General features: G+C 44.2%; 1 protein-coding gene and 1 long non-coding RNA gene across 2 annotated transcripts; one reads left to right on the top strand and one right to left on the bottom strand.

The window, feature by feature from the left end:
• Positions 1-40,723: 40,723 nt before the first annotated feature.
• Positions 40,724-47,284, top strand: AMER2 (APC membrane recruitment protein 2). Its single transcript, XM_081860405.1, has 2 exons — positions 40,724-43,650; positions 43,828-47,284. Exons 1-2 carry the CDS (start codon positions 42,783-42,785, stop codon positions 44,709-44,711), a joined length of 1,752 nt encoding a protein of 583 aa, XP_081716531.1. The 5' UTR covers positions 40,724-42,782; the 3' UTR covers positions 44,712-47,284.
• Positions 47,285-47,929: 645 nt separating this feature from the next.
• LOC309341361 lies at positions 47,930-120,721 on the bottom strand. The gene is made up of 4 exons (XR_014156265.1): positions 119,418-120,721; positions 98,209-98,316; positions 74,794-74,866; positions 47,930-48,056 (listed from the first exon to the last, which is right to left on the bottom strand). It is a non-coding gene; the product is annotated as an uncharacterized lncRNA (long non-coding RNA).
• Positions 120,722-123,132: the final 2,411 nt, after the last annotated feature.

Here is a 123,132-nt window from a genome sequence, read left to right as displayed (position 1 = left end):
GTAAACTACAAAAGAAATTGGATCTGGACAGATTTCATCATATTGATGAAACTGACTCTTGGCTCAGAAGCTCTGGAGTTTTTTCAATTTTCTTTCTTTCTTTTTTAAATAATCCTGCAAACATAATACCTTGTTCCAGGAAACTGTGTCTGTTTCTTTACATGTGTGTGGTTTTTTTAATTAAAAAAAATGACGCTTCCCCTGGTGCAAAGAGGTACCATTTTGATAAAAGCTGTATGGGTGAGAGTTAATTGTGTAGTGGGATCCTTTTTGTTTAATTGGAGCTTTAAATTTCCAGCCGTTCAGTTTTGTAGGACAGCTGCCAAATGGGCAGGCGAGCAAATGCGGGAGGGCTCTGCTGAGCTTGTGCATTTTCTATACGTATCCAATTACGAGTGACCTCAATCTCGAAACGCAGCAACCTAAAAGCATCTCGTCACAAAGGCAAGCAGAAGCATCCCCACCATTCCCTCGTCTCGCCCACCTTTGCGGTTTTCAAATCAAAACAATTGCCTTGCTGTGTGCTTCAAAGAGCGGGCTGCAATTGGAAAAAAGATAGGGAGCCTCTTTGGCCCCACCATGGAAGAAAGTCCTTATGTATTCCCTTATGCCGTGGCTATTTCTTTCTTCCCAAAGACTTCTTTTATCAGACTCCCACAGTAATACAGCACATCTGGAAAACTCTGAGATAACACAGTATTCTGATACTGGCGTCCATTGTGTGCTTAACAAAGGCTCCTACAGCTGCTAAATCCAGAGAAGGAACAGAGCCAAGCTGGCAAGACTTGGCTACTGCCCCCTTTCACAAACACTGCCATGGAATTTCTTTTCGATTATTACTGTTGCCATTTTTCTTCACCACAGATGCTTACGGATAGAGTTGTGATGTTCTCTTAGTCACACCACTTGTTTTCCGCTGCTCCACATGGTAGGACCCAAACTTGTTTTCCGCTGCTCCACATGGTAGGACCCAAACCGATGGATTCAAATGACAAGAAAGGAGATTCTGACAAAACATTAGGAAGAACTTCCTGACCGCAAGAGCTGTCTGACAGTGGAAAGAACTACCTTGGAAGGTGGTAGACTCTCCTTCATTGGAGGCTTATAAACAAAGGATGGATGGCCATCTGTCAGGGATTCTTTAGTTGTTATTCCTGTATTGCAGGAGGGTGAGCTACATGATCCTTGGGATCCCTTCCAATTCTAGGATTGCTCTTAAAAGAAATATGGCACTTGGAAATATGGCACTTGGAATAAGCTTGGATAGTGGTGAATAACCAAGTCACAGAAATGACAAAAAGCTGCTTTATCAGACTGTTCAGGCCAGCGTTGTGTGCAGCAGACCTGTTCTCCAGATGTGTTGGTCTACAGCTCCTTTGGGTCCCAGGCAACATGTGCTTGACGGGAGTTGTAGTCCAATGCAGCTCTCCAAGATGTTTGGCAGGGACTGAACCTGGACCCTCCTGCATTCAAACCATGTGTTCTGCCATTGAGTAGGATCCCTTCCTTGCATATCCCAATTTTTCATGCGCATGTCCTGTTGGAATAAATAGGCGAGGTGAAGGCTGTGCAGTAGATGATGAATCTGGGCACATTTTAATGGCAGCGAGTCTGGAGAGTGCTGTTGTACTCTGGTCCTGCTTTTGGGCTTCCGATAGGCATCTGATTGGCCACTATGAGAACAGGATGCTGGACTAGATGGCCTTTAGATGTCCAGCAAAAGATTCTTATGAAGAATATGTATCCAAGATGCACTGTCCCTATGCACTAACCTCACACTCTGCGGCAGCCAGGGAAGGAGTGGGAAGCTATTGTCCACTCTGTGTATCCAGCCCCATCATTGGCTGTGTTTACACTAGCTTCAGTGTTCTCCCACTGCTCCCTTGTGACATAATCTACAATGCAGAGCTGTCCTGTAGTTTATTGGGAAACACCACTGATGGATGTGTTTCCCCTCAAACCAGCTTGAATCTGAAACGAAAACTTAAGCCGCATTCAATTCACAGTTAAGATGAGGTGTGTACATCTGAGCTAGCCATTGCACATGTGCAGACGACTGCTTCATGAACAGGCATGGAGAAAGGAAACGGGAGATTCAGATCGGATGAGGATATCATCTCCCTCTTCCTGGTGGGTACGGCAACATGCAAAAGTGACTCGAAACACAGTGGTGATGCTGTGTTTTAAGGTGCTGATATGCACACAGCCTTAGAAATACTGCACCACACAAACATTTGTATGCACCCCAGAGAAGATCAACAAGATGTGGCAAGGAGGGGCAAGGTGCAGAAGAAAAAGCAGTGTCACCTGTATTTTTGAGCCAGGTAAGCGAAAAAGCTCAGTTGCTCCATTCTTTCGGGAGTTGTGCAAGATCACTGCTCTAATTCAGCCCCTGTCCATTGCAGCAGGGGTTGTGCTGGAGGTGTTCAGCATTGTAGGGGGTTCATGTTATCAGACGTGTACTGATTGTACTATTTCGCCACCACTGTGTTCAAGGAGTTTTGCAGTGCAATCCTATGCATGCTTACGTGGAAGGAAGTCTCTTTGACGCCATTTATTAATAGGCAAACATGCATGTGATTGCAGCCTGATAGCCTAACTCTGTGCATGTTTACTCAGTAGCAAAGTCTCAATGGGTCTTGCTTTCCAAGCCTGACATTTAGAAGACATCTGAAGGCAGCCCTGTTTTTAATGTGTGACATTTTAATATATTTTTAATCTTTGTTGGAAGCCGCCCAGAGTGGCTGCAGAAACCCAGCCACATGAGTGGGGTACAAATAAATAATAATAATAATAATAATAATAATAATAATAATAATAATAATAACTCAGTGGGCACTGGACTACTGCCTAGAACTTTAAAGGGCAGGTGAGTCTTGTACAAGGCTTTAGAGCTTGGCCAACAATAAACCGTTCTTACAGCACCTTGTATCAGTGAAGGAGGAGTTGGTCAAGGCTCCCTATGGGCAGATGCCTGGTGTCCACATTATTTAAGCCCAACTGGCATATTTGTGCCACTGGAGCACATCATACAAATTACAGTGGTACCTCAGGTTACGAACACCTTGGGTTACAAATACTTCGGGTTACAGACTCTGCTAACCCGGAAGTAGTACCTTGGGTTAAGAACTTTGCCCCAGGATGAGAACAGAAATCGCGCGGCGGCAACAGGAGGTACCTCAGGTTAAGAACGGTTTCAGGTTAAGAACGGACATTCGGAACGAATTAAGTTCGTAACCAGAGGCACCACTGTAGATGTTAACACTGCATTGGAGGCTGATCTATTGAGGCAAATAGGGCATGGCCCCCCCAACCTTGCTTTGCCCTCACTTAGTCCACACATGCCTGTTTTATTCCTTATAACCAGCCCAGGGGATGCCCCTGGCTGTCAGTTTTCTCCTCTGAGCCTTGTAGACCTCAGCAGGGAGGATGGGGACAAAACTAGAACAAGTTGACTCTGTGTGCTTTGGCTCCCCCTACTGTTGGGCTCCCCGCTTTTCACCCTAACCGTTCCAATGGACACCAGTCCTCACAGGGAAAGTATGCATGGCTTCTATAATGGGGGGAAAGGGTGAGATGGCACTTGAGAACTACCGAGGATTGTGTGGCAGAATACTAAGGTGTAATTTGAGTAAGAGAATTCAGCTACTTAAAATTCCCAGGGGAGTTAAAGTGGTTTAATTCATGCCATTTGAATAAACCTCCCTTTTCCAGCCACAAACCTTTCCAACGACTCTTTCTCTGTCTTGATGAGTGATTCAAGAGCATCTGCAGTTATTCAAATGATCCTTTTTTCTGCTTCATAATCCACAATTGTTTCTACATATTTTCCTCTGTTCCTCCCTGCCCTCTCCCTCCACATCTGCTTGCTTCTAAAAGACGTCTTTAAATCCTTCTTTGGTGGTGGCTTCCAACACAGTGGTTTAAAACTAACGCAGTACCATGTCCTACTTTCGAAACTGCAGGCATTGCCACCATTGATGCGAGTTTAATAACTTGGATGTGTCCTTTTGACTTTCTTAATCTAAACTCCGGTTCTCTTTGACATGGGGTTCCTTTATTTCACCTTGTAACTATTCAGCCAATTGCAGGATTTTCCTTCCCTTCTCATTTTTTTCCAAAAGAACCTTTGCCAAATATGTGTGGTGTATTTATTTATCCTCTCTCTCACACAGTCTGCAGTGTTTTATTTTTGGGTGGAGAATGATGCTTTCCACAGCATTTGCATGCTGAAAGACGCATTGTGTTGGCGGTTGTTTTTAAAAACCATTTCAGTCTATAACTGTAAGCTCCACTGACAAGCCCACTTCCTTTTAGGACCACTGATTTAGTGCCACCCTTTTGTAGTTCTCCGGGCTTTTTCATGAGCTAGTGAACTTGAAAAACACTGCTTTTTCTCTTTCTTTTCAAGGCTCTCGATTGTAAAAGAGCCAGCCCTTCAATGCTTTGCATCTCAATATATAATACGCAGACACTTTAATGGAGTGCCTGTTGGGGGTGGAGAGAGGAAATTATTCCTTTTGGTGAGATGAAAATGGCATGCACTAGGGACAGTATAAAAATGGCTAATCATACATCACTCTGCTAACCCCTTGCTGCTATAAGTTTGAGCCACAATGTGCCAGTTCCCAGAATTTATGCTTTCTAAAAATTCTACTCATCATAATTGCATAGTGATTTGGGATCAGATCATGCAGTTTCCTGAGTGAGCCTCTTTTCAAGCATGGTGGGGAAAGTAGGAAGAAGAAGAAGAAGAATCCTGCAGGATCAGGCTAGTGACCCATCTAGTCCAGCATCCTGTTCTCACAGTGGCCAGCCGGATGCCCATGGGAAACTCACAAGTAGGATCCAAGTGCAACAGTACTCTCCCCTCCTAAGGTGTCTAGAAGTATTCAGGAACAAACTGCCTCCAACAATGGAGGAAGATCATATCCATCAGGATTAATAGCCATTGACAGCCTCGCCCTCCATGAATTTGTCTTTGAGCTCATGTGCTCCCACCATATCTACAATATCCGGCAAGTATCCTGGGGAAAATGGGATATCCGGTTTTGGCGCATGACAGCATGGTAGCCATTTTGGATGCCGTGCTCTCGCACAATTTCGCACTGAGATTTAACACACACACAAAACCTCTTATTGGGGGACTGCAATTTCATGTGGCACCCCAAAATGTGTGTTTTGAGGTGCCATGCATGCATAGACCCATTCCAAAGTGCATATTTTGGGCTCCGTAATCTTGCATTGGAGCACAGGCAGGAAAATGCGTGCCCTGGTTTTGGGACTCAATATGTTGCTGCACAACTAACATGTGACATCCTACTTTGCTTACACAATGCTTATGTGGAGGTTAGATTAGGTCCAGTCTTTATTGAGCATTCATTCTGCTTTTTTTGCAGGGAGTGTAACATCTATAATGATTTGCTTGCTGGATGTTTATACACCTTAATCGTTAGTTTATCCCACAGTTTTTTTAGTGCATTTCACCACCACTTTCCTGATCAAAAAAAGGCTGTGGTTTGTTTGTTTTTTAAGTGGATTTGTTGAAACCGAGTGCGTTAATCAACTTTAAACGCACATACAGTGGTACCTCGGGTTAAGTACTTAATTCGTTCCGGAGGCCTGTTCTTAACCTGAAACTGTTCTTAACCTGAAGCACCACTTTAGCTAATGCAGCCTCCTGCTGCTGCCACACCGCCGGAGCACGATTTCTGTTCTCATCCTGAAGCAAAGTTCTTAACCTGAAGCACTATTTCTGGGTTAGCGGAGTCTGTAAGCTGAAGCGTCTGTAACCTGAAGCGTATGTAACCCGAGGTACCACTGTATTAAAATTCAACACTACCAATCCAATACCAATCCAATAGACTATAAATTGTCTTCAGCAACTGAAGACAATTTATAGTGACAACAGCATAAACAAACAAACAACAATTTTGAGAAATGTGTGGGGTGGCAGAGGTATGGATCTCCAAAAAGTCAGGCACTGAGGAGTTTGCTTAAGATATTACCTCTCAAGCAGTATAGAGTTTCATGCTAATTTTGGAGGGTAAAGTATATGGGCTAAACACCCCCCCCCATTTGTTCAAATGCTTTTTGTATTGTGAGAAGAATGTGTAAATTCCCAATGACACAATCTGTCAAGGTTCAGAGGGGAATTCTGCTTCCTCACGTTCACTGTGCAGTTTTTCACTGCTTTCTCTATCAAACGTGACAAGCCTGAAATATTTTCTGGTTTATGGAATGTGCCACAGGTATTGATTGGTTCTTCCTACCAGCTTACTAACTGGTGCATAAAGTAAATGAGCTATTTTGGCAAGCATTGGAGAATTGCCACATGATACCCACTCTGCTTGCTCCCTCGGCAAAAGCATCGCATCAGCAGACTCTTCTGATAGTCACGGAATTTAATTCACTTGTAAGTAGAGCAGAGGATTAATTGCTTTTATGGACCTTCTCTGTTGACACAGTTTGGGAGCAGAGGAGAAGCAACCGTTCAATTCAAAATCATCGGTAACACCACCCCATCATTTTATAGTCAGCGACATTAGAGTTTTAAATTTCCATGTGACCTTAATGAAGAAACTAACAAATCTGTCCAAATTGAATTAGCTTCATTTTTGCCTTTAACCAAATCCTACAATTAGTTTGATTTATCACATCCCATTTTTGTGTTCTTGAATGAAAATAGAGCATACCGGCTTTATAGCTGAAGATGGTTGCTCAACCCTAATTAATCCTAACTCTGTTTACCTGGGAGTAAGCCCTAATGAATCCAATAGAACTTGGGTCATATCCATGTCATATATTTAAATAACCTTATTTCCCATCAAAGAATCCTGGGAACTGTAGTTCTATTGTATCTCACAGAGATATAATTCCCAGCATCCTCACAAAACTACAATTCCCAGGGTTCTTTAGGGGGGTGCCATGTGCTTTACAGTAGTGTGAATGTGACCTTACATCTGAATAGGCGTGATCAGGACTGAGCTGTAAACACCCAAGGTTCTTGCTTCAGAAGGAGTTGGAAAGCCCAACGCTACTCGAATTTTGCTTTTTCAAATAAATAAGATCCTTGCCTCATTCACTTGTCTAACACCACTGGGAGTTTGTTTTATTTCCACGGGCAGGGAAGATGATATAGACAGTTACACATATTTGCTGAAATCTACAATGAAAGCCCATTTGAAAGGAGCTGGTTTGGAACACCCTGAGGATCCTCTCTACTTCTGCCTGGACATCAACAGGTCGCTAAGTAAGACAAAGTGACATATCATCATCATCATCATTTTTTATTTGTATACCACCTTTCCACAGTTAAAAAACAATGCTCAAGGCGGCTTACAGCATAACAAGATTTACATAATTACAAAAGTCATAAACAATAAATAAACCACACACAAAAAAAATACACAACCAAATGGGAAACAATTTCCACATAAATCAAAATCTAAAACTAAGACTACAGCATTAGTATCACAGTTTAAAATGACAGCAATTTAAACAAAAACAAAACAAAACCGAGCCCTCTCTGCCCAGCAGCAGCAGCAGCGACAGCAGTCCTTTATAGACCCCATCAGGCCCCGCCCTAGGCCAGGTGTTGAGTGGCAGGACTGGGCCCTCAGGCGCTGAGCAAGGGAGTCCTGGGTGGTAGCGTCAGAAGCAGCATATACCTTGTACAAAGTATAACAATTCGAATACTGTTTGCATTTTGTACCCATATGTATATTGTAATTGCTGTTTACTTCTCACATAAGCATCATTGTATATGAAGGGGAAGGGAATTTGTATAGGTGTGTGTGTGAGAGAGAGATTCTAGCTGCCCCCACTCCTCACTGCATTGCAAGCGATTCCAGGGTGGGTACAATAACTCAGTTCAAGAATAACTTCCATCAGTACATTAATATAAAATGAGAGCAGATAAGGATTAGGATTTTGATGTACAGATTTGTGCTCAGGCTCCTTGTTATATGCACAATGAACAGCTAGTCAGTTGGAAAATAGGATCACCTGAGTATATGCACAATTTTATGTACAGGTGGCTGGGGAATGGGTAGAAACTGGTTGCAGGGGGAATTAGTGCATCCCAAATCCACAATAGAAAGGATTCTGCTTGTATTCAGTTGAATTTGTTTAATCTTCTTTCACAGCCATCCATGTTGGTGGCCATCATGGCATCTTGTGGGAGAGGAGGATATGGCAGAGCTTGCTAGTTTTCCATCTGGGGTAGGGCCAGCCCTACCATTAGGCAGTGTGAGGCAGCTACCTGTAAGGCAGTGGTAGGGTAGGGAGAGTAGCAGCTAGGTTAAGTGGGGAGCAATCAGCAGCAGGGTGATGGAAGACAGAAATGTGTGGGTGTCGCATGGCCAGCCTTCTGCCCTCTAAGTTAGCGTACTGCCCTCAGGTACAGAGGAACATGCTGCACTGTCACTGGGTCACAGTAAACCTGGTTGGCTTTTGTACTTGGAACTGGAGTGGTGGAGGGCAGCAAATGCTATATTGCCCTCGATTATGATTTTCTCACTTTATTTATCGCAGAGAGAGGTTTGGAAGAGAAATCTTATACTCTCTCATAGCAGAGTTAAGCCCAATGATGATTCTTCTAAGAACATTAAAACTTGGTTAGATGTGCATATGTCCTCATCCACCTTTGAACAAACATTCCTAACAAAAATACTTAGGCTAGAATAAATCACAGACACTTAGATCTGCAAATGAGTGAAAATTTTACTCACAGTTTCCAGAAATAACTGGAAACAACTCTCCATTCACAGAAAACAAAGATGAAAAAGACTTAAAGAAAAGGATCGTGCAATCTTCGGGTTAGCAAAGATGCAGGCTTTAAAATATCCATTTTGGAGAGATTCCGTTCACTTGTTTTTTTCTTGCCACTGTGAGCCATTGGCTGCATGGCTCCTTCTTGCTTGTTTCAGGAAGCACAAAGAGAAAGAGGAAAGGGGTGTGGCAGAGCCTACTAAGCCACACCCACTCTGGTAACTTGAGCTCAGGGCTCAGATTAACCTTTTCATGTATCAAAGTCTGAGTCAGTAACTGCATATTACAACAATCTAGTCCCAAGAGAGCATCCACATTGCAAGCAGAAGGTGTCATGTTCAATCCCCAGCATCTCCAGGTTGGGGTGGGAGAGACTCCTGCTTGAAGTCTTGGAGAGCTGCTGCCAATCAGTGTAGACAATACTGAGCTAGATGGACCAATTTTCTGACTCAGTATAAGACAGCTTCTTATGAGTTCCTATGACAACAAAATGTCTTGAGCCTGATCTGATCTTGGACAGCTGGCAAACTGCTTGCCTATTTCTTCTCCTGTTCCTGATTCCTTTCTTCACCAGCTTGCTGCTGTAGCAAACTGAACTTTAATATTAATTCAGGACAGGTGAGGTGATGGTGTGGTTGTATATGGTACATAACAGAAGTCCATGCTGGTGGAGATCACCTGTACCCCTACTGCCCAACAATTATTGAAGTCCTTTCAGTTCTAGACTGACCTACGTTTTCATCTTCCGCTGCTGACCTTGAGTTTTGATTGCTATCTTCCCCCCCAATCTTTAGCTGCCTGGTTTTAGCATTCCGAGTTATTTGGTGATCTGTGCTAGTTCTGTGTTTATTCTGTTTTGCTGTATGTGTCTGGTTTTGTTCTGTAAGCTACTTTGAATACTTTTGTAGAACTTCAGGATAAAAGTCATAAGCAAGGCTGACATCTGATGATGTTTTCCCTCCACAGCAACCAGGTAACCCACCCTCTGCCCCTGTCTGCCTGCCGTCAGGTCCGATCCCCATTACTGAAGAAGATGCATCTCACAGCTGCATCAAATCAGCATTGATTAGCTCTAGCAAACTAATAAGGCACAGTTAATTTGAAGAAACAGCACTGTTTATGGCTGGAAAGCAAACAAGAAGGGGGAAAGCTTTCACCCGTGTGCTGGGGAGGAACTGTGTCCCATTTCTGAAGCCTATTTACATACAGCTTGGTTCCACAGTCTATGCCTGCTTGGAAGTAAATCTCATGGGGTTTGAGGAGACCCAAACTTGTGTGTGTAATTGCAGCTATCTTTTGCATTTTCTTTTAAACAAAGAACTCTCTCTTTTTAAAAAGCACTTTAATTCCTCAGTTAGAAGCAAAGGGTTATATTTGCATAATTCAATGCATGCTTCAGAAAATAGAATAGATATTCAGACATAGTGTTTCCTCTTAGTTAAGAAGATTGTGGATGTGGCACCTCTTTGTGCTTGCCTCACCAGCGCAGCTCCTGGATGATGATGATGATGATGATGATGATGACGACGATTTAGTAGACCACCCTTCACCATAAGGCCTCGTGGCAGGTTACAAGAAGTAAAACCTAATGTTAAAAACAGTTCAAAACAACTTACAATCACAGAAATAAGGTCCAAAAAAATATACCTCAAGTGTCAAAAGCCAAGGTATAAAGGTAAAGGTTAAAGCAACTAATGAACAAAAAATCAATAAATCATCAGCTGTACCTTTCCTGCATCAGTGATGGCTGAGGAAAGTTTTATCTGATAAGCTTTTGCTTGTTACAATACTCCAGGGGCATTGTTAGGAGATATCTGGGGGTGTGGGACAAACTGTGGCTCCTTTGTATGGGCCCTAGATCACTCCTTTTTAAACTTCTCTTTCCTCCCACTGTATAGGGCTGAAAGTTGCCCCATCTGTACAAGTATATGCAAAATTATTTTTATGGACCTGAGTCCTGTAAGGACATAGCCATGCCCCTGCTCTAGGGCTGTGTAGGCACCATATATTTAAAGCATGTGATTTCCCCCAAAGAATCCTGGGACTTATAATTTGCCACTAGCAGAGCTACAATTCCCAGCACCCTTAGCAAAGTACAATTCCCAGCATTCGTGTGCTTTATATGTGCTTAAAATGCATGCTGGGTATGCAGTCTTACTGTTAAAAGCATTTCAGTTCTGCTGGGGGGGGGGAAGGCTTTTTCTCTCTTTTGAGGAAGGAGCTGGAAGAGAAGAATCTGGAAAATATAATTTACATAGGGAGGAAAACATCTGCACTTTTCTAAGCTCCTTCCCACTTCAAAACAGGCCTGTCATCCAGTAAGGAAACCCAACACATAGAAACATAGGGGGCTGCCTTATGCTGCATCAGACCATTGGCCCATCTAGATCAGTACGGACTAAAATGTCTGCCAGCAGCTATTCACTGTTTCAGACAGAGCACATTCCCGGCTCTACCTGGAGATGTCGGCAATTGAACTCATGACCTTCTGCACACAAAGAACAAATCCTCTACCTCTGAGCCACGGTTCCTTGCCCGGTAGGCACCCTGCAGAACTGGGGAGAGTAAAACAATGAGTCCACACCTGACGATTAATGGATTGCAATAAATGAACTGGATGCAGGAGGGTCAAAATCAGGAAGTTTATAGCAAGCACAGCTCTGCTAATTTGCATTGAGAAATACATTTCAAAGTATCAGAACAGCACTACTGGGAATTTGACTATTTATCTGATGAATCAAGTTTTACAGCTGATCCATCAGTTCTCGAATTAGTGTATGTCCTGGAGAGACTTATTAAAAAGTGATGCAGAAAGGGGTGGGATAAAAAATTGCCTTGCTAAATGCTAATGGCCACAACAGGAAATGCTGAGTCCTTCCTTCCTTCCTTCCTTCCTTTGAATCACAAGCCAGTCTCTGTCTTAGGGAAGATACAAGCATAGACTTGGAAGCTCTGGAGAGGTTCTGATCTTGGCAGGAGGCAGCGTTTGACACCAAATTTAAATGGTGCTGAAGCAGACTGCGCACACCAAAGCTCCTGATGGTTCCTTTGCATGTACAGTTTTACATGTGACTAGGGCTAGTGACTCACACAGGATTTTGGACCCAGAAGATTGTGACCTGGATTTGGGCTGTGTTGTGTTGTGTTGTGTTGTGTTGTGTTGTGTTGTGTTGTGTTGTGTTGTGTTGGAGGGTGTGCATTACTCTGCTGGAGAACTGCATTGTACAATTCAGAGAAGTGTGAATTTCAAAGGCTGGCTGTGTTTTGGTCCACATATTGTTTTGAACAAATATGAATTAGCCAATACTGCCTTTAATTGCGAAATGAATCAAATTTCTACCTCATCTGTAGACAAAGCATTCTCACTTGTGGCACCCAGACTCTGGACTTCCCACTGCCTAAGCCTTTTCCCTTTTCTGCTTTTCAGAAGCCAGCGAAAGTTATCAGTAGGAATAACTTCTCAGTCATTTACATCTGTCCAGCACTGCACTGTTAAAAACTCACCTGGCACTTCTACTCATCTAGCACTGTGGTCCATCAGATTGCCTATTGTGGTTTGGGAACATCTTTTCTTTTCAGATGGCCTTTGATGCGAAATTTAGTTGTTGTTTTTTCCTGACTCCTGATGACATTGTAGCTGTTGTTGTTTTTTATTATTTTATTGTATGCTTCTTCGGGAGCATCTGTTAAAAAGCAGCTTATATCACATCATTTGTCTCTGCAGACAAAGGCACATGTTACAAGTGTTGCCAGAAATGGGTCTTCCCTAAAGCGCAGTACAACATGATGGCCGATGACAAGCCAAGCTGAATAGAAACGCCAGATGGATATGAAGAGCTTGGCAGGTTTCCCCCTCTTTTTTATTTCTCTCTTTCAAATACTCATTTCCCAGATGTATATTGCTCAGTGAGATCAGATTCAGAAAATTCCGATGCACCCCAGAGAAAATTGCTCAGCGGAACGGATCAGAGATGGAGGAGACTGTGGTACCATCTGGTCAACCTTCAATGGATACTTTACAGGTTGTTGGCCTGAAGGACATCGGAAGGCACCTTATGCTGAGTCAATTCCTCTAGCTCAGTATTGTCAGTGACTGGAGACAGGCGTAGCAAGGTCAGGTGGTACCTGGAAAAAAATTTTTTGGGCATCCCCCACATTGCAATTTTTGGGAACATTGCCAGGAGTTGTTAAACTTTTTAAGGGACAGTACCCCAAAGTTAGGGACGTGGGTGGCGCTGTCGGTTAAATCACAGAGCCTAGGGCTTGCCGATCAGAAGGTCGGCGGTTTGAATCCCCGCGACGGGGTGAGCTCCCATTGCTCGGTCCCTGCTCCTGCCAACCTAGCAGTTCGAAAGCATGCCAAAGTGCAAGTAGATAAATAGGTACCGCTCCAGCGGGAAGGTAAATGGCGTTTCCGTGCGCTGCTCTGGTTTGCCAGAAGCGGCTTAGTCATGCTGGCCACATGACCCAGAAGCTGTACGCCAGCTCCCTTGGCCAATAAAGCGAGATGAGTGCCGCAACCCCAGAGTAGGTCATGACTGGACCTAATGGTCAGGGGTCCCTTTACCTTTACCTTTACCCCAATGTTGTTGAGCTTTTTTAAGTGATGGTTGGCCGCGAAACACGTGCACCCACAAATTGCTCAAATCCAACCAGTGATCACATAAAACCGTGTCAGCGCCGCCACCCGGGAGTGCGAGCACTGCCCACCGGGGGTGCCAGGCTGATTGTCGAGCGTATTTGCGTGATCGGGGGTGGATTTTCACATTGAGGATCGCGCAAATTGTGGAAATCCACCCGCCAGGGGTGCGAGTACCACCACGCAGATCCACCGGGGGGATTTTGTCACACACCCAGGCATGACACCTGGGGCGGACCACGACACCCACACACCCCTTGCGACGCCCCTGCCTGGAGATGCCGCAGATGCAACCTTGGACCTTCTGTGCGCAAAGTAGATGCTCTGCCACTGAGCTCTGGCTTTTCCCCAAGATCAGACTCTTTGGCGAAAGAAGACCAATCACATGTATGCATTGGCCTTTGACCTTCTTGGCTGTTTAAAGCAACATGTCTAAGTTGCCAGTGTGGTATAGTGGTTAAGAGCGGTGGACTCGTAATCTGGTGAACCGGGTTCACGTCTCTGCTCCTCCACATGCAGCTGCTGGGTGATCTTGGGCTAGTCACACTTCTTTGAAGTCTCTCAGCCCCACTCACCTCACAAAGTGTTTGTTGGGGGGGAGGAAAGGAAAGGAGATTGTTAGCCGCTTTGAGACTCCTTCGGGTAGTGATAAAGCGGAATATCAGATCCAAACTCTTCTTCTAATTGTATACCTCCAAACATTCCTTAGATAAAAATAGGGACATTTCTTACTCCCCCCCCAACCCATTTTTTTGCCCCCTACCCCACCATAGGGCATGTCCTGTCAGAAGAGGGCAAGTGCCACCACCACTTCACCAATGGGACACAGCATACAAGCCCTCCACTCTCCTGAGAAAACCCCTTAATCCTGATTTTTATTTTATTCTTTAAAAAGAAGCACACACCAAAAAATAAATTTTAGAGAGGGGCAAGATTAGACGCGGCCACACAAAGTATTTGTTTTTTTAAAAAACCAAGACTCTTTGCGCTCTGCTCCTCCTTTCCTCCCATCCAGGGCAGCCCAGGAGCATGACAGTGACTTGGCTGGAGGCAGATCAGGTGAGCAGTGAAACTCCCCCACTGCACCATCCTGTGCCCATTCTAAATCATGCCTTCATGAGCACAGAAGGCTCCCTGTTTCACACAGTCATCTGACTGATGGATGGCAGCAAGGATGAATATGGGGCAGAGCTCATCTCCATTTTCCCCTCCATCCCATATGAAGTTAACCTGGAATCTGCATGCCTGATCAAGCTCTAGGTGTGGCCTCTTTTGAACAGGTGACTAAAGCTGGATCTAGACACATCAAAAAACGCGTTTCAGGAAAACGCGTTGTAAACCTCTAAATGGGTAATCACATTGGCGAAAGATGGAACTCCACAGCGCCATCTGGTGTCGCAGATAAAATGCATTTTCTTTACTAATGTAGCTGAGTCTTCAGTTGCATTTAGCTGCTATGGGAATCCGTGAAGTACACAGAGCCCAGCTGCTCACATCCTGAGTTTTAAAAGCAAAATAAAATGCTTGCACCTTTGAGCTCTGTTTACTTAAATGGAATAGTAGAATCAGTGAGACTTAATTGTGTTGGACTGCGCCCATGGTGAGCAATAACTGCAAGGCTTTTCTGAACAATATGTGCGTGTGTGAAATAAATGCACAGTTATTGCCCATCTGGTGATTGCAACAAACTCGTGCCTACTCAGAATATATCTGAGCAGACTTTCACGTGAGCTGGGACCACGAGATCAAGTCATTTGTATGTTTATCACACTGCCAATAACATGAACATCATGTTCCATGTCTGAGGAATCATTTGTAGCTAAAATTCCCCAAAAGGAGGAAAAATGGGACTTGTATTCAACAATGGCACAGGTATATCAGACCCAGGAGAAGCACTGAATATATTAAAATGCTTAATGAGTGTTTGCTGTATTCCTGCATTCTTATACAGTTTCATTATAGCCCGCTTTGTTGTAGAAAATGTGGTTCTCTTAGACTTAGCGCATAAAGAAATGTCTCCCCTCCCTGTGGCTGTGAAGCATTCAAGAATAAATCAAGCTCTCCATTCGGTGGGCAGTAATACAACATACAAGGCTGCCCTGAACTACTTCTTCATTCTTTACAGCCCCCAATTGTTAGCATCATGGGAGAAACTCGCTTCAGAAATAACTGAGCAACAAAGCAATGCATGGTGCGCAGAGCTGTATTTCCTCTTTATGCGTCATAAGAGGTAATATACATAAGACCCTCATCTCAGGTTCCCAGCATATCTGGAACAATGCATAAATCAGGGCTGACTAATCTTTTTCAGTTTGGGGGACACATTGATGGTACCTAAGCAGTGGGTATGGCCAATATATGCGGGCATTTACACACACTGCACATTAAACCACACCCACATACACTCAGCAGACATGGACATTCAAAAACATACATGCAGAGGCACACACACGCACCAGCATTTCCAGATCTCCAATCTGAGCACCAAACACCACAACACTGAGATCAGAGACAAAGCTCCTTCCCTGCTTTTTAAGGGGGAAAGGCAGTGTTCCTCCCCACCTGAGTGCTGGAGTGGGTGTGTTTGGAAACGCTGCCTTCTGCTTTGTACAGGATGATTCCCACTGCTGGGATAAGCCATGCTGAAAAGACCTGAACCTGCCATAGCATGTACTTCTCAACCCTAAAGGCAAATCTAAGAAAGTGTTTATTTAGAATAAGTCAAAGAGACCAAAGGGAAAAGGCAGGATGATTCATTAATAAAATAAGCACCAGGATGTAGCGAACTGTCATGGGCTGGTTGGATGCAGAGGAATGCTAGCAGGAACCAGCTGGGAATCACCAATGAAAGAAGGCTTAGTTTCCAGGGAGTGGTGGTGGGACAACAGTCAGAGGGAGAAGACCAGGAAGAGGAGGTGTTGGAAGCTGAGGAGGCAACGGGGCTTAGTGAGCTGGGAGAGTCTGTGGCAGAGAGAAGTCCAAAATCAGAGGCAGAAGCTGAAGCAAGAGAGGAGGGAGGAGAGAGGCCAAGAGGCAGAGATGAGTCAAAGTGGTGAAGAGTCATGGGTGTCTCCCCCTCCTGCTGCGAGAAGCTCCCCTGCCTCCTTGTCTGCTAGAACCAGAAGAGGCATTAAAAGGGTGGAGGAGAGATTTGCGACACACGGATGTAGTCTCTGATTGCTTAGGAAAGAACCCTGGAGAGGAGGGGACTTAGCTAGCTGTGGGGAGCTAGGGACCTTCAGTCTCAGCAACTACTTCATGGGGGAAAGACCTACCGGAGATGCGTTGCTGTGCTCATTAGGCTTGAGACTCCTTTGCATATCGTGCTTTTGCTAATAAAGTGTTAACTCCAACTTGCGCAGTGTGATTTACTGCTGGCCTGCTCCTGTCTAGTAAACCAGATCGGTAGCTGGGTTCCTATTGAGGGTACTGGGCGAGCCAACATGACAGTGATGCAGGATTAAGGATTGGAGCGATCATTCTGTGGTATTATGGCAGTGGAGAAAGCTGTGTTGTAACTTTTGAATAAATGTGGTTTGTTTTTGTTTGTTTTTTAAAAGAAAGGATGGAAAGGATAGCGAGATATCAGTCATGGTATTTGCATCCTGCTGCTCTAGACAAACTTGCAAGCAAAGGCTGCAAGGGGAGTTTGATTAAAACATAATCTCTTTACAAGGCTGCTTTTTATTGATCTCCCTCCCCATGCCATGGAACCCCTTTTGAAAACACAGGGAACTTTCAAAAGTACTTTTGTGATATGGCAATGGGAGAATTTGCTGATCAATGAAAGAACTGAAAAGTCTTTAGGCACCTCTGAAAGCTGCTCATTGGATCTCAGCCCATATTTTTACATGGACTGCTTTGATGCACTGGGTAATTTCTGTATCACTTAATTAATGAGATCCATCTCCCTATATCTGATTTCTTTACAGTGGGAAAACTCTTAATCCTCATTCTTTAAGGAAAGCACAACTGTATAACATACATTTCAATCTATGTTCTTTAGCGGGCTCCATTGCTGATACTGATCAACATCTCCTTTGTGAACCAGAGACACTTTTTATCGAATGGATTATCACTGCAGGAAACAGAGACTACTACAAATGATTGGGGGCAGCATTAGGAAGCTGGCTGCGTTTCAGGGGCTTTTCAGCTCAGTCTTATGAGGATGGTGATGTTAGAATCATAGAATTTTTGAGTTGGAAGGTACCCTGAGGATCATCTAGCCAACCCCCTGCAAGGCAGGAATATACAGCTGGCCCATACGGGGATCGAACCTGCCACCTTGGCGTTATCAGCACCAACTGAGCTGTGCAGATGCAACCACTGCATAGGGGAGTGTGGCGTTTGTCCTCCTATGTGTGTGATATCATACTGGGTTCATAGGGAAAGGGTTAACTAATTGTAAAATGACTAACCAATGGGAACCCAAGGGGCAGAGTTAACTGTGTATAAGGTTTAAGCACAGAGAGGAGTTAGAGTTAGAGTGGTTGAGAAGACAGTCTGGAGTTAGACAAGAGAGGGAAGATAAGTGTGGGTTGGGCTAGTCTGGTGTGAGAGAGGGAGAGAATTTGTTAAGAGGAGTCAGTCAAACAGTTGAGATAATCAGTCAGAAGGTATTAGGAAGGTACAGGGAACCAGGCAGAGGACCTTCTCGGTAGTGGCGCCCTCCCTGTGGAACGCCCTCCCACCAGATGTCAAAGCAATAAACAGCTACCTGACATTCAGAAGACATCTGAAGGCAGCCCTGTTTAGGGAAGCTTTTAATGTTTGATGTATCACAGTATTTTAATATTCTTTTGGAAGCCACCCAGAGTGGCTGAGGAAGCCCAGCCAGATGGGTGGGGTATAAATAATAAATAATAAATTATTATTATTATTATTATTATTATTATTATTATTATTAGCCGGTAAAGAAACTAAAGTTAAGATACTGACAGGAATGTTATCCGAGAAATCATAAACTTGTTAATGTTTGTAAAATAAACTTGTTTTTTTGGTTCACTTTTAACAACTGACTGGACTCAGTGTTTTACCAGAGAGTAACTGGTTGGTGGCAGCGGGGAAGCGAGCACAGTGGTGGCACAGGGATCAATAGACCGTTAAACGTCCGGGGACCTTGTGTGATCGCCACAAAAGTGGTGGTCTTGAGGAGCCTTGAGGAACATACGCAGTAATCCTGAGGAGAGATGCAAAGGCAGAAGCTCTTATATACAGTGTAAGTCAGCCCGATTTATTTCTTACATTTATTTGAAATTCATATCTTGCTCTTCCTCCCAAAGGAGCCCAGGGTGGCAAACATCAAAATGTTTAAACAACACAGTTTACCAGTTTCCAGGGTTCTCTGTTAAAGTGTTACGGTGTGGTATGATGGTTAGAGTGTTAGGTTAGGACCTGGGAGGCCAGGGTTCAAATCCCCACTCAGCCATGAAGCTCACTGGGTGACCTAAGGCCAGCCACTGCCTCTCAGCCTAACCTACCTCACTGGGGTGTTTTGAGCATTAAATGGGGAGGGGGGACCCATGTGCTTCACCTCAAGCGCCTTGGAGGAAAAGGTGGGATATAAATGCAATAGACAGATAAATACACTTTAATTGTATGGTACGGATGTGACCATAATCCAACAACATCTGGTTGCTCACAAGTTTGTTTGCTGGTAGAGGCACAGCTAGGGGACGCGGGTGGCGCTGTGGGTAAAACCTCAGCGCCTAGGATTTGCTGATCGTCAGGTCGGCGGTTCGAATCCCCGCGGCGGGGTGCGCTCCCGTTGCTCGGTCCCAGCGCCTGCCAACCTAGCACTTCAAAAGCACCCCCGGGTGCAAGTAGATAAATAGGGACCGCTTACTAGCGGGAAGGTAAACGCCGTTTCCGTGTGCTGCGCTGGCTCGCCAGATGCAGCTTGTCACGCTGGCCACGTGACCCGGAAGTGTCTTCGGACAGCGCTGGCTCCCGGCCTCTTAAGCGAGATGGGCGCGCAACCCCAGAGTCGGACACGACTGGCCCATATGGGCAGGGGTACCTTTACCTTTACCTTTTAGAGGCACAGCTAAAGTAAGCTGCTGAGAAGTTGGCAGCCCAAGCTCAAGCTAGCAAGAACAACAGTGTGAAATATTTAGCTTTTATTTAGTGTTTCTGAGTGTTCAAAAGCACTTCACACGCAACTAATGCATTATTATCCCCATATTGCAGTCCTCTACTTACAGCATTAAAGTGCCAAGCAAATCACACATTAACACATCCCTCTTCCACTTTGAAAACAACAGGCCTAATTATTCCTAAGGCTACAGCTTCATCATATTTGGTGCTCAATATCAAAGAATTTGATACTTGAGTTTCAAAAGCTCCTCTGTTAGGCTTCAGTGGTCTCGAGCAGGGAACTTTCTCTGTAGGTGTTACAGTGGTACCTCTGGTTAAGAACTTAATTCGTTCCGGAGGTCTGTTCTTAACCTGAAACTGTTCTTAACCTGAAGCACCACTTTAGCTAATGGGGCCTCCTGCTGCCGCTATGCCACTGGAGCACGATTTCTGTTCTCATCCTGATGTGGCTATCTCATCAGGGTGGCTATCTAAAGAACTTTTAACTGAGTTAAGTTTAAAAAAGGTTGTGTACAAAAAATGGAAAAGGGGGGAAACCACCAAAGAGGAATTCAAACAAATAGCCAGCACGTGTAGACACAAAGTCAGAAAAGCTAAAGCACAGAATGATCTCAGGCTTGCTAGAGAGGTTAAAAGCAACAAAAAAGGCTTTAATGGGTATGTTCGTAGCAAAAGGAAGAACAAAGAAACAGTGGGGTCACTCAGAGGAGAAGATGGTGAAATGCAAACAGGGGACACAGAAAGGGCTGAACTCCTCAATGCCTTCTTTGCCTCAGTCTTCTCCGATAAAGAAAACAATGCCCGACTTGAAGAATTTGGAGCAAATGATTCAGCAGAGGAAACACAGCCCAGAATAACTAAAGAGATAGTACAAGAATACTTGGCTAGTTTAGATGTATTCAAGTCTCCAGGGCCAGATGAACTGCATCCAAGAGTATTAAAAGAACTGGCAGATGTGATCTCAGAACCACTGGCAGTCATCTTTGAGAATTCCTGGAGAACAGGCGAAGTCCCGGCAGACTGGAGGAGGGCAAATGTTGTCCCTATTTTCAAAAAGGGGAAAAGAGAGGACCCAAATAATTACCGCCCAGTCAGTCTGACATCAATACCAGGGAAGATTCTGGAGCAGATCATTAAGCAAACAGTGTGTACAGCAAGTACAAATTAAAGTACAAATGCAATGTAAAACATGGTGAGGGGGATACTACCTCTATGTTTGAAACCGCTCATGTGTACATACCCTTCATTTCAGTTCTAGTTTAGGGAAGCAAAACTAGAGTCCCTGAGTTCAAGGAACAGACAAGAGAAAGCTAGCAGGATGCGCATGCTGGAAGAGCCAGGGTCTCCTCATTCAACTCACTTTCAAGTGTGTGCATGAATATTTCATACACACTCCAATTTCTAGTAAGGATTATGCTCTAGGAAAACCACAAACACCATGAGCTGAAAGCCATTATAACAGTTTGGCCCCGATCCCATTTGCTTTTCTGATACAATTACACACTGGCCACTATTCAAAGGACTACTCTAGGTGCACACACCACAGTCTCTGGCATGCCCTGCAGAATTTTGACATTCTTTCCTTAAGCAGCAGACACACACACCTCAGTAATGCCAAATTGCAAACTGCTTATGACAATCCCTGGGGCATGTAGAAGTAGTTGCATGCCCCCCCCACCTTAATCTAAACCATCATCTCTATCCTAACCGGTCTACCCACTTACTACAGGAAGGCACACAACATGGAGATTCTTTTTTAGAAGCTTCCACGAACTGCGACGCCGAGCTCTTGTTCCTGCAGTGTGTTTTCACCCTTGGATGCCTTTCTATAAGTGCTCCAGATATTGTTTCAGAGCTGCTTTAACTCTACATCAAAGTCGCAGCCCAGACAGAGCAGATGAAAGCTGGGCGCTTGGGTAGAAAGTGGAGGTGTTTGTGGAGCAGAGCAGTCGTGCCGATTTTTGCCTTTGCTCCATGAGAAACAAACCACATGAAGGAGACCCACACACATCTCCAGCAGAGGCAAATCTTTTGAGTGAATCTGCCCAGATGGCAGATAACACAAAGGGGGGAAAGCCACCTGTTCTCCCGAGGCAGCTCACAGCTCTCACCTCTTCAGCTTGTCCAGGATTTCTTGGCAGAAACAGATGGGAAACCAACAGAGAAGAGGCAGAGAGTTAGCATGTGTGGACCCATTTGTTCTAAAGCTGTTCAGGGAAGAAAAGGCACATTAGGGAAGAGAAGGGCCCTAGCTTAGTGGCAGAGTATCTGCTTCGCTCCCTGGAGACCTCAGGTTCAATCCCTGGCTATTCTAGGTAAGGCCTGGGAAGACTCCAGTCTGAAACCACAGGGAGTTGCAGCCAATACTGAGCTAGCTGAGATTGAATCCCAACAAGACAGAAGTCCTGTTTTTGGGGGACAGGAGGCGGGCAGGTGTGGAGGATTCCCTGGTCCTGAATGGGGTAACTGTGCCCCTGAAGGACCAGGTGCGCAGCCTGGGAGTCATTTTGGACTCACAGCTGTCCATGGAGGCACAGGTTAAATCCGTGTCCAGGGCAGCTGTTTACCAGCTCCATCTGGTATGCAGGCTGAGACCCTATCTGCCTGCGGACTGCCTCGCCAGAGTGGTGCATGCTCTGGTTATCTCCCGCTTGGACTACTGCAATGCGCTGTACGTGGGGCTACCTTTGAAGGTGAGCCGGAAACTACAACTAACCCAGAACGCGGTAGCCAGACTGGTGACTGGGAGCGGCCGCCAAGACCATATAAAACTGGTCTTGAAAGACCTACACTGGCTCCCAGTACGTTTCTGAGCACAATTCAAAGTGTTGGTGCCGACCTTTAAAGCTCTTAACGGCCTTGGTCCAGTATATCTGAAGGAGCATCTCCATCCCCATCGTTCTACCCGGACACTGAGGTCCAGCATCGAGGGCCTTCTGGCGGTTCCCTCACTGCAAGAGGCCAAGTTAGAGGGAACCAGGCAGAGGGCCTTCTCAGTAGTGGCGCCCTCCCTGTGGAACGCCCTCCCACCAGATGTCAAAGAGAACAACTACCAGACTTTTAGAAGACATCTGAAGGCAGCCCTGTTTAGGGAAGCTTTTAATGTTTGATGTATTACTGTATTTTAATATTTTTTGGAAGCCGCCCAGAGTGGCTGGGGAATCCCAACGAGATGGGCGGGGTATAAATAATAAATTATTATTATTATTATTATTATTATTATTATTATTATTAGTGGTCTGACTTGTTAGGATACAGTTTCCTATGTTCCTAAAACAGATTTCGTAGGTATCAGCCTCCATTTCAAAGTGTGCTTTTCTTCTTCCAGCTTTAACCAGCAGCTCAAAAAATATTAGGACATATCACAAAATGGGCGGCTAACACAGCAGTAGGTCTCAGCACACCACGCTTGGAAGCAGTGAGGTTTCAGTTAAGTGGCGGGCCTCTTTTTGCTACACAGGTGTTAGCAAAGTCACTTTAAGTAATGCAAACATAGTCCAGAGAGGAAAGTCCAGATTGCTATTGTTCTTTTTGACTAAATTTCTATACCACCCTTCATCTGAGGATCACAGGGTGGTTTACAATATACAGTGGTACCTTGGGTTACATACGCTTCAGGTTACAAACTCCGCTAACCCAGAAATAGTGCTTCAGGTTAAGAACTTTGCTTCAGGATAAGAGCAGAAATCGGGCTCCGGCGGTGCAGCAGCAGCAGGAGGCCCCATTAGCTAAAGTGGTGCTTCAGGTTAAGAACAGTTTCAGGTTAAGAACAGACCTCCGGAACGAATTAAGTACTTAACCTGAGGTACCACTGTAAATACATCACTAAGTAAATTTCTCCTAATAGACTCATGTTTGTATGCAATTTTGACAAATATACATATATATATATTTACAAAGCATTTCCCTCAAAAATAATGCATTTCTGCATACTATTATTTTTTTTACTAATATGTGCATTTAATGGACATTTTAGCCATTTTCATATGTTACGCGTCTGGAAAATGGCAGAATGGCACTGCAAAATCCAGAGAACTGAGAAATCCGAGGGATGGCTGTGTTTCAGTTCATGCATCATTTAGGAAAGTGGAAATCAGGTAGGTTTGCCTTTAAATGCAAACTGATTCGAATTTCTCCCCATCGCTAACCCCAAGGCAGAGGCTCCTCTGCTATTGTGCTCTGCTGTGATCACTTTCCACATCTTGTCTGCAAACAGATTGTTCTCTCTCACCTGCTTTCCTCACTCCAGAGATTCTACACTAGGCATCAAGATGGCCATGAAGGTTGTGGGTGGCAATATGTCTGTCTAGCTGAGCCTATATAAACCCTATCTACAATCTGTGGGTCATCTGAGGTACCCATATCTTTTAAGGGAGGGGATTAGGATTTAGGTCTAACCAATTTAGTTTATTTTTAGCTTCAAATTCTGGCTTTCCATCTGGTTCAGATATTTTGAAACAGTTCTCCACTTTGCCTAGAGGTCTCTTCCTAGCTTGGCTGTTTCCACATGCTGTCCATATGGCTCCATCAGACGACTATATGTATGCATATATCCATTTTCTACTCCTATTGACTAACAGAACAATCCTAGCCATATCTTCCCAGAAGTAAGTTCTGTTGAATCAATGGGGCTTACTCCCAGGTAGGGATGGACAAATATGCCAATTTCAATTTCTCTCAGTTTCTCCTTCTACCAGTTTTAAATTCAGTTTTACACATTTCCAAATTGGCTTGCAGTTTTTAAAAAGTCCTCATGAAACTCCATCAACATTTTAGTGCAAATTTCTCTTAATATGCACATTTATATATGCAATTTTGCCTAATATACATATACACTCTGAGAATTGTAGAGATTTCCCTAAATGAAGCCAAGTTTGCTTTGTGGGGAAATTCTGTCCAACATGGTGTTCTAATCCTCCTCAGAGGATAGAAATTTTTGAGTCCAGTTCTCAGAGTTTTGGCAGTCCTTCTCCTGTTCTCACTTCAGTTATTAATAACACATTATATAACATAAACTTAGCCTTTAATATGGCTGTTTTATTAGTGCAACAGTTGCTCAGGTGGGGTAAGGGGAGGTGTAGTATATTTTATTATTCTAACCTGCCTTGGGACCTTGCGGTAAATGGTGGGTAAGAAATCTAATAAATTAAATTAAATTAAAATAAGCTGTCTTCTTGAGTACATATTCACTAATGAATGAATACATGGCCAGTCCTCCCATTAGGCAAGGCGAGGCAGCTGCCCCAGAATACAGATGTCAGGGGATAGAGAACAGGAGCCAGATGGTGGAGGACAGAGCTGTTTGTGCCACAGGTCCTACCCACTAAGCCCACCTGCTGCCTTTACATGTGGTGGAACACATCATCTCATCACCTGTATTGAAGTAAAAAAAATTGCCAGCCTGCTCAGTTTTTGTACATGAAATGGGAGGGATTCCTGACTTGTCCTTTGCCACAGGCAGCAAAATGTCTTGGGCTGGCCCTGAGTGCACCTTCCCAGCACACCATTTTGGACAGTGCAGTGACACGCAGAGAACATCTTCTCCGTGCAAGAGAAAGCAGAATTTTGCATGGGGCCACTCCAGTTAGTCAAAACACTGAATTTGATTCCCCCACCCCCGAGTGCTTCTGCAGCTGTGCCCAAGTCAAAGTATCACATTTTTCTATGTATAAGACTCCTCCACGTATAAGACGACTCCTATTTTTTTGAACCCATAATTAAGAAAATGAAACCCTAAAACAGAAGTGAAAATCTGGATGATTGGTGGCGGCAAGTTGTTGATCTTTTTTGGGGCGATTGCCCTCAAAGTTTCCAGCATGAGGTGCATGCAGTGCACTGTGGTGCAGAAGCAAAGGCAGCGACTGGGGCACCACACGCTCCCCCTCGGTGGCTGCTGCTGCTGCTGCTGCTGCAGGGAAGCAGGCTCCCAAGCAGGATGCCAAGGAAAAGCCAGGGGAAGGCAGTGGCTGCTCTGTGCCGGGCCATGCCATCGAGCAAAACGGAGCTGAGGAAGGTGGTGAGTGGGCTGGGGGCAGGGTGGGAGTTTGAGAGGGGAAGAGGAAAAAAAGGAAAGAATGGCAAGGAGAGGTAGCTGAGGCAGCTCACAGCGGTGGCAGTGGCAGCTGATCTCAATCCACTGGCCAAACCAGCGAGGGCTTCAGGAGTCATGCCAGTCACCAGCATGCAGCCCAGAAGGGGGGGGGAAGGGGGACAGTAGCAGGAGGGACCACCTCAGCCCGCCCAAGCTAAAATCCTGGACATATTTAAATATTTTTAATATTCCCCCAGATGCCCATGTTCTGTGTACAAGACAACCCCCATTTTTTTACTAATTTTTTAAGAAGAAGAGTTTGGATTTGATATCCTGCTTTATCACTACCCAAAGGAGTCTCAAAGCGCCAACAATCTCCTTTCCCTTTCTCCCCCACAACAAACACTCTGTGAGGTGAGTGGGGCTGAGAGACTTCAAGAAGTGTGACTAGCCCAAGGTCACCCAGCAACTACATGTGGAGGAGCAGAGACACGAACCCGGTTCACCAGATTACGAGTCCACCGCTCTTAACCACTACACCGCACTGGCTCTCAAAAAACCTTGTCTTATACACGGAAAAATACGGTAATTAGCAAACAGCGTCATTTATAATCTCAGCCATGTAGAATGCGATGTTAGCCTCAGCTTCAGAAACAATCCTGACATCATAATTAAAAACACTGACAAAGGGGGCGGGGGAAAGCTGTCATCTTCATGATCAAGTCATGCTACATATGGGAAACCGAGAGTCAACTTTCCGATGCCACGTTTTACAGTCGCCTATCCTCAGAGTCCACTGAGGAATAGCCAATTGAACTACATAAGATGAGGAATTCCCTACAGATCTGCCAGGACCAAATCTGCATAGACACAACACACCAAACCATATAAAACCCAAAGGATTTGGGGATGAGGTGGCTCTGTGTGCTTCCCAAAATGTAACACTGAAAAATATAAATATTTTTTAAAAAGAAATAAATGAATGACTGAATATGGCACAACCAACTACCCAATAAGAACAGGGCTTAAGTACCGTATATTAGTTTTAAAAATCAATCTTAGAAAATTGTTTTTCAAAATTAAAACATTCTTTACTATGGCCTAAGCAAGCTGGCATTCAAAACATTAATTGAAATCAGATTAACAACATCTTTAGGTTAATAGGTCAGTAATCCACGCGTGCTAAAATATGGGTTACTAGTTAAATCATTCAGAGGCTCAGAAACACAGATAAACCAAACAAGGATTAAACTGCTCAGGCTGTATTAGTCTTTTTAGGAAATCCCAAATTGAGTTTTTACATACGAGGACTTCAAATGCACACTGGGCAGTCATCGGTTGCAGATGGAATATGCACCTTTTTAAAAAAAGGGTTAGCTTACTTTGTTGGCCATAAACTCCAGAGTTACTGATATCGCTGAACAGGTTGATGATTCGAGTTGATTTATCTGGATAAATTTCATGGCTGTTGTTTTTAATGTTAGAAGATTTCTTTTGGGCTGCATTATTGCACAAACCAACCTGATCCAAACATTCTAAACTGATGTGCAGATTGGAAAGCAATTATTAGTTCTTGCATTGCTCCAAATTTTTCCAATATAGTTCTTGACTCAAAAAGTGAACCAAAATGCATATAGAAATTCTGGTTTTGATTAAAATTAGTAAAAATTGTGTATTCTATGGTAACATAGGTTGAAAAGGCATTTTAAAAAAACCCCACATACAAACAAAAATAACACAAATTTTCATGCTTTTTAAAAAAATCAGATTGATGCAGAAACTGGATAGAACATACTTTGGAATCAACACATGTGAAACTGACATGCCCCAGATATAGGCTGACCCCTCCATCCCTGCTTATGTAACAGAGAAACCAGCATGGCAGTTTGTGAGGAGAGGGGAGGGAACCTATATTTTGTTTTCCAGTGGCTGCCAGCAACTGGTTCAACCTGCGTCCCCAGGAAGCAAAACCTCCTTCATCCCCTGCATAACGGAAGCTCAAGGCACATGCCAAATAAGCAGTGCCCATGTCATGCCCTTTGGCAGCAGGCCTGGCACCCGTGGTTGACTTTGTCAGGAACTGGCTGAGGGTCCCATGTGTTTGAGGTTCAGCTGAACACCCTAGGGAGGTAAGCCAACCAACAATCTGGGTGAGCAGAGTTAATCCAGGATCGGAGAACATTTTGCTGTCTAGTCAGGAAGATGTGCCAACCCGTGGCCCTGAGGATTCATTACAGAAGGCAGCTGAGATCAGAGACCAGGGCTCCCAAGTCTAGTCTAATAAGCCCCTAATGCAAAGTCTATCTTGCAAGCTTTATTGCTGAGCAGGAGTTCAAACAACTGATTTCCCTGGTTAATGTTCAATCCACTAAACCTTATTGTTCTTTTCTTCACAAACATCTGAATTGCACCTCACTTCTCACAGACATTTCTCCCTTCCTCCTTCCTGGAGCTCTAGCTATGGGTATGATGATTACCCTGCAATTTGCCATGTGTTCTTCACAAATTGCGGGGGTTTGTCATGAATATTTTGCCTGGAAAAGGCATTTTTTGTTTCACATATTCCAAATATTCGAAGAGGATTTCTGTTGTTTACTGCCTTTGAATCCCTAAATAAATACATGCCTACAAAAGCCAACGATTCCTATCCCAAAGCAACGCCAGATTTGATAAAGTACCTCTTCTTTTGCTTTTGTTTAATTGGACTAAGGGGGAGAGATGACAGCTGGGAAGCTGGGAATGACACATGTCTGCACCTGCCCTGATTTTGATGGCAATCATCCTGACAACAAATTATCCGATGATGCTGGAGACAGAATTGTTGTCTCTCTGCAGCATGAGTTTTTTTAAAAAAACCCTTCCTCTGAAAAGAAGTGTATATGGTTAGATTTCCAAGGCTCAGTCTAGATAAAAAAGATTTCTAGTGAGTGAAGGGCACCATGTTGGCTATCTCTGGCTTGAAGAGGAGAGTATCCCCCAAACATATAGCTGTGCCTGGGTGAAACCATAGTAAATTTTACTATCAGTTCAGTAAAGGAATGATTATGAAATCTGTGTCAATAGATACTATCTAGAAGAGCTTGGACTATCATCTGCCAGGAATCCTACTGCTTCTTCTGTTTGGGGCTGCAGGGGTGTGTGTGTGTGTGTGTGTGTGTGTGTGTGTGTGTGTGGACTAGCAGATCCATTGTGTCCACATGCTTATATGAATCAATCAGTGCCTTTCACAAGCACTGAGAGTCCCTCTGTTGACATCAAATTAAAGAGGTCAGTGGAGTAGATATAGGCATCATTTTAAAAAGAAACAAACCATGTCTGAGTTCCCTGGAAACTGTTGCTACTTTGTGAGACTGATCAAAGCAGGATGCAAAAGAAAAACCAGCTGCGCCTGCTAGTCATACCCCCCCCCCTTTTTTGACTTGGCGTGGATGTGGCAGTCAAGATGGCTGCAGCATTGCTATGCAATACAGGCATATTTCTCTTTCAAGGCAGCAATCATGCAATTCCAGCTAGAATACAGAAACAAAAGACTGCCATGGTGGGTCAGAGCAATGATTCATCTAATTCAGCATCATCTCTAGGGCTATGTACACAACTAGTGGCTTAAAACACAATGAGGTCATTCCCTCCCCCAGCCGTGTTTCAAATCTCATCTTTGTGTTGCTGTACACACCGATGCACGTTACCTGTTTAGTTTCCCTGCCCCTGAAACACCGTCTCCCCAGATTCCTGTTCATGAAGCTGTCATCTGCGCATGAGCAATGGCCGCCTCAGATGTAAACGCCTCACCTTAGTTGCAAAGTGAATGTGGCTTAAGTTTTCCTTTCCGATTGAAGCTGATTGGAAGGAAAGCCCAACAAACAGCCATCTTTCTTAAGAAAGTACAAGATAGTGCTGCATTGCAGCCAGTGGTCATAGAATCATAGAATCATAGAGTTGGAAGAGACCACAAGGGCCATTGAGTCCAACCCCCTGCCAAGCAGGAAACACCATCAGAGCACTCCTGACATATGGTTGTCAAGCCTCTGCTTAAAGACCTCCAAAGAAGGAGACTCCACCACACTCCTTGGCAGCAAATTCCACTGTCAAACAGCTCTTACTGTCAGGAAGTTCTTCCTAATGTTTAGGTGGAATCTTTTTTCTTGTAGTTTGGAACCATTGCTCTGTGTCCGCTTCTCTGGAGCAGCAGAAAACAACCTTTCTCCCTCCTCTATGTGACATCCTTTTATATATTTGAACATGGCTATCATATCACCCCTTAACCTCCTCTTCTCCAGGCTAAACATGGTTGTGTGCACACAGATTCAAGTCGGCAGTGGGAGCGCACCAAACATAGCTGTCAACTTACAGATTTGAAAATAAGGGACAAGCAGCCAAAATAAGGGATTTTCCAAGCATAGGTATGTTCAACTTCTGAGCCCCTCCGAGCCAAAGGCAGAAAGCCCAGCCAGCAGCCAAACGAAGCCTCATGCAGTGGTTTCCACAGCGCAGCAACCCAGCAAATGGGATGCAGCAAGGAAAACCACCGTCACCTCTCCGCTGGGAAGCGCTGAGCAAAGGCGAGTCCCCAGGCAACGCGGCTGATTTGATCGGCACAAGGCATGCAAGCTCCACCCCCCAGTCGTTTTTAGACTCCTTATTGGGTGAGCAACGCAGCCAAGCAACACAGTTGGAGCCTCCTTCCTCCCTGGCCGGCAGGGAGGGAGGGAGAGGAGCTGCTTCCTTTGAAACCCAGGAAATTTAAGGGACATCATCAATCAGGGACAGCAGCGGGACACGGTGCTGGGATAAGGGACTTTCCCGCCAAATAAGGGACCTTTGACAGCTATGGCACCGAAGCCAGGATAAATGGTAGTAAGTGCACAGCCTGGGAACACAGAGGAAAGCCCAGGGGGATTTGCAAGATGGATGGCAGAGCTTTCTTCCAAGAAAATAGGTGCCAGAACTCACCATGAAGTTGCTACAGTAAGTCGAAGGGCCACTCAGAGAAGCCCTGAACAGATGTCCGTTTGACAACAGCCACGTTCACCACCCATAATAGTGTTAAAACTATAGCAAGCTGATTCCTTAGATGGTTTGGGGGTAGCCCCTGGTTCTGATGCAGGTCAGATACATGCGCCCCCACCTCCCTCATTCTCTTAGACTCGGGCGGATGGCTAGGGCAGGTCGGAAGGGCCCTCATGCAAACGTGTGTGTGTGTGTGCACAGGCACAGGCACATGCACAGTAGAAGCCTGGCTAGAAAGCTTAAAGTCCACCACAGCTACACAGGAGACAGACTGAAGAAAAATAAATATGAATTGGCCTCACCCCATAGCTTGACCAATCGTGGCTGGGAGTGGCTAGGAGCTAGGTGGAGCCGTAGATCTAAAAACAAGCATAGACTCGCACACTCTGGCCAGCTTCTACAGTGGTACCTCGGGTTAAGTACTTAATTCGTTCCGGAGGTCCGTACTTAACCTGAAACTGTTCTTAACCTGAAGCACTACTTTAGCTAATGGGGCCTCCTGCTGCTGCCGTGCCGTCGGAGCACGATTTCTGTTCCCATCCTGAAGCAAAGTTCTTAACCTGAAGCACTATTTCTGGGTTAGCGGAGTCTGTAACCTGAAGCGTATGTAACCTGAAGCGTACGTAACCTGAGGTACCACTGAACTTTGACTTGAAATGCTTGTTCTGGGATACTCCGAAGTATGTAAATGCAAGAAGTAGGTGGGAGAGCACCGGCCCACAATGGCACCCACCTGAGAGGTGCTGGAACTGCACTGTGGCGCGATCCAGATGAAAAAAGCACTGGCTGTGATAGCTGTCTTCCACAAGTCATACCCTCAGAACTGCTTCCCATCTATTCATGTAATCCTTCTAAGCCAGCTGCCTCATCCACAACATCCTACAGCAATGAGAACAGCATTTACATTTATGGAAAAGCTACCTGCATTATTCCCCATCCTTTCATTTTTTTTTACATAAATGAAATTGCAGCTCGGATGATTAAAAGGCATAAGGGGCAGCAAGGGAAATAAACAAAATAAACAAAAACAACAACAAGATGCCCTTGGGCATTTTTTTCATTTGTTTCAGTAGACCTCGCACAGCAACAGAAGGCAAAATTAACCACATGACTTGAGCATTAAGGTCAGGACTGGATTAATCATTATGGTATGTGCTCTGCAGAGCAGAACCCCAAGCAAAATGGCTATGGTTCAGTTATTAGGGAAGTTTTCAGTGTGAAGAATGTTATAAGGGAGTGTGGATGTAGCTCAGTAGTGGCTATGGCATATTTGATTCAAATATCCCAGCCACAATCTCACTAGGTGTTCTTAGGCAAGGCACTATTCTTTAGTCTCAGCGAGCACCCTCTCCCCTCCCATCTGCAATATGGGGCTAATAGTCTTGGCTGTGTGGATAATGTTAGTAGTTATTTCAGGCACTAGGTGGCATTGGACTTAGTTATAGCTGGGGGAAGGGAAGAATTTCTTGTTCTGTTCTTGTTGGAAAGTGACAATAAAGTTATTGTGCACTTCTTAACCCTAGTATATGCATTCTGTCCCCACCCATGAGATATACTGAACTAGCAGTAAGAGGCACTTTAGGGGGCTGGGAGCTGGGGCCACTGTCATACAGTGGTTCCGCTCCTTCCTCCTGGGCCGTGTTCAGAAAGTGGTGGTGGGGGATGAGTGTTCAGACCCCTGGACCCTCACTTGTGGGGTCCCTCAGGGTTCTGTCCAATCCCCCATGCTTTTTAACATCTATATGAAGCCGCTGGGAGAGATCATCAGAGGGTTTGGACTGGTTGTCCATCAATATGCAGATGATACCCAGCTCTACCTCTCTTTCAAATCAGAACCAGTGAAGGCGGTGAAGGTCCTGTGTGAGTGCCTGGAGGTGGTTGGAGGATGGATGGCGGCTAATGGATTGAAGTTGAATCCTGACAAGACAGAAGTACTGTTTTTGGGGGACAGGGGACGGGCTGGTGTGGAGGACTCCCTGCTCCTGAATAGGGTAACTGCCCCTGAAGGACCAGGTGCTCAGCCTGGGAGTCATTTTGGACTCACAGCTGTCCATGGAGGCGCAGGTCAATTCTGTATCCAGGGCAGCTGTCTACCAACTCCACCTGGTACGCAGGCTGAGACCCTACCTGCCCGCGGATTGTCTCGCCAGAGTGATGCATGCTCTAGTTATCTCCCGCTTGGACTACTGCAATGCACTGTATGTGGGGCTACCTTTGAAGGTGACGCGGAAACTACAACTAATCCAGAATGCGGCAGCTAGACTGGTGACTGGGGGCGGCTGCCAAGACCACATAACACTGGTCTTGAAAGACCCACATTGGCTCCCAGTACGTTTCCGAGCACAATTCAAAGTGCTGGTGTTGACCTTTAAAGCCCTAAAGGGCCTCGGCCCAGTATACCTGAAGGAGCGTCTCCACCCCCATCATTCTGCCCGGACGCTGAGGTCCAGCGCCGAGGGCCTTCTGGCGGTTCCCTCATTGCGAGAAGCAAAGCTACAGGGAACCAGGCAGAGGGCCTTCTCGGTAGTGGCGCCCACCCTGTGGAACGCCCTCCCATCAGATGTCAAAGTGATAAACAACTACCTGACATTCAGAAGACATCTTAAGGCAGGCCTATTCAGGGAAGTTTTTAATGTGTGATATTTTAGTGTATTTTTGGTTTCTATGGAAGCCGCCCAGAGTGGCTGGGGAAACCCAGCCAGATGGGCGGGGTACAAATAATAAATTATTATTATTATTATTATTATTCCTCTGGTAGTAATGGGCATACAGTGCTGCACACAGGGAGGCTGAGGGTGACATGCAATCCATGAGCCACACATTGTCCATCTCTGATCTAGGGTGGATCTAGACACAGGTTAAAAACGCTATAAATAAGTCAGAAATTAAATCGTTACAACAACAAAAACGAAAAAAACCTATGTAGAAATCCATACAAACTCCTTTTTGCTCTCTTGGTGATGGGTGTCTATAACACATTCAGAATGTATTATTTGACAAATGTAGCTGAGTCGATTCTGATTCTTATATCGGCTTCCATATACACAGAAACAAAAGCCATGATTCAGTGGGCTGAGAGCAGTAGACACTGCATGGAGAATGTCCCAGGTTTAAACCCAGTTAAATGGATATCTAAGGTATCTGAGACGTCTACCTGGGACACTGGGAAGCCACTGACTGTTGGAGTGGAAGATGCTAAGCTGCTATCCAAATCAAGGCATCTTCACATAATGGGCACGGCCTACATTTAAATCACTCTCACACTACTTTAATGGCCATGCCTTCCCCCAATGACTCATGGGAACTGTAGCTTACCCCTCTGATGGCTATTAAAAGTGGCATAAGAGTGTGACCTAACCTCATAAAATAAATATATGTATCTTCATACTCAGGTACACAGTAGTTGTTATGACATATATTATCGGAAGAAGCCATTAAGAGGAGGACCTTAACATGAATGACAGTACAATATATAACACAAGGGGCTGTCTTCCACTTTTTCAAGCAGGGATGTATAGTAAAGAGTCATTCCTAAGGGAGTGATTTGTCCTTACATAACTCTTTAGCACTGCAGCCATGCAAAGAACCAAGCAGATTGTATCTCCCAGGTTCTGATTTGTTTACTTGTATGGTTTAGCCATTTGTCTTTCCCCATCTAGTTAGTAGACGAAAGAAATTAAAATCCCAACATTGGTAAATAATCCTTGTGGAAATAAATCTAAGATTGGGTACTGCACATTCTTAGAGGGTCCAGTCGCAATATATACAGTGCTATGGAAGGATTAATCAGAGAGAGTTTAAATAAAATGTAGCAGGTCAATACATGGCCATATTAATTAGAAGCAAGCCCCACTGTTCAGGAAAATATTTTGAACGGGTGTTTAATTTTAAGACAATACACACTATGTGTTGCCGGGAGGAGGGAATTCAAGAGAAGAAGTACTTCTAATAATTGAGGTTTCAATATTTCCCTTTAGGTCAGGAACCACGAAGGAAGGCTGGATGACTGTAGAACAAATATTCATTATATGGAATATTCTTTATTACATTCTTATCCTTTTCTCCTCTGAGGAGCCAAGGGTAGGACACATAGTTTTCAATTTCGCCCCTCACAACAACTATGTGAGGTACGTTGGACCAAGGGACAGCATCTGGTCCAAGGTCTCCCATGCAGCAGACCCACTAGAGAGAATCCAGCAGGGCTGTCAGTGGACATTGACAATGGATGCTGAGAAGAAAAGATGGAGGGGGCTGGGAGTTATTAGGAGACCCCTATTCCCCTCACAGAGCAACAATTCCAAGTGTTCCTGGGATGTGGGACTGGTTGTTAAAATGCTCTGAGGATTTTAAGTCTGTGAGGAGAATGCTCTGAACAACAACCCTGTAAAGTTATTACTGCTAGATTCAGTGCTTTTTTCTGGGGGTATACAGGGGTACGCATACACCTAAACATTTTGTCAATCTAAGTTTGGCCTCACTGGGCGGGGGCAGTATTTCATTATGAGTAGGGAAATGAGAGTACCCCTAAACATTTTTTAAAAGAAAAAAAGCACTGGTTAGATTCATTTAGAACCCACATAACTTCTGTTCTAAAGCAGCTGTATTGGCTGCCAATTCATTTCTGGACCCAATTCAAGGTACTCACATTAGTGTTTAAATCCCTTAAATGACTTATGGACCAAATATCTGAAATACAAACCCCTTTCCTGCAGACGTGCTTTAAGATCAGCTGAGGGGACCTTCTTGGTGTCTCCAGTGCACTCAGAAGTGTGCGGGACAGCAGCCCTGGGGAGGGCATTCTCTGTGACATTCCCTAAATGGTGGAATCTCCTCCCCATAAATTAGCATCTCATTATTCAGTTTTCATTGAATGCTAAATAAACTCTTCTTTACCCTGGCCTTTGACACCTGAGGTATATATTTTGGGTCTCAAAATATTCTCTTGACTGTCATTTGTTTTAACTAATTTTAATGTTGTATTTTTAAGTTTTTGTAAACCGCCCTGAGACCTCATGGTGAAGGCTGGCTAAGAAATCATCATTATCGTAATAATAGTAACAGGCTAAAATACAGCTTACTTAGAGCCACGTGCCAAATTCCTTAAAGTGGTTGAGACAGAACCAAGTCTTTCAACTCTCTCTATCATCAGAGCAAGGCCAGCTCTCCTATCCAGAACAATCCTCTCTGTTGTTTTCTGTTTTCCTAACCAAATTGCACCTCAGAGCTTGTCCTCAGCAGACAATTGAAAAAGGACATAAAAGATATTTATGTTGAGCCTGGAAAAGAAGAGACTGAGAGGAGATATGATAGCCATCTTCAAAGATCTCAAGGGCTGTCACATGGAAGATGGAGCAAGCTTGTTTTCTCCAAAGGATAGGACATGAACCAATGGATTCAAGTTTCAAGAAAGGAGATTCCGGCTAAACATCAGGAAGAACTTTCTGACCATGAAAGCTGTTTGACAGAGGAATTCACTCCCTCAGAAGGTGGTGGGCTCTCCTTCACTAGAAGTTTTAAAGCAGATGTTGGATGGCAGGGGATTGGACTAGATGACCCTCAGGATCCCTTCCAACTCAATTATATGATTCTATAAGATAAAAGAGAACCCCTTTGTGTGTATGTATACAAAAGGTGTTTTATTGATTTAGTGTCTTCCCTCCATTGTGACTTAGCAGATAGGGCCAGCTTCAGAGGTAGGCATCGTTGGGCCCTGCCAAGGCTCTTTCTGTGATGGGACCCCACTGTTGGCCCCCAGAAATTCCTTGCTGTCATTTCCTGTCTTCACATGCCTTGTGCTCTCCCTTGGGACAGTTGTGCAGTCTTGACCCAAGGGGAGAGGACACCTGAATGGGCAGAAAGTCATCTGACCTTTCTGAAACCTGCAGCCAGAACTGATAGCAGACATTAATGTGGACAGCAATAGTGCATGGCCCAAAAAAGGGTACTGCTGGACAGCCACAATGAAACTTCCCACAAACCTCTATATCAATGTAGATGAGACCTTCCTTGAATGGATTGCTTTGTGCACGCATCTTGGCACCATTTACTGATATGGCACAGGTGTGTTGTGTATATCAGGGCTGGCATCCATACCTGGCAACTGAGGGCAGCTGTAGGGGCAAAGAGCCTCGGCTGAGCCCACCACTGATGTTGGAGATGAGCTTCCCATTCTGGGCAGCTGAGCCTGGGAGCTGCCCATTGTTTAAATTTCCCACAATGCCCTGGAACAATACTTTGAGTCGAAAAGCATTCCCCACTCCAACATACAAGGGCTGCATTGCCATCTGAGCAAGCTTTCATGAGCCACATGCCAGTGATAAGTGGGGCCAGAGGCAAAAGCAGACAAAGCAATGAATGTAAAGTTTATCTTGTACACATTAGGGTAATTTTATGCACACAATCATCTTCCATATCCTTCATCCAGACAAGCAAGAGGCATTCTCACAATTCAATGACACTTTCTAGCCAGGCAAAAATACTTGGGGTGTGAAGCAGGACCAGTCTGGGGAGAATTCTGAGGGCCAGACAGAGCTTTCTGGAGGGTGACGTACAGTTCTTGCATCTGACATAGGCAGTAGTGTTGATAATTAAAATTCTGGGTTGCTCACAATGACAATGTGACTTAGATCATGACACTGGATGTGTTAGACTGCCTTTTAGGTACGTGAATGTACTTAGCTTTTATTTTGTTTTAGACTTACATTGGTTTTGGTTTTTGTATTATATTGTAAGTTGCTTTGAGTTTTCTTTTTAAATGTGGTAAAAAATCATAATAATATATTACCACTCTTACCGCCGCCACCAATAGAAACCTGCTGGAGCCCAGATCTGGAGGTACTGTTGGTGTCTGTGCACAATCACAAGAAAAACAACCTTTTTCATGATATTTTGAGCCATTTAATCCTCCCATACACCATCAGACAGAAATGCTGCACAATAAGGTTTCGTCATTTGTAAACTTTTACTTACATTGTGCAGCTTCTTCCAGCTAGATTTGTGAGCCTTTTTTGTTCGCTTTTCCAGCATGGGCTTCTGTTTACTTGAGCTTTGAAAGAATGGTTTTGTGTGAATATCTGCATTATGTAATGTGGCAGCTGTGGGTGGGTTGCTGGCAATGAGCAACGAATGCTAGACCTCTGGACCTAATATCAGAAGCCTTTTCTTCCTTGAGAATAAAAAACAAGCCCTATGGCAAATTTACAAAGCACACTCTCTGACCCAGATTTCAGATGTACATAATTCCCCATAGCTAATAACATGGAGCAACATTACCACTCTATAAATACTCCTATTACGCACACAAAAACTATTTGCATTAAAGGATCTTGCAGTTGCCCCCATAGATAGAATGAATGCCATTTATTACATTTTGTACACTTATTGCAAATATTTGCTTATATCAGATCTCTTAATGCCCTCAGAAATTCCGTAAATAGCCGCAATTAAACATCACATCACTGACCCATTAACTTGGAAGCACAGAAATGGGATTCCATTGATTTCTGTTCAACTGCTTGTAAGAAAATGTATTCAGCATCACAACCCAAGATGGCCATTTTGTTATCTTATACCTGATGTTTAACTTTCCTTATACTGATTAAAAACAACTCGCTTCTGGCGTAATACAAGGCCACTAAACTATGGAAATCCCTGGTTCTGACCAAACATGGATTCAGACAATGCAATTTCCCCCCACCACATAGTGACTATTCACCAGGTGTGTTGGGTTTCGCCCAACATGGTGGGTACCCAGCGTGCCATGCATGACATCACTAGCTGGGAGAAGCCCCAGCACACCCTCCAAAAGGCCTGCCGGAGCCCATTGCAGCAGCAGGAGAGCCCACCAGAGCCCATCGCAGCAGCAGGAGGGCCCGATGGAGCTTGCCTGGCTGTGGAATATTGACGTGGCCCAGCCCCCTCATTTTAAATTTTGTTTGTGCCTGGGCCACTAGGGGGGGAAAATGCTTTCTCCCTTGTGGCATCCTGCCTTAAGATTTCTGGATGGCTACGCATTTTGCATGTTTAGGGGGCTGACAAAAATCATTCTTTTTAGGAGAGTTTTGTTATCTGATTGTTTAGTGGTACTATTTACAGTATTTGTGAGATGATCTCGTTCTTTTTTTAAATCATATTTTAAAAATATAATGCATGTTTAGTCATGGTTTGATCTTACTTATAAGGTGTTTTAGGAGTCATGTTTGGCCAAGAAGAAAGGTAAAAATGTAAGCAACACAAGTTGGTGTGATGCAGCAGTTAGAGATTTGGCCTAGGTTGTGGGAGACCAAGCTTCAAATCCCCACTCAGCCATGAAAGTAACTGGGTGATATTTGGCCAGGCATAGTCTCTTAGCCAAATCTGCCTTGCAGGTTGTTGTAAGGATAAAATGGAGATGGGGAGACCCACGTACCCCACATTGAACTATTTGGATGAAAGGTGGGATATAAATGTAATAATAATAATAATAAACATAATAAACATCACACTCAATTTTCCTCCTCTCCTCCAGGTGCAGAGTGTTTTTGCATTGCATGACTACCAGCTGCCAACATTCAACTTCTGAAGTAAATATGTTTTCTCTATTCTCCATGAATGTTACATTTTATTTGCTTATGTAACAACTTTGTTCTGAATCACTAAGCAATGATGGAGACAACACGACGTATACACTAAAAATAATGAAAATGTTATGACTTGATGGGTTTGTTGACTCATCTGTTTGTTCTCTACATCTGTTATCACTCTCATTCTGGCAAGTAAGCTTTCCTTGACCCAGTACCTGAACAACTGTACGAATAGAGTATTCGTTAGTGGTTTGCTGGAAGCATAGAGATGACCAGGAGGCAAAATCACTACTTTCCATTCCTCCTATACCAAATGAATTAATGCAAATACATGCTAGCTGTTAAAAGTGGTGAACAGCCAAAGCATTGCCAATAGAATTTGTCACTTAACTGATTGTCAGCTTTTCTATGGCATATGCCAGGTGGACCTTTTTGAGTCTACGGATCCCTTGACCAACTAATTTTTTTCTGTGGTCCCTGTGGCACCCAGGAGCCCAGTTATATCACCCCTTGCCTGCAGCTGGCAGCCTCTTGCTTTTTTTCAAATACCCTCCCTTTTGGAGTGGTCCCTCAGCCTCCTCTCCTCTCCCCATCCCTGGGAGTCTTCCGGGCAGCTGCTGCTGCCCCCCTGGTCTCTGAGTTGCCCCCATCCTGCCCCCAAAAGAGGTGCCTCCTCACACTGTCCCACAGGGGCCTAGGACTTGTCTGTCCATTCCCAACAGCAAGGGCTGGTGGACTGGCTAGCTGGGCTCCCTTGCCTGCTTGCTTGCTTGCTTACTCCGAGGCTGCCTCAGCTCCTGGCAACCAGCATCCCCTGACCAGCCCCAGAGGCAGCATTTACCCGGGGAGCTTGTCGCCAGGGCTGCTGCAACAAACAGCTGTGGAAATCTTTGGGAGGCAGAGATGCCAGAGGACATCTGAGGAGGGAAGGGAGGAAACAGGGACAGAGGACAGTGTTGCCCGTGGCACCCCTGACCACCATTCAAGGCACCCCGGGGTGCCATAGCACCCTGGTTGAAAACCACTGGAATATGCATAATATTTTGGTTTCATGTGGTAGTTAGAATTTTGTAAACAACCACTTCAAGATCTTCAGCTAGGAAGATATATTGTCCACAGTTAGCATAGTAGGCATTAAGCATGTTGTTGTTTAGTCGTTTAGTCGTGTCCGACTCTTCGTGACCCCACGGACCAGAGCACGCCAGGCACTCCTGCCAGTGTGGTGTAGTGGTTAAGAGTGGTAGTCTCGTAATCTGGGTAACCGGGTTCGTGTCTCCACTCCTCCACATGCAGCTGCTGGGTGACCTTGGGCCAGTCACACTTCTCTGAAGTCTCTCAGCCCCACTCACCTCACAGAGTGTTTGTTGTGGGGGAGGAAGGGAAAGGAGAATGTTAGCCGCTTTGAGACTCCTGAAGGGGAGTGAAAGGCGGGATATGAAATCCAAACAACAACAACAACAACAACTCTTCTTCTTCTTCTTCTTCTTCTTCTTCTTCTTCTTCTTCTTCCTGTCAAACTCATGCTGGTGGCTTTGAGAACACTGTCCAACCATCTTGTCTGTCGTCCCCTTCTCCTTGTGCCTTCAATCTTTCCCAACATCAGGGTCTTTTCCAGGGAGTCTTCTCTTCTCATGAGGTGGCCAAAGTATTGGAGCCTCAGCTTCACGATCTGTCCTTCCAGTGAGCACATTAAGCATAGTGGGTATTAAAACACAAGATAAGTTCTTCTGTGGTGCTTAAATGTTATTTAATCATTCGTGATTCTCATTACACAGAACAATAGAAGCAGTAATCTCACTTGCATTTTTTTATATGGCGTAAGCAGCTCTTTGGGCAGGGATACTGCAGCTGATAATTGGTTATGATAATGGATCTGATATGGTCTCTTGCAAATATAGTCTGTCACGCAACCTATGAAGATGGGAATACAAAGGAATTCAGGAGACTAACTTCCCAACAGGATCCATTCCTACATATCTCCAGGGCCACACCCAATGCAGCTGTTCCATGTAGTGGATAGTGGAGAAAATCATTTCACAGGAATGTTTCATCCCCACAATTTGCTCAGAAATGATTACATCTATCAGAAATACGTAGAAATCTAGCCTCAGATCTCATTTTTGAACAAGTTACATGGATAAAACATTCACAAGAAAAAAAATTCACAAGTATGCCTCGTGGGAGTTATTCAAGCCGACATCCTGTGGATGCAAAATGTTCTGGAAGAGTTAGCTGGCCCGTAACTGTTCAGGAGAGTAAGTAAGAAAGGACTTTGTCAATGTCACATGAGAGATCTGTGACTGGATTTCCTGACATTTTTGTTTTTATCTTAAAGCCGTCATGGGGGAAGAAGCAGTGACTGGAGAAGTGGGCCTAGGGGGAGGGGTGGTTAACTCTTTCTCCTGCATTATTCTCCTGATGCAACCCTCCCCGCCAGCTGCTGTTAACTCTGGAGGATAACAGGACTGAGCTCTGAATCAAATTACTTTTTGCATTATCTGTACAGGTTGCTGTTGTTTACTGTACTTGTACCTAACATTGGACTATTTATGCACACCAAAACTATTTTAATTGGTCCAGAAATTTCTGATGAACTGAGAAGTTGTTTTCACATCCTTACTAGCAACATGGACAGAGGATTTGAAAATCCTGAATGTTTTCTTTCTGCAATTTGGGTATTGATGCTGAAATGTGTTCTAGGTTGTAGGGAAACACATCTCTGAAAGGCTTTTGGAGAAGGAATGCCACCAGACCCCATGAAAGTTGCCCAGTTTATTAGACTTGCTGTGTAATAAAATGCACCCTTTGTTTCCATCCTTCTGGCTACATGAGATGCATGCCCTCTTTCCAACACTTGGTTTTTAAAAGGGTTTCCAGCATGCACTTTGGATCTGACCCTTTTGGTTTCTTTTCTAAAGCTCAGGCTCCCTTCTGAGAAAGTGCCTTCAAGCATATGCAGAGTATCTTTCCCCCCAAAATGGAGTTGGGAAACTTGAGGGTGTGCTGTAGTGAAGAAAGGCTCCAGCCCCAACCACCTCTTCCTTTAAATAAAAGGAAGCCAGGTGCTGGGGAGGGAATAAAACAGGAGCTTAAAAGCGTGAGGAAAGGAGCTGTGCTGGTGGATGATCCACATCCCCGCACCCCCCCCCCCCGCTTCCCAATACTTCTGGTGTGTAAGCAACAGCCTCCTCATGCGCCCCAAATAAAGCAGCCCCCTCCCTCGTCCCTGCCCAGGCATATGCTAAGCGAGCGAGCAGCCGCAGTCATAGCAGCCCCAAATGGATTAAGTTATATAAGCCCTCCCCCTCCCCGCTTTTGGAAAGCCGCGGAGGGTGGGGTGGGGAGGGGGGAGTCGCCTCTCCCTTCGCCCCTCCTTCCCTCCCGCCATCCCCGCTTTCTGGCTTTGATTGTGGGCTGCTGTAACAGCTCAGGTTGGCTGCGGAGCGAGCGGATGGACGGCGGCGGCGGAGGCCTGGCGCAGGCCCAGGCCTAGGGCTGAGTAAAAGCTGCTTAGCCGTGCCGGGGTTGCCATGGTGACGGGCAGGAGGCAGCGGCGGCCGCAGCAGCAGCAGCAGCAGCGAGGAGGCTGTCAGTGAGCGAGCTAGAGAGCGAGGGAAAGGAACCAGGCATCGGCGGGGAGCTGCAGGAGGGGAAGGCAGCCGCCGCCGCCGCCGCCATGGAGGTGCACGGCGACTGTGCCGAGCTCAGCGCGGTGGGCGATCAGCCGCCGCCTTCGGGCAAGCTCAACAAAACCGCCTTCAAATTGTTCAAGCGCAGGAAGTCCGGCGGCGCCATGCCCAGCATCTTCGGCGTGAGGAGCGGCGGCAAAGGCAAAGGCGGGGAAGCGGGCGGAGGGCAGCCGGGCATGGTGAGGAGCAAGACCCACGACGGGCTGGCCGAGGTGGTGCTCGAAGGCGGCAAGAAGGAGGAACCGGGAGGAGGAGGCGGCGGCGGCGGCGGCGGCGGAGGGGACGACCAGTTTGGCGGCGGCGGCGGCGGCGGAGCCCCCAAGGATTATTCCCCCTGCTCGGCGGCGAGCAAGTCCCACCGCTTCTTCTCTCTGCTGCGCAAAAACGGCCGCTCGGGCGAAGGCGGCAAAGGGGAGAGACCCAAAGGGCGCGGGGGGCTCAAGGGGCTCTTCAACAGCATGAGGTGGCACCGCAGGGACAAGCCCAGCAAGGAGGACGAGGCCGGAGACGGCGCCGAGGGACAGGCCAGCCACCTCAGGCCTGGCTCCCTCACGGCCAGCCTGGAGTGCATCAAAGAGGAGGCGCCACGACCCCCGGCGGCGGCTGCAGCAGCCCCCCAGACCCCCTCAGGGGTGGCCAGTGAGGACCAGATGCTGCTGCTGGCCCACCCCAGCTCTGAGGCCGTGCCCACCCAAGAGCAGCAGGACGTCGGTGCCAGGGAGCCCACCCCACGTACCTCGCCACCACTGGGAGCCGAGCCCCCCGGGATCCAGCCCCCGGCGCAGGAAAGCCGCCCCGAGCTGCCCCCCGGAGATGGCGATGGCCCAGGGACCCAGGAGGACGGCGCCATAACAGGTGACATCCCCATCGAGCCTTCCCCCCCTGTTGAACCCGAGTGTGAACGCAGCCAAGAGGCGGCGGCGGCAGCCCCTGACCCTTCCTCTCTTGATCCACCCTCTGAGCCGTCCATTGACCGTATTTGTTTGATGTTTGCTGACGTGACTTCACTGAAAAGCTTTGACTCTCTTACAGGCTGTGGGGACATTATTGCCGACCAGGAGGAGGACGTGGGCAGCGGCGGTGGCAGTGGCGCAGGTGGAAGCGACAAGAGCGCCCCTGGGGTTGGCAAAGCGGGGGCTTCCAAAAAGCCCCCCAGCGTGGTGACCTATCAAGGAGGAGGAGAAGAGATGGCCAGCCCTGAACAGGTGGGGGACACGTGCGCCCCAGAGTTCTGGGATGTGTTGTCGCAAGCGGAGAAGCCGCAGGAGACCCCGGGGGGAGGGAAAGAATCCCTCGAGGGCTCCAAAGGTGGCGGTTGTACCAAAAAGGTTCAGGATGCATCGACAACTGGGAAGCACATTGGTTTCAACCAGATTCCGGTTCACCACAGCCACAAGAATGACCAGAAGTGTAGGGAAAAGGAGCCACAGGAAGCCATCCCCAGCAGCGATGAAGGCTATTGGGATTCCACAACACCTGGGCCAGAGGAGGACAATGCCAACAGTATCCAGAAAGAGGTAATTCCCAGGGACAGCTACAGTGGGGATGCTCTCTATGATCTGTATGCTGATCCAGATGAAAACACAGCCACAGTTACTTCTGCAGAAGACGTCACCTCTGTGTCTTGTTGCAAGCCACTGTCTCCAGTAACAACAACATGCCCAGTCAAAACCCATACAACTTCACTCAAGGACTCCAAGATACCCATCAGTATCAAGCATTTTACGTCGCCACATGGCAGTCATGGCCCAGATACCAGTAATAGCCATCATCTTGCACACCACCAGCCTACCAAAAGTGAGATCCCTAGAACAAAAATCCCAGTTTCTAAAGTGCTTGTACACCGGGCAAGTTACCGGAGCCTAGCTGGGACAACAGGTAAAACAGCCACATATCATGAAAGTGCCAAAAAATAGAAGGAGATAAATATGGGTGTGTCAGTCTTGCAGAAACCTGCTAATAAGCAGTTTGGCATCATCTAAAGGAAGACACCTACATGTGCCCTTTCTGTGAAAAAAAGGGATGTGTGCTTCTAAAGTCCATCTTGATATATAGTATATATATAAATATAAAGTTAGATTCTTTTTGAGCACTTTTTTAACATTTGTATCTGTTTTTCTGAAGCACTAAACCACTCGGGAAGCCACTTTTCCATGTCTTTTGTGGAAGCAGGACTTTGATTAGGTATATAAAATATAATAATGCAAACTTGTGCCATGAATTCTTCAAAGAAGACACAAATTGGGAAAGAGAGGACCAAAAGAAGTTTTCCAGTATATATAATTTTACATTTGTTTGTTTTAAATGTTTTTAGCCTATACTGAGAAATGTTTGCTCTAACTGTGGGGAAATGTCAAGCAGAGTAATAGCAACAACCATAAAATCCCAGGTATTTAACCTGAGAAAGAAAGAGCACTGTCAACCAGCAGCAGATTCAACTCACTTGTGAAAGGTAGATTAGCAAGTTAGATGGATTTCTATAATAAGATATATTTTTGTTTGTCTGTCTGTTTGCTTTGGATCTGTCCTAGTGTAAGTGGATAATGAAGACATCTAGTGAACTCTCAGTTGTTTACACCAATATTTTTCCAATGCACAAAATAATCAGGTTCAAGGGAATAACTTTCCTAAATGCCAATATAGAGACAACTACAACATTTATACAATAAATGGTTCTTCATGTATAGATAGATGCATATGATACTCTTAGTGCTACAGCTTTTTTAAATTAAAATGTCTTTCTGTATTTACTAGAGTTGAAACAAAATTAGTTTTTATAGCTTGATAATTTTACAGTTCTAAATGTATGGACCTTCTTAAAAGTACAGTAACTAGAGCAAAATTTTATATTGGCTCTAACATCCAAGGGTAGGCAAGTCTATTGTGTTAATCTTACAAGAGCATGCATAATACTGGAATCAAGGATCTAATGGTGTTTTTGCTGCAAACCCCTTATTTTCAGGACTTTCTAAAAAATAGAATTTCAGTTTATTACTTGCAGAGCTAAAGCCTGAGACTGCAAACCAATTTTTAAAATGTTTGTTTTCAAATGTTAATAAATTTAGCTTTTGGTATTTGCTGTGTGAAAGTTTGTATTTCACACACATACCAACTTTTAGACTTAAGATTATTTTCCTTTAAGAAAGAGAAGAAAATTGGCGAACTGTTAGTCCATTAAAGAGTTTTATCACCATGGACAAAACAGACATGTCTGTTGCCACTGAATATAAGCAGTGCTGCTGAAAAGTGGTTGCTGTATTGACATCTTTTCAGTGAAGCAGCATCACATGATGTGCCTAAAGATTTATTTTCAAGATAGAAACAACCCCATTGTGGTCTAATATGACAGGGCTTAAACAAAAGTAAATTAATAAAGCAGAACACCACTAGGCAAAAAACTTGTTTCAGAGGTCCTATTTATTTTTTAAGAAAGTAAAACTTACTTTAAAAAACGATATATATTTTGTGATGTAGAAAATTCTAAATTTCCTTCCATAAATCAATTATAAGAGTTCATTTAACCTCTCCTTTTTAAGTTCCCATAAGTAAATATTGGTTTACATAATATACATTTGAATAAGAGCATTAAGGTTAATGAAGAAAAGCTAGAACATATAATGGTTGTATTCTTGCCCACAGCTAGGCTGCTTATATCACATTGATTTTCAATTGCATTAATGTAGCCTATATCAGAACTGCCCAAAAAAAAATCAAGAACCGGAATGTTTTTTTACAAAGGTCAAACTCCCAAGGATGATTTTAAGCATGTGCAAGGGCTTGAGTAAGCCATGTGGGATTTATCTCTTCTTTTTACTTTGATCAGCTGATCACCATATGTTGTCACAAACTGCTTTTTAAAGTATATTCAGTTTCATAAGTCATTTGGCACTTCACATGGAGGGTTGGGATGAGCAAGTGGACAAGAAACATAATTCCCAACTCCCCATCCCTTTGGGCATGTGACGCTAGTGACGCTGTGGTTCCAGTGGTCAACAGTGAAACAAAGTTTTGTGATCCTAAGGGGACTTCAGACATATTTTCCTAAACAGCAACCCACATGCCACATAGTAAACTGCTTTTGAAGGAGAGAGAAAGAGCTTGTTAAAGCAGTTTGTAATATGGCATGGGGATCAGCAGTTCAAACAAAATCATCATTAGGCTACAGCAAAGCCTTTCCATGAACTTAAACAGACCATTGGATCCCAGTCAATAATGTATATTGCTTGCAACCATGCAGATACAGGCTATGGTCCACAGAAATCCCAGATAATAGTGGGGAAACTGCTTTTGCAAATTACATGCAACAAGGTTGGGGTGGGCCATGTCTTCCATTATCCTAGAGGAGGGAGGCAGTGGTCATATCTTAGCCTTTCACCCCATATTTACTTTGTTGCTGTGTGCTAGACCCTGAAAGCTGAGTTCTAAGCATGCTTAATTGGCATTAATTGGCAATAAGTAGTTCAGTGGTAATCAATGGGTCTCCCAAGTTTTTTTTAAAAAAACATGTTTAGAAGCAGAGTGCTAATGAACCCAGGTGGGTTTATTTTGTATACTTTCAGAATGTATTTGTGAGTGGTTGCAGGTGTGCAGCCGTTTACAAATTCATATTGTACATATGCATGTATATTCCTATGGATACACATACAATACATGCACACATTTCTGTAATATGCTGAAGGGCACATAAACTTCCATGCACAGACAAACAGACCAATGGTACAAATAGCAAATGTTGCCAAAACATTTTGACAGTTATTTAACTTTGCCTGAGAATGGGATTCACATTTGACCTGATTCTGCTTGAGTGCTTGTGTGTTTTTTGTAGATTTGGGATGGAGAATGATTGACTTACCCTTGTGCGAGTAGTCCCTCTCATTGAAGGCCCTGAGACTACATCAAATTACACAGACTGTCCCCTTGTGGCTGTAATACTCTGGAAGGAAAGAATCCAGGGACACAAAATTTTATTCCAAGCTGGATAATAAACAGCTATTCATTGTTTTACATCAGTGAAGATCATGCTGTTTCTGCATGCTTTTTATGCAAAACTATAGCATTTTGTTTAAAAGGACAGTTGTGTAGAGAAGTGCTGCAGGGTGCTGAAAGTTGAGCTGGAAAGAGGATGTTGTAATATGCCGGAAGAGTTAGCTGCAGGTCAGAACAGTGGTATATCTTTTAAAATCCTATGAAACAACATTGCCATTTGGGAGTCCTTATCTCTCTTGCAATTTTTCACCATATGCATTTTGCTGATCTGTAGCCTGTTATGTATGAAGAAACAATAGAGTTACCCATAGATAAAATTCCCCTTCCATTTATGACTAAGATGTGCCATTAAAATTGTGTTGTCTTTCATTTTCTTGCTTTTTCATTTTACATCCAGTTGTTGCTTCTTTCAAAGGCTAGCAAGCACAGAAGGCATCACACATACAACCATTTTTGTCACAGTAAAATGGGAGCAGTGTAAATCACTCTCAGTATCTTCTAGGGATACTAGCAACACTTTTAACAATGATTGTGCATGACAGAGCAGTTTCCATTACCAACAGTGCTCACACAATTTTGCTGGTAAAGGAGTAGCACCAAGTACACATCTGACTAGCAATAATATCATTTTTGTTAACACTCCAATGATGTATGAATGATCACAGTTTTGTAATGTCAGTTTGGAGTGAAAACTACATTGTTTACTATGCTGGAAGTCTATTCACTACAATCAACAAGAGTGTTGTTCTCCTAAAACACACGACTGTTTAGGTGAAATGGCTGGCATGTGGCAAGTAGGTCTGTGGAGGGGATCAGAAAGATAATAACATTGTTTGCCCAGTTTGTAGCTACCAGTTGGTAGGACCCATTTTGGTAGCTGTTCATTTGTCTGCTAGTAGTATTTATAAGTTGATGACAATCATCCTGAAAAGGAGGAGGAGGAGAAGAGTGTTTGTTTGTTTTATCATAGTAAGGGGATTGGCTGATTTATGAATCAGGGCAAGGCTCTGCGGACATAGGGATGAGTCCACAATTTGAAGATGTGGTATATTCTGCATGAATGTAGTGTCCGTAGGGCAAGTCTTGCAGACACTGCATTCATAGGGTGTTTGTGTGATTGAATACAGGTCATGTGAGAATGATCTTTATACATGTCTGTCTCAGAACTGCAAACTCATCAAACTATTGTCAGTGTTTCAACTCCAAGGCACTTTCAGTAGTCAGGAATATGTGGAACTCGATTCTTACATGATGCTTTGACCTGAAGAGAAGCAACGTAAGGTGCTTCCCACACTTCCAAAACATAGCCTGTGGAAGCACCACACTGCACCGACGACATGTGAGTTAACTGTATCAGTGCTGACTTGGTGTGTGATGCTTCCTTATTTAACCAGATCCAAGCCTTTCATTTTGTGCCTGCATTTTGCCCTGCCCTCATCAGCAGTGTTACACTCAACCCACATGCTGCCATGAACCAGGGTCTTAAGAACTGACGCTTAATAAAGCACCATTTTGTGCAGTGCAATCTGGTGTGTGGTGGCTCTGAAGGAAGTCCTGTTTAGTGGTCTTGCTTACAGGCAGATGTGCATCGAATTATAGACTTGAGTGGCTAATGATTTTGAAATCATTAATTCCACAGCTTATAAATTGCCACTAATTTTGACCATGATGATTTTATTTTTAATAAGAAGATTATATTTGTACACTAGAAAATAAACAGTGCCTAAGACAATGCACTGAAGAGGATGTTCAACAAACATGTGTTAGGTGTATTTCATTCCCTTCTGTGATCTGTAGAGCACTCTGGTGATTGAGAAAAATAGTAGAGTCCTGGAATTAAGGGAATGAACCATGTGCAAGTGGCCACACTAGAGGCATTCTGTAGAGATGTGCATTTTAATAAAAGTAATTCATGTATTTCTACAGCCTTGATAGGTAGAAATGATCTTCCAGATCCCAAAGATGCTGTATTCTTTAATAATGATGTCATTATTATTTTTATTCTTCAAAGAAGGCTTTATTTGTTTAGACTTCTGCTTGGGATGATGCTTGTACAGTTGTTTCCCTGTACATAACATGAAAAGAGTATGCTACATCAGGTATTTGGTATTTTTTACTCTTTGCACTTATAGGTCACTTGGTACCTTTTACATGTTCTTAGAATATGTTATGTTATGATGTATACTTCCAGTATTTTCTGTGGCATATGTTTTTTAAACAGGAGCTTTCTTTTAAAGGCATGGATTGCTCTTTGTGATCTTATTTTGCTCCCATAGATTGTAAAGAGGTGCCAGAGGTGTGGTCTGCATCTGAGACAAAGACTTGGTTCTCATCTCAGTGCACATGCATTGCTTCATTGGCAGGAGTCCACAATTCACTTATTCTGGAGCAATTCAATTGATTTGAGTAGCCTGGGATAAATGGTATGTGGATTCCAGCCATTAGCAGTCATAGGAATAAAGCACATGCAGTAGATTTAAGACAGGCCCTGTCTTGACAAAGCAAACACATGCTTACTGTTACTGAAGAATTGAATTGGTTGCCCGTTAAACCTCCTAGGTTAGCAATGAACAGAATTGGTTGGCTTCAGTTCATATGCTTCTCCTATGAAAATTCTTTCCTTGGTTAATTTTTAATGGCCTCTACTGAATTATTTATCTAGACTAAAATGATATTGCACCAAAGTCTTCAAAATGTCTGATTCTGAGGCCAGTCCGTCCCCCCTCCTCCCACAGCATAGTGCTTCACTATCCCAGAGAAATCAAATTGCCATGCTTTGCTTAGTGAAGCAAAACTGTTACTTGGTCTGCAAATTTATGGGACTGCCCAAGCTTAAAGGAAGCTGTTGATTTGGCTCCTCAGCTTTTCATCCTACTAAATGGCATGTTTTCCAAAAAGCACTCATTTTTTGTTTCAGTAAAGCTGTGGATGAGGCAGTTTGATTGTGCCATAAATTTAGATGCTAGACATTTATTTAACAGTAAAAATGTGTGTGTGTACACACACATGAATGAAATGGGGCTGTTAGCACATGCTGTTGGTATGAAATTATTGTATTTTTTCTTTACTCTAGATGAGGAAAAATATACATTGATCCTATAAAGACTCCAAGAGAATTACGTATTGAGATATTTCACATAGGGCAGAGGAACAGTGTGTTCTGCGCCTATTTTTTAAGGCAGAAATCACCCATTTGCCCATATATAACTATACTGACATTATTTATTACCATTTTGAGCTGGATATGAAATGGGTGCATTTTAAAATAATCTTGGGGTAGATATTGCTCATGTCATTGACGTTGACTGCAATGGAAACTGGTAATCTGGGAATAAGAGTTGGTGAAGTTGTGAAACCTGCGGTGAATTATTGGCATATTGCAATTTTGTACTAAACAACGGAGGGTCCAAATTAGACATTGCACAGGAGTTGCAATTTTGTTACAAGAAAAGAAGAAAGGCCCAGTTTGGACTGGGGACACAGCCTGGGGAAGGCAGAGTGTAACTGTTCCGCCACTGCCTGTCCCCCAGAAACTGCTTGTAGCTGTGGAGGAGGAAACTTACAAGCTTCATTGCTTAAGCTGGTCAAGTCTTTCCCACCACAATAACAGCAGCTTTGGGGAAGGGAGAATTCTATGTGGGGATAAAGGGTTAGATCCCCCCACAGGCCCAATTCAGAGACCCCCATCATGGCTGCTTTTCATAAAATTGAAAAGAGATTGAGAGCTCCCGTCACAGATCTTCAACATGTTGAAACAGAAGTCAACCTTTCAGAGAATCTCATCAAAGAGCTGGTCCAAACATCATGTGGCTTGGGTGCACACCTTATATGTTTCAAAAACATGTGTATCATGTAGGTACTGTCAGGACTGGCTATGGCTCTTTGTCAAGTGTGAACCTGAGTTAATCATTGAATAATGTTGAAGTCACCTTATGTTCCAACTCTGTAATGAGAGTTGTGAACTATTCTGTATCCACAGGCAGAACATTTAGAGGTGTCCTGGCCTATTTTCAGTGCAGGAGCTGTTAGGGCAAATCTGGATTGTATAGGGCTCCCTTCCTGGTAGACTTAAGTTGTTTCCAATCCTGTCTATTCTTCCTTTCTCCCTCCATTTCTGATTGACAAGTTTCATCCTGCACACAGCATTTTCGTAGAATCTTCTGGAGGTGATTTGCTTGATTAGGCAGAGAAGCACTTTTTGTTCATAACTAATGTAGCTGAGAAGTGTGAAGGAACAAGGACAGAATGCTGGGAACACATGGAGTACTGGTATAACATTTCACTCGCATGCATCACTGAGCACTAGAAAAACCATATGGGAATCCCTATAAAACATGTCATCCATTTTCATCATTGGTGCCTACACTTCTCTTAATGCCATTTCCAACATGACATCAGTTATGGGATTGTGCCAGCCTGCTTTTTACATCCCTAGCTTGGTATGGATAAATCCCACTGTTTTGAGTGGGATGGACAAAGCCTAAACATATGCAAGAGCTTGTAACCTTATTGTCAAAATCTAGGTACCTCCATATTTGTCTGCCTATGAAATCCCTCCTAACCTGCTGAGTTTTTCTTCTATGGTCTGTCAGTGTTACTGGCTAATATTGTCTGCTCATATAGTGGAACAACTAGTTCTTCACACTCCATCAGCACAAACTCCTCTTCTCTCTACACACTGTGAATTCTTCATGCAGACCTCGTTTCTCCTCCAATATCACATAGATTCTGCCTGTAGTTTTCATCTACACCCATTCCAGGGCCAGCGGAGCACATTTAACGTGCCTCCCTCTCACTGCTGCTGTGTATTTTCAAATTGCCTGCAGTGTAGACTCCATGCACATCCCTCTTGCTCCACAGCCAGCAGAGATTAGATCCTGTTTATCCATCATCCAATTTGTTTGCTGCCAGCAATGCTTTCTCCATGCCCATTCCCTTTCACCCAACCAGAAGTGCATTTTCCCGGGAGGGGGGGAAAGGAATTCCCTCCCTCATCTTGCCAAATATGTGTTCTCTTTCTGCAGCCAGTGCATACTGCAGGCTACACATGCATTGTCTCTCCCTGTGCATGTCACACTTTATCAGCAGTGCATTTTCGATGAACATCCTTGTCAGTGCATTTTTATTAGAAGCCCACGTCATTCCACTACCTCATTGTTGGAATCATGCTCCTTTCTCAAAACAGCCTCAATTTATTCATCTTCAAGCAACATTGCATAGCTCATAAAAGAAAAGAAAAAAAGCAGGATTTGCTAGACTATTATACTGTACTGTTGTTAGAGGATCAGTTTTGTTTAGGATGGGATGTCACTCTTCACTGCGAAAAGCAGTGGTGTTTGGTAGATAGTGCAGCTGGCTTGTGTTTGATTTATCTCAATAGTGTACAAATGTGTACAAATTACAGTTGCTGTCAGGGAGTAAGGTGGAAATAATTTGTCTCTTAATAAGATAATTGTTCTGACTAAAATGAATGTAGTCAGAGCTTTGGGGCACATACTCGGTATCACTTAATACAAAATAGTTAGCAGCTTAAGCTTTTACACGCAACATCAAGGTTGTTTAATAATCGTAAATAGGTCCCTCCTCCTCTCACTACCTGTGCATTTGTGGCATAAATTTATATTCCAGGGACTGGTAGTTATTCTGGAGCAATTAATCTCCAAAAAAAAAAGAAAAAGAAAAAAAAGAGGAACTTTCTGTATTTTGATATGGCACCAGCGAAAATAGGTTTCCAAGGCAAATGATAAAACAATCTCTAAATACACACCTCCACTTATATTTAAAGATTTGTTTCACTGTTATACAGAATTCCACACGGTTTTGTATATTGTTGTGGTAATCTTTCTTTCTGATCTAAATGCAAATCGTGTCTTTCCGTTTTTGTTGTTGTTCCATTTTAGCAAGCAACCACTCCAGGACTTGACCCTGGTGTTCAGCATGTTCAATTTGAAGCTAACACAATCACTGCCATTTTTAATTTAGCTTGTGATGGCAGAAACGGGATCCAATCCTTTCAAATAATTCAATCCTACGTGCTGTCTATTGCGTTACTCTGCCTGCCCTGATTTTGTGATTTGTTAACAAGTATGTTTTTTTCCTTCCTTTTAAACTTTTAATTCCAGGTCCACGTAAAAATATTATTTAGCACATTGATGATGTTGGTTTGAGACTGTAAGGACCACCATCATCAATATAGTATTGTTGTTGTTATTATTATTATTTTGATCTGTGTTGCATTAAAGAAATCACCATTGAAATATTAACATAGTTCAGTCGTATTTTTTCCACACAAACACACTGAAGAAAAAAATATTTTATCTGCTTTAAATAAATAGCTGCCTTTACAGAAACGGTTACAACTCCAGACAAAGTTATAGTCTTAGAACATTCATTCTTAGCCACATCTGTCGCTTAAGCAGCGCTGAATCCTAGAGCAGGGGCATCACAAGGGGGCTGGGGGGTTGCGGTCTGCCCAGGGTGTCATGCCTGAGGGGGGGTGACAAAATCCCCCTGGGTGGATCGGCGTGGCGGTGCTTGCATCCCCGGCAGGCGGATTTTTGCAACTGGCGTGATCGTTGTCATGAAAATTTGCCCGCTGATCACACAGATACGCCTGGCAATCAGCCTGCCACCCTCCTGGCAGGCGGCGTTCACACATCCCGGTGGGTGGTTTTATGGGATCGGCAGTCTGATCCTGGTGATCGGTGGGCGGTGCAGGCACCCCCGGCTGGCAGCGCTGACACGGTTTTATGTGATCGTCGGATTGGCGTGATCTGCAGGCGTATCTGTTTTGTGGCCAACCCTCCCTAAAAAAGTTCAACAACTCTGGGCAACGTTCCCAAAAATTGCAATGTGCGGGGGAGTGACCCCCCAAAAATTTGCACCAGGTACCACCTGACCTTGCTACGCCTCTGTCCTAGAGGCAATTATAATTGGGTGCAAGCAAGGGTTTATGAGGCAAATGTCTCTGTTGTTGAAATCACAGATATTTCCCCTGATTCAGCAAGTGATATTCATGCATGGAAGGACCTTTCTGCAGCTGCAGCAAATGTTGATGTCGATCTGGCTGTGCATCTGCACTGTCCAAGACTCTTTGAATTTCTTGGGTGTGTAACCATCAGGTGTTACTCTGTGCCCATGATAGTCCCCTGAATTGAAAAGTAAAGCATTGTCACACCATAAACGGGGACAGTAGAATCTGTCGTTTTATATATCACCAAGATCTCACTAAAAAACCTACTTCAGCCTGCTAAAACTATGACTAAGACTACCATAAAATTCAACACAAAATATGGCTGCCATTAGAGGTAGCAATTTATTTTTGCCAATGAATGGGGTGAGGGAAGTAAGAGACGAGTTTGATTCAAAATGAATCTCCTAATGACACCAACCTCTCAGTGCACCAAAACTCCATTTACAGAAGGTGCTAACAACCTGAAGGGAAAAGTACCTCAGAGACTTTAACTTGCCTTCCAAAAAGCTGCAGTAGGTGTGATTCAAGCTGACTGAGATGGATTTAGTTACAGATAGGTAGCCGTGTTGGTCTGCCATGGTCAAAACAAAATAAAAAAATTCCTTCCAGTAGCACCTTAAAGACCAACTGAGTTAGTTCTAGGTATGAGCTTTCGTGTGCATGCACACTTCTTCAGATACACTGAAACAGAAGTCACCGGACCTTTCTATATAGTGAGAAGGTGGGGAGGGGTATTACTCAGAAGGGTGGTGGGAATGGGTGATTGGCAGATAGCTGCGATGAGCCTGTTGACGACTCTTAACGACTGCAATAGGTCTAACAGGAAAAAGCAAGGGGTGAGAAGGTGAAAAATGGCTTTGTCATGTATAATGAGATAAGAATCCAATGTCTTTGTTCAAACCAGGTCTCTCCATAGTTTTAAGTTTGGTGATAAGTTGCAATTCAGCAGCTTCTCTTTCCAGTCTATTTCTGAAATTCCTTTGTAATAGAACAGCTACTTTGAGATCTTGTATAGAATGTCCTGGGAGATTGAAGTGTTCTCCTACTGGTTTTTCTGTCTTGTGGTTCCTGATGTCGGATTTATGTCCGTTTATTCTTTGGCGTAAGGTCTGGCCTGTTTGTCCAATATAGAGAGCTGAAGGACACTGTTGGCATTTTATGGCATACACAATGTTAGACGATGAGCAATTAAATAGTCCCGAGATGGTATGTGTGATGTTGTTGGGGCCAGTAATGGTGTTGTCCGGGTGTATGTGGCAGCAAAGTTGGCATCTGGGTTTATTGCAGGCTCTGGTGCCAGTGTCCGTGTTAAGTCTGGTTATAGTATTATTGTGGGTTAGGAGTTGTTTAAGATTGGGGGGCTGTCTGGAGGCAATGAAAGGTCTTCCTCCCAGAGCTTGAGAAAGAGAACTGTCATTGTCCAGGAGAGGTTGTAGATCTCTGATGATGCGTTGTACTGTTTTAACTTGGGAGCTGTATGTGATGACTAGAGGTGTTCTGTTATTTTCTTTTTTGGGTCTGTCTTGCAGCAAGTTCTCTCTGGGTATCAGTCTGGCTCTGTTGATCTGTTGTCTAACTTCATCTGCTGGGTATTTTAGTTCTAAAAAGGTTTGCTGTAGATCTCTTAGGTGCTCCAATTCTACAGACAGAGACTCCAATTCTACAGACAGAGACTCTCACCTAAGAGCCATTTTTCACCTTCTCACCCCTTGCTTTTTCCTGTTAGACCTATTGCAGTCGTTAAGAGTCGTCAACAGGCTCATCGCAGCTATCTGCCAATCACCCATTCCCACCACCCTTCTGAGTAATACCCCTCCCCACCTTCTCACTATATAGAAAGGTCCGGTGACTTCTGTTTCAGTGTATCTGAAGAAGTGTGCATGCACACGAAAGCTCATACCTAGAACTAACTCAGTTGGTCTTTAAGGTGCTACTGGAAGGAATTTTTTGAGATGGATTTGTATTGTTATAAAATATTGATTTGGTGTCTTGCGCTCAGCACATTGTAACTGACAGTTCATTTTTACCTACAAGAATCCCCTCCCCCCCTTTTTTTTGTTATCCAGTGTGATAGCATGTGGCTTATTTAATATATGAAGAAGAACCATATATTTCAAAAGTGCGAGGTATGTGGTTTAATAAGATATCCTTAAGCTATTCAAACAGTGTGCATAATTCTATTCCTGATCTACTGTATTAGTGTTTACTTATGAACTATTCTAATGGCATACATTATATTTTGGTGTTTATATCATATTACAAGCTAAATCATTGAGTGCATGTTTTGGGGTGCCATGTGAGATTGAGGCCCCGGAAAAAGAAATTGGGGGGGGGGCAATACTGTGGCACCCCAAATGGCCGCCATGCTCTCCTGTGCAAAAACTGAATGTCCCTGTGCCATGCCATGAGAAACAGAAAGAAAAATGGAAGATATATCACAATGCTGAGATTCTATCACCAGCCTGGGAAACCAAATGGAGAACACCACCTGCAATACTAAAAAAGTCAACTTCCAAAATTTCACAGAAGCAATTGGATTTGCATGTGCGAAACTGTTTAAGATGAGAGTCCACAGTTGCTACATGTACAAAATTACTGGTGGTAGTGTTCGCCTAAGTGCAAATATGAAATCTGTTGAGCATCATTTATAGGCAACGTGAGTTGCTCTCAATGAAACTAATACAGTAGCAGAGGTTATTTAATACTCCACTTTCCCCTTAAAGAGCACAGGTTAGTTTATGTTTGTTGCCCAGGTTTACAGTTTACAGGATTTTCAGATTAGTAGATTGTATTATGGTAGTTAACATTTGGAAATAATGTGGCCATAAATAATAATATTTCATTTCCATTTCTATCCACCTTCTCAAGATACATCCATCACATAGCTAATGTGCTTCTGCTCTGGTGCTCCATGTGTCATCTGATGGAGACTTCTGAAAGCAGGTTTCCTTGTCCAGTTCACTGTCAGGAATAGCTCCACAGACACATTGCTTCGCATGTGCTGAGCTGTCCCTCCACTGAAAAGCCACAGGCTTTTCCCATGGAAATAGCAGAGTAGCTGCAGCAAAATTGGATGTTGAATCTTTTAGGCAGCTGCATACCTCTGTTCCCTTCGAGGCACTCAATATTTCATTTGCATTATCACCAGGTTTGCTTCAACAATGGTTGGCATTCACTACTAGCTGCTTTTAAAAAAAAATAAATTATGAAGAATTTCTCCCCCCACTTCCTTTGTATAAAATAGGCAGAGCCAGCTTGCATGGCTAAGTACAGATTGTCTGTCTTAGATCCACAAGGTGCAAAATGCACTTTAGCCAACATAAAACAAACGGTTTTGCAGATAAAAGGCGGTGTTGGTGCAGTAAATGCAGAAAGGTGAATGTCAACTCCCTGCTTCCAGAAGAACTGTGATTTCAATATGAACCCTTCCATTTCTGCATCAGTTCAAGTGACTTCAGTGTTGGCACTATTTATAGAATACTGCTTTACAGTTCTATTAGCATATTCCCCCCCCCCTCTAAGGATCTACGTGACTAACCCAAGCAAAAGACTTGCCTGTTTGAGTCTGTACAAAAAGGTCTGTGTGAAACCAGCCATTCTTGAGAGGAGTTTTATAGCTCACTGGAAACAACTGCCAGCTTCCAACGTGACAAGAGTAAATCTCAAGAGTATGCCTGTGAGTTTCTACAAATAAAATGGGGGAAGAGTTTCACTAGTACTGCTTAGTTAAATAGTGCTATGGACCAACCTGGGGCCCCTGCAAACACCCTTTTCGTAGTGCATTCCTGAAGCTTTGTGCTTATGATGGTATAGGGGTGGTTATACACAGTTGCACTATTTGTGCCAGCAAAAGTTTCAGGGTGCACATCCTGCTTTGTTTTCAATCACTACATGTCCTGTAGCTTCCTTCTTAAGTCCTGTAACTTTTCTTATCAGAAACATTCCAGGGGTGGTAGGGGTGGTTTGCCCTGCTTTTGTTGAGCTATAGTGCAAGAGTGCCCCACCAGATGGCAAAAATGCAATAACAAAGTAGTTATTATTGCAGAGCAACTAATAAAGTGGAATGAGGTGTGGATGGTTCAGTATATACCCACCAGTAATGCACTATTATTGCATCATTGACATGTTGCAAAATAGACTCAGGACTCAGCTATACAGCTGCAAATAAAACAGTTTAAGTGCGTTGTAAAGTGCATTATACAAATGCGACACTAGATGGCGATGGTGAGCTGTGTCAAATTCAATGTATTTTTCGAAACTTTTTTTTTTTAAAGCATTTTTAATATGTGTTTAGATTCCATTTCAGAGCCTGAGCCTCTGTAGACTGTCATCTCCATGTGCCAGTGCTTGATCTGGCTCCTTGCACTCAAGTCCCCCTTACCCAGGTTTTTAGGATGGTGTACTGCGAATGTGCCAGGAGTCGTCATGAGCAGCATATGAAGATGCAAAGTTGTTGTCAATGGGGAGAGGGAGGGAGGTCAGTTGGGGACACTGGGTGGGCCACCCATTGAAGAAAAGATTCTCTTTCCATTACTGATGGAAAATCTGCAGTTGGAGCAAACGCTTGCAAAAGTTTTCATTTTGGTTGCTTGTAAAAGTTGACGTTTTTAATTGTTAAATTGCTTTGTGATATTGTGAACCGACCAGATAAATAAATAAAAATTGGTCACTGAAATACACGGGAGTTAGATGTGAGAAATTGTGTAGGACACCCTACCCAAAACTAGCAGCCTCCATATAATTTGGACTGCAACTTCCATCATTCTCAACCATTGGCCATATTGGTTAGGGCTGATAGAAGTTATAGCTCAAAAGGTTTCCAAAGTCACTAAATGGGGGAAAGCTGGTGTAGGATCTGCATCTCTTATTTCCAGGTTTTCCAGAAAACTGGAAATGATTCAGCATAATTAACATCAGAATTATAGATGAGTATAAATGCTTATCACATTGAGAAATGTATAGTTGGCAAGTAAGTGTGTAAACCCAAGGATTATGTGCTACTGCCAGAGTGGTATTTCAATTTCTGGTACTGCATTTCTGGCCAGGGCCAACTGAAGATGATGTGATGATGCAACAATGTATGTTGACTCTATTGTTTCATCAGGACATAAATAATCCTTACAATACAAATAAGGCAAGGGGAAAACTCAGCTGGGATGCCATTTTGTTAATGTGTTGTTCTGTCTTAACATTCAGATTACAAAGGAAACATAATCTAGTTTCTGTGTGTCGTCGGTTACCTTAATAAATTTAAAATTAATTCACAGTACAGTCTAAAATTGCTCTGGAACATGCAGGTATATGCAATACTCGCCACCAATTGATCATGCTAGGGCAGCTGCAAGCACCTTAGCTTTGTCCCCTGGGAAGACTAATTTCTACCGATCTATGTCTCTTACTGCCTTCCAGATGGTAGCAGGTTTCTTAACAAGCTTTCTAATCTTCCTCTTTTCCCTTTGGGAATTCGTTTCAACCTTATCTTGTCACATCTGGTTTTCTCCAAGCTGGTGATTTGCATTAGACATGTCAGATACTGCTTCTCCAAGATTTCAGCAACCATCAAGGTCTGTTTCAAATCAAATATGTTCATCTAAGGACAGTTTGCTTGTGCATCACACACCATTCATACATTGGGAGTTGGTCAATTCATGCAAGAGCAACTTCAGTTACACTGAAATGAAAAACATAAGCATCTTTGTTTTATCCTGAAAGTCCATTAATGTGCTCTGTGTGGCCTCTGGAGTCTTTTGATTCTGTAAGGTGCAGCTTTTCCTGGCTGCCTGCTCACCTCCATTATGGGGCCTAAAATGAATTAAAGGGCTTCCCAAGGGAAGAAGAGCTGATGCAATCATGTGTGTGGATGACAGAAACCTGGAGTCTCTGCCACAGATTTTCTGAAGGTTCTGGACCTAGTCCTTTAAGGTAACAGCTTCATAACATAGGTAGGTCAAGCATTCAGTGACTACAGAACCGAAACGGACATACTAGAAACCTACCATCAAATATTTGGCCATTCCCCCCCTAGATATGAATATCAGCTTTCTTTACACCTGCAGGTTTTAGCTTACACATCTCATTTTTTTCCTTTCTCAGACTCACAGAACCATAAAGTTGGAAGGGATCTTTGAAGTCATCTAGTTCAACCCAGTGCCCAGTGCAGAATTTGCAATTCTGGATGCAACTAGAGCGGGGGTTCCCAATTAGTGGTCCCCAGACCCCAGAAGATCCTTGTAACCCACCCAGGGGGTCCGTGGCACAAACCCATCAACTGTCCAGGACATCCTGCTTTGGGTGGCTGTGCTCTCGTGAGAATGCAGCACCTCAAAATGCATGAGATCACGGCATCCAAAGGCACAAATTTTGGGGCACTGTGCTCTTGCATGGGTCATGTGACTCACGCAGGAGCATGGCCCATGTTTGCACTGGACATGTTGGAAGATGTGGTGGCACCGTTCACATCTCCTGTGTGGGTGTCTGGGGGCCCTGCTCTTGCCGCTTACCATCTACCTGGCCCGGGGCAGGGCCTGAAGCCTCACAGGGACTGCTGTGCTCTGCTGCCCAGGAGGACTCTCCTGTGTGAGTGCCTGAGGGCCCTGCTCCTTCCTGCCACTCACCACCTGGCCGAGGGCAGGGCCTGATGGGCCTCACTAGGACAGTTGCTGTTACTGCTGGAGGGGTGCAGAGTGCTTTTAAAATGTTTTAAAATTATTCTTTTGAATTTTTTGTATGTGGGGGGGTGGGGGTGGGATGGATGTTTATTGGGCCTGGGAATTTGTTTGATTTTATCTTTTTGTAATTTTTACTGTTTTTTGTTTGTATTGTTTTATTGTTTGTTGTTTTTTTTAAGGTGTTATTTTGTTCTTAAGGGGAGGGGTCAGGGCTGCCGGGGAGTGGGTCCCAGCCAACAAAATGGCTGGGGCATGGTCCACAGAGGGGGATGCACTGGGACAACCGATCTCAGTGATCACGGGTAGGAGGAGGAGTTACGCTAAGACCAGACCATGTCATTACAGAGGAGGCAGGTTTAGTCGTTGTCTGAGGATTATCCCTGCCTCCGGGTCTGGTCCTGACCGGATGGATACTAGAATCAGCAAGGGATACCCACATGACCTGAAAGTGTTGCTGTGCAATGCCAGGTCAATGATTCATAAGACCACTGCCATCCATGACTTGATCATGGATGGAGGACTTGACCTGGCATGTGTAACAGAGACTTGGTTGGATGAAGCAGATGGGCCTGTCCTTGCCGCTGCTTGTCCACCAGGTTTCTCTTACGCACAGCAACCCAGGTCATGTGGGCGGGGAGGGGGGGTTGCAGTGATTTTTAGGAAGTCATTAGTTTGCACCAGGTGTCCTATTGGGAAGACCCAGTTTTCTGAGTGCATGTTCTGGAAGTTGGGCAATAGGGGCAGTACAGGATTCCTTTTGGTGTACCGACCTCCCCGCTGCACCAAGGATTCCCTGCCCGAGCTGCTTCAGGTTGTGGCGGATGTTCTCCTGGAGACACCTAGCTTGGTTGTCCTAGGGGATTTTAACATCCATGCCGACACGACCTTACAAGGGGCTGCTCGGGACTTCGTGGAAAGCATGGCCTCCATGGGGCTGTCCCTGAATAAGTCTGGCCCAACCCATAGCCACGGACATGCCTTGGACCTGGTGTTTACCTCTATGGATGTTGGTGATCTGACACTAACTAAAAGCGAAACGAAAGAAGTGCCATGGTCAGATCACTTCCTGGTGCAACTGGACTTCTCTGCGACCCATCCCCTCTGCAGGGAAGTGGGACCGATTCGGATGGTCCGCCCCCGCCACTTAATGGATCCAAATGGTTTCCAGAGAGTGGTAGGGGATGCTTTATCCCATGTTGATGGCCTTTCAGCTGATTCCCTGGTGGCCCGCTGGAATGTGGAGTTAACCAGGGCTATTGACTGTTTGGCTCCGAAGCGCCCTCTCCGATTGCATGGAGCCCGGGCAGCCCCGTGGTTTTCCATGGATCTGAGGGCAATGAAACAATCGTTGAGACGGCTAGAGCGCCGGTGGCGGATAACTCATTCCGAATCTGACCGGACACAGGTTAGAGCTCAATGTCGAGCCTACCAAGTGGCGATAGCGACAGCGAAGAACACTTTCTTCGCCGCCTCTATTGCATCTGCAGAAAACAGCAGCAGGAGACTTTTTCAGGTGGTTCACAATTTAGCAGAACCACCTGCGACATCGGGGCCCAGTATGGGCCACATGATCTCCTGCAATGATTTCGCAAAGTTTTTTGCAGATAAAATCGCTCAGATTCAGGAAGAGGTAGACTCCACCGTGGGAACAGGGCCGGGGCGGGAGAGTGCTAGAGTCCTGTCTAGCCAAGTTGTGTGGGATCAATTCCAATCTGTTACCTCCGAGGATGTGGACAGGCTGCTTGGACGAGTGAAGCCAACCACCTGTCTCCTGGATCCTTGCCCATCCTGGCTTATAAAAGCTAGCCAGGAAGGACTGGGCGATGGGCTTCGTGGGGTGGTGAATGCTTCCCTCCGTGAGGGAGCCTTCCCAGACCTGCTGAAAGAGGCGGTTATTAAACCGCTTCTTAAAAAACCATCTTTAGATGCAGCCACAATGGCCAATTATCGCCCAGTCTCAAATCTTCCATTCTTGGGCAAGGTGATTGAGCGAGTGGTTGCTGAACAACTCCAGGCACGCCTGGAAGAAGTGGACCATTTGGATCCCTTCCGGTCAGGATTCAGGCCTCATCATGGGACTGAAACTGCCTTGGTCTCACTGGTTGATGATCTCCAGCGGGCTAGGGACAAAGGTGAGAGCTGTTTCCTAGTTCTGCTGGATCTCTCAGCGGCGTTTGATACCATCGACCATAACATCCTTCTAGACCGTCTTGAGGGGCTGGGAGTTGGGGGGCACTGTCATACAGTGGTTCCGCTCCTTCCTCCTGGGCCGTGTTCAGAAAGTAGTGGTGGGGGATGAGTGTTCAGACCCCTGGGCTCTCACTTGTGGGGTGCCTCAGGGTTCTGTCCTCTCCCCCATGCTTTTCAACATTTACATGCAGCCACTGGGAGAGATCATCAGGAGGTTTGGGCTGGGTGTTCATCAGTATGCGGATGATACCCAGCTCTACCTCTCTTTTAAATCAGAACCAGTGAAGGCGGTGAAGGTCCTGTGTGAGTGTCTGGAGGCGGTTGGAGGATAGATGGCGGCTAACAGATTGAGGTTGAATCCTGACAAGACAGAAGTACTGTTTTGGGGGGACAGGAGGCGGGCAGGTGTGGAGGATTCCCTGGTCCTGAATGGGGTAACTGTGCCCCTGAAGGACCAGGTGCGCAGCCTGGGAGTCATTTTGGACTCACAGCTGTCCATGGAGGCACAGGTCAAATCTGTATCCAGGGCAGCTGTTTACCAGCTCCATCTGGTACGTAGGCTGAGACCCTATCTGCCTGCAGACTGTCTCGCCAGAGTGGTGCATGCTCTGGTTATCTCCCGCTTGGACTACTGCAATGCGCTGTACGTGGGGCTACCTTTGAAGGTGACCCGGAAACTACAACTAATCCAGAATGCGGTAGCTAGACTGGTGACTGGGAGCAGCCGCCGAGACCATATAACACCAGTCTTGAAAGACCTACATTGGCTCCCAGTGCGTTTCCGAGCACAATTCAAAGTGTTGGTGCTGACCTTTAAAACGGCCTCGGTCCAGTATATCTCCTCCCCCATCGTTCTGCCCGGACACTGAGGTCCAGCTCCGAGGGCCTTCTGGCGGTTCCCTCACTGCGAGAGGCCAAGTTACAGGGAACCAGGCAGAGGGCCTTTTCGGTAGTGGCGCCCGCCCTGTGGAACGCCCTCCCATCAGATGTCAAAGCGATAAACAACTACCTGACATTCAGAAGACATCTGAAGGCAGTCCTGTGCTGGGAAGTTTTTAATATGTGACATTTTAGTGTACTTTTCATCTTTGTTGGAAGCCGCCCAGAGTGGCTGGGGAAACCCAGCCAGATGGGCGGAGTACAAATAAATTATTATTATTATTATTATTATTATTATTATTATTATTATTATTATTATTACAAAAGCTACCACAGAGATATCAACATTTTCAAACATAGGGGGTCATGGCTTGGCTTTTGAGAAAGGGGGGTGAGGGTTGCAGTACTTAGCTAATTGGGAACCACTGAATGAGAGTGAAGTGTAGCTAAGTTCCCACAAAGCAAGACACAGTGAAGAACCACTGTTGAACTAACAGAACTGGACAACAGGGGCAAAACAACTGCTTATATACATTTCTGAAGGCCAGGACCACTCCCACTCTCAATGTGATTGGCTGTTTAAACTCCAAAGCTGCAAATCATAACTCAGAGTTTAAGGGCCAATGGCAGTGGCTCAAATACTGAAATGTTCTGTGATTGGATATCAAAGCTCAGATTCCTTAGTCCAGACTCAAGCAGACCAGTGAATACATAAAAGAGAGCATCCCTGAAAGGTAGCCAGCCCAAACCTGCCTGACTCCTTTCATCTGGTTGACAGCTGCCTCCTCCTCAGTCTCAGTGTTGCCATTCTGGAACTTATCAGGGGAAGGATGGGGAATAAATAAGAATGTGTTGGCTTTGCCTGTCATTGGCTCTGCTCCATCTACTGTTGGCTTTTCTGGCTTCTGCCCTACCAATCCCAATGGTCCCCAGTCACTGCTGCCACGGGCAACACTGTCCTCTGTCCCTCTTTCTTTCTTTCTTTCTTTCTTTCTTTCTTTCTTTCTTTCTTTCTTTCTTTCCCTCCATCGTCCGATGTCCTCTGGCATCTCTGCCTCCCAAAGGCTTGCACAGCTGTTTGTTGCTGCAGCCCTGTCTGCAAGCTCCTTGAGCAAATGGTGCCTCTGGGGTTGGCCAGGGGGTGCTGGTTGCCAGGAGCTGAGGTGGCTCAGAGACCAGGGGTGGCTGCGGCGGCTGCCTGGAGGACTCCTAAGGAGAGGGGAGAGGAGGCTGAGGGAGCACTCCACAAGGGAGGGTGTTTGAAAAAGGGCGAGAGGCTGCCAGCTTGGCAGGCAAGGGGTGACATACCTGGGCTTCTGAGCCCCACAGGGGTGCTGCAGAAAGAATGTAGCTGGTCAAGGGAGTCATGGACTCCACAAGGTCGAAAACCTCTGCCATATGCAAAAAGCTGTTTACATGCATAGATCACTTGCTGGATCAGGTATCGGGGGCCTAAGCTGAACTCCTTTCCAAGTGCACAGCCGGGTTCAAATGTGACCTATCCTGCACTGCTTTCAGTGGGATGCACATTTGGGTTTGCAAATGCTGGTTGAAAGCCAGTGACCTCTAATACTGACATTCAGAAACAATATGAAGGTAGCACACATTTGCAATCTTCAGCTGATTTTCTTTGTTTTGTGGAAGAGCCTAGATTGACTCAGCAATGAAGATTTCCTAGAGTTGCATGTCTTGCGGAATCCATGCCTTACCTCTAGCTGGGCATCCTGCGCACCCCCACACAGGGCACACACTTTACTAAGCGAGGGAATGAGAATATGCTCCAGCAGCAATGAAATCCTTAAAGCCACCAACAGAATTCAAAGGCTTTGATGCTCTGGGCATAGAGGAATTTCCAAAGCTTTTGGAACTGGCCTCTAAAGCAAGGGCCACAAGCCAAGGCTCTTTGCATTGTGCAGGTTTTTATTATGGGTTGCTTCAGAAGTTCTCAATGGGAGAGATGTGGCTGTTTTTAGAACAGAGGGCTGAATAGGTTTATTGTGGCCTTAAAATGTCTACAGTAATTAGCTACACCCAGGTCAGTGCATCAGCACAAAGAATTCTGGGTCTGTACTCAGCCCTTTAGAAGGGTTCAAATGGGTGGATGTGGATGTGTTCACACCATACATTTAAAGTACTTTTTCCTCTCCCCCCCCCCCAACAAAATCCTGGAAACCAGAGTTTAAGTGTTAAGGGTGTTGGGAATTACAGCTCTGTGATTAGTAAACTACGATTCCCCAGGAATCTTGACAGGAGGCTTAAAAATGTACTTAAAATATATGATGCGTGTGCAGCATTTCACTTATGTAATGCTTATGAATTGCTTTGCAGATTTATTTTGTTCGATTTCAGACCAACCTTGTTGTACAGCTCAATGTTGCTGTTATCTTTTGGATAGAGCACTGAAATAGCGAAATGGTGACTTGACTAAGCTCACCCTGCAATTTCTTTGCAAAGCGATGACCTGAACTCAGAACTCCCAACATTCTGTTAAACTGAACTGCAGCATTTTGTATAGAAACCCAGAAACTTTCCACTAACTAGCCTTTCTCGGTTTAGCTCCATGTACAATTCAATTAATCTAGAATACTGTACCTAGTTTCAGCAAAGCTACATTTTCTGAAATCCCCAAACTCTAATTGAATTAGTCTGGGTTAGTTGTCTCCTGGTTTTATAGATACGGCGCCTGGGGTTTTGCAGTCCACTTGACTTCCTGTTGCTGACATTTGCACGAAGAAGGATTATTCAGTTCTGAAATTAATGTCATGAGAAACCAAATTGGTAATTAAATTACTTTTGAATTATGGGGAATGCTTTGCTCTGCTAGTATTTTCTGTGTCATATGCTTTGATAAAGGGCCAGTATGCAGAAAGAAGCGCACACACACACACACACACACACACACACACACACACACCATTTATAGGGCAGCCGCTCCAACCCTAGAGGGCAGAGGTGTCGTCAGCCCCCTCAATATTCTTTAAAAATAAAAAAATCCCTTGATGAGGGGTTCATTGGTATCCCTCTAAATGAACATTACAAGGAAAGACCAAACCGTACCCCTTGACGCACATTGTGCTTTTGCATCCTCTCAGCAGAATAGTTAGCATGTACTGAAGGAGGAGTAGCAGGTTAGATGAGAAAGATGTTGCTGGAGAGGAGTGAGAAGAGCCAGGTTTTGTCTGTCTTTTCATCGCGGCCTCTTATCTGAATCTGTGCAAAATCAACAGAGGTTGTGTGTGTGTGTTTGATAGGATCCTCCATATTTTCAAGACTGCTGGCAAACCACAGCCCCCAAACATTTCAATCACCTCAAGACACTCAGCTGTGTGATTATTTTAGGGCTATGGTTCAAAGACTCTGAAAGCACTGTCCAGTTCTGGAAGACATTCTTAGTTTATTCGCTTCTGACTTTCAATCTTTCCTCAACTAATGCTGATTAATCCTGTGAGAAAGGAAACTGTGCTGATGCCAAGGGCTGTCTGATGACTTTGATTAAGAATATTGTCAGGCACAATAGCGATCTCAGTCTCAGGAGCAGTTTGGGCTCAGGGCATGTCAGGCTTTGGGGCAGGACTGAGACCGGACAGGATTCAAGGGCTGAGGAACCTTGGACCGGACAGACATGATCGGAGGCAGATAGCGCAAGCAGGAAGTGAGGCCGTAGCTTAACACCAATGGAAGGTTACCACAATGGATGACGGAAAGTCCTTCTCTTGGCTCCTTGTACTCCTTGGCTCCAAAGTACTGCAATTTGGAATCTGGTTCTAGGTAGTAAACTACACAGAACCTGTGACCTTCCAGATATTGTTGGATTCCAGCTTCCATCAGCCGCAGCCAGCATTACCCAGTAGCTTTTGCAGAGGTGTCTAGGGATGCATTTACCAGCTCAGTTGGTAGAGCTCAAGGCTCTTAACCTCAGGGTTGTGGGTTTGAGCCCCATGTTAGGTGAAAGATTTCTGCATTGCAGGGCGTTGGATGACCCTCATGATCCCTTCCAACTGTGCAAATCTGTGTTTCTGTGATTCTATGATTACCATTGGTCAGGGATGATGGGAGTTGTAGTCCAGCAACACCAGAGGGCCACAAGTTCCCCAACCCTATACTATAAATTATCACGGGGTGGTAACACATTTAAAGGAAAAGCCAATCATTTCATCTCCGGCTGCTGTTTATGGCAAGAGGTGGTGGTGGTGATGATGAGGGCTGAGACTACATAGATGTCAGTTCATTTACATTCACGCAGGTTTTCAGCTCTGAAAGAAATCAACGCTGTCATCCTAGGAACAATCCTATTCCACTCCTGAGATTTCTTTACCACTGAATCTCAGTGCATTGTAGGAGGAAAAAGAAGCATGCTTCTTATCCTAGGCTCTGTTCTCTAAGGACGCTGCGTTACATCATAAGCTTCTTCATATTTTTAAAGGCTTGCTTCTGTGCCACTGATCAGATGAATATCTGTGTCGAACTTGCATTTCAGCTTCCCAAAAGTTGGCCTCCTTTAATCCTGGATTAGTGGCTTGATCACAGGAGAACTCTTCCCTTCCCATACTAGAAAGCTCTGCCACTTACCGCATGTGTGAATTTCACTCCTGTACAATGTATAATTTTCACTAATTGTTTTTGCTCTAATTTTTAGACTGTCTTGAAAGGATCTTTGTTTACAGTGATAGCAGAGGGTAATATTTCCAGTACCGGTAACCATGGCAATGAATAATTCTATTCTCAGATTCAGTGCCAGCTGCTGTCGTGTCTTGATGGTAACGCTCAGCTTGTTAATGAGAGACTTTACATGTACTGGAGAGGAAGATTTACATTGGTCCAAGAATGAGCTTTCTGAAAAGCACATTCTTTTCCTTTTAATTTCTAAAAAAAGAGACATTGATTCTACAACTATTTTTCATTCATAAAAACACTTTTTCTTTAAAATAATAAATAATAATAATGCTAAGACCCTGGGCAGTAATTGCATCATACAATGACAGCTTTCCATTTTAAAACCCATGCGCTTCCCCCCTTCCCCCCAAGCAAAAGGAAGAACATGTTATGCGCGCTTAGGTATAGGGCAGAGATTTGATTCAGTACACATTTAAAGCAGAATGAATAAAAAATTACAATTTCTAAAACAACATGAGAACCGAAGCACAGCCATCCTTCAAAATTTGCTCTTATTTTCTATTCTCCAACCAAACAGTGTTTGCAAAAGTATATATTAGGAAAAGGTTCTTGCAAAAATGTGTAATTAGTCAAAATACATACAAAAATGTGTTTCTTGCAAAAATTTTGCCCTAAAATGCTGATGAATTTTCAGGAGTTTTTAAAAACAAAACAAAACATGCACACACAAACAAATTACTGCAGAAATGTGGAGAAGTGAATTTAAGATTGGAGAAAACAGAAACTGATAGAAACAAAATGGACACATCCTTCAATCCCTATTTGCATCACATACCTCTGTATTTAGAAGTAAGCAGCATTATGTTCCACTAGCTCGTGAGCACAAAATAGCTGTTGAATAACCCACCCCACTCTCTGCAAAGCAGGTCTGGACCCAAAAGATCCAAGGCTTGGGCCTTCTGCTAATGATGCCCCTGTTCTTTTTGAACACAAAATATGCAGCAAAGTATAGCATGGAAATATAGGCTGTAAAACCTTTAAGATACGCCCGTCCAAGTGAGTACCAAAATTGTCCCCTTTAAAAGTTCCTTCCAAAGTTTTCCCCTACCCCCAGCACAGGAAAAGACCACATGCCTGGCAAGTTAAAAAATGATTTACTTACAAACTCTCCAAAGGTCAGATTCATATGCTTTTCCATACATGAGTCAAAAAAGTCGCACAGGCAATAAAATGTAGCTTAGTTACAAAGTGCTAAAAGTTCCTAAACATGGTATAGGAACATGAAAAAGGCTGGTGAAAGTTATGCGACTGAGCTGGAACAACCAGCTCAGACCTCCTCACACGCTGAATTCACAGGTAGACTTGGGGGGGGGGGGGAGAGACTTGATTACCTATTTCTTCCCAAATAAGGGGAAGTGGCATAGCTAATTCTGTCAGCACAGCTTACTCTATGGTCTAAAACCCTTCATGCATTATCTAGACTTAAGCATGTTGGTTATATGTGATTGGTTATCCCACAAAATCTCCTCATGGTGATTCTTCTAGTTCAAAGGCAAGTCAGAGTCAAACTAGATGATAACTTGGAGTTGTAAAAGGGTAAAAGAGTATTGGGAAATGATCCATAATGAATTGAAAAAAAATGTTTGAAAGTACATTCCCAAAAAACCTGGAGTCCTTTCTGTTGGGGATAATTCAGACTGAAATTCCCAGGTGTCAAAAAAGGTTATTTATGTATGCTACTACTGCAGCCCGTGTTTTGTTAGCCCCAAAATGGAAAACAAGCGAGGTCCCAACCAATGAAGAATGGCAACCCAAGTAGACAGAATATGCGCAGCTTGCAGACTTAACATATAGAATAAGAGAGCAAGAAGAACATATGTTTAGAGAAGATTGGAAAACATTTATTGAATATATGGGAAATAACTGGGTGCAGCTGAAAACGCTGGCAGCATTAAGATAAATTCAACAGTGTAAATGAGTTTTGATGGATGTAATAATGGAAAACTGAATGGTTTAGTTTATGAAAAACATGCAGGGGTTTTTGTTATGCAAAATGAACCATGGAAAGGGAAGAAGGGAAGTCAGTGAATAATGTAAAAATGAGTATGTGTGGCCCCAACCCCACATGTTTCAATACATCACAGAAGAGAGACTTAGAGCGAAAGGTTAGGAGGCTGAATCTGTAGAAGGTTCTAGAGATGAGAATTCAGCCCTAGGATTGAAAAGGGTTCCCTGCTCCTGGCCTGGTTGGGCAAAGCCCTTCAAATTTGTTTGGAGGTGATGAGGACTTGCAGGTGAGAATCTGCAGGCAGGGAGAGGTTTGAACATCTCCTGCCTGCCAGTCTACTCTGAAAACGCCCCCACCACAAACCCTTGCATTAATGTCACAAAGGCGAATGGAGTTGGTGACCCTCATAATGGCTTAATTCAGCCATGAACCAGCTCTTTGGAGCTGCAACTCTCAATTTTATAAAGAGTGAGACTTATCCTTAAGGTACTCATCTTGCCTACGATTCGTTCAGCAGTAGAGTTTGCTGGCAGAATATATGCTGGTGATCAGAATCCACTTGCCTTGCACCTATTTCTGTAAATGAAAACATCTTCGGAGGAGGGCCTATTTTTAGCACCATGCTCTCAAAGCAAAACTCTGCCTAGAATTCTTAAAAATGTATTTATGTAGCATGACAGCAAGGCTTTTAGGAACAGGGGGTAATATGGAATGCTTTTGCAAAGGTAGCAAGCATGCAGGGAGTTGATGCTGACATCCAGTTCCTTACTCAGCCACTAATGGAAGCTGGAGCAGAATTAATTGTGATGTAGACTTAGGCCAATCCTCCTCTAGTTAAAAGATATCTTCATTTTTCATTTGGGTTTGCAATTCTATCATAAGCTATTTATAACACCCCCCTGTTTCAGTGCAACACTGCTCATGCGTCTCCTCCACCCTCTGCCCAATGAAATGAAGGCAAGCAAGGAATGCACCATCTGTGCCTTGCAGAAGGATCTCATCCATTATCTGCAACTGTGCTCTGGTTTCCCCCCTTTTTTTAATCACTGAAGAAATGGGTTTAAATATTTTACAAGATTGACATAATAAATAATTGAACGCTAGTTAAGAATAACTGTAACTCTTGGTGTCTGGCTTCCGTGCCTTTTTTCCTCTTCTCTGCTTACCACCTGGGAAAACATTTATATTTGTCCTAATAAATACAAGGTGGTATTCAACTGAGTTTTTACTTGGAGTACATCTATTGAAATTAATGCACCTAACTTAGGGCCATTCATTTCAATAGGTCTACTCGGAGAAAAACTTGAATACTACCCATTTCTGACTGCTGCTGTAAATCACCTCCCTGCACTCTAGTCTGAGGATGCTTCAAGTACATGAGACCCCATAGGTAAAGGTAAAGGTACCCCTGACCGTTAGGTGCAGTTGCGGACGACCCTGGGGTTGCATGCTCATCTTGCTCTATAGGCCGAGGGAGCTGGTGTTTGTCCGCAGACATCTTCTGGGTCATGTGGCCAGCATGACTAAGCCACTTCTGATGAACCAGAGCAGCGCACGGAAACGCCGTTTACCGTCCCGCTGGAGTGGTACCTATTTATCTACTTGCACTTTGCCATGCTTTCGAACTGCTAGGTGGGCAGGAGCTGGGACTGAACAACGGGAGCTCACTCCTTCGCGGGGATTTGAACCGCCGACCTTCTGATCGGCAAGTCCTAGGCTCTGTGGTTTAGACCACAGTGCCACCCACGTCCTATATGAGATGCCATACTTAGATCCATTTACCCAGGAGCAAACCCCATTGAAATCAGGGAGCATTACTGAGTAGCCATGCATTGGATTGCGCTGTGAAAAAAATAAACCTCACAGGCCTGGGCTGACAGCTGTTATGAAGCAGATTTCATACATTACATCTTGAGGCAGAAAGGTAAAAAATATCAGACTTTTATATTTCTCTAGCAAACATGGTACAGTGGTACCTTGGTTTAAGAAAAGTCCTGTTTACGCACAATTCGGTTTACGAACTCCGCAAAACCGGAAGTAGTGTCCCGGTTTGCAAACTTTACCTCGGTCTAAGAACAGAATCCGAATGGTGGAAGGGCACAGGCAACAGGAGGCCTTATTAGGGAAAGCGCGCCTCAGTTTAAGAACAGTTTCAGTTTAAAACTTCCAGAACGGGTTAAGTTCGTAAACCAAGGTACCACTGTATAAAGAACCCTGAGTATTCCAAATTCCAGCTTCCTGTGTGATATGATAATACCATATGTTGGTTATATAAGGCTGGTTATCCCAAAACCAGCATGTTTTTAATGAATGGATCTGTGAGAACGTCATTTTTCAATGGCTGTTAGATAAACACAAGGGTGTTTTTTTTAATCAGTTATTTAATGTTACTAAGTGGGTATTTCCATGTGCTTGTAACTTAGTTGTGAAATTGACCTTTCAGGAATGATTTGGGTCTTGCAATAAGTCTTGAAGTTCAATTCCAAGGACTGATTCTTACAGCCAATTGAGTTGAGTTGAGTTGAAGTTTAATCCTGTCTTTAACAGGTGTGATAATATCAATAATGTTTCTAGATGACATTCATCATGTCCTGCTTCAACCCACTTCTCAAAGATTTTTCAAGACAGAATAAATCTTCTGTCTTAAAATATTCAGAAGTACATGTATAAGCGTTAACGTGCTAAGAAACCTAAAACAATGGTCCTTCCCTGGAATTAATCTTACCTCTTTTGCTATTCAGAAGAGGTGTAACAAGCAATTATGGGTCTCAGCACATGGAGAAAGGCACATTTTGAAGATTTTCCATGGTACATTAATCATTACACATATTCACATGTTTATTTTTAAGACAATCTTACTTTGTTTAATATTTACATGTCGTTTATCTATTAAAATAATAATGAAAGACAGAAGATTTGCTAGTAATCTAGTATCTTTCTAACATTTTTACTCAACAGGTGAAAAAACCATAAAGGTGGGAAATAAAATAGCATGTCTCGATGAATACTTTTTGTGGTGAGCACTGTTTTTCTTTTGGATAGCACTGGAGATCAAAATTATATGAACCATATATAATGAACCATTTTGGATTATTGTTTAAGCCAGAGTTTGCCTACAGATATTGTTGGGCTACAGCTCCCATGATTCCCAGCTTACATGGCCAGTGATTCAGGATGATGGGAGTTGTCATCCAACATCATCTAGAAGGTACTACATTGGCTGTCCCTGCTTTGAACAAAAGATTGCCAACTTTCTCAGGGCTGTCTTTATCCAGGGGTGCGGGGCACCCAGACGCCAAATTCTGGGGGGTGCCTCTCAATCGGCGGCAGTGAAAAGCAAGGGAGCGAAAGTCCCCGCCCCCCTCCTCCATCGCTCTGTTACTCCATAGCGTCAAATATTCCTGACAAGTCAGGAAACAAAAGCAGTTTTTTTGCTGCGTCATTGTTACAGGTGAGCGATTCCCCCCCTAAGAAAAAGTCAACAATTTCAGCTTCCTACATCCCCAAAAAAGCTCAATAAAAGTTAATTTGGGGGTACTGGGCAGATCTTTGCACCCCGGCGGCGCATATGCTAAAGACAGCCCTGAACTTTCTTTCCTGACAGAAAAATGCTCTTAAAAATCCCAAGTAAACACATACAAAAATCTGATTTTCCCTCTGCCTTCTACAAGACCACTCACCTGAGTCCATTCAGTGAGTCCTCATCTCCTTGTGAGCATCAGGTGCAGCTGATCACAAGTGCAGTTTTCTTTCCTAGAAAGAACAGAGTGAGGTGAGCTTCAGATCAGAACACTGGCTGTCTTTTCTCACCATGGCTCTCTTATGTGTGGATTGGATCACAGCAACATATTCAAAGGATTTCATCCCTTTTCACTCCGAGCTGTTGGGGTTGAGAGCAGCTAAGGGGGAAATAGAAGCACCTGTTTTGCATTCCTAGAAGAGTTTGGATTTGATATCCCGCTTTATCACTCCCCTTCAGGAGTCTCACAGCGGCTAACATTCTCCTTTCCCTTCTTCCCCCACAACAAACACTCTGTGAGGTGAGTGGGGCTGAGAGACTTCAGAGAAGTGTGACTGGCCCAAGGTCACCCAGCAGCTGCATGTGTGGAGCGGAGATGCAAACCCGGTTCACCAGATTACGAGACTACCGCTCTTAACCATTATACCTCACTGGCACACTTCCTAAGGGGGGCAATGGCAGTTTTGAGGTTCGGGTGCAACTTAGATTGGGGGAAATGGCAAAGGGAAAGGGCTGTTAACTCCTCTGCCCTGTTCCTCCTAGTCAATTACCCCCTCCCTGGTTAATTACTTTTAAGTGAAAAATAAAGAACTCAAATGTAAATGTGTTCTTTCGTTCTCATAAACCACAGATTGAGACAGAGCTTTGGGAGTAAAGAGGGAATATTAGCTGTGGCTAATATTGAATGAGGAAACAGGAACAAGTTCCTCCCAGTGAAAAGCAGATCTTCCAATGTTGTCAAAATACAGTATGTTGCCGATTTTGGAATGTTTTGTGTTACGAGTGTTGTGTTTGGAGTGTTTTGTGTTGTGTTGTATTTCCTCAAGCATTTACAGTGGTACCTCGGGTTACATACGCTTCAGGTTACAGACTCCGCTAACCCAGAAATAGTACCTCGGGTTAAGAACTTTGCTTCAGGATGAGAACAGAAATCATGCTCTGGGGGCGCGGTGGCAGCAGGAGGCCCCATTAGCTAAAGTGGTGCTTCAGGTTAAGAACAGTTTCAGGTTAAGAACGGACCTCCGGAACGAATTAAGTACTTAACTCAAGGTACCACTGTACTAGCAGTATTAAAGACAAGGACTAGGCGACATTACCGGTAACTACTAGCATGACCCAGCAAAGTCTGAGGTGCCTCTTGATTTACATTGTTGTAAAGGAGTTCCTGAGTACTGTACCTAGAACAGCTGTTTTAATTTGTATAAATCAAGGAGACAATCCTAGAAAGGAAACTAAAGCCAGGATACAACAAATTTCAGCCAGATTGGTTGATTGTGGAATCTGGAATCAAGGTGAATCTGGAATCAACTTCCTTCTCTACTGTGTTTTATATAATCAGCCAGATAAAATTCCCTAGCAGTGTGGTTTTGTGTGTTTGTGAGAGAAAGACAGAGACCAAAGATTGGTTAAGTTTTCACTGAGGAGAACCAAATCATAATGAATCTGGGCTGGAGTATCTCTCATTTTATGAGATAGCTCCAGAATCCGCTTTTCAACAAAGCCACATTGCTACTCATTAGAAGTAATTAATCTCCCCTGTACTCTCCGCTTGTCAGCTCACTGAACTGTCACATGCTCTGTCAGCCGTTAAGAAGCAGTCAGGCACCACAGGCTGACAACTTTCTCAAATTTCTCTCTCTCTCTCTCTCTCTCTCTCTCTCTCTCACACACACACACACACACACACACACCAGGCCCTTTTCTCACAGGTGTCAGCTGCTGATGAACCAATGAACAGAACGACATTATAGATTGATGGCCTACCTCTAGATTTTCCCACACATCCCAACGGAGATTAGATACTACCAGAAACCAGAGCTCACATTCTCTCCCTTCACCCCTGCAGACCCTCCAAGTGTCCCTGATTTTCCAGAGATGGTCCTGGATTTAGGGAAACCATTCCTGTTTATGATTTGATCCCGGAATGTCCCGCTTTCCCTTAGGATGTCCCTATTTTCATTGGAGAAATGTTGGTTAGGATTTATCTAACCCCTGAGCCGCCTGAAGGCAATCCTGTACAGCATAGGGAAGGTTTTGTGTTATTTTAAAATTTATTTTAAAGTTTAATGTTTTATTATGTTTTTATATATGTTGGAAGCTGCCCAGAGTGCTGGGACAACCCAGTAAGATGGGTGGGGTATGAATAGTAAAATAATCATTATGGAATAAAGGTAAAGGGACCCCTGACCATTAGGTCCAGTCGTGACCGACTCTGGGGTTGCGGCGCTCATCTCACTTTACTGGCCGAGGGAGCCAGTGTATAGCTTCCCGGTCATGTGGCCAGCATGACTAAGCTGCTTCTGATGATCAGAGCAGCGCACAGAAACGCCGTTTACCTTCCCGCCGGAGCGGTACCTATTTATCTACTTGCACTTTGACGTGCTTTTGAACTGCTAGGTGGGCAGGAGCAGGGACCAAGCAACGGGAGCTCACCCCGTCGTGGGGATTCGAACCGCCGACCTTCTGATCGGCAAGTCCTAGGCTCTGTGGTTTAACCCACAGCGCCACCCGGTCCCTAATCATTATGGAATGGGACGTCCCTATTTTCATCAAAGAAATGTCAGAGGATATGCCCCACTAACGCAAAGCATAGCACAACGCATGATTTGACCATGTTATTGTGCGGTGCATTTTCATTTCCTCAGATAATTTGGTTTCAATGTCAGGCAAGGAGGCCACATGTCCTGTTACACTAGATGCCTGCCCCCCCCCCGTGACCCCTCCACTTTCACACATACAGCCCAAAGGTCTGAAGGAAACTTCTAAGCATGTTTGCCTGAGGCCTTCCCAGCGATAAGGAATCCTAACGAGCAGTGGTGGCTCATCCATTAGAGCACATGGAACACAGTGCTGCACCACCAGCAGCCAGGGCACCTTGGTGCGGGGAGAGAGACTTTGTGTTGCCTGTCAGGCAATGGCTTTTCCCACCTGCCATGCCCCACCCTCCAGCCCTAGGATGAATGGCCATCTGTCATGGATGTTTTAGTTGAAATTCCTGCGTTGCAGGGGGTTGGACTAGATGACCCTTGGGACCCCTTCCAACTCTGAACCAAAGAAGGAGACCAGCATCAACCTGTGGGTCCTAGCATTGGCTTGGGACTGAGGATGGATCTTGCAATGTGCATCCATATGCAGAATAACACCCTGGCAATGTTATGCCAGCTCTGCCTATTCTCTGGACTGTGCCAAGAATGCATTAAGAAGAAAGCTTGTGTGAATGATATATACATATGGGATGAATGGGGAGAAGGGGGAGGGATAGGGGGTTCCTTTGAGTGAGACGGTTTATCTGCATTTACTATTGAGAATGCACGAATAAAGATTATTGAAAAAGAAAAGGTTGTATTCCAGGTTTTACCAGCCACCCTCTTTCCAGAGAAGCAAAATATTTGTGTATTACAGTATTACAAAAAGGGAAACTACGCTATAATGATCCTTAATTGTTAACACTTCTAAACAGCTAGATAATTAAGATACAAATCTAGTAGAATTTTACAGCGCATGGATTTCAAAACAAGTCTGTGTTTTCCTTTCATCCTGGCTACTTTTTCTTTTCTTTTCTCCTGTACTGTTTGAAAGCTCACTTGGTAAGTTTTATGTGATGATTGTCACCGGCCCATTAGTTCCAGAAGCTCTAGGGGAAATTCTGTCTACTCCTCTCTACAGATCTGTTGCGTTTGAGTTGTTCTTATTTACATAACCCATCTGTCTCCCTGCTTTGGAAAAGTGTCTGCGGGCCTGGACATCCAGCTGATGCCAGACAACGTGAGCTCAGTTGAGTCAAGTGTGCAGTGATACAGGGTGGAAGGACAAGGGAGCCCTGGCCAGCCTTTCTCATTTACTTTACCATTACCCACTTCATAGGTGAACTTTGCCCTCTCTATATATTTGGGCTGTGTACACGACATAGTGTGGTGCACAACCCTAACAGCTAAGTGCTGAGAGACCCCAGTGGTGCTTTATTTAGTTCTTGATTACATGTATATACCACCTTTATCTTCCAATGATCTCAAGGTGGTGCACACAGTTCATCCTCACAACAATCCGGTGAGGTAGGTTAGGCTAAGAGATGGTGACGGGCCCAAGGTCACCCAGTGAGCTTCATGGCTGAGTGGAGATTTGAACCCTGCTCTCCCATGTCCTAGTCCAACACTCTGACCATTACACCACACTGGCTCTTAACCCAGGCTTTGCTTTCCTTTGAGTGAAGGTGAGCGGAAACTGTTGTGTCTTGAGGATACATGGTTTTAGCCAGTGGCGGAGCTTCATGCTCCAGCACTGGGGGCAGAGAGCAGGCAGGGGCAGGGCTGGCAGACGTCCCGGGGGCGGGACACAATGCCCAAAGGGGAGAGGCACATGTCCTGGGGGCGGGGCGCACGTTCTGGGGGCAGGGTGTGCTGCCTGCGGGGGCAGGGCACCCAGCACGGGGGGGGGGGGGAGCCGCGATGGAACCCCACTGGGATCTTGCTGCCGGGGGCGGTGCGCTCCCCCCAACCCCTCTTTCTTCGCCAGTGGTTTTAGTTACACACACAGACATATATTCTGCGTTTTACTAAGCAGAATACATACAACATGGCCATTAGAAAACACAAACTCCCCCCCCTGCCCTGAGAGAACCCAGGCAGTTCACAAGCAAGAAGGCAATAGGGAAAAACAAAACCTTTTAAGCAGAAAAAATGAAGATGTGCCTTCTACTTATCTTAATTGCAAGATTCCACTGACACCCCCCACCCTACATTAAGGCCATTTCCCCGTTTTACTCTTTTTACAAAGAAGCAGCGTAGTGTAGTGATTAGGTAAAAAAAGGTAAAGGACCCCTAGATGGTTAAGTGGCGCTCATCTTGCTTTCAGGCCAAGGGAGCCGGCGTTTGTCCACAGACAGCTTTCTGGGTCATGTGACCAGCATGACTAAACCGCTTCTGGTGCAAGGAACACCGTGGCAGAAACCAGAACGCATGAAAACGCTGTTTACCTTCCTGCCACAGTGGTACCTATTTATTTACTCGTGTTGGTATGCTTTCGAACTGCTAGGTTGGCAGGAGCTGGGACAGAGCAAAGGGAGCTCATCCCGTATTAGAGTGTTGGGCAAGGGCCAAGAGACCAGGGTACAAATCCACACTCAGCCATGAAGCCCACTGGGTAACCTTGGGCTAGTCACTATCTTTCAGCCTAACCAACTCCACAGGTTGTTGTGAGAATAAAATGGAGGGGAGGGAAGAAGTGTGTATGTCAGCTTGAGCTCATCTGAGAAAAGGTGGGGTGGAAATCCAGAAATCTGAATGAATGAATGAACAGTGCTACTGTTTAATACAGTCGCTCCAAAATCTGGTCTCTCTAGAAGCGGGATGGGAAACAAGTCACAGTCAAAAAGTCCTTGAAATCCAGCTCCCATCAACCCCCAACCAGCAGGGCCAATGAGATGATGTGATTTGGAATCTGGCAAACTACTAGAGGATTACGGGCGGCCCATTGAACCCTTAAAGAGTATAGAATAATAGAATTGTAAAGTTGGAAGGGACCCTGAGAGTTATCTAGTTCAACCCCCTGCAATCAGGGAACCCGAGGCGCTGCCTACCTCCCAGGCACCCTGCGGGGCTCACAATGCTTCTGCCTGCCATGGAGGAATTTCAACTAAAGCATCCGTGACAGTAGAGTGACCCCATGTGCCCTAGTTTACAGAGGGCAGTCCTCTATTTAAAGGAGCCCTCTATTTGAAGTTGCACTGGTTCAAGGCCAACCGAGTGATGTGGAAAAGATGCTGCTTTCTGCAGGCTGGAAGTTAGGCGGAAGAGCAGCCTTTTCTCTTGCTCTCTTCTTTGTAACATTCAGTGATGAGCTGTGAATGCAAATACATGGGGGCTCCACCCCACCCTTAATGAGAGGATGCTGGAAGTGCTGGCATTCCTCGCAGATGCTTTCTTCTTGGAAAGGTTTATCTTACCTCCCCTCCTCCTCTCCTCAAACCTCCCTTGCTTTCTGCTCTGGGGGAGGAGGGAGAAAAAGAGAGAGGCCTGAGCAGTTTCTCCTCCACTCTTTAATTTGTTTGTTTATTAAAGATCTCTCTCTATATATATTTGCTTCCTCAAAAGACTACAGGGCAGTTTGCAACACAGAACACAAATGTCAGCATAAGCATCAAAACAATTATATGACTACAAATGTAATAATAATAAAGCCATAATAAAATGCAGGTTCTCATAACAGCAACATAAAAAAGGAGGGACGGGGGAAATCAGGAGCAGAGTATCAAAAATTCAGGGGGAAACTGCAAAAAATCAGCATCTTTTTCTCTAGTCAAAGTAGCTCTTAATCCTGGTCTGCACAGAAAATGACAGACCCTCCCAGCTCTCACCTGGGAGCTTTCCTCCCTCTCACTTTGGGAGGTCTTTGCTTCCCTGCCTCTTGGGGTCTGTTATGTACTGAGTTGAATAGGATCCAAAATGCAGCAGTCTGATTGGTCCACAGGAGCCACCCAATCCAACTCCAGGTGGAAGTGAATCCACAACCTGATTGGCCTACAGGAGAATCCCGGAATTAGCCAATCATGTGGGGCCCATTGTGTAAATAATGTATATAAAGCAGACATTTTGGGGGAACTCCCATTCCTCACTACTATGAGCTGAATAAAGAGCATGAAATCCACACTTGACTCCGACTATATTTCAGGGTCCTTCCACCATCTACCTGCCACTTACAGGGGGGTGCAATCCTTGGTCTCCAGCGGTGCCTGGAGGAATGGAATTATGATAGGCAGAAAGGCATGCAGGGAGAATCAACTCTGCTGCACCTTCTTCCCCATGTAAATTGCATCTTCCTGTCTAGCCCATCCTGATTGCAATAAGGAGGAAGGGAGGATGGGGATGAACGGTTGAAGGAACTGGGTATGTTAGCCTGGAAAAGAGGAACCGAGAGGAGATGGTGATAGCCATCTTCAAATATCTGTCACATGGAAGATGGTGCAAACTTGTTTTCTCCTGCTCTGGAGGGCAGGACTTGAACCAATGACTTCAAGTTACAAGAAAAGAGATTCTGATTAAACATCAGGAAGAACTTTCTGACAGTAAGAGCTGTTCAACAGTGGAACAGACTCCAATGAGAGGTGGTGGACTCTCCTTCCTTGGAGGTTTATAAGCAGAGGATGGGTGGCCATCTGTCATGGACCCTTTATTTGGGATTTGTGCATTGCAGGGCGTTGGACTAGATGACTTCAGGGTCCCTTCCAACTCTACAATTCTATGATTAACTGCTTCGCTGGTCTGTCCAGGAGTGGGTGGCTTTATTTACCTCCATATGCCCCAGGCAAGTAAGGAGTAAACCAATTAAACTTTAAGTCATTCAAAGGAAGCTTCTTATTGTTGGCATCTGTCTGTCTCAAGAGACAATGGCATGCACCTCTGGGTGTCTCAAGCAGGCGGTTTCTGCACATGCCATAGCGGGAAATGAGGGGGTGGATGGGCTCATAAGCATGGGAAAGTTGCCCATCTAGGAGAAAGAAAACTCAGATCCTAAAACCAAAGGAAGCTACTTGCATATTTTTAAAAAGTGTGCTGATCCTCCTGCAAGCAATCAGCCGCATTCAGCAACCCCAAGAGCAAAGAATAGTCTGAAGGAACATTAGTCAGTTTTTCTGCTGAAGCTGCGTATGTCCATTACTGGGATGGAAGTCTGCTTGGAAATCACACAGCTGAGTAACCTGGAGGCAAGGCGAAGCATGAGTGCAGTTCAGCAAACTGGCTTTAACAAACGATCCAACTTTCTGCAGTGGCTACCAGCTTCTGGAAAAGTTCAAACATTATTGGAAATAACAAGAGATGCGCTCTCTCTCTCCATCTGCTTATGGTATCATTTTAAGCCCAGCCCCCATCGTAATTTTCTCAAAGCAAACAATACCCACCTACTTAAAATTTTGTTTTTATATTCTGAAGGCTAAGGAAGGTTATATATTTCCACCCCAAAAAGGGAACCTAGGATCTAGGTCCTAAGTAGAATGAAATGAGGGTGATAAACAGTTTGTGCCCCTCTCAGGATTTGTGCTTCGGTACTTCTGGGAAGCTGGTTCTCATGGTGCAACACTCTGCTCTCACAGAACACTTCACAGGCAGCAGTGCTACTGGGTCTCAGTGCTTTGATTTTAGCATTTTCGCTGTAATCAAGGGGTTTAACAGATGGTTCCTGTCTAAACTGATTAGGGACGGTTAGCCCAAGAGAGTTACAGCTGGAGGGCGAGCTTAAATTTAATCAAAAGTGGTCAGTTTTGAGAGACGGCAAACCTCTCCCATAGGGGATAGAGCAATGAGAACAGGCATGGAAAGTAAAAATCTGCACCAGCACGATAGAGAGAGACTGCGTGAAGAGTTTCGGTGGAAAATGTCAATCATCCCCAAAGAATGAAGTTGCAGCATGGGATAGGGTGCAGCGGGCAATGGAAAGGAAGGGCCATAGCTTAGCAGGAGAGCACATTCAGGGAAGGCAGGAGGTCCCAGGTTGCTGGTGTTCCTCAGGCAGGGCTGGGAAAGAAAGACCCCAGTCAGAGACCTGCTTCCAGTCCATGTAGACCAGTGTTTCCCAAACTTGGGTCTCCAGCTGTTTTTGGACTACAGGTCCCATCATCCCTGACCACTGGTCTTGCTAGCTTGGGATGATGGGAGTTGTAGTCCAAGAACAGCTGGGAGATCCAAGTTTGGGAAACACTGACGTAGACAATAGTGAACAAGATAGACCAATAATCTATTATTATTATTGTAGTAGTAGTAGTAGTAGTAGTAGTAATTTATTAATTATACCCCACCTGTCTGGCTGGGTTTCCCCAGCCACTCTGGGCGGCTCCCAAGCGAATATTAAAAACACAGTACTGTACAACATTAAAGTTTAAAAACTTCCCTTCCCTTCCCTTCCCTTCCCTTCCCTTCCCTTCCCTTCCCTTCCCTTCCCTTCCCTTCCCTTCCCTGCCTTCAGATGTCTTTTAAAAGTAAGATAGTTGCTTATTTCCTTCACATCTGAAGGGAGGGTGTTCCACAGGGTGGGCGCCACTACTGAGAAGGCCCTCTGCCAGGTTCCCTGCAACCTCACTTCTCACAGTGAGGGAACCACCAGAAGGCCCTTGGTGCTGGACCTCAGTGTCCGGGCTGAACGGTGGGGGTGGAGACGCTCCTTCAGGTATACAGGACCAAGGTATACAGGACTTGGAATAAGGCTTCCTAGGTTCCTAAACATTCACAGAAACATTTCTATAATGCTTTGGAGTTTTTAAAGCTGGGGTGGAAACCCCACAGGCCATGAGACAGCTAAAGCTTGCCCACTAGCCTCCATCTTCCTTCCCCTTACAGCACTGGACTGGAAGGAGAGGTTCCTCTCTTCTCAGAGCAGCACTGTGATGGGGGAGGAAATGGCTGCATCTTCTCTTTAGGAAAGGGTGGTTTTTAATTGGGTGGGCGACTGCCTGTTGAGATTCCCACATTGCAGGGGGGTTGGACTAGAGTCCTTTCCAACTACACAATTCTATGATTCTATGACAGAGACAACAATTATGCTTACCATAGCTCCAGCCTCAGACTAGAGATTTGAACCTCTCCACCAAGCCTCGCACTGTGATCGCCACATCATGGTGCTGGACTGAGAAGAGAATAAGTGTAAACTATGGGGGCGGGGGAGGTGAGTTCTGTGTGTGTCTGTGGGCCTGCATGCATGTGGTCTGCATACATGAGGAATGCATGTGCTATATTTACACGTGTGTGCTTTATGTGACATGTGTTGTCTGTATGTATACTGAGTGCCGTATGTGCACATGGGAGCAGGTGAGTGTTTGGTGACCGATATGGCCCATAATCTCTGCTGGCACATGGCGCTTGGACTGAAAGACTTGGCCAACCTTGAATGCCACCGTCATACCCTCCAAGATTTCTCCCATGAAAATAGGGATGTCCTATTCCATAATAATAATGATTTTATTATTTATACCCCGCCCATCTGATTGGGTTGCCCCAGCCACTCTAGGTGGCTTCCAACATATATAAAAACATAATAAAACATTAAACATTTTTAAAAACTTCCCTATACAGGGCTGCCTTCAGATGTCTTCTAAAAGTTGTACAGTTACTTATCTCCTTAGCTTGAGTTGCATAACTCCATACCCTCCAATGAAAAGAGGGATGTCCTACCACACCATCCAACATTTCTCCGATGAAAACAGAGACGTTCTAAGGAAAAGTGGGACATTCTGGGATCAAATCAGAAACTGGGACAGGTTCTGTAAATCTGGGACTGTCCCTGGAAAATAGGGTCCCTTGGAGGGTCTGCAACCTTAGGCTGAAAAAGGTTAGCCACCCCTGGCTTCACATGGTTTTAGTCATCCTGGCAGCAGCCTTGGAAGGTAGCACGGTGTATTGCAGAGGAGAAAAGCCCCGCAGGTTGAAACCAAAGGCCTATCTAAAACAGGATCCCGTTTCTCACAGTGGCCAATTGGATGCCTTTGCTGTTGCTTGAGGCTCAGGTGGCTTCAGTGGCCTGGAGTGCCTTCCGTCAGCTACGGTTGGTGGCCCAGCTATGCCCATATCTGGACAGGGATAGCCTAACTACTGTTGTCTATGCTCTGGTAACCTCAAGTTTAGATTACTGCAATGCGTTATACGTGAGGCAGCCTTTAAAGACAATTCAGAAACTTCAGCTGGTGCAGAATTCAACAGCCAGGTTGCTCACTGGAGCAAGACGGTTTGAGCATATTACACCGATCCTGGTCAGACTGCATTGGCTACCAATTAGTTTCCGGGCCCAATTCAAAGTGCTGGTTTTGACCTATAAAGCCTTAAACGGCTCAGGACCATAATACCTCAAGGACCGCCTCTTTCCATATGAACCTCCTCAGACCCTGAGATCATCTTTTGAGGCCCTTCTTTGTGTGCCTCTTCCTCAAGAAGTCTGCCAGGTGGCAACACGAGAATGGGCCTTCTCTGCAGTGGCTGCCCATTTGTGGAATGCTCTCCCCAGGGAAGTTCGCCTGGGGCCTTCACAAAAGGCGCCAGGCAAAAATGTTCCTTTTTAATCAGGCCTTTGCCTGACCTGATCTACATCCTATACCCTTTTAAACATGCTAGCACTTTTTAGGAGGGGTTCTATTGGGTTGTCGTTTGTATTTTGATTTTATGTATGTTAGCCTTTATGTGAACCACCCTGAGACCTTTGGGTATAGAGCGGTATAGAAATAAAATAAATAATAATGCCTTTAGGAAGTCCGGAGACAGGGCATGAGGTCCATTGCCCCCTCCTGCTGCTGTTCCCAGGCAACTGGTATTTGGTGGAATGGTGCCTCTGACTGTTCCTGGCCGTAATATGATCCGATGGGGGCTGAGCCTGCAAGACGGCAGCTTGCCTAAGGCGACTTAGTGAGTTCATGGCTGAGGTAACATTTCACAGGGATTTCACAGCTCACTCTCTTTAAGCGTTGTGAATCCCACTCCATCCTCATATATAGCAAATTGCTAGATATGTGGAGATGAAAGTTATTTTAAAATGCTTTGCGTGGATTTTCAGCTATTAGAACAAGCCTCCGGTGTCCCTGGTTTGCAATATGAAGTACTGGAAAGGCTCATTCAAAGGCAGGAACGAGCAGCAGGCACCCAGCCCTGCACAAATTGCCCACGCTGGTCCTGCCGTTCTCTCCATCAATTAAGCAGGCAGGGAACGGATTCAGACTGAAGTCCTCTCTGCGTTTGGCCTGTGCGGGGCTATATGTGCTGCATGGGTGCAGCTGCTCCCAAATGAGCATCGTGAAGGTGTGCCCTATATTTAAGCTCGTCGCTGCTCCCCCTCCCTGCCCCACAGTATTAATTAATCTGCAATTATTATTATTGCCAGAAGATGGCAGTAATAAAATACAACTTCTAAGGGTCCCCCCCACAAGCTTTCCTCTAAGATAGTGTGTTTGTTTTAAACTATTGTTTTGTGCAGATCTTGTTAAACTGCAAGACAATTATGGAGGCCAGTTATCATCTGTTTCTAGAGGGTTACCTGGGTCAGTCTGTTGCAGCAAAAGCAATAAAGACTCTTTGTTGACTTACAAATTAGCCCCCTTAAAGAATAACAAGTCGTTTTTTAAGGGCATAGGCTTTTGTGGATTATAGTCAATTTTGTAAACTGCATGAAGTGTTATCCTGTGTGACACACATGCACACACAGTTTTGTAGTGTTTTTGTTTGTTTGTTTTAAGATGCTGGTGTCTAATTTCCAACCAGTGCACATGTGATTTCCATTCCCACCGATGGGCATCATATCTTTATACAGTAGAGTAAACATGAGAAACTCTGAATAAATGTTGAGCTCTATCCATTATTGGTAACATTTCAGAAGGAAAGCATTCTGACATTTCTCAATATCTCTCAAAGCCAAGCCAACTAAGTCTGGCAAACAATCTAATGTTAGGCTCATTGCTATAAAGTATAGGTTTATATTGTGAAATGTCTGGAACAAGACTAATGATGCTGACATTTCTGACACTAATTAAAAGCATGGACCCCGTATCCCAGCTTCACTCTAATGTCCAGTGTTGACTGGTAAATAACATCCCTGGTTTTGCCATATGAGTCAACTCCTAGCGGCTGAGGTCCCTTTGCCCCACCTTAAAATATTTGAGGGGGCTGCCTGTCATAAGCTGATGGGCATTGTCATTCAAATGGTTTGTGTGCTGTGTCTTGCATTCAATTATGTGGGGTGGGGTGGGGTGGGGCTTACCTCCCCACCCCAATATTTTATTCAAGTTGGCACCCTTGCATTAGGGCCAGACTATGAGATCTATGTTTGCGACCTTGGAGCCTGAGATACTCCTAAACAATACTGAGGGGCAGTGACAGTGGTGGCTGCAAACTGCCTCAGCATAACATGCAAAGAAGCAAAGCGCTGTGCTAGCCTTCACTCCCACAATGCTTCAAGAGTGGCAGCTGTTAATCTGGGTATCAGTCAAGACTGGGGCAGTCAAGGCTTCTGCAGGCCTAGAAATGTCCAGATTAACAGCAGTGAGCTCAGACAAGCAATTGTCTAACAAGCAATTCAGGGAGATGCTGGAACAGTGAAGAGTAAGAGCAACCTCCCTCAGCCTTTTACAATCCCAGAAGTGCCATCTGATTGGATGAGCTTGCTGCCATTCATTGCTTTGGGGAAATGGTTGGAATTAACCAGCGCTGGCTCAAAAGTACTCTGTCATTAAGCAAGTGGTCCTATGATATTTGTTGTCTCACATTCCTTGGTGCTGGGAATAGGATGTGCCATCTGCTTTGGCTGTTTTGTGTGCAAAGTAGCTGTCATTTGACATGTGATGGACAGCGAATGGCATCCTGTGGAGAAGGAGACCACCTACATGAGAGACGGTTTCTCTTGCTAAAATACGGAAGTGGGCAACCTTTTGTCAACACTTAGTAATCCTGTCAAGAAGTCTGGTTACATCAGGTGTCTCTTTATTTGTTTTGCAATGACTGTTGTATACCACCCAGTATACAAGTAAGGATTTAAAACTCTAGTTATAACAATAAAACATAAACCTGAAATCTAAAACAGAACCAGACCAGAACCAGAATAGAACCAGAGTGAACCCAGCATCAGGGAATGGTCCATCAGTACAAATGATCTATTTTTTTTTAAAATAATTTTTATTAATTTTCCAATTTTAATACAAACCAATAACAACATAGAAACATCAACAAATGCAAACAAAAACGCAAATGTAGTTTCTTAACCTCATTTTCATAAGCCTCCTTTCTCGGACTTCCCCATACCTCACCCTTTTTGCATCCTTATTTTAAAGTTTTTCAGCAACCCTTTCTGCCAGTTAAATTTAAACTTATTACTTTTCTCAATTTCACCTTAAATCATCAAACAATTTCAGCTGTAATTCTGCATCTTCCTTTCCCTTGACATTTTAGCACTCATCAATTTTATAACAGTTCTTAAGATAAACTTTAAACTTCTTCCAATCTTCCTCCACCGTCCATCAGTACAAATGATCTAAACACACACACTGAAAGTCTAGGAAAATACAAAGGTCTTCACTCGGCACTGAAAAAACCACAGTGTTGGCACAAGGTAAGCCTTCCACAAGCAAGGGGCCACCACTGAGAAATCCCTCATTTGGTGGTGGGACCTGAAAACGGCCTCAGAAGATGATCTCTTAAGGTCCAGGTAGGCATACGTGAAAGTGTCGAAGTCACAGAACCTCTTTCAGGAAATGCTGGTAGCAACCCTATCCAAAAGTCCAGGGGAGGGGTTTGGTAGTAAGAAAGCAGAAGTAGAGGGCCTACCCAGTAGCGGAGAGTGACATTGTGGCGGGTTGAAGAGCTCCGCCGGCGGCAGCCAGGATGGCGGGGTCTCTGTGGCGGATGGGTGGCGGGTTGCGCTTGGCTGCCCGGGTTCTACGTGCCCAAAGCGGTTCTGGCGTGACTACGGGAGTCCGGCATGCAAGTGGAGAGGCGCGTGTCTTCCAGTACTGCCACTATGTAGAGCCTCCGCCGGCCCATCAGATAAAGGGGGAAGTGCTCAGTGCGCTCATGTGGTTCTGGATCCTGTGGAACTTCTGGCATGATCCTGATGTTGTTCTGGGTCACTTTCCTTATCCAGATGCTTCTCAGTGGACAGATGAAGAGTTGAGAATCCCTCCTGATGATGAAGAATAACTTGAATAGTTTGTTCTAAGCACATTTAGGCTCCTGTGAGATCTACAAATAGCTTCATTTTACAGAGACTTTAATTCAGGTTGTAAATAAAATTAACTAACCAGAAAAAAAAGAAAGCAGAAGTAGATGTATTTTATATTATAAAGATTCTGGCCACAGTCCAACAATTAGGTGCCCTTAAATCGTAGCTTAAGTGCTACTAACACTTAAGCCTAGCTTCTGTTCATAGAACTCACAATAGCTCAGCTCCTAAAATCTCCATGTGCTTTGAATTAAGAACTCATCTGGAGTTTACAAAAACATGATGAATCATTCAGACTTAAAATAAAAAATTAAATTAAAAAATAAACACATTTTGATCATAAGATTTTCTTGCTAGCAGCTGTTTGGTTTGGTTTTTTATTTTTTCCTGCCAGACTTTCATCTCCTGGGCACAAAATATATATTATGGTAATAAGCCTTCCATCTTTTGGATGAAAGCTGTATTAGAGTTGATGGGTACTGGGGGGGGGGGGGAGCTCATTTCCCATATTCTCCTACAGTTAATATACTATTTTTGTTCTTTTAGATCATGTTTGACCTGACTATTTCATGGCATGAGCTGCGTTTGAGCAGGGACAAGGTGGGGCATGCAAGAGATCAGTCTCAGGAAGCACAATCTGAATCACTGTACTCAGCATCAGGTAAAGCAACAAGCTATTCCCATGCACCACCAAAGCAACACGAACCCTGCATGTATTGCAGTATCCAATGAAGCCTTTTACAGGACCAGCTCTATCATTAGACAAAGAAAGGTGGCTGACTTGGGCGGCAAGTAGAGAGGGTGCAGCAGCAGTGGCTGTTCTGCTGAGGCCCCTGCGTAAGTCCCATCCTTCTGGGAGCAGTGTGCCCCAGTGGTACTTGCTTGTTACTACCCAGAGGCAGTGGCTGTCTGTACTTGCTAGCTGCCTTCTTCCAAAGAATGACAGATAGTGACATTGGAAATGGCCCCTAAATGAGTGGCATGCCAGAAATACAGCCAGCCCAAGCCATGTATTTGAGGAGGCATTTATTGCATTTCTCAGCTCACATGATACGTGCTATCACCCCCATGCTGCATTGCAGCTTCTGTTTCAGTGATGCTGAGACATGTGGTGTTGGGCAAGGGGTGGTAATGTGTTGGGTGACAGAGTATCGCCCCCTTGGCCTGCCCTGCATTTATGTGCAATGGAAGACACCATCTCATTGCTCTGAAATTCAGCTGTCAGTTCAGTTGACTCCTGCTCAGAACAAGGAATGGGGAATTAAAATAATAATAATAATAATAATAATAATAATAATAATAATAATAATAATAACAACAACAACAACAACAACAAGCATCCTCTTAAGATCTCCCAGAATCATCCAGCTCCCGTCATCACGAAGATGTGAACTTGCTAAATGCAATGTACATTTGTTTTGTGTTCCACGATTTGTTAAATGGTCTAGGTCATTCATGTCCTGGGAAAAGCGAGAATAAAAGACCAATAGAAAGAGTCACACAAATGTAATCAAACTGGTGAAATGTCCGTGTAAGGCCAAAATTACTCCATCAGCGTAGCACAACCATCAGACCCTGCCAAAGGGGTGACATTGACAGCATTGTATAATTTGGTGGGTGGTGTCAGCTAGGTCCAGGTTACCCCAGTGCACAACAAATTTCATTAACTTGTCAAAATACTCCAGCCCAAAATGCTTGTGGGCCAGCATAGAGAATTAGGGCATGAAAGACAGCTTATGTGGGAAGTCACAGACAATGAAAAGAAAGGGTGCTATGCTTGAGGCCATTCTCATTCATCAGAGTCTTGTCAGTCTGGTTAGGACTGCTGAATAGATGTGTCTAATCACATTTTGTTTAACCAGGCTAGAAAAACAAAGGTTATGAGGGCGTCCTCTGATTTTTCCATAAGGCAAATGGAGGTTAGGGAGCAACAAATGTGGCTGCTGTTCTTTTCCTTTGCTTTTTCTGCAAATTTTGTCACGCTACCTACCACCTGTGCGTACTTCATTGCTACATTTATTTCTAGCACATCTCAGAACACATAGGCTTGGATCCTAACTAGGCAGCTATGAATGGCAGGGCTCCTTCCTTTAATGGCTGGGAACAAGATGCAGAAGAGGATCCCACTAGCAGAAGGCAGGGGAGAGGTAATTTTTGCTAATATCCATTGCTAACCCTCAAGCTGGTCTACTGGATATCCCTGATGGGCGGGGTATAAATAATAAAGTTGTTGTTGTTGTTGCTGTTGTTTTGTTGTTGTTGTTGTTTTCTGCTTGGCACAAGAATAAATCAGTAAACGTCCCCTTCTCCCCTTCTGCTGATGGGAACACTCCGTGAGTGGAGCTTTGCTCATGGGACGCTTCTTCCATCAGAAGTCTAGTTAAGAGCCAAACCACATTATTTACCTGATGTATGTGTTAGAAATACTGCATTCTCAGAAATATTGTCAGTGTGGCATTCCAAATACTGGTAGCTTCGAGAACACTGTCCAACCATCTCGTCCTCTGTCGTCCCCTTCTCCTTGTGCCCTCCATCTTTCCCAACATCAGGGTCTTTTCCAGGGAGTCTTCTCTTCTCATGAGGTGGCCAAAGTATTGGAGCCTCAGCTTCACAATCTGTCCTTCCAGTGAGCACTCAGGGCTGATGTCCTTCAGAATGGATAGGTTTGATTTTCTTGCAGTCCATGGGACTCTCAAGAGTTTCCTCCAGCACCATAATACAAAAGCATCAATTCTTCAGCGATCAGCCTTCTTTATGGTCCAGCTCTCACTTCCATACATCACTACTGGGGAAACCATAGCTTTAACTATACGGACCTTTGTTGGCAAGGTGATGCCTCTGCTTTTTAAGATGCTGTCTAGGTTGAACTAGAACTAGTTCCTTTTTAAAACTAACTTTCCAAGCCATGGGGTCTACGGACCTACCCTCATCTTATTCCATCTACTCAAACAGTGATTGTAAACATACATATATGGAGAGGATCTTGCCCAAGTATCCTCCCCAACACGCCACTGCTACTTCTGCCATATATTCCTTACATATGACCATGAACTGTATCTTATCCCCTGCTCCATGTCTATCACATGGAGGTATTAGTAGGATAGTAACAGAGGTGCAAAGCAAAATATGGTCTGGATCAGCTTTCCCTCTGCCTGGTGCCTCCCAGATGTAGCTGAACTCCAGCTCCCATCACCCCCCAGCCATCAAGGTCAGTGGTCAGGGATGGTGGGAACTGGAATAAAACAACATCTGGAGGGCAGCAGGTCCGGGCAAGGTTGCTGTCAATAATAAAACTGTATGGACAATAAATCAGTGGCTGCTGGTACAGAGACAGCTTGGTGTGGCTGCATTCTGTTAATAAGGCTTCCATGTGCAGTTCAGTCACTAAGGGAGGGAGGGAGGGGGAAATAAGAGGAAATTCTTAATTCATAGGAGGAGAGCTACACGGACATCTCTCTACAAGTGGAGTATTGTCTTGTATGGAGTAATGTTGAAAGGTTCATAACATGGGGCTGGATCTAAGCCATAAAAAGAAACATGGAAAGTGAAACACCCCTTTCTCTCAGAATAATAACGTTTCCTATGTGTAGAGTAGCCTCTTTGTTCAAGCATAAATCCTGCATTCATTACCCTGTTGTGATCATATCTAGAAAATTTGAGTGACCCTGGGATGCTTTTGAAATTTTGGCTTGCAAAGGGGGAGGATTCCTTCTTTGTTGCATTTGAGACCCTTAAGCACACCTAGGCTGTAATTCTTTTTCTTTTTAGTGGCATTCCCTGTCGGGGAGCAGAACAGCTTCTTCCCCACACCTGAAATGTCCACTGCACTGCTATAACATTGATGCAAAACTATTCCCACCCCATTATGGGGAGATATCATTGGCACTAGTATAAAATAAACATTGGCGGCCCCATCCTACCCCCCAAAAGGCCTTGAAAGAGTGCAGTTCTGTGGCATTGGTGTGTGTGTGATGAGCTCAAAAGTATTGTCATTAAAATGAAAGAATATCCTGCAATGATTTCTAACAGCTGCCAAGCTTGTTATAACTAAGAACTGGGAAAATTTTAATGTGTGAAGTTAAGTAAAGCATGGCATATAGGACAGTTAGCCAAGTTAAGTGATGTTATACTGAGAGATGGAATACAAAAAGAATTTTTTTAAAAATATGAGTGAACAATGCCCTTCTATTGACTTTTGGAAGAACCGATATAAGTACTGTATATATTGTTGGTAAAGTACAACTCTGTTCAGATGAATGCATTTTACACGCTACTGTATACAGTGGTTTGCAACTGTTTTGGATTACAACCATTTTGGATTACAACCATGTCAAACCCTGAAGTGTGTGTCCCTTTTTTTTTATTTACAACCCATTTTTTTGGGATTACAACCAATTTTTTGGGGGGGGAGGCCCCCATTGGCGAAAGTGCGCCTTGGGTTACAACCTGTTTTGGTTTACAACTGGACCTCCAGGACGGACTATGGTTGTAAACCAAGGTATCACTGTATCTGTGTAGTTTTGATAGTCTGATATTGTAGTTTAATGTGTTTTTGGAAAGAGTGAGGAAAAGTTTGCTCTAGATCATGGAAGGATGTAGTTAATCACTAAAACTACACATTTATTACAGTGACTTACATAACAGAGAGGGACGCAGGTGGCGCTGTGGGTTAAACCACAGAGCCTAGGGCTTGCCGATCAGAAGGTCGGCGGTTCGAATCCCCACAATGGGGTGAGCTCCCGTTGCTCGGTCCCTGCTCCTACCTACCTAGCAGTTCGAAAGCATGTCAAAGTGCAAGTAGATAAATAGGTACCGCTCCAGCGGGAAGGTAAACGGCGTTTCTGTGCGCTGCTCTGGTTCGCCAGAAGCGGCTTAGTCATGCTGGCCACATGATCCGGAAGCTGTACGCCGGCTCCCATGGCCAATAAAGCGAGATGAGTGCCGCAACCCCAGAGTCGTCCGCGACTGGACCTAATGGTCAGGGGTCCCTTTACCTTTACCTTTACCTTTACATAACAGGTATTAAAGTTGTGAAGCAAAACGTTTCTCTTTTGCCTTCTTTAGCTGCCATAATGTTTTGCGTTAGGAAGCTCCTGACTTGAAGGTCTTTTGCTAGCAGTGCTACAGGGACTGGGACTCTATAAATGAAATCCTTGGGTTTTCTGAGTCAACATACTGTATAGGCTTGGACTGCAAAGAACCTTAGTGGCACAAGTTGTGCCACAATGAACGCCAGCACAGATTTCCTGGCTGGAGTGATAGCAATGAGGTTCCATCAGCAAACACCTTCATAACTCTGGCTGGATTTGTGTTGTTTTAAAAAATCTGTAGAGTTTCACCATATCTTGCTTTCCTAACAGGTATTATTATCAAAACAGCTATATACTTATGAATGTTTCATTAGGGTTCTATGTATTTATAGCACTTTACTTAGCAAAGAGTGACGGTACCAGCTATCTGAAAACAAATATCACACACAATCACAGCTTAAGTAGAACAACCCTCAGCAACAAAACCGGGGCAACAGCCTGTCAAAATGCTTCTATTCCTAGATGATGGGATGGATATTGGTTAGCAAACTGAAATATAAAGGGGTAAGAAATGAGCACTGCTGTTAAATATTTATGTGGACACCCACAGAAAACACGTTTTGTGATCCCTTCTCTTTCCCCTACAAGGGCTTTTTTGTGAACAGAGGCATAAGAAGACTTCAAAGTGGTTCCGTGGGCTCAGATGAATGGCTGTCAACATCATGGACAGGTGACGCCAGCTTCAAAGCCTCAAGTCCCTTTCAAGAGGTAGGCAGTGAATTAGCTGCCTGTGTTGGTTTTGCAATGGATGAACTGAACGGTTGTGTCCCCAGGGCTGTCCTGTGCTGCAAGTCACTCTGTGTTTTAAGGAGCAGTGTTCACCTGAGAAAAATCGAACTTCTTATTTAGTGACTTTTCATCCTCTCAAGACTGTGCTAAGTGTGCTGGTCCAGGGGGGAGGTTACCGTGGGGCGAGGTCCAGGACCTGAGTCGAGGGTCGGCAGACAGTCCTCCACGGATGAAGCGGGGTACAAAGCGAGTAGCCAGGCAAGGACAGGAACTCTGGGGGAACAGGACTGGGTGCTGGCCAAAATAGCTCTCCAACGACGTTGCTCCCGCAACCTGGGACCGGGCTGACTGGCCTTTATCTTCTCTGAGGCCAGGGGCGGCCCCGGCCCCCAGGAGACCCGCCTCTCCTGGCCTTAAGGCGAGCATTCCTCCTGGGGGAAACCAGTTCCCTCCGCCTCTCTGCCCTGAGCCTCTGCAGCTCAGGAGAGGATGGAGGGTTACTGGACCCAGGGGGAGACTCACCTTCCCCTGACAGGGCTGGGAGAGGCGCACCTGTAGGCACTGTGTCCTCAACCACCTCCGGAGCCAGAGTGGATTCACCTGGTGCCTGCTCCTGAGGATCCGGCACAGGTGCAGGCGCCTCAGAATCAAGGCCCTGCCCCAGTTCAGCCGGCCCTGGAGGCGGGGACTCCTGTGTAGGCTGGGATTCCTCCGGTTCAGCCTCTGAATCGGATTCCCAGGCCATCACACTAAGCCACATTGAGCTAGTTCACAAAACACGCTAAACCAAACGTTAACTTGGGGAGACAGTGCAAACCAACCACAAACTGTAGTGGTTAGTGGGGAGAGCGCTTAACCACCAATCCCAGCCAGTGGCGTAGTAAGGGGGGTGCCAGAAGGGGCCATGGTGCTGGGCATGGATTTTGGAGGGGGTGCGAGGCAGGCGTCCCCCCCACAGGCCTGTCCCAGTGCTCCTCTCCCAGCATTGAAGGAACCAATGTTCGTGGAAAGGACCGTGGGTTGGGCTGTGCTGCGGGTGCTGGCATGGGAACACTTGCTTCAGACCCAAGTACTGTTAACTGGCTGGGCTCCAGGTGGCAGCACCCTGCCCGGATTCCAGCCTTGCAAGGCTGCTGTGGGGATGTGTTGTGGGGACATGGCAGGCCATGCCCCTGAGGGGCGTGTGGCTGTTGCACCCTCCCGAGTCTTGCAAGGCCGCGCATGGAGGGTAGTTTGGAGACACAGCAACCGTGCACCCTTCAATCCCATTTTGATTTTTCTGAGTTTGTTTTTCCAATGTAAAGTTTGGTTCACCACATTTCCACATCAGTTTGTGACTTTTAAAAACCCACAAAAACCCCACATGAAAATTTGTCTGTATTTTAGCACACATTGCAAAGAATTTCCCCTAATACAATGTATTTTGATATTTTCACCAATATATTAATGTTTAGGCACATTTCCTCAGCATATATGCTTTCTTGTACACTTTTGGCGGGGTGTGTGGAGAATTGCACTGCAGGTTTTGGAGAAGTATGACTTCTGAAGGGTAAATCTGTTTGTATATTGTTTTGGAAACTGCAAATGACAGAGGTTCTCATTACAATGCAAACGACACTAAATTTCTCCCTTATTCCTAGTGCACCCTTGGAACTTATCACTGCTTGGAAGTGTGGGTTGAGTGTAAGCATATAAATGAACCTCAAGATGCAAAAAGGCTGGAAGTCGCCAACCCTAAACTAAACAACTGGCTATTTCACCACAGCCTTTTATTTCTTTGGTTTTGTTTCGCAGAGTGTGAAAGTGCCAGTGGGAGTGTCATTGGAAGAGGGAGCAGTCTGATGCTTTTGTGCCCCAGTTGGGAATCAAAGAGAAAATCTCTCAGGCTTCAGCTGCTTAAGAAGGCTTGACCTCTCTCTCCAAGACATTCACTGCATTGTCTCTCTCCACCCCCACTTTTTTCCTTTTTCTTTTTGGGAACACACAAGGAGAAACAGAATAAGCAGAGTGGATGCAACAAAGCGAGGACAATGAGCAGAGCAGAACATACTCAATAAAGGAGGTGCAGTCTGAGGAGACCTCAAACAAACCTCCTGGCTTTTATTCTCCTTACTACAGTTCAGTTGTTCTTAAGCAGCTTGCGGTTTTTATATGGACAGCAGCCAGTGTTTCTGGGACCCTTTACTATTGAGTCAAGCTGATACAAAACATATTAAAGCAGTCATCTTTCTTGTTTCCCTGTCTGGCTAGCAGAGTGCTTTGTGGCTTTTAATACTGTACTTCTTTACCAGGTTGCTGCTAACTGCATTTATCTACACCCAATGCTTTTTTTCCTGGGGGGACGCAGGGGTACGTATACCCCTAAACATTTTGTGAATCTAAGTTTGGCCTCATTGAGGGGCAGTATTTCAATATGAGTAGGAAAATGAGAGTACCCCTAAACATTTTTAAGAGAAAAAGCACTGTCTACACCACTAAAAAAAAGGGACACATATTTGCATAGAATCTACTAATTTATATAGAGAGTTGCAAATTTAGAAATAATAGTTGATGCCCCAATTAGTCATACTCAGAGTTGACTGAAATCAATTAACTTAAGCAACAAGTCTGTTAATTTTGAGTATAACAATTGCATTTCAACCAATTACTCTAATGTAAACAATTCTTATCTCTTATTAATTTATAGAACCCCCTATATGCCAAAATAGCTTCTAAGCTGTTTAGAACTATTTGACCAATAATAAAAATGCACAATAGCATTCCATTGGGGCATTAAAACATTCTCAATTAAAATATGCAATAAAACAAAAAGCACAGCAAATAAAAGAATAAAATCAGAAATAGAAAACCATATATCTCACCATGGTGGAAAATACAGTAACCAGCTTGTCCAAGTGCCCAGTGCTGATTGATCACTTCAAAGGCCCTGCTTTCCCTTCTCATGGTTATTTTTAATCGAGGTCTGTCATCTGTAAATAATGGCCTATTTATTTATTTCCTTTCCTTTATATGCCACCTTTATTTTCCAAGGATCTCAAGTTGGTGTATATGTTTTTTCTTCCTCCCCATTTCCTCCTCACAACAACCCTGTGAGGTAGGTTAGGCTAAGAGATGGTTGCTGCCCCAAGGTCACCATCAAGGCTGAGTGGGGGTTCGAACCCTGGTCTCCTAGGTCATAGTCCAGCACTCTAACCATTACTCCTAGTGCCCTCCAGATGTTGCTGGACTACAAGCCCCATTCCCTCTATTGGCATTGCTGGCTGGAGCTGATGGGAATCAAAGTCACATCAAAGGCTACAGACCTCCCATCATAGCCTTAAAGAGGGTGGGGAGAGCCTTATAGGGAGGGGAGCTGCTACTGCAATCCATCATATGCAGGTTGGTATATGTCTGGAGTGGCTCATCATTGGAGCTATAGGCTTTTGGTGGAGTGACTCCAGTTAGTCAACAGTCATGTGGCTGGGGTTGAAGGAAGTTGGCATTCCAGCAACCTCTGAAGCACCAGAGATGAGCGAACATTTGGACTCAGCATTAGCAACCCCTTGTGTATATGATGCAAGCACAGTTGGGGGGTGGGGAAAGCTTATCTTTTGGTCTTTGAACATTAAGATAAATTGCTCACACTTGTAAAAGCCAAGGACATGCAGCAGCTAGCCAGCTTTCTTTTCCTGCCAGCCACCAATGTTGGTTACTTAGCATAAAGAGATCCAAGACCTTGCTTTCTCTGTTTAGCATGATCGTTGACAGTGCCTCTCAAAAGCCTCCATCTTTTAAAATTCTAAATCCCTCTCTGATTTCTTATTGTTAGGGGATTAATGGGAATAAAAGGCAAGCTCCACCTTTTCAATGCATTGGTATTGGCTCAGAATAGGAAGGGCAAGAGAAAAGGGGAGGGGAATCAGGATTTCTGTTTGCTTCTGTTTCTCTTTTCTAAATTCTGTAGTTAATGGCGTTGGCTTTAGAGTGTGCTAGGCCGGCAAATTTGAATCTGGTTTTGGGGCACTCCCATCAAAATCTGTTTTTTTTTGGGGGGGGGGAGCAGGTCCCTCCTGAGGTTTTTGTGCAACACTCAGAGGATGCAGATTTCAAAAAGTAGGAGAGGCAAGCTAGTAGCCCATTCCTTCTGTGCTGTGTTCTGTGGATTTGCCTTGCCTATTGCAGAGGTCTGTCTCTTTTCCTCCCTGTCGCTTTAAGGCTGATCATCAGCTTTGTAGCATGAAGGATCCTCCCAGAGGTAGGTATGCCTTTTTGACTTTTCAGGATGCTGGTTTTGTAATGTGTGTCCCCTTTAGGGGTACTTTCTTCTCCCAAGAGGCATCATTTGCATGCAATGGCACAAGAAGTCTTGGTGATGCAAGAAATTCACCAGACCAGTGACAGACAGTGTGTACAAAGGACTGTGAGCTGTGGTGGTTGTGGGTGACTTGAGCACCCCTCCAAGCCGTTAAAAGCAAAGCTCACATGGCAAGGAGCCCTGGTGGTGCTGGGTGGGGGAGGGGGCTGGTTGCTGTGGCAACGGAGGCCTTTGAAATGGCCTGGGCCTCAAACTTTACTCTACTCAGTTAACTTTCTGTCAGGTTCCCGAACAAGCACAACCAAAAGACAGTTCTCTCAAAAACTTCTCAAATGCTTTTAGGAAAAGTTAAGAGAATTTCCCTCCAAAACGTAACCAACCTCTTCAAGGGATATCACCACAGAGCTGTTAGTAGGCCGAGAGAGTCCTAAAGAGCTGTTTGGCTTTGTTAGTTTACAAGTCATATTTTTTTCAGCCTTTAGCTCAATCTTCCTGCTTAACTAATTAGGGAAGAGGATGGGGGACCATTTTTTCCATTGCATGTCCCTGCCTTCCTTAGAAGCCATTGGCATTGTGTTTAGGGGACCCTGCTGTTTAATCGGCAGGTTTCAAAAATGAAAAGCCCACAAAACCTGCTATGGTGGTGGCCATACTGTCTGTAATGTGAGCAGGAGCTGAAGTGATTTAGAAATGGTTGAATGAGGGGGTGGAATCAGCTAAGGTTGAAACCAGCGGGAAAAGAAAGCTAAGAGTCACAGAGTCATCATGGAAGAGATCTGGCCACTGTCGTTTTTGTGCAATATGTCATTTGCAAGCAGCCCACTGGTAAGCAAAGCTTGTTCCTTCTAATCCAGTCTCCATGGACCATTTGCAATCTTGCAAATACTATGCCGGGCTCTGTGCCTGATATACCCGCTTCCGCTCCTAGGCAGTACGATGGGAGAATCTGGGTCCTGCTCAGAAGATGTCCTAGGCTTCTCAAACAATGTTTGAGAGAGTGGGACTGTGCATGCTTGCCCTGCATCCCAGCCATCCTGTCCTCTGCTGGCCTTCCTGTCAAATGTACATGGGCATTGTCAGGGCTTCCCTAGTGAACCACACCATGGATTTGTCAGGACTTGCCCAAGACATTGTTCTGCCTGAGGCAGGAGCAAACCATTTCATGTGTGCAGAAACTGATTGGACTGGTGATTGAATGTTGCTTCGGAAGCATCCATACCAAACGTTTAAAGTACATAACTTTTTCCTGAAGAATCTTGGAAACTGCAGTTTTACCTATGGCAGAGCAGAGCTATAATTCCCAGCATCCTTAACAAACTGCAGTTCCCAGGATTCTCTGGGGGCGGGGGAAGCCATGTGTTTTAAATGTGTGTGAAATGTATGGTGTAGATGTGACCTAAGTGCCTTTTAGTGCACCTGAAGGCAGCAGGCTAGCAATGACAGGCCACACAGCTCAGATCTCTAATGGAAAGGAGATATGGCTGGGTGGGCTCTTCAGTGCTGCCCCCAGGCATCTGGGGCAATTGCCTCTCTCTGCTTGGGTGACAATATTGTTCCAAGGATATTGTGTAGTGTTTGCTCTTCTAAGTCTTCAAAGCTCTATGCTCCAGTGCGAACCTACTATGGTTGATCATGTAGCCAGATTTTTCTGATAGAGGAAGAAGGGGCCAGGGACAGCCTCTCTACTTGCTGATTTTCCTGACAGGGCAAAAAAGTTTGTGGGGCAGGGTTACCTGCTAAATTTTATATTAGCTCTATTTAGTAATTTGGTATTTTGTTTTAGAAAACGTGCTTGATATCAGAAACAGTTTGGGGTGTGTGTGTTTGAAAAAAGTTACTGTTATAAGGACAGCCTTTCTCAACCTGTGGGTCCCTAGATGTTGTTGAACTACAACTCCCATCACCCCTAGTTAGCAAGGCCAGAGCTCAGGGATGATGGGAGCTGTAGTCCAACAACATCTGAGGACCCACAGGTTGAGAACCACTCATTTTAGCACAATTTTAGGAAGAATGTAAATCTTGGTATTGTGGATAGGGCCTGACATTTAGGACCTGTGGCTTCTTGAAATGCCATAAGAGCTAGCTGCTTTGCATACTGTTGCCACAAATAAGGATTTTGTGGCACATGAGCTGTAGTTGTACAGTTGTACAGAAACAAGCGGTCACAGATGGGAAGTCCCTCTCTCAAACACTAACAGATTTCAGGCAGCCACCACAATCATACGCACTTGTCACTAGGTCAGAGGTACCAATGCTTCTGAATACCAGTTGCTGGAAATGGCAGGAGGGAAGAATGCTCTTATGCTCAGGTCCTCTTTGCTGGTTTCCCACAGGTACATATCTGGTTGGCCCCTGTGAGAACAGGATGCTGGACTAGATGGGCCACGTTCTGAGGTATGGACTATTGGAAAAGGGGTCATAGCTTGGTGGTGGAGCATCTACTTTGCACACAGACTGTCTCAGCTTCAGACTCCAGGTACGACTGGGAGAGACCCTTGTATGAAGCCCTGGAGAGCTGCTGCTACTCATTGTATACAATGGACCAATGGGCTGACAGCTGATATAAGACAGCTCCCTACGTTCCTATGTAGGAACATAGATTGATTCACTACAAGTGCAATGCTGCTCTGTGATCAGAGAGTTAACTCATGAACCAATTAAGCTCAGACCACAGGCTGTGAGGTGAGGATTCAGTGGGAAACATTAGCAGCCCAAATCCATACACATGCACTTGGGACGGGAGCTATCTCACAGAGTAAACATGGGCTGAATGGAGTAGACATTATCTTCCAGTTCCACATTTGCACAACAAACCACACAAAAGCTTGAGTGACAATTTTTTTGACTACATTTTGCTTAGGCTTCTGCCAGTTTATGCCCTTCTGCAGTAGTCTCACGTTCCACCCTGTTGAATCCTGTTTGTTTTATTTTATTTCGACATGTTTATCCTGCTCAATCATCTGTCACCTCTGGGCATCTCACACATGAAAAATATATAATACAAAGACAATAATAAAAGTAAAAGAATCATTATATAAAAGCAGCACAAAATTAGCAAAAGCCATGAGAAAAACATACAATAGCAAAAAATAAAAAAATCAGTGTAACAGTGCTAATAAATATATACACATAGAATTGTAGAGTTGAAAGGCACCCCAAGGGTCATCTAGACCAACTCCTGCAATATATATATTAAAGGGAAATAGAATAGATCTTTGTCCTCAGATATCTTGCATTGTAATGATTCAATGCCCAAAGGAAGAGGATAATGTTTAGAAGAAATATATAAAATTTATTTATATATGAAAAGGCCTAGTGAATGCTTTTAATTTACTTGAACCCTGCTGAGGCCTGTTTGTGTGGCGTGCAGGGGGTTAGGCTGCCAAAGGGATGTCTAATTATCATGTCCACAGGCCAGCTAGTCCAAAGCACCTGCTCTTCTGTGCTTTTTACATTACAAAGTAATCAAAACATTGGCGCCTTCCATCTCTGCAAAACAAAAAGCACCTTGAAACAGTTCTGATGGAAAGCGACACAACCCATTACAAACATCAGTAGCCATAAGGTAATAAATCTTATTGTGCAATGGGAAACAAATCTTCAGCTGATTTTCAGGAAAACAAAATGATTTTCAGGAAAACAAAATCTTCAACTGATTTTCAGGACCTAGTTAAATGAAAAAGAGAATAATCCCAGTGTCTCTTTCTGTGTGTGCTTTATTTTTTATTTTTTTTAAGAATACAAAGAGGGATTGGTTTTTAATTCTTCAGGTTGTAAGGGGGACCACTAAACCATCAAAAAAAGAGGGGGCAAAGGAGGGGACAGATTTGCAAAACAACAACAACCAGCTTGTATTCATTTATGTCTGTAGGTGCTAATTTAGAAATAATTACTTCAGTTTAAATAGAATGTAATACAGAGCTTTCCTGGTGGTTGTGTGCCTGCACAGTCTGCTGTCCAGCTTAAAATTGGGGTTCTTTAACTTTAAATGGGATTTGGACTGGACAGAGCCCTTCAAACAGAGTACCATCCTCTGTAAAGTGACCATTCTGTGTGAAGGAGACTTGTTTTCTAGATGAGCCTACCTACCATATTTTTTGCTCTATAAGACTCACTTTTTCCCTCCTAAAAAGTAAGGGGAAATGTGTGTGCGTTTTAAGGAGCGAATGCAGGCTGCACAGCTATCCCAGAAGCCAGAACAGCAAGAGGGATTGCTGCTTTCACTGTGCAGCGGTCCCTCTTGCTGTTTTGGCTTCTGAGATTCAGAATATTTTTTTTCTTGTTTTCCTCCTCCAAAAACTAGGTGCATCTTGTGGTCTGGTGCGTCTTATAGAGCGAAAAATACGGTAATTTACACTTTTCGAAACAAGGTGCAAGCTGAAACATAACCACCCTTCAAAATTCACACTTCTCCAGATTTTGCGATGCATTTCTCCAGCTAACTAATATGTACAAAAATGCATATGCTAAAGTGTGCTGAAAATGCATTATGTACAGCTGAAAATAACATACAAAAATGCTTCATATTAGGGCATGTTCCTTTGCAAAATTGTTTATATGAGGCAAAATAGAACAGAAAAATGCATATTAGAAGAAATTTGCAGTAAAGTGCTGATGAATATTCATGAGGACTTTAAAAAATGCTAACTGATGTGGTAGTATGGAAAATGAAACTTAAGGTTGGCAAAATGAGAAAGAGAAACTGCGAGAAACCAAAACTGACAGATCTGCTCATTCCCATAGTGGTTCCCTCCCCTCGTTATTTATGGGGCATTGTTTATCCTGCATCTCTGTAGCAGCAAAGCTCAAGTTTCACAGTTGTGTTTAAGCCTGGGAACCAAGGCAGGGTACCTTTGGTAATACAAAAACTATTCTTCTGTTGCACTTTGTTGCCCCTGGATGTTGAGCTTTGTGGTTTGGTCAGAAACATCCCTTTGTTCTTGGTGTCCTTCCTCTGCCACCATTGTTTCCCATTCCATAAATAACCAGACATTTTGCGGTTTGGAAAGTGATAGGTAAATGGAATGAAAAGCATAGGATGAATGATTAATGCAAAGATGTGTAAACTCCGATAAGCAAATCAAGGTGAATACAAGATGAATGTTCTTTGCTGAATAAATTGGAATGGATGCTCAATAAGTACCAAACATAGTGTAACCACCGCATAAGCATTGTGCAAGCAAATCAGGATGGATGCTGAATAATAAAGGTCCTCTGGAGGGGCTCTGTGTTTGTTGCTCTTTAAGGTTAACTCCCCCCCCCCCTTGGTGCCACAGCTGTGTGGCATTCCTTTTCACTGGCAATGTTGCTAACTGTTTTAATAGATTAATCTCCAGCTGATCTCTATATATTTAATGAACATTACTAATATCCCAAAAGTGTAGTAGCATGGTATTTACATCGTACCCTATACAAAGCAAACTGAAAAACTGACCACAGACTGCTATCTTCTGTGCCCAGTATCTGCTTTTTCTCTTGTGCAGCTGTGATGAAGAATCACATGGACTGAGAAAGCCATAGGCAGCATATCCTGGTAAGTGAACACTATGGATTTGTGCTCCTGGTAATAGTGGAACCCAATTCCCAGGCTATTGGTGTCAGGGGTACCAATCTGAATAAAATATTATGGGGGCGCAGGTAAGTCCCGCCCCACATAATTAATCACATGATACAGTGCACACACACCATTTGAATGGGAATGCCCATCAACTTCGCACAGGCACAGCCCCCTCAAATATTTTATTATGGGGGCCGAAGCCCCAACAGCCCCTAGGAGTTGGTTCCTTCACAATGTTATCTTCACAACAGCCCTATCTTTGAAGTAGGTTCGTTTTGAGAGGCAAGCAACCGGCATAAATCTTATACTAAGCTACCTTACAGGGATCACCAAGTAAGCTTTGTGGATTTGAACTGAGTACGCCTAGTATAAGGGCACTTCCATTCAACGTGTTCATTGAGCATTCGTCCTGATTTGTTTGCAGGGAGGTACATGGCTGTTGCGTCAAAACAAGTGTTATCCCCAGGGTTGCAAGAAGAACATTATTGGTGCAAGTGGTTAGCCTCCCCATGGGTGCCAAATAGCCCAGCACTAGCTCTGAAGCTACTGACCTATCCACTCATTCACCTGATCCCTCATTTTGCTGTTCGCTCACTCAAGGTAGCACCACGGGTGCCTTTGGGAGGACAAGAAGCAACAGAAAACAATCCCTCTGGATGTGATGGGTGCCATTTTACTACACACAGAGGAAACTACAAACCTATCTGTGGAGAAATGCTGTGTATAGGGCTGTCTAAATTTCATGCTTTGAAAAAGATTTTCATGGCCTCTGTTGATGTCAGAGTGTAACTGTCAAAGTTCGAGGCCTTGTGCTGTTTCTGTATTGCAGGCCTAGCTACTTGCCTTGGTGGTAGAAAACAGAGGCAGGCAGAGAGACAAATGGTCACTGCTAATATTTATATCCCACACTTCCCAGTAAATTTTCCCGTCATTTTCTTTACTTCAAAAGGTCTGATCTTTTTGGGGAAGTGGATTTGTTGTGCAAGACCTGCCAATCGGCTATAACTGCACAACCTGAATTTGTGGCTGAATTCCACGCCAAAATACCAACTGCCCATAGTCCCAAGGTTCTTCCCACCATGCTCCACTAGCAGAATGATGTGTATTCATATTCAGTTATAAGCGCCAATCTTGGTGCCCCACTGTGAAATACTTATGCTCCTAGCTGAAGGTTCCAACTTCTTCTCAAGGTCAGAAATGCCCTTTTATGCCTCGGAATACCAGTTGTGGGGAACTGCAGATGGGCAGAGTGCTGTTGCACTCATGCCCTGCTTGCAGACTTCCTACAAGCATCTGGTGACCAATGTGAGAACACGATGCTTGGCTAGATGGGCCAATGGTTTGATCCAGCAACCTCATCTTATGTTCTTACATTACATTGCAAGCTGTAAATAAATTACCAACAATTTCCAAAGAGACGTCCTTTAAGGCTGCAGCCCTAAATACAGTTACTGGAAAGTAAGCATCAGTGGACGCAATGGGGTTTACTTCCGACTACACTATTAAAGTTCTGCAGTAACATTGGGAAGTATTTTTCATTAGCTTGGGTTTTACTGTCATGGCTGATCAGTTCACCATTGGGTGCCTCTTTACAGCATTACTTCTTAAGCAAGACAAATATACACAAATGCCTCTTTTAGTGAGCCAGCCATTAAAAGAGGGGATTTTGTTTTGCATCCTTAAAGTCACTTTCTGCTGCACCAGGCTGTAGAGCTGTTGTGACACAAGACCTTTGTTTCAAGCTATTAAAAACTTTCTTTCAGTGCTAATTGCTAAATTCTGGCTCTCTGACAGGAATCTCCCACCGCACCCCAGCTTCAAATGTGTCAATTGTAAATTGTATAGCCTACAATGAGTTTTTTCTTTAAAAAAGCTTCCTGTTTGGAAGAATGAATATCATATTGTTCAGAATTTATCTGCCACACAAACATACATTTTAGTAGTGAATGATTTCACTCAATATTTGATTATATTTCAAATATAGGTAACCTTAATTGCAGATAAAGATTGGATTTCACAGGGCTTCCTTTTTTTTTAATCTCACCTGCCATGCACACCTTCAGAAAGATTGTGCATGCTAATTCAAGGGTAGCAAACCTCAGGCCTTGAAACCAAATGTAGCCTTCCAGGCACCTCTGTCCAGTCCTCGGACTCTCCCAAAGCCCCATCCCTCACTGGTCCCAAAGGTGGATTTAGGGGCAGCGTGACCAGTTTCCCTGCACAGGGTGCCAAGCCAAGGGGTTGCCTTCCTGCCTCCTTTCCAAAGCCTAGTAAGCTCTTGCTTTGGAAAGGAGGTGTGAGAGGTCTCAGAGTTCTGTAGCCAAAACTAAAAGTAGTAATAATAATAATAATTTATTATTTATACCCCGCCCATCTGGCTGGGTTTCCCCAGCCACTCTGGGCGGCTTCCAGCAGAATATTAAAATACAATGATTCATCAAATATTAAAAGCTTCCCTAAACAGGGCTGCCTTCAGATGGCTTCTAAAAGTCCGATAGTTGTTATTTATGGTATTTACAAGTAACAACGTGACAAGTTACTAGTGACTAGTAACAAGGGCCCAGTGAGGAATGTACCGTAAGATCTCCGTGTTCTGTTCAACAATATGCTTGCTGCCATATACATGCCCTTCCTCCAAACACACTGAACCTGACTCATCATATCAACAGGCATTCCCCTAGTTTATTTAGAACAGATAACATGGTAAATGATGCAGTTGCTACCCAGAGATTCAAAGCAAATATTTGTTCAGCACAAATACATCTCCCTCTTATTTACTTAATCTAGCATATGTTTTGCTCTCCTCTTCCCCTGATTAAACATGCTCTGGTTGCCAAGGAAAGGCAAGCTTCCTAGAGCAAATGTGTTAAACCATTTGAATTCTAGTATGCTACCTAATTACTCTATGTGTTACTTACAAGTATGGCTGTTCAGTCTGAGAGACAGGTGGAGAGTAAATGGGATGAAAGAGATTTAGTAGATTGTTTAGTATATAAATACTGTGATGCTTTCTGCGGTAATGAAAATGGTTTTCTGTTGTGCAAGAAATATTGTTCATCTGTATCTTCCTCTGGAGTCTGATCATAGCAATTAGAAATCAGGAACTTTTTTTTAACCTTTTACATTGCTAATACAAAAACATAGTACATGAAATAAAAGAACAGAAAGAAAAGAAGAAAACATTAGTACAATTTTCATTAATTCAACAGTACAAAAGAAAAATACAGGACTTTTTTCATTTTGTGTGTGTGTGTGTGTGTGTGTGTGTGTGTTCAAAGCTACTTTAATTCTTTTAGAATTAAATGAATCAAATACATAGCATCAGAGAACCCACAGCAATGAGTGTGGGTTTCTGTTTTCTCTTGCGTTCTCACTACAATGTATAATATAAATAATCAATTTCTTGATAAAATGGTCGTAATCCCGAAATCAGGAACTTTTAAAACCTAGTTAGTAACCAGTTTTAAAAACACACATAGAGAGCAGGTCTTAGATGACAATGCACTTATGAATGGTGTTGACTGAAATATGATTATTAAAATCATATTTCACTATTAATATAGGATAATATTGATTATTCAAAAGGCGTATTCTGTTGCTTATTTGGAGTCCTAGTCTCCATTTAAAACTCCTAATTTCCTTCTTCCCAAGTTGTGAAATGCTCCTCTTTTACAAACATGTGGTTTGATGATTAATGAAGTAGTAATAAGGATTTGACCTTTTCTGTTTTGTTTTACTTGAATTTCAACTACTTTTCAAGATGAATCCAGAGTTTAATTAGTAAACTTTTAGAAATCTGCCTGAATTTTTGCTTGACTCTATTAGCTGTGACAGTTCACACAACAACAACAACCCCTTTGCATGAAAGCAGATGGCTCAGTGCACAGATGCTAGGAGACAGGGAAGCTGAATTAGAGCCTGCATCTGGTTAAATATTTGCAGACAAAAAACACCTGACATGTGTCAGCACACTGTTCAGACTGTCAAACCAAAGGGGCTTAGCCCTCATGAACATGAGTCCATGCAATGAAAATTAAAAAACAAAACAAGTGGGTTAAGGGGTGAGGATGGATGTACAACCCTTTCTCCCTCAGTCTTGCTGGTGCTAATAGCTTGGATTGAACTTTAAAAGTTGTGTTGCTTCAGAACAAGAAAATCCTTAATAAAAACATTTTTTTAAAGAGTCGTGTGCTTCAGAAAGTCATCATTTAAACAAATTCTAATTAATTTAAAGTAGGGGGTGTTATATCCCATTATCTGTAATTTGTTCCCTCGGCTTGTGTTGAGGGAACAAATTAAAGTGGGAGGTTGTGGATTCCCCTTCATTGGAGGTTTTTGAGCAGAGGTTGGATGGCCATCTGTCTTGGATGTTTTAGTCGGGATTCCTGCATTGCAGGGTATTGGACGTGATGACCCTCAGGGTCCCTTCCAACTCTACAATTCTAGGATGATTGTTAATGCTCTTACATGCCTTTAGCAACTTGAACTTCAAGATCCAACAGTATCCTTCTCTTCTTTGATATTAGTGATTTCCCTTAAAGGTAAAGGTAAAGGGACCCCTGACCATTAGGTCCAGTCGTGACCGACTCTGGGGTCGCGGTGCTCATCTCGCTTTACTGGCCGAGGGAGCCGGCGTACAGCTTCCGGGTCATGTGGCCAGCATGACTAAGCTGCTTCTGGTGAACCAGAGCAGCGCACGGAAATGCTGTTTACCTTCCCGTCGGAGCAGTACCTATTTATCTACTTGCACTTTGATGTGCTTTCAAACTGCTAGGTTGGCAGGAGCAGGGACCGAACAGCAGGAGCTCACCCCATCGCGGGGATTCGAACCGCCAACCTTCTGATCGGCAAGTCCTAGGCTCTGTGGTTTAACCCACAGCGCCACCCGCGTCCCTTGTGATTTCCCTTGCCCAACAGCAATTTCAGAAGTTTGTGGGAGGGATGGAACTTTTTTTTCTTTTTCTTTTACCACGGATGGAGTCCCTCATCAGCCCTGCTTGCCCACCCTTTGTCTTCTAAGTTTCCTACACTCCATCTGCACTTTTGAACTGAAGATCACAAATAAATTAAAGGGAAGCCATTCATTCCTCTTTCTATGGGCTCAGCTCAGGACGTATATCAACTAAGTCAATTGACTGTATTAATGTTAGTTTTCCCCATCCTCCCTTATTAGTTTTACTGATTCAATTATTTTTCCCCAATTCATTTTGCTGATAGTAATGTCCGTCTAAAGTTTAATTGTAATGCATAATGTATGTTGAATTAGCTTTTGCTAGTTTTAAGCTCGAGGAAAGAAATATTTTGCCTTCTGAGATGAAATCATGTTCAGCTAATTGAAGGTTTTTCTCACTTCATTCAGCTGTTAAACCCTAGCATATGGGCTTTGATCGGCTTTCATATTCAGACAGGCTGGTGGAGGGAGGGTAGAGTGCAAGGGGAGTACAGTAAGAGAGATGCATCACACAAATCTAGACAGTATGTTCTGTAATGTGAGCTAAATGCTATGTAAGCACCACTGAAATCGGCAAACCATCAGCTAACTCCCCTCTCTGAAATTTGCTTTGCTTACCATCTAGCCTGATAAATACTTCTGGAGAACTCAAAATATTGCATACTACTTCGTGATAATTGGGTTGTCCTAACAGAGGCATGCCTGTTGTCTTTGTCCATGCAGTTTTCTTGGCAGGGATACTGGAGTGGCTTGCCGGTTCCTCCTTCAGGTGGATCACGTTTGGTCAAAACTCTCCACCCATGATCTTGGGTGCCCTGCTTGGCATAGTTCATAGCTTCTCTGAGTTATTCAAGCTCCTTCGCCACGGCAAGGCAGTGATCCATGAAGGGGAGAAAAGCAATGACAAACCTAGACAGCATCTTAAAAAGCAGAGACATCACCTTGCCAACAAAGGTCTGTATAGTTAAAGCTATGGTTTTCCCAGTTGTGATGTATGGAAGTGAGAGCTGGACCATAAAGAAGGCTGATCACCGAAGAATTGATGCTTATGAATTATGGTGCTGGAGGAGACTCTTGAGAGTCCCATGGACTGCAAGAAAATCAAACCTCTCCATTCTGAAGGAAATCAGCCCTGAGTGCTCACTGGAAGGACAGATCGTGAAGCTGAGGCTCCAATACTTTGGCCACCTCATGAGAAGAGAAGACTCCCTGGAAAAGACCCTGATGCTGGGAAAGATGGAGGGCACAAGGAGAAGGGGACGACAGAGGACGAGATGGTTGGACAGTGTTCTCGAAGCTACCAGCATGAGTTTGACCAAACTGCGGGAGGCAGTGGAAGACAGAAGTGCCTGGCGTGCTCTGGTCCATGGGGTCACGAAGAGTTGGACACGACTAAACAACTAAACAACAACAACAGAGGCATTGTCCTAATACGGATTTTGGGGCTGCTGTTTTTTACTTATAGACCACATGGTTAACTTTTGCTTTTGAAATGAGTGAGATATGTTTAGCCACATAGGATGCTGCCTTATACTGAGCCAGACCATTAATCCAGCTAGCTTAGTATTATCTGAGTCTAAACTGACCAACAGCATCTTTCCCAAGTTTCAAGCAGGAGTCATTCTTAGGCCCACCTGAAGATGCTGGAGATTGTACCTTGGAGCCCCTGCATGAAAAACAGATGCTCTGCCACTGAGCTGTGGCGTTTCTGCTTCTAACGTTTGCTTCAGAGTAATCATGATGGCATCAGATTACACGTATATTTTTTTCATACGTTAATAGAGAAGAACTGTGGCACTTGCACTGTATAGTACAGCAAAATTGTCCAGCAGATTACTTCTTAAATAGGTTTCACTGAATCTGCAAATGAAAAGTAAATTTTGAACCCAATTTAAAGTGCTAGTTCTAACCTTTAAAACCCTAGGCAAGCCTTCGCCAACTTAGCTGTGCTAACTGGGGCTGATGAGAGTTGTAGTCCAAAACACTTGGAGGACACCCGATTGAAGTCAGCCTTAAATAGCTTGGGGCAAGCGTGGAAGACCACCGGGGGCAGTGTGTCCTGTTTCACTGCTTGAGGCGAAATAGGAAGTCCTGACCTGCCGCTGATTTGGGATGAGATCACACTAATATTGCACAAAATGTCATGCATGACTTCAGCGAGATCTTGACGGAAATTGTCACAATCTCACCCAAAATCAGCACCAATACCAGCACTGCTTCTCTGTCAGTAGCGGGGCAGGCAGGACACCCAAGAGAGCACTGCCTTGGGGCCTCTCGCCTGAGATGGCAGCCTCACCCTGCCTAATAGCTGTGCCGGCCTTGAAGACCACACCTCCCATATGATGTACCTACCAAACCTTTGAATCTTTGAGGTCCCTGCTCTGAGGACCTTTGCTGAATGAAGTAAGATGGGTGTCCACATCCGAACAGTGATGGATAATTGCTGGTTGTAGCACATGCTTATCTCTTGCTTCTTGCTCCTAAAGACATGATGATGTTTGCTGCCCAAGTACTGGCACAGAGAACAGGGAGTACCCTTTTCTGAATCACTGTGACGAGGTTCTCTTTTTCCAAAATCCTTCTCAGTTACTCTCATAATGCTTCTGGGGAAGCTGTAAAGTCTTGTGGTAAATTCTTTTCTCGGTACAGAGTAACCCAGCAAGAGCAAACATGTGTGCTGGCTGCACCAGGTGGCTGCCAGGTCAACTTACAAGCATTTGTACCAGATACTAGATTGGCTGTGCTACTATGACCTTGATTCTTCCAGTGCACTGAAAACTAAGCATGACATATGAGCATAACCCCTGCACTCACACAGGCATGCTTTTGCTATTGAGAATATACAGAGCCTAGGGTTTGCCAATCAAAAGGTTGGTGGTTCGAATCCCCGTGACGGGGTGACCTCCTGTTGTTCGGTCCCTGCTCCTGCCAACCTACCAGTTTGAAAGCCCGTCAGAGTACAAGTAGATAAATAGGTACCACTCCAGTGGGAAGGTAAACGGCATTTCCGTGTGCTGCTCTGGTTTGCCAGAAGCGGCTTAGTCATGCTGGCCACGTGACCCGGAAGCTGTCTGCAGACAAGCGCCGGCTCCCTCGGCCAGTAAAGTGAGAGGAACGCTGCAACCCCAGAGTCGTCCGCGACTGAACTTAACGGTCAGGGGTCCCTTTACTTTTACCTTTACCTTTTGAAGTCAGCTTCCTGCTGTCTTGGGGCGGACAATAGGTGGGCAATAGATGCAACAGTAGGAAAGAAACGGTAACTTTCAAAGGAAAAGATGTTAACAAAGCCTTTTAGGATGAAATGCTCCCAAGTGCCATGACTATTGCTTTAGGAGGCTCATTCAGTATTTCCCTTCTAGTGCTTAGGAGTTTCCAACCATAGGCCACCATGATTTTGTTTTAAAGCTTCTATCCCTACCATACATTTAGCAGTTGAAATGTGTTGCTTCAGGTATATGAAAAGTAACAGCTTACTGCTGAAGTCTTTATCTACCTAAATCAAAGGCTGGTGCTACATCTGTTGATTTCAGAGAGTTAGGACTGCACACTCAAGAATGTAATTAATCAGAACATTATCTGAGAATCTGACTGGCCTCCTGGGTGCAGAACAGTTGGTTGGATTGGCAGAGGAAGTAGCTGCTTTGTTGATCTCAGAGACTATACTAAGGAGATAAAGTAATAACTTTAATTGACCAGCTTTTGCTGGTTTAGGGTTATGTATGCTTTGGAGTTACAACAGGATTTGCTCACAGTAGAGTATTGATTCTAGCAATTCAGACTTGAGTTTTCTTTATGTTATCTCTCAAAGTATATAAACGTATGAAGCTGTCTTTCACAACAGCTGCACTCAAACATCACTTTATTCCATCTTCCCAACGTTTCCTTACCAGTTTTGCATTTTGTGGAATTTCCCCCCTCGATGAAAAATCTGCTTCTTGAAATCTTGTGGAAGTTTAGCACTCATATTGGTTCTAGAAAAAAAAATTGTTTCCAATCTCGGAAAATCACCTGACTTATGCACTGTAAGTTTCCTGTGGTTTGCATGGAATATCCCCCGCCCCACCCTGCCCAAACCGTGTTAACATGACAACATTCCAGACACTAGTTTGGCACAATATGCTGTGAATTCTGTGAGCATAAGCATACGTGTGCTGAAAGGGTGAAGTGGCGACATGTGTGATGACATGAATAAGGCCAAAATAACCTGCATTAGGAATGAAATGGGGAACCATATCTATAGACAAAAGATATCTGCCATTGATTTGCCGTCTGCTGTATCTCTTTATGTGCTACAGATAAGCCTGTCGCTGAAGCTGTTGAGCGACAGCTAAATAGAGTGGGAGTCTGTCAGATCACAGTGTAGCACAGACTTCTTTTGAGCAAAGAAGGCTCCATGGAGGAGGTATCTCAGGTGATTAAAAAGCTCAAGAATTAGAAATCTGTGAGGCCAGATGGTTTTGTGGGGGATTTCTATTAGAGAGAGAGAGAGAGACCTGCCGATCCTTTACCTAATGAACTTCTTGAAAAGCATGCTGGCTTTAGGGGTACCTCCAGATTTGTGGAAGGTTTCAGGATTAATGGTGATACCCAAGCCTGGAAAGAACAGAGGGTGGTTGAGTCAAACAGGGTGATTGCATTAGTGCAGAGGTTCGTGACCTGTCATCTTCCAGATGTTGCTGGATTACAACTGTTCTCACCTGGTTGTGGCTGATAGGAGCTAGAGTCCAACAATACCGGGAAGGTACCATGATTTTATATATGTATATAGTTTTTATTCTATCCATGTTTAATTGCATTTTAATGATTAGTTTTTCTACGTTTTTAGCTGTCCCTGTTTTTATCTGTAAACTGCCTTGAGTCCCCTCAGGGGGATGATGATGATGATATTATTATTATTATTATTAATAATAATAATAATAGCAGCATCCTGTGAATTCTTGCACTTGACATAAAAAATAAAAGTTTTATAAATTGAAATGAGGGTTCCTAACAAGACTTCCTGGAGAAAAAATGGGTTTGGGAAATATACAAATAACTGTAGAGCCATACCTTTACAAGTAATCGGAAGCAGTGGTGAGTGCTAACTATTTGAACTGGCGACCAGTGGTGGCACTGCGCAAAGGAATGAAGCAGGGCTGCCCTCTTCCACCACACCTATTTGCAATCTTTTTGGAACCTTCAGTCCTGCCTTTGCCAACCTGTGCCCTCCAGTTGTTTTGGGCTACAGATCTCATCAGCCCCAGCCAGCATACCATAAAGAGGAGCAGATCAGTTGCATGGCATTAACTTTCTGTAGACTGTCTGTCACAGCACTTCCTGTTAGTCCCTCAACTGATGAATGTTTATTTAATTAATTAATTATGTATTATGTTTCTATCCTACCTTTTCTCCAAGGAGCTCAGGGTGGCATACATGGTTCTCCCGCCTATCCATTCTACCCTCACAACAACACAGTGAGGTAAGTTAGGTTGAGAGATGTTGACTGGCCCAAGGTCACCCTGTGCACTTCATTGCTGAGCAGGGTTTTGAACTCTGGTTTCCCAGGTCCTAGCCCAACAATCTAACCACTATACCACAGTGGCTCCTGGAAGGAAAGATGATAAGAAAATGACTCAAGAAAAGGAAGCTTTATACATGGGAGATCTGGCTGCAACCTATGACATTCAGCTTTCCCTTAAGGGATTGCCTTGCTCCTTGTATCTTATGTTATTTCTGAAAATTTGCTTTGAAAATGGGTTAGTGGGTTTCCCCTACTTGGTAACCTTGCTCTACATTTCTGTGCTAATCCAAATTGATTTCTCAAAGATTAAACTGCTTGAGGGAGGGAGACTTTGGGAGCCATACTTAAACATGCAATGACAAAAACAGCGTAGCTTAATCCATACGGATGGGCAAAGGATATTCAACAAGACACATTCAGCTATTACTGTGGCATCCCAGGGTGTTCAGCTGCTATTTCGGTTCCAGCGTGCTGGGAGATGCAGCAAGGAAAATCTCCCTTGCAGGCAGCCCAGAAAACCTGACAGGTGGACTCCTCGCAAGGCTGGAAACGGCCGGAGAGCCTTATTATACCATCTTCAGAGGGATAGAGTAGGACAGGTGAGCATAGAAGGCAAAGAGTAAGGAGAGGATGATGAGCCTTCTGTGAACTACAGGCTTGCCTATGTATAAATAAGATGCATAATAAAATAGTAACCTGCAGCTGTCTTAAACAGGGCCGCAGAACCCCAGGCCTGGGAGCCAAATGTGGCCCTCCAAGCCCCTCTATCTGGCCCTTGGACTCTTCCGAGGCTACAATTTGTCCTGCACCCTCATCTAGTTAGTTGACCTGGTGGAATGTGTCCTTGAACTGCCATAATGCTTCCTGTTTGGCCAGAAGGGGGATGGAGAGTGGTATGTGACCCCAGGAAGATTGACTGCAAGGAAATGTGCTCTCCCCCCCCCCCAGGTTGAAAAAGGTTTTCTCCTGATCTATGCATGAGTTTTCCATGGGCAGCTTCAGAGTTAAGGTTTATCGGAGGAGCTCTGAGGACATAATGACATTAGGCAAGTACCTTTGTGCTGTTCTAATTGCTTGCTGAAAACCTTTTTGTTTCAGCATGCCTATCCAGACATGTAAACATGGTTTATATACCTGTTTTTAAATTTTGGTGACTGGTATATGCTTGCAGACTGGTACAAAGCTAATGATCTGCTTCATCAATATATATTTTTAAAATATATTGCCTCAATTACATTGTCTTCAATGGGCATAAAAGCGGAACTGGCATAAAAGTGGAACCAATTCGGCACTTAATTAAAATGTTTGAGGCCTGCATGCAAGCAAGTTGGATTTAGCAAGCTTGCTTCATAGAAATAGACATGAGCCAACAGTGTGACACGGCAGCTAAAAAAGCCAATGCAATTCTGGGCTGCATCAATAGGAGTATAGCATCTAGATCAAGGGAAGTAATAGTGCCACTGTATTCTGCTCTGGTCAGACCTCACCTGGAGTACTGTGTCCAGTTCTGGGCACCACAGTTCAAGAAGGACACTGACAAACTGGAACGTGTCCAGAGAAGGGCAACCAAAATGGTCAAAGGCCTGGAAACGATGCCTTATGAGGAACGGCTAAGGGAGCTGGGCATGTTTAGCCTGGAGAAGAGGAGGTTAAGGGGTGATACGATAGCCATGTTCAAATATATAAAAGGATGTCACATAGAGGAGGGAGAAAGGTTGTTTTCTGCTGCTCTAGAGAAGCGGACACGGCGCAATGGTTCCAAACTACAAGAAAGAAGATTCCACCCAAACATTAGGAAGAACTTCCTGACAGTAAGAGCTGTTCGACAGTGGAATTTGCTGCCAAGGAGTGTGGTGGAGTCTCCTTCTTTGGAGGTCTTTAAGCAGAGGCTTGACAACCATATGTCAGGAGTGCTCTGATCGTGTTTCCTGCTTGGCAGGGGGTTGGACTCGATGGCCCTTGTGGTCTCTTCCAACTCTATGATTCTATGAAATAGGATGCACAATAGCTAATTTAACAAAGTGGCCTCCAAACTTGGAAATTAGTATATCATACTTCCCTGTCCCGCCCTCCTTAATAACAAGGAAATACTTTTCCTGCGTGCAAAGACAAGCACTGGTGGATTGAGTGGGCAAGACCAGTAGTGCGTCCCATGGTCAAGAAGGTGGTTTCTGCACATGCTGTAGAGGGAAGTGAGGGGCAGGGGTGGCTCGTCAACCTGGGAAGGTAGCCCATTTAGAGCACATGGCTTCCTCTAAAGAATCCTTGGAACTGTAGTTTGAGGGTGTTGGGAATTGTAGCTCCTCAAGGGGTAAAACAGTAGTTCCAAGGATTATTTAAGGGAAGACATGTGCATTAATAATATAATATGGATATAATTTGAAAGCCACTGAAAAATAATAATCCTTAGCATTTATCCAGGGCTTTGTGGTATTTAAATATTACATGCAGTATTTTGTAATCCTCACTGCAACTTGGATATTGTTAATTAGTATTATTATCTCTATGCTAGAAATTAAGAGGTCCGAAGCTGAGAGGGTGGTGGCTTGACAAAGGGCACTTAGTGAGATCATTATTAAAGTTAATTTTTTTAAAATTTCTGTGCTATTCAGCCAAAAAGGCCCACATGACAGAGGTGAGATTAGAACCAAATAATTTATTTTTCCTTACTAAGTCTCTTAGCCACATCCCTAATGAAAGTAGATGTTTTGGTTTAAAAAGAATAATGGAAACCAGATTAATGGTCCACAATACAATGCATGTTTAAAAGTCATTGTCTGACTAGGTTAACTAGTTGGGCAAAATGCATGTTGTTATCAGTATAATTATATTCTAACACGTTCCCTAAGGAATGATTATAAGTTTTCCACAAATGATATGTGAGGGGGTCAATGCCTGGAGTGAGTGTCAGTTAAATATTCTCATGTACATTTTTACCAGCTGTGAATAATGCTTTGTAGCACTGAACAGAACTAATCACATGGCATTTCCAATATTACTGCAGAGAGAGAGTTTCTCATTCTCACTATATTAACACAGATTTATTTGTGCAAGTGCCCAAGGTCCAAGATTAAAGGTCTCCAGTAAGGAGGGAGGGGAAAGAAATTTCATCTGGTTCACATTCAAAGGTGAACCTACCTAATTCACAAAACAGTTCTTGAACTCAAGTGCAGCCATCCTTTGAAATTCACACTTCTATGAGTTTTGCAATACTATTCTCCAACCGAGTAGTGTACAAACCTGAATATACTGGGCTGAAGTGTGTGTAAGACCCTGTATGTCGTAGTAGTTACAGTCCTGGAGTAGAACCTGGGAGACCATGGTCGAAATCACCATACAACTAAGCAACCCACTGGGCGACCTTGGGCCAGTCACTATCTTTCAGTCTAACCTACCTCACAAGATAGTTGTGAGGATAAAATGAAGAGGGGATGAAAATGTGTACAGTTCCCTGAGCTCCTTGGACAAAAGATGGAGTGTGGATGTAAACAAACAAACATGCTTATTTTAGTGAAAATAGCATTAAAATGCATTATATTAGAGGAAATCACTTTGCAAAAATGTGTATATTATATATATATTAGAGGAATTCACTTTGCTAAAATGTGTATATTAGGCAAAATTGCTAGTAAACATTAGGAGAAATTCACTGGATTCTCATGAGGACTTTTTTTTTTAATCGCAAACTGAAGTGGAAATGTAGAGAACTCAAGACTGGGAAAATGAGAAACGTAAGAGAAACCCAAACTGACAGGTGCCCTTCCCTACCTTCAAGAGCCAGATCCCATGAGAAAAAAGGTCACCCCTCAGTAGACTTCGGTAGCGCTGAGCAGCCGCTCAGATTTTGAGACAAGGCCCGTAGAGAAGCCCAGCTCCCCACAGAGCATGTGTAAATGTACAATGCATGTCATGGCTCTGTGTCAACACTGAGAGGAGAGACAAAGGAGCGATTCTCAAAGGAGGTCTGTTTTCCCCTGCTTCAATAAATGCACCAGTTTGATTTCTGTACTCGGATCTCTCCTCCCTTCCCCCATGCAAACTGTTTGGCTAACCTGTTAGTCTCCACTCAGACTGGTAAAACCAGCTAATCTGATTAGTTCACACACACACACACACACACACACACACACACACACACACGAAGAAAGGCTGCTGAGGAATAGTGGGGCCTACACAGCACTCTGAGGCTCCTACTTCAATCAATAGGTTAGGAGGTTGCTGAATGTGTGAGTGCAGTGTTGCACAAGTGCACAGCCAGCCTGCTCTCGAGCAGGGGAGACAAGTGTTGCTGTCTTTTCCCCCTGACCTGGGCCTCGGGACCACATGAGTATGAGCCGTCATGTTTCGTGTCACATTCAATGTGGTGACGGAGAAAGTTACCTTCACCTTGGCAGCCTGCCCCTCCATCGCGTGGAAGGTAAGCTCCAAAAAGGTAGGCAGAGAGCAGAAGGGCTTGTAAGAAAAGGTCGCTTTTTCAGCATTGGTATTTACAGCTAGGCTGAAGTGGATCACAGCGGAAGGTTGCCCGTTCAAGAATAATGTTCTGGTTTGCAGGAAAGGATTGTATGCACTTTGTTTTGGGAAATTGTCTGAGTGGTCTGCTTTTTCCTTTGCGGAGGATGGGACTTATTCATGTGGTTTAAACAAAGCAACAGGCCACAACTGTCTCCCTTGAAACGGAAGATGAAAAGAGCCCTCCAATTTGCAAAAGCCAGAAATGTGGAAAAAAAAAAGTGACCTAACATTGTCTGCTTGCTTTTGAAGCCCGTTTTTCCAAGCTCCTAACGTCAGATTCCCCATATGGGCAGGTTTCCATCAGGAAACGATAGTACAAATCAGAAAAGAGGGGTCTTTTCACTGTGCAATGCAGAATGGAGGCTGTGCTTTTGGACTGCCATTTCAAAAGGTTAATAAGAGAGGAGCTGTCTGGAATACATGGGTAATATGGTCCGGCTTCTTGCTAGATTGCAAAGGAAAGGATTTTAAATAACTGTCTTCGTTGCATTTCATTTTTAAAATTGCTTTGTTTCTATCCAGTACTCTATAATATTGCTTTCTACTAGAAAGTAGAATTTTTGCTACCTAAAAACTGTGGTTGAAAACTTGTTTCAGGAATAACATAATGCATGCCTGACAAATAATATTTTGGCATAACCCACAGCATATATGTGCATCATGTCGTACACTGTATGCAATTAGCATGAAATGCATTGTAAGTAGGAGTATTAAGTGAAGCCAATTTTCTTTTGTAGATTGAGTCAGCCAGCTCTTGGTAATGCAGTGGAAAAGGGAATATTTTGGGTTTTAGCGTCAGGTAAAGACGTACCCATTTGTTTGCCGTTTCTTGGTTACTCATGTGTGCTGTAGGTTCCCCCCCTGTAATTGTAATAATGTTTTGCATTGATACTGAGTTTGTTTTGTTTTTACCAGCTCTTTTTGATGCACTGGAACAGTTCTTAGTGTTTTTAATTGCATGTACCCCCTCTGGGATCGTATGATGAAGTGCAAGCTAAAAGTACTCTCATTAAATAAATGAATATCAGTACATCTATGGCTATAAATGTTTTAAAATATGTGACTGAACACACTAAATAACTTTTAACCTACTTTATGCAGGAGACCAGTCAGCAACAATCTCTTTGAGCTCAAACACACATCTACATTACTACACAACTACCCTCCACCCCACTTTTAATCCAACTGGGAACTGTATAGGAGAGATTCCTGGTGAATTTGTGTTCTCTGTCACTTTTATTCTGGGAGAACATACTGCTGAGAGCAATGACTGTCTATTCTTGTTTGTACACAGCTTAGTGGGCCATAGTTGTGGCTTTTAGTTGTAGGCATCAGTGCTGATGTTAAATATGGATGTGGTTTGTTTAGGCAACAAGAATGCACAAGTTATACCAAATATGGAATAGTGCCTTAGGCTGCAATCCTAACCCCACTTCATTGGGTGTAAGCCTAATTGAATTCAGTAGAAATTGCTTTTGACTAGTCATGTTTAGGATTGCACCGTTACCTGTTTCAGTGTTCTGGTCACTTTGCGATTGATTGTGGAACCTGCTGTCAGTTTTGATTGAGAGTGTGCATTTGTCAATATCTAACTCGAGAGAATAGAAATTTCAACAAGAAGAGCTGTAAATTAATAGAAGTGCTTGGATTCCCCCGCTTCCACCATACTGTGCCATTCTGTTAGCTATAACCTAGCAATCATGATGCAGCAGATTCCATGCAGCGTGCTAGGAGGCAGTGAAAAAAATTGACCACGTGATCATACATTTCTCAAACATTGCAGCAAAACAGACAAGCTTTACACCTTTCTCTTTGTATTCTCAATGAAAATAGTTAAGTAAACCAAACATGTGTCCTCTGGAAGTCCCACTGTGGTCACTGGGCATTGCTCCCTAGTAAGTGTGCCTACAATTGCTTGCAGATAACACAGTCTGAGTTCAGAAAGAAAATAAATCCTGGTTACATATTACTGAAGAACCTGAAAAAAACTGAATATAATTTGAGGGAGAAAGGAGCAAGGAGTCTTTCTTACACCAGGCCATGTACGTAACAAGGAAGCATTCAACCAAACGTGCAGAGGAAAACTCCTTCATAACTATACAGCCAATCAGGGCACAGTGCCACATTGGCAAGCATCATGCCACTCTGCATGGTTTGCTGAGCAACACCTCCAGCTGCCCCCCGCCAGCTAGTTGACTGTAACTTTAACTAACAGAAATAATCCTGAAGTCACACCCAAAATGATATCTGCAGTTGCACTTCCAACAATAATTGGAGCCTGATTGACTTTTCTGTTCATTTCTTTCACATTTAAAACAAAAACACCTTCTATTCCATTCCTGCCATAGGATCTTCTGTGGCATCAAGGGGAGGGGAGAAGGAAAACATTCTGTTGAGCAGGGAGAAATCTTTGCACCAGTGGAACATTCTCCTTGGCGCTATCTTGGAAGCAACCCAGAATGTGCCATGACGACACACACTGTGCCAGAACTGTCCTGATAGGCTGTCAGTGTAGCAGTGGTGTATTTCTCTCTCCCATCATACTGAAGTATTAGGATCGCTCAGCCTGCTATGCTGCCACTCATCTAGTAATTAGAGCCCCAACACAAGAGCTTTGGGGAAGACGTCCAAGGCCTCACTCAATAGAATTAGCAGGAGCACCCCACCCCATCCGCCACAAGATATGAAGCAACTGAAGGTTGGGGCAGGACTGGCAGTGGCGGAAGAAGGGGGTGTGGTCCACCCCAGGTGTCATCACTGGGGGTGTGTGTGACAAAATGAGGTTTTTTAAAAAAAATTAGGCTCAAGGAACTTTTTAGGAATGACGCGGTGACAGGTGCCTGCAGGTTCTGCACTGCCTGAAACGGCAGTGTGGGACTTGCATCTGCCTACTGCCCCTCCCTCAGCCGCCCTACAGCTGAGGGGGAGGCGGCAGAGAGGCTCACCCCACCCCCATGGGCATGGATCG

Source organism: Podarcis erhardii (genome assembly GCF_964252035.2).
Source record: "Podarcis erhardii genome assembly, chromosome: 4".
NCBI classification, from domain to species: domain Eukaryota; kingdom Metazoa; phylum Chordata; class Lepidosauria; order Squamata; family Lacertidae; genus Podarcis; species Podarcis erhardii.
This window is presented reverse-complemented; position numbering and strand designations above follow the sequence as displayed.

Excerpts from the sequence above, each read along its gene's own strand:
- AMER2 (XM_081860405.1), top strand. The coding sequence starts at position 42,783 with ATGGAGGTGCACGGCGACTGTGCCGAGCTCAGCGCGGTGGGCGATCAG. Across the intron at positions 43,651-43,827 it reads GGAGGACGGCGCCATAACAG|GCTGTGGGGACATTATTGCC; the intron begins GTGACATCCCCA and ends ACTCTCTTACAG.